Here is a 139,821-nt window from a genome sequence, read left to right as displayed (position 1 = left end):
TAGGAGAGAAGAGTTCTGGAGTTGGTTGGTTGGAAAATTCTGGTTGGTCCAGTAAGCTCAGCTCTGATGAAGTAATGGGGTACGTGATGAGAAATGAAGTGTCTAAACATCAAGATAGTAATCTTGGGCAAAAGCAGCTTGAGGGTATTTATAAAGAATACATGCCACCAGGCATAACTGTGGGGTTTTTGTTAGGGATTTAATATAGTAAGAATTCAGCAAAGCTTATCAAATTGGTAATCTCTATGTCTCATAACACTGGATTTGTAAAAGTCAATTTATTTAGGAACAGAGTAGCCAAAAAAACATTAAGAGTCTTCAATATTCTGAAAAAGATAATCACCAACCCACATTCATGAAAAAGCAGAGGAGGAAAGATCATCAACGTTAATGACTATAAAATGGGGGGAAAAAAACGAAAGGGGGCCAGATTATTTGCAATAAAGAAGCAAGCTTATCTTTATGGAAATGTGATCCTGAACATAGATTTTAAATGTTAGGAGCGGGAAAGCGTGATTGTGTCAGTATATGCTCCCCCTACGTACCCATCCAAACTTTTAAGGGGTAGAACAACTGCAAAGATGTTTTGAACAACTAACTGTACAGGAGTTAATCATGAAAATATTCAAGCCAAACAGCCTGTTCAGTGGACATTGATACAGCCCCCCAAAACAGTTGTTAAAGATGGCAAGTTGAATAATTTTAGAAACACTGCATTAGTTACTAAGCTTGTAGCTAAGAGGGTGTCAGAGTACAATGTATCAGCCTATAAAAGACAAGCCTTTAGTAACCAACCAGTGAATAACGGTAGTAGTTACGTTATGTGCCAAGCAGACACGTCAACATAGGATTGTTACAAAGAGTAAATGAGGGAATGCATACCGACTTTCTAGCACACGGCTTTTCTAGCTGGATTTCCTTTCCCTCTCAGAAAACATTGACATCTCCGTGTAAAGCTGTTTTATGTTGTCACCACAGGTGTTTGTGCATTTTACTGTATGGTTATAATAAAAAGAAAATTCAGACTATGTCTTCTATCCATAATGTCACACTTCAGTGCCGTTCTTAAGCTAAGAATTCTTTTTCCACTGTAAAGCAGTGCAAATTCCTGATTTTGCTAACAGTTCAGGACTGCAAAGGAATAATATAGCTAACATCATACTGTGCACTAGGAATGAGCTGAGACTTTCACATGTATTATTTTACCTAAACCTTTTAACAGCACTGTGAGGTAGGTTCTATTTTATTATCTCTGTTTTACAGATGGGAAAGCTGAGGCCCAGAGAGTAACTTGCAGAGATCCATAGCTGGTAGGTGCTGGAGCCTGGTTTCATCATGAGCCTGGGCTCATGCACTTAACCTCAGTACTCTTCTTAAGACAGGTATTGGTGGAGAGGAAAGTGCAGGGGTAGGGGAAGAGGGGGAGGCGGCAGATCGGATCCCTGTGGATAAGGTGGGGAAAAGGTTAGGGTAGAGACAGCATTCTTGCCCAAAACTAAATTCCCAGGCCAGAAGTGGTTATCAAGGAATAAGGAGTCTGAGCCACAGAAATCAGTAAATGGAGGGTGGGGGGGGTTCAAAGGGAAGACTAGGACCTGATGTGCATTTGAGGGGCGAGTGGAGAATTTTGGAAGTAGAAAACAAGTCTGTGAGCATGAAGGGGTGAGATTGTGAGAAACCAAACAACCCGCAAGACTCTTGGTGAAGGAGGGGGCAGATTTCTCAGAGAGCGGGCCGATGTGTGAACTGCTAAAGCTTGGGGTAAATGGTACTCTTACTGTTTTCATTGTGTCTACCTGCCCTCAGCGGTTCCTCAGATAGTCCCTTCTTCTGGAGGCTAACATCTGGGGTTTGGGGGTTGTGTGTGTGTGTGTGTGTGTGTGTGTGTGTTTATATGACTGAGCATTCAGCTCCGGTATACTTAGATTTGTATAGTCTGAAAGAGTTTCTTCTTGGTTGATAGGACTTGTGTGCCCCTGAAAAATACTTCTCATGAATTATCTTTTTCCACAGGCAAACAGTTAATACATATTTTTTAAATTGTAAGTACTATGATCTACCTCAGAGATACAGCATATATTCTTAATACTCTGAAATAGGTAATCGGAGCTCCTTCTTTACAGTGTGTGTTATATATACTTAAATCTGGCCAAGAATATTTTTATACTTTCATAAGAAGTATTATATTTGCTCTATTTTCACAAGCTTATGTTCTCCCCCAAAGCATCAGGCCCAGAAGCAATTGTTAAGAATTGTAGAGCACTCCTCAAATGTAAATGTGCATAATTTAATCATCAGCCTGCTAGAGCTGTAACTTATTTTAGCCAACCTGTTCTTTATCTCTGTCCTACCCATCACTCGTTCATTATTGTTTTTTATTTTCTCACTCCTGAGAAAATGATCTTGCGTTATGTGATGTCTATGCAAATGCCTAATAGAGTTTGTATAAAAAACACCAAAGGGTTTTTTAAATTTCTGTTTTGTTTTGAATGCATGTATCATGAAATTTTTGATCTACTTTACAGAGCAGAGTCAAAACTATAAAGAAAAGAGCTAGAATTAAAGATTATGAAAATCTAGAATATATAGGACTTCATCCCGGAAACTCGTTACCATAATTTTAGCTAATTTTATAAGGATTTTTTAAAAATATTTTCTAAAGGTAAATGTAAAGTTATGCTCTAGAAGTCTTGTTTTAAATTATCTTTTCTGATGATTCTGTATTTTGTTACTAAAAACAAAGGCAAGGTTTTTTTTAGAGTGGACCCGCGGACCTCCATAAAGCGGTGGGGCTCAGGTGCAGAACCTTATTAAAGAGGGCTTTGTGCCCTCTGCCCTTTATGCTTTGCCCTTCCTTGGCTGGAAAGGAAACAGTTCAGGCGCCATCCATATGCCCAGGAGGTGCCTTTGTCTTCCTCACTGTGCAAATCTGGTTTGGAGCTGTGTATACTATATGAAGCCGGGTTTGAAATAGGGTTCCTAGTGAACCTTTTCCTGCATGCAAAGCCAACTAACTACCTGCTTTTAGTCAGTAATTGGGCATTAACTCCCTAGTAGTGCCATCGTCATAAACCACAGTCCAGGTCCTACTGTCTCCCATTGAAGGATTAGACAATTATGCAGTGTTTGACCAGACTTCGAAAATGTCTCATTTGGTAGAGAATAGTGCCTACATATACCTTAATGGAGAGAATGGCCAGATCTTTGGCAATGTTATGACAGCTAAAGGAACTTAATAACCAGCTCAGAATGTGTTTCCAACAGAGAAAGAGATATATAAAAATATAAAAAATTAGAATTTTTCTGATGGCAGAGCATGTGTATTTATGCATTCTTCCGTGTTTAAGTCAGTGGTTAGAGAACACTTCCTGGAAGGACTGCAGTACACAAATGTTTTCAATTTGAGCTTGTACATTTCATCTAATTGGTCCCTGGGACAAGGTTCACTGCCCTGGAGGTGGCTCCGCTTAAGCTTTCAAACACACGCTAATGAATTTCAGGTTTGGGACAGAAAATGGCTGTTCCACATCAGACAATCATATGATCTTGGAATTGTTTCCCATGAATATCTTCAAGAGCTACGTAATACCGCTCTGGGTAGTGAGTTCTTCTGCCGTCTCCAACCATAGATAACTGCCCTCGCTCAGGATACTCAGTGCTCACCTATTTTAAAACTTACATTTGAAGATTGCTTCATTTTTGAAGGGAACATTGTGGGAGAAAATATGACAAAAATTGTCTGAGTGCAACTGGATATATCGAAGGACATTTACAAATAACCTTAAAGCAACCTGAAAAGATTGGTTTGGGCTGAATCCATCTGTTTTGGTTTTCCTCTCAGCTGTTTGAAGTGAGAGGAAATTCAAAAGAAAGTCATTTTTCATATCTTTTTATATGGATACATCTAGCAATAGTTTAGGGATTTTATCTCCTCTGATCCAGCCCACCCAGAAAGTCAAGGAAGTGAGGGTAGTTGAATATAAAAACTTGTTTTACGTAGATGGGGAAAAAGTAAGCTGCTTTTTTTTTCTTTAATAAAGATTTTACCTATTTATTTGACAGAGCACAAGCAGGCAGAGCAGTAGGCAGAGGGAGAGGGAGAAGCAGGCTCCCTGCTCAGCAGGGAGCTCGATGCGGGACTCAATCCCAGGACCCTGGGCTCATGACCTGAGCCAGAGGCAGACGCCTAACGACAGAGCCACCCAGGCACTCCAGCTTCTTACTTCTTAAGTCACAGACATCCCTTAATCAGAATGACAGGCCCTGAGCTCTGTGTGACCCACCCCCACCCCCACCCCAGCCTGCACACCTTTGCAGTGCTTACAAGACTTGGCCCTGACTGGCGTAGAAGACAGATGCGGTTACTCAGCTTTGCACAGGTCTTGCCTATATGCTCAGAGTAAGTCACAGTTTGTGTTGGGCCAGTAGGGAAAACAAAAAAAGGTTGATTTCATGAATTCCTTAATCTAAAAGATTGACCATGGCCTGTGATGTCCTTATGGAGTGGGAGTTTCTGTTACTGTGTGTGATGCCTTCCACCCAGTTACGTCATTTATTGTCTGGAGGCTCTGCACGGGCTGTGCAAGTGTCCTGTCTGGACCTCAGTTCCCTTCTTCCTAACTTAAACAGGGTGGGCCAGATGATCTCCTAAGGCCCCTTCCAGCTTTCAAGTCTGAAGTTCAGTTTCTTCTGCACGTAAAAGGTTGGGGCATCAGTTGCATTGGTCTTCTAGAGCCTAGTCGGGTTGTCCCGCTGATAACCTTCCAGCAGATGAATGAATGAACAGCAACACTCAAGTCCAGCAGAAAGCTTGCTTTGGGCGTGCTGGCATGATCAGCAGAAATCCTGGGTGATGAAGCATTCTTGAGTGCTAGGCAGAGGGGGTCAGATGGCAGTGCCCCATCAGTGCTGGATGCTTCCTGGGGACGGTGGCCTCTTTGAGATCACGAAAGGCAGCACAAGGTGCTCCCGCATATCGTCTGGCATCAGAAGGCCTTGGGTTCCTCCATACTCCTGACCATCCCCGCTGACCCAAATGCCCTAGCCTTATGCTTTGGCAAGTTACCTCGTAGTTCTCAAACTTGGGTTTGGTTGTTTTTCAAATGAAGATAGTATCTACTTTTCAGAGTGAAAAGCCTAAAGATAATGTATTTGAAAGTGTCTAGCAGGGGCGCCTGGGTGGCACAGCGGTTAAGCGTCTGCCTCCGGCTCAGGGCGTTATGGGATCGAGCCCCACATCAGGCTCCTCCACTATGAGCCTGCTTCTTCCTCTCCCACTCCCCCTGCTGTGTTCCCTCTCTCGCTGGCTGTCTCTATCTCTGTTAAATAAATAAATAAAATCTTTAAAAAAAAAAAAAAAAGAAAGTGTCTAGCAAATAGGTGGAGCTCAATAAATAGGTAATGAAAACCAGCGATTTGTAAAAACAAAACAAAAACACACACACACAAAAGGTAACTTTATCTGAAAGCCCAGGGGGGAGAAAACTAACATTTGTGTAGTAAGTAACATTTCACAGTGTACTTTAGGACAGAATATCTTTTATCCTCACAACCTGGCTTTACAAATGCAGAGATGCTGGCAAATTCCCAGGGTCACAACCCCGGGAAACAGGGGAGTGGAGATTTAAGTTCTGATTCCAAACTGTGATGTCCCTTTTACAATATGCTGCCAACACACCATTACGTTTGGTTGATGTATTTTATAGTTAGGATTAAGACTCTGACGATTCTGAAAAAGGAAATAAATGATCCGAAATGGTAATAGGACCTATGTGGGGGGTTTCTCCTTATGCCCTTTTCATTTGACTACAGCTATACTGACTGCCATTTAAGACAAACCTAGGAAACCCTGGCCAGTTGCTCCTCAGTTGGTGGGATCTTAATTCCGAAACAGCTCCTGGGGATAGCTGGAAGATTTGAATATCTCTGGGATATCACTGTCTAGTTTCGAAATAATTTTATAAATGGGTTTCTTCCAGGAAGGATCTGAGTCTTTCCCCGCGGAGACAGCCCTGAAGAACTCCTGTAACGTCAAGCTGGCAACTTCCAAGAAGCAGTCTGGGACCTGCATTCCCAAAGAGACGCACAAGAAAGAAAAGACATGAGGCCGAGGAGCGCTGGTGCTGTGCAGACCTCAGTGCTGCCTGTTCTGGGGTAGTGGGCTGATAAGAGCATCTCTACTCCTGGCTCTCAGTTTCTACAGCCCTAAGAATCCCCTGCTCTCTCATCAAATACAAACCTTAAAATGATGGTACCCGTGAGACAGCCCTGGCAAAAAGCATATTAGGGACACTCCCTTTGTAGGAGAAGTGGATTCCACTAACTGTGATGCTTTTAGTAAGTGGGAAACTCTGACTCCGATTGAAATTAAATCTGTGGTTCAAAGGAGGTTTTTAGTATTCTCTTCCTTAGTGCCTAATGTGGAAAGTCATGCCCCCAAGTTCACAACTGTTGTACCTCATCCCACCATGTTTTGGGGTTGGATCCAAAAGACTTGGAATCATTCCTGCTTCCAAAGCCAAGCACGAGGTGGAGGGGAACTCAAGCATATGTTGCAGGACCTCACACAGACGGGCACCATAAATGATGGGGAGTCCCACAGGTCCTCCAAATCCAGCCTGGCTTGCCTCCTCTCATGCCAGATGACCACCCCACGTGGAAAGATATGGCAGCCCTGCCCCATCCACATGCCCTGATGCCACAAGCCTCAGAAAGAAGGCTTAGGTTTCCAGACATATTCTGACAAAACATCTGATAGACGCCAACAGTTCTTCCCTCTCTTGGGTACACCCGAGTCAAGTGAGAAAGGCAAGGAGAGGGAAGTGTAGTCAGTGGCCTGCAGAAGGGGACGCCAGCCCAGCAGAGCTGTCGGCCACACACAAGGAAATGCGTGTCTGGATTAGGAGTGCTCACCCATGACATCTAGGCCACTTGCTCACCCTTTCCTGATGCTGTACGTAAGGTGCCAACAGTGTGCCTTCATAGAGATCCCCAAAGGACCGAGAAGCTTGAGTGGTATGTATTCAGTATTTCCAGAAAGAAAGGCTCTGAGGTGACTTGCCATGAAAGGCCCACAAATAGAACTGTTCAAGTGAGAATAAAGAACCAAATGATGAACAGAAATCCTAAAGAAAACGGGGCCAAGTCTAGGTGCTGCCACAGCCCAGCATTGAGTTGTGTGCCTCCTGGCGCTAAGGCGAAAAGGTCAAGTTATGGAATTTTTCATTGCAGAGTATTCGATCTAAAATGGCACAACATCTGGTCAACTTCTGTTTTAGTTTCAGAATGAAGACTGGGTTTATATTCATCTCGTGATATCCACCTGTTGCCTCAGAGAAGATGTTGAGTCTCCTTTTTGTGGGTGATACAGATATTGGCCCCAGGCTGCCCTGGTTCTCAGTGACTTAAGGACAGACACAGAAGGGGATCTTTTCTAAAACTCAATCGCAAAGGGAAGGCACTCATCAGACCTCATGGGACCCAAGTACATGGTCTTACCTCAAAATCATTTCCCTTGTTATAGTGCATATTGAGAGCTCGAAAAAGTTCCGAGTCGCGGAGTACCACCAGCATTTTGGGATTTGTGACACCATCTGAAATCGCTTGCCGGGCAAATTTCTCCATTTGGATGTAATAAAACTCACGAAAGTTGCTGAACCACTTGATCATCTGGGAGGTTATGCAGCGGTTGAACTGTACAAACAACAGGGTCCATCAGGTCAGACATTTGCCATGAGGTGCTCAGAGTCCCAACTGTCAGCTTCCAATTCAACATAGGGCTCGATAAGGATGGCTTCAACCACCATTAAAAAGGGCTTTCTTTTTTTAAGGGGGGGTGGGGCAGAGGGAGAGAGAGACTTAAGCAAGCTCCACGCCCAGCGTGGACCTGATCCAGGGCTCAGTCTCACAACCCTGAGATCATGACCTGAGCTGAAATAAAGAGTCGGATGCTTAACTGACTGAGCCACCCAGGCACCCCAAAAAGGGCATTCTTTAAAAAGAAGCCACACCTGTTTTCCTAGCCTATTCACTTTTACACAGGAAAATCTCAATTAGCTATAATGGCTATTAGAAAATATTGTTTTTGATATACTGAATTTACGACTTCTTTTTTTTTTTTTACCCATGAAAAGCTTTCCATGGTGTCTCGTGTGACTTTGGAGAGTCTGGGGTCAAGGCCAGATGCTTCTGCTGCACCTGGGCAGATTACATGGCAGTCCCAGAGCCTTCTGCAGGGTCAAGGGCAAAAGGAAGGGATAAGGGTGTAGAGCAGAGAGCAGGTCATGGCCACCCTGGAGTTACAGAATGAATTGAAATCAGAGTGTGGTGCAGGGGTCAACTGAGCAACTGAATATGAGGGAAAGATCTGGAAAACACAAAGGATGTAGTTACAAAGTATTAGCCGCTCTATCCCAACATCCAGGGTAGAGGAGGCCCTCAGACCGTTTACGGGAACAGGCAAGCTCCGGTTCCAACAATCAGAGCTCGATCTCCCTTATTGTCATGCTTGATCTCTATACACCTTCAGTTAGTTTTGAAATACAGCACTTTGAATATAAACATGACAGTGTCCGGCTCTTTATATAGTCTTTCTTTATCGTGCTCTCCCCCAGAAGAGACAAAACACTAGGCCAAAGATGCTGTTTACTAATGTTTCCCTCTCCCAGCCACCATCCCTCCCCATGTGTTTCTGGGTGTATCTACAGCTCAAAATCTTAAAATTCAGATACCCAACCTTTGTGGCCCAAAGCTATTCATGAAAAGTCTCAGCCCAGAACTGGAAATTGTATATTTCCATCAGCAACATGAAGGGGACGTGACGTGCACATGTGACCTGGGACTTGCCTCCCACTGGCCAAAACCCACTGCCTCTTGGGAGTTTTGCAGAGGCTTTCAGAGGTGAAGAATGACTTTACCTGGACATCAGGGAAGTAAGCCTTCAGGAGGTTGGAGCTGGGATAACGTGTGAAGAAAAACATCAGTTTGGCCTTCTTCAAGTGACCAGGATTTAGGCCCTCCTGGATTTATCTCAGCGTCAAGGAAAATTAACACCAGTTAATCAATTTTATTAATTTACCCAAATAATGAATTGTCCTGTTCCTTATGGTTTCTATTTTACTTTTTTTCTATTTGAATGGTGGATTAGTTCCATTTTTCTGTCTCTAGCAAGTCTGATCAGATAAGCTTTTTCTTAAGGTGCCTGGCTGTCTCAGTCGGTAGAAATGTGACTCTTGATCTTGGAAGACCCACGTTGGGCTTAGAGCTTACTGAAAAAACAAAACAAAACAAAAAAAGCTTTTTCCAGACGCTGAATACCATCCATATATGTACAGTAAATTTTCAGAATTTAAAAAACACTTGATGTACAAAAGTTCTATGGCTTCTATGACATCAAATACAGTTTGTCGTACTTTGTGCTTGTGCACTGTCAGAATAGAATGGGAAGAGATGGCAGGTCTGTCCCAGATTTCAAAACCCCGTGTAGAGATTTCCTTCCCCTTCCTTGCCTCAGTTTCCCCATCTGTAAAATGAGATGAGCCGACTTGATGGTCCCCATTCTACTCTCATAGCTCCCTTGGCAGTTTCTAAGCCAGCAAGCACCTAACCAGCCTGAGGAGCAGATCACAGTTTGCTCCCGCTCAGGAAGCTCGAACTTCTCGGCTGTTGTGCCTGCTCCCCGAGTGCCTGGCAGAGCTCTCCTTCACCCCTCCCAGCTCAGCTCGGACACCCCTCCTCTGTGAAATATTTCCTTGCTGAATTAGGCCTTCCTTCCCCTGGGGTATCAAGGCTCTTTGTACAAACCTCTGTTGTAGCAGTGACCTTACTGGAAATTTTACTGCATGTTTGTCTCCCCATTTAGACTGTGAGCTCCTTGAGGGCAAGGACCTTATCTTCTTGTTTTTGTATTCCACATGCCTAGCCCGGTGCTAGGAACATAACAGGTGCTCAATAAATGATTGTTGGCTGAAAGAATGAATGAGTGATTAGATGATCAACCTGAATCCATTATATTCTAACCCATCCCTCACTCTGAGAGTAGACTGCCTCTCCTCTAACAAGAGCAGGGAGCTGTGGTGTGAGTGCCCAGCACCAGCATGGGAGGGAAATAAAGATTCTTACAGAAGAACACATAGCATTCCCAGGGACCGTCCTGGGGCTGGGTGGGAAGCGTTACACAGAGTAACCTCGGAGTTCAGGTCAGAGAGCTGTACCTTTTGGACAATTAGGATGTCTTAGTAGGACGCATCAGTTTACCCAAAGGAGACCAAACCAACTAATCACGGTTACAGATGGCCTGGGCACCCAGGCTGCTGCCCAGAGGACCCCTGCCCTTGCCTCGTTGGACCTACTTCTTATTCTTCTTAAAGGTTCACAAATGCTGTGGAAAGAAGGCTGGATTTAGTAGCCCAAAGACCCAGTTTCGGACACTGATTTTGCCACCTCATTAGGGGCAAGCCTCTGGGCCTCATTTCTAAAATGTAAGTGCAGTAGTTAAAGCTTGTGCTTGTCTCCGACCCTGGGTTTGAATCCTGGCTCCACGTGTGTTTGTCTTGTGACTTTAGGCAAATTAGTTTGCTCCTCTGTCCCTGCCTCGGATACCTGATCTAGAGTGGAGCCTGGAAGATGGTGAGCTCACACAGGCCCACAACCCCTTCTCCGAAACGCTGCGCCAAATGGGCTTCGGATTTCAGAATTTATTATTTTATAATGGCCACACGGTGCATATGCCATATGCTCGTTACGGGCCAGAGCAGGGGCTGTGGCAGCAGTCCGTCATCCGATACATTCATATTTCCACAGCAAAGTGGATGGTTATTTACAGTAAGTGGGATAGTCAATAAATGGCCTCCAATCAGTGCAGGTCAGGTTTTGCCCCCAAAAATGTTTCCATCAGCCTTAGGGGGAAGAAATCACAGGGACTTCCAGAGCTCCTGAGTCTCAGAACTGTGGCTAAGGGGTGGTGGACAGATCATGTGAACTGCGGCTTCCCTGCCCGCCGCAGGGAAGGGGCGCGGCGCAGCAGGTGCTGCCCCCTACTGTCTGGTCACCGCGCCTGCTCGGCCTGTTGCGCCGGATGTCCTACGGCTGTGAACTTTCTTCAGCGCTTCAAAGTAGCTTGCTCTTAGCGGCTTTCGTGGCCCACAGGAACACATCTCTAATTCTGGAGTGAAGGCAACAGGAATGAGGGACCAGCTGGGGAACCAGGATGCCGCCTGGGGGCCCCAAATCATTCCGTGCAGCCGGACCTCCCAAAGCTGTCTGAGTCCAGTCCTCATTTTACGGAGCGGGACTAGGCACACAGTAGGTGCCCGAGAAATATCAGCACGCCCCTGCCAGGGGAAGTATAGCAAAGAACCTTTAGGGACTGAGTCCCTTAGGTTCTTCCCCCATTGCCCGACTTTAACCAGTGGCTTCTTACCAAAGGCCCAGAAATAACCTAGCCTTTGTCTCACGGGGCGATTTCCTGTCGATCTGTCTCTGCACCTCCAAGATTTCCTACTGCCTGAGAGGCAGTAGTGGCCCGGGAGCGTTCTTGGAGTTGCCTGCCTGCCCGGACAGCACAGCGGTGCCCAAGCTTTAGGCGCGCCTCCAACACCTGTGACCAGAAGAGGGCGCTCGTGGCCTTTAGAACACAAGAGCCCATCGCGGTGTGGCAGTGAGCGGGTCCCACCCCGTCCTGCCGCCCTTCATACAGCTTCCCAGGCAGAGGACACGACTGTTCACACCTGGATATGCAGCTCCACAGACGCACTGACCTCTGGAAGACTCAATTATAGGCTGCCCATGAGAAGGAGCAGTGTGAGCTCAGCTCGCTATAAAAGCAACATCCAAACTAACGTCGGGAATTTTAGTTCTACAAGGATGCTTGTTGGAAGAGGATCTTCGGTCATGTGAGTTTGAGGCTGCAGACCTTCTCCTCCTAGAGCTTCCCGTGGACATCAGCATGTTAAAGGCTCTGAGAAGTCCCACAAACTACCCAGTAGTAGAAATAGCCAGTATTTAATAACCAGTAAAAATAATCTAGTATTTACCCAAGCTGCTTTTTTCCTAATTTAATAACCATTAATATCCTGAGGGAGGGTTACTCTGGGCAACACTATTTGAGAGAGTGGGGTCTGCCTAAGGATTGCAGTAAGATCCAGATCCCCTCAGACCTGCCCAGCCCCTCAGCCCCTCAGCCTTCCGCATAGGAAAGCCATCCCCATTGCCTCTAGACGCCCAGCCCCCAAGCTCTAGTCCTCTCAGCTGCAGCTTAGAAGCTGTTCCTCAAACTAAAGCCTTCTTACCCCTCCAGCTGCCTCTTGGGTCTAACCCCTCAAGAAAGCGTCCCCTTTTCCATCTGCCTCAGAAGTTTCTGGTCCCTCATCGCTTCCCTGTGAACTACCTGGACAATGTAGGCTTTTTTGCCTGCGGAGTCAAGAGATTGGGAGAGCCATGCTTCAGATGAGGTCATTCCTTCGACCCTCTCTGCCTAGGTGTACAGGCCTCGGACAACCACATTATGGGGTTTTCCTTCCATCAGGTATTTATCATATTTTGGAAGCCCCTTGAGTTTACAAACAAAACTCTTTCAGACCCAAAGGAAAGAGTCAGTAGTGGTAGAATCCCCCGTGTCACAGAAGAAGGTTAGTGAAGCTTCTCGGCATCCTTAAATCCCAGAATGTGGCACCACCCTGTCAAGACCTAACAACTACGAGCCTCAGGGAAGGAGAGCCTGGAAGGAACATTAAGGCCATCGGGAAAGCAAAGCTATTGAATACTATGGAGTTATTTGTCCCTGCCTCCCCTCACCTTCCAGACTGCCCGTTTCTCTGGGCCGTGGCGGTGAGAAGTTCAGTTACCAGTAAAGGATATGTGGACGGAAGGAAAAGGCAGCGCGTCGGGGGCGGCCTGCTGACCGCCCGGTTCCATCTTCACCGAGGGGAGAAGGGGCAGCCTCTCCAAACGGGGGGAAGTGAAGGGCAAGGCGTACTGCTGCTGGCTCAGAACCGAAGGTCGCAGCTTGACCGCTCCCCACGGTCGCAGGGCCGGCTCTGAGGAGGGGTGGCTTTGGGAAGATGAGTCGTGGGAAAGACTGCTGCTCCAGTGACCACTGGGTCCGTGACCCAGTAGCTGGCCAAGGATCTGATTTCCCTGGATGTGGGAAGGCGCCGTCAAAGGGCAGTTTGCTGGAGGACCCTGATAGGATCTGGGGATCATCCTCAGAGAGACAGGGTATCGAGGAGGATCCAGAGACTTGGCCAGTGATAGGTTTCGCAATGGGACCCCAGTCTGTGGCTGGGCCCTCCTGGGCAAGGTGGCCAAAGGAAACAGATCTTTACAGGCTCCTCTCTCAGGAGGTGAGGGCTCACTTCTCCCCTCTGGCACAAGCCCCTGGAAGCTTCTGCCCAGCTGAGTCAGGTGGCCTGGTGGATCCGTTAGTACCTTCTGTAATACTGAGTCCACAGCTTGGGCCACAGCCCCCGTCAGTTCTTTCCTCAGAATCTCCAGCAAAGCCCGTGCTCCACAGGGAAGGAATCTGGGCTCGTCAGACTGGCATTCCACCTCAGATGCCCTGTGTTCTTCCTCCCAGGAGAGGTCCGCACGGGAACCCTGGTAGTGGTCACTGTCCATAGCCCAGGGCCTAGATCCACAGCCCTTCCTCTGCTTTACCCTCAGAGGGCCCTGGTCTGTCTCGGAGCCTCCTGGGTCCTGGGCTGCGTCCCTGGGCTCAGCAGCCTGCAGGATGTGCTTTTGTAAATGTCTTAGCTGTTGCTTCAGCTGATGGAGCTGTTCTCTTACCCGAGGGCCCCCTTTCCTGCTGCCGTGGTCCCCGACAGGGCCTGGCTTCAGAGGGCCCTGCTGCATGGGAAGGCTCTGCTTCCTCTTCCGCTCCCGGGCCTTCTCTGCACAATACGCGCCGTCCCTGGCTCCGGCATTGCCTGGCCCCAGAGCCAGAGCGTGAGGAGAGAGGCACATGCCTTGGACGATGGTCTCCACCCTGGCCCGCTTTGCTTGGATGTTCTCATCCCAAAACCAGTCAGGGTCGGCAAAGGTGGAGCTGGGGCCTGGGCTCCAGGCAAAGGGGGAGTCTCTGCCCTTCTCTCGGGGGGCTGGGCTTCTCTCACCTTCCATACAGGGTTCTGCCAGGTGGGAGCAAGCCCGGGACAGAGGAGGAAGCAAGCCAGAGTTTGGGTCCATCTCCTACTTGCTCAGAGGGTTAGCTGCAGCTCCGTGAAGGAATCCCTTCTCCAAACGTCCTCAGCTGGAGGGGTACCCAGAGTGAGCTGGGGGCTCCCTCTTTGCACTCAGAAGGATGAGAAGCAGCTGTCAAGGATTCAAACTCTGTGATGCTAGGGCTTAGAAACCTGAGCCGACTCTGGAGTTAGAGACAGGAAGAAAACAATGGCATATGTGATTTTGAGCAGTGTTTTTCAAACCCGAATGTGCAAACGAATAACCTAGAGCTCTTCTTAACAGTGCAAGGTCACGTTCAGCAGGTCTCGGGTGGGTCAGACTTTCTGTACCTCTAACCAGCTCCCAGGTGATGCCGTGCTGCTGGTGGGGATCCTACTTTAAGAGATTCCTAAGCGTGATCCTTCAGGGAGAAATTCTCTTGCTAGGGCATAACAATAGAATAATAATAATAATAAATATAACAGCAGCCAACTGCACAACTGGCCTCATGCCAAGAACTTCACATCCATGACCTAATTTAATTCTCGTAACAGCTCCCTGAGAATGTTGTCATTCTCACTGAAGAGATAAGGAAAGGGGCTCCTAGAAGTCAAGTTACCTCCCTAAGGTCATACACAACCAGTTAAGTGGCAGGCTGGAGTCAAAACAAGGTTTCTCTGATTCAGAGTAACCTTCTTAGTGTCTACCGCCACAAACCCCCGGGCGCCCAGGCACCTGTTAAAAATAGCAAATCCAGGAGCCCCCACCAGTCGCACACAATCAGAATCCCTTCGTACTGGGCCACAGAGCCTGCATTTAAGAGTTTGAGAACCAGCTGTGTGATGGCTCCCCCGTCCGGCTCCTGGAAGAATCAGATGGTACGCTCATTGCTCACGTTTAACAACTATTCATTACGCGCCTCCTAGGCCTCGGGCCTTGGTCTGAGCCCTTGGAGAGACAGTGCTGAACCAGAGCGGCAGAACCCTGCTCTCGTGGAGCTGACTGGCTCCCAGGAGAAGAGGGAATGAACACGTCTATTTTTGGGTCGTGATCCCTGCTATGAAGGAAAAGTGCGATAAGGGGTTGGAAGCTGGGATGAGGGTGTGGGAAGAAACGGGGAGCTATTTTAGGAAAGCCTGCCTAAAGCTATTTTTCCCCCCACAAAGTATCAAAATGCACTTGATACAGGAGGCTTCAGATAGCAAGTTTAAGGCACTGGCAGTTTACAAACGTTTGTACATGCCACCTCATTGCACTGGTGCCAATCCTGAGAATCAGTTAATTCTCCCATTTTACAGACGAAGAAACTGAGGCTCAGTGAGGCTGAGAGTGGCTCGCAGTTGCTAAGATTCCAAATCCTTTGACACAACCACACTTTAGCTGCCTCCCCGGAGATGGAAAGACCTGTGTAAGAGACTGAGTTCGGGGTGCCTGGGTGGTACAGTTGGTTAACTGTCTGACTCTCAGTTTTGGCTCAAGTCCTGGTCTCAGGGTTGTGAGATCGAGCCCCGCGTTGGGCTCCACACTCAGTGTGGAGTCTGCTTAAGACTTTCTCTCCCTTTCCCTCTGCCCCCACTCCGTACTCTCTCTCTCACACACATCAATAAACCTTTAAAAAAAGAAAAAGAGGCCGACTTCTCTGTCAAGTGGATGCCTCCTTTCCTACAAGAGGTAAATGAATTTTTTTCCTCTAGAAATTTCCACTCTCCTTTGCTTCGCTTACACAAATGCTGGCAGGAGAGAGTCTGCTTGTTTTCTTCCCACTCTCCGTCTGAAGCTTATTTGGAGTTCTCTACCTCGGGCAAACCTTGGCTTTTCAGGAGCCTCTGAGTTCTTGTGTAGACATGGCCCAGCGTCCACCTAATGCTGCCGGGCAACCAGCAGAGACACCCGACAAGCTTCCCATGACCAACGCTGCTCCCAGTGCCAGGGCGGAGGGTGGGAGGTGGTGGCAGCTGCCTGGCCATCACGAGGAAAATGTCACTGAAAGCGAGGTTCGCGGGTCGGAATAACTAGAAGGTGTTTTGCTTTGAGTAAGACATTCGTAAACGACTAAAATGAAATAGATGATTTGCCAAATTAATGTACATTTAAAAGCGTATTGCTACATTCATCCCAACGGTTTGGGTGGTTTAACACCTCTTGAGGAGAGACATGTTTCTTAACTTCCTGTGATCATTTGACAATGAATATATATTATTTGTATAATATGGAAAAGTGACTTTTCCATCAACTCCTACCATCTGCTAGGCATATCTGGGTCATTCATTAAGCACACATTGGCTGCTTTCGAACTAATAATGACCACTGAACTGGCAGAATTGATATTTTAATCACAAGAGACTCACGGGCGTATAAACTATATATATTTGCAGTTAAGTACCTTCCAAAAAGAAGAGGGGATTGGTTTTAGTTATTCTAACTGCTGAGTGAACATCTCCTGCTTACATTCAACATGTTCAAGCCCAAACTCTAGAACTGCCCCTCTGCCTCACCTCTCATACTACCGATCTTGTTTAAGCTGGAAGCGGGGGGCCTTGGACTCCTCCCCAGGTCCTCGTCCTCAACAGTGATGTGGTTACCATGCCCGGTCATTTATGGCAAAAAATTGCTCCGGACTGCATTCCACTGTGCCTTTCCCATTACAGTTTCTTGATTCAGGGTCTCAACTTTTTACCTAGACAATTCCAGTACCTGGACCAGTACTGGTCCCCCACCCTCTAGCCTCTCCTCACTCTGGTCCTTCTACATTCATTCATTCATTCAACAAATGTGGATCGAGTGCTGACAACAGACAAAGTCCTCTGCCCAAGTGGAGCCAACATTCATGCAAAAGGAGCCAGATGACATAACACACTAAGTAAGTATGGAAGGTCATTGTAATAGGGCCGTGCTGGCCACTGTGAAGACGTCGGCCTTTACTCTGACGTAAATGAGGACCCGCTGCCAGTTTATAAGTAATATGACCTGACTCAGTTCTGAAAGGACCATTCTTTACTGGATGGAGAATAGACTGGGGGACAGTCTAGGACACTCGAGGCCTCTAGGCATCTGGGCAGTGACCTAGAGGGTAATAATGGAGGTGAGGTGTCTCAGACCAGGACGGCAGCAATGCAAGTGGGAAGTTACATCAGATCCTGGATATACGTTGAATGTGGAGCCCACAGAATTTGCTAACAGACTGGATGTGGAGCACAAAGGGAAATAAAGTATGACCGATGATGACGCCAAAGCATTTGGCCTCAGCGACTCAAAGGACAAAATTCCACGAGCTGAGTCAGAGAGACTCCAGAGGAGTGGGTTTGGGGAGGAATATCAGGAGCTCCATTTTGCACATGTTGAATTTGAAATAGTCATGAGACCTCCAAATGAAGATGTTGAGAAAGCAGTTGGATAAATAAGCCTGGGACTCAGTGAAGAGATCTGGGCTAAAAATATAAAGTCGATGGTTGTCAATATGCAGATGGGTGAGATCACCAAGGAATGAATGTATACGGAGAGGAAGAGGGCGCCAAGGTCCGAGTCCTGGGACAGAGCAACATGAAGAGGCTGGGGTCAGAGGGGTATCAGTCGAGGGTGAGAAGGAGCGCTCAGTGAGGTAGGAAGAAATCTAGGGGTGTGGGAGTGCCTGAGAGCCCAGTGAAGAAGGTGTTTCTAGGAGCAGGGAGAGGTCAAGTCACATAAGGATTGTTAGTAACATAGAGGTGTTCAAGATCTTGATTCGAGAAGTTTTGGTGGGGTATAGGGAGAAAAAGCCTGTTGGGAGTGGATTTAAGGCAAAGGACAAGAGGAGGAATTGGTGACATTAACTACGACAACTCTTTCCAGGAGTTTTGCAAAGAGGAGAGAAATGGGACAGCGGCTGGAAGGAGAAATGGGGTCAAGATAGAAGAAATAACGGCATATTTGTAGGCTCATGGTGATGCCGTAGAAAGGTAGTTTGTTAATGTAGGCCAGAGGGGGAGAATTTCTGGAGCCCATCCTTGGGTAGGAAGGTGGGGGCGAGAAGTCATGCATGGGGAGAGATCGACTTTAGAGAGGAGAACCCTTGATTCCTCCATGGCAGTGGGGGAAGGCAGCGTACGTGGACAGGAGCTGCCAGGCGGATAGCTGAGGTGATGGCAGCCGGTGGAACTTCCCTTTAGATTGTCTCCGTTTTGTCAGTGACATTGGCATCAGCATTAATTTTCTAAAACATGGGCCTGCTTATGCCCCTGCATGGAATCAGTCTTTGCTAGCTGCCTGTTGAATATAAGGTACGGATGTCTCAGCTCCTCTGGAGCCATTGTCCTCAAAACTTGCCTCATTGGGAGCATTGCCACTGAGCTGTCCTGGGCTCCGTGTTCCCGGACCGTGCCAAACTCCTTCACGACTCCAGGTCTTGGCACTTTACTATTCCATCTGCCTGGAAGGCCCTGCTCTCACTTGTCTACCTGACAAACCCCTACTCCCTCTCCAAAATCCAACTGAAATGTCACCTCCTCTCTGAAGTAATCAATGTCTCTTCTTTCTTTTTTTTCTTTTTTTTCTTTTTTTTTTAGAGATTTTATTTATTTGAGAACGAGAGAGCACAGAGGGAGAGTGGGAGGGAGAAGCAGACTCCCTGCTGATGCGATGCGGGGCTCAATCCCAGGACCCCGAGATCACGACCCGAGCCGAAGGCAGACAGCCAACCAACTAAGCCACCCAGGCGCCCTGTCTCTTCTCCTTTAGGCTGTGAGATCCCTCTTTGTGTCCCCAAGTAGTGCCTGACTTCCAATGGTCACCAAACAGGTGTTTGCTGCCTCTGCTGCGTAAATTGTTCCATGCGCACTTTATGTAGCCTGATTCTCACCTCTTCATTACAGGTACGCTATTTCAGATCTTTCTAGCGTCTACAGGGAACCAAACCAATACAGAGACAGATAGGGCATAGAACCACCGACTTTGCCAAATCTCCCTTGTGGGTTATCTAAGGTTTTGTTTTTTGAGGTTCCCTGTAGTCTGCGTGCTCCAGAAGGCAGATCCACTGGGGTCAGAGACGAGCTCAGTGCGCTTAACGAAGCAACCATCCGTGAGAATGTCTGAGGGCCAGAAACTAGAAATCCAGCCAGACTCTGCTGTGGTTGGATGCTCAGGGATGGTGGGACAGTCATGGAAACTCTGCATCCAGGCAGCTGAGACACAGGAAGCCTGTGCGCTGGGCCAGCGTGCCCCCCAGAGCCCTTTACCTGGGTGTGGCACGAAGCCGCACTGCTTTCTCTTTAAAAATTAACCAGCAGCGCACTCACGGTTACTGATGGAATAGCAGTCGCCACAACCCTTTAAAAATAGCTTTACTGCGTTTCTTAGATGATGAAAGCAATTAAGAGTCATTCAACTCCCCAAATATAGAGATGTACTGAGAGGAAAAGAAAGACACCTAGAATGCTGCCTCCTAGAAAAAAAAAATCACAGTTAACATTTTGGTGTTTGTCATTTTTTTTCTATGCTTTTTTCTCTGTTTACAGATAAACTTACATGATTTCTCCGAATTATACAAAGTTTTAAAAATGGAATCATAAGCCATGGAACTATGCCTTCCCTTTTTTTTTTTTTTTTGTTTTTTTATGTCAATGAATATCTATCTACAACATTGTGAAAGCTGGTGATATTCCATTGTGTGTCTATATCATAATTTATTTAATAAATTTCCTTTTGATCAGTCAGATTTTTTTCTTATGTTGTCACTAGTAGAGCAATACAGACAACAGAGTATGGACGGCAGAGTCAGACGGCTTCGATTCAAATCCCTGAGCCGCTTACTAGCTGTGACCTCTCTGTACCTCAGCTTTCTCATTAGTAACATGGAAATAACCGTAACACCTATGCGACAATAGCGTTTTTGTCAGGATCCAGTTTTTAGACCAGTTCCTGGCACATAGTAAGTTACTGGTAAGTTTTAGCTATTGTTCTTATGAATAATTTTGGGATGAACAGTCTTGTCTATATCTCTGGGAACTTACACTGTTTTTTGCTTAGAATATGTGGAAGAGTTTGTAGAACATTATTTTATAATAAGTAGGGAGAGAGAAAATCACTTATTAAAAATACAAAGGAGAAGAGATGAGAAAGAAATGCATTAAAATGTTGTCAATGTTGTTTACAGGTGATGGAACCATGGATAGTTCTTTTTATCTATTTCTTCTTTTTACTTTTCTGTATTTTCCATATTTTCAATGGGCACATTTTCACATTGTAATTTTTAAAAATCAACCTTTGCCCTTGATATTAAAAAACTTGCATTTATGGGGAAGGTTATGCATGTGTGGGGACAGAGGATGTACGGAAGATCTCTGTACCTTCTGCTGAGTTTGGCTGTGAGCCTAACACTGCTCTAAAAATTAAAATCTACAAAAAAACCCAAACAAACAAAGCTTGGATTTTCTCATTGACTCTTTCCTGGATATACATTCCTGGGCACCAGACGTAAAAAGCTCCACTAGGGAAGCAAATTTAGCTACAAACATGAGCACAGAACACAGGGCTCATGAGATAAGTGCAAAGTTACGTAGGATTTTACAGCTAGAAAGTGTAAAATGAGAGTAAGGTGGAATTTCAAGTAAATAATAGACCTAAGAAAGAAGCCGTGTGCCTGACATGTTAGAGGCCATGGGCACTGGCTGAAAAGACAGCCAGGGTCCGTGGAATTTTCAACTGCACAGATCACCTCCTAGCAGGGGAGCCCTTCTCCCTGTGAGTCTACGCCCTTCCAAGAAATCCTCCTTGATATCTGCCCAAGGGGGCAAAGGGAAAAGGGTAGCTCACAGGGCCGGTTGTAGTGAGACCAGCAGCTCACAGGCTGTGTCTCCCCTTCTGTGCTGTGCCCACATTTAGGAACAGCAAACACCTCTGATACACTCCAGCAGGACCACCAGAGAACCAACCAGTGAAGCAAGGTGGGCTATGGGGCATCACACAAAGCCCATGAGTTACAATTCATTCTCATCGCTGCCATCGATGCTCGATCCAGATTGATGCAAGACGGTTGGATTCCTATGGGACCAGTCTCGTGCCTACCCAATAACCACCCACAATACAGCTGGAGAAATATGGAGGAAAATGCCTTCGCCTGAAACAGCCTTTCCCATGCAGATGTCACAGTATCTAAGGGTCCGCCACAGGCCGTTCATGTTAGTGATCACACGTCGTGCAGGAATACAGTGTTCCTGTGGAGCCTCTCATCCAGGTACTCACCAGGCTTAACAGACCCTAGCTGCCAATGTGAACTCGTTCGGGTGGCACATCTCAAGGTCATACAGCATGTTTAGACTTTTCTAAGGTGTTTTCAGATATAACCTCATCTGTGTTTCATTCTCTGGAGACCCCTGCATCATCCCCACATGGCTATGGGCTGGGGTCATCCCGAGCCCTCTCTGGTCCAGCCCTGGGCAGCTCTCCCTGCATTGGCTGATGGTGGAAATGGGTAGAGGAGGTCAGTTAGACAGCTTAGCCCAAACAGCCCTGTCCATAGACAGACACAAATACAAGTTAGAAGCCCTGCTGGTCTGGGTCGTGAGTGTCTGTGAACGTGATCCACTAGGTGCTGGACCTGGGTCAGACTCACTACTAACTCCTGTGTGATCTTACATAGGTTAACTTTGCCTCTCTCCCGTCTCAGTTTCTTCATCTGTGAAAGGGGATTGGATGGATAACAGTGCTGTTTCCTAGAGTTCTGGGGGCTGCTCTCTCTAGCACAACCATAGGCACTCCTTAATTTGCAATTTCCTTTTCCTCTAGGGTGGGCCTGGGAGGCCCCACAGCCCTGGAACTTTACGTAGCCCTGGAGGGGACTTGGGGATCATCTGGTACATTGCCTGGTTTCCAGACTTTTAGATGTCAACCATTAATGAAATGAAAACCAACAAAAAATTGGACCAGCCTGAGAGGTCTTGACATTTTATTTGCAGGTAAGAGCCCCCCCCCCAATAGGTATGCAAAAGACTACAATCCACTATCATTTTTATTTCATAAAAGAATCTTCACTACCCTGGTTTTGAAAAGAGAAGAGAAGAGAAGAGAAGAGAAGAGAAGAGAAGAGAAGGGCATAACGTCCAAATTAAATGAGATTCGTAAAAACCTCTACATTGTCTTTTCTGAAAACCAGTGAAAACATCACAGACCTGTGTTAGGGAACCTCAGATCTTCATGCACTGCTCTTGCTTTATGGATGAGGCAACCAAAGCCTGGTGAAGCGACATGCCCAAGGTCACAAAGTGGCTGCGATATCTCATCACTATCTAGCAAAACACTTGTGGATGTGAGATCCTTTCCTGTGGCAGAGACGGGTGCCCTGGGCCAGGCGTTAGGAGGTCTGGGCTCTGCTACAGCCATTTACCCTGAAGCCACACCTTCTGCTTTTTCTGCTTTTCTAAAATGGGAATGAAATCGTCCCCTCACTCAAGACTGGTGTGAGAACCTTATGAAAGAAGAGTTTAAAAAGTGCTCTGGAGACACGTATCAGGGTATTACAGAGTGAGGCATTTGGAGCAAAAAGTGCTGCTGTCTGTGATTTGCTCGAAAATATTTCCACCAACAAACACAGATGAAGCAAATATGGTACCATATGAACCTGATTACATCTAGGTGCTGGGTCTTGCAATGCTAGCCTCTCCACTTCTCTGATTCTTGAAAATTTTTATACTAAACAGTCCATCATTAAAAAAAAAAAAAGTGCGCTGGCAAGGTCAATGGAAGGGATGGAGTTACTCACAGAGAAGATGCCCTCGGGGAGATCCAAGTCCTGGGCTCTGCAGCCAGGTGGGGTGTGGCACCCCAGAAGATGGAGCAGCCCACTCTTCACCAGCCTTGGGCACAAAGAACCATGGTCGGGAAGTGATTTTGGCTTCCTCCCCAGGCAGGCCTGGTGCCTGTGGCTGAGTGAGGGAAGGCTTGGCCCGCCCCTTCTCAGTGCAAGGCACCGTCTGACAGACCCAGCCCTGCCCAGCAGTGGGGACAGTGGGGGCTGCCCAGCACAGCCAACCGGTGTGGGGGGCTTATGAATATGCAGATAGAGGCCAGAGCTGGTTGGCTGCCACCCCCCACCATCTCCCACCCCCCCCACCCCCGCCCCAACTCAGATGCCTAGAAAAGCCAGCTGAGAGAAGACCTTCCTGATATGCCAGCTCTTCTTGTCTAAGGACCCATGGAGTCCCTTAAAAATATGGGGACTGAATTACCGGGCTCCTCCCATTGTACTGGCCTCCGGGGGAGCTCCTGACCTCTGCTTCCAAATTCCCCAGCAAGGCTGCTCCAAAGTGATCATCTTTCTCCTTGTGCCTCAAGCATTCTGAGGATACGAAAACCAATTCAGCACCAAAATATGGCATCTCGGCTGTGCACAAAGGAGTGGCTGCGTGGGTTTTCCTTCGAGTAGAGGTTTAAATACCAGAGGGGAGGCTGTTTGCTGGGCCCAGAGCCCTCACGCCTGGCAGAGCTGGGGAGAACTCACTGGCCAAATCCACCGGGACCCCCAAACATCACGTGAATTTTGCCATTTTCTCCTCCTTCAGTTTGGGAAGGGGGGTGTATGTCGTGATACACATCAATGAAAATCAATGAACCACAGCTCAGCTCGACGCGGGTAAATCCTCAAAACATAATGCTGAGTGAAAGAAGTTAAATCACAGAATGATACAGGCACTGTGATCCCATTTATATTACATTTAAAAATGGACCCAGCAACGTCTAGGTTGTCACTGAGTATATTCATCCATCCATTATCTTTAATTATGGCACAGATGGACAGATAGATGGAATCCAGGCATACACGAGTGATACAAACTGAATATAGGATATAGTCTCTATTTTAAGGAGTCCAGAGTTGGAAGCATAGGCTATTGCCCAGCTATCCACCATCGGGTCAATAATATTCAAAAATATATAAACAAGTATATGAGCGTATAGTTCAGATCGCACATATGAATACTGGGGGACTTCAGGTAAAAGAATGCTGTGTGTACTATCTAAGGTGAGCTGCCCACTCTGTTGTGTTTTTCATTAACTGAGCCATTTATCCTTTCTAGAAACAAATTTTTTCTTACATAATTTGAACGTAAATGCATCTTTTCCTCAACTTAAAAAATAGGTAAAACAGGGGTGCCTGGGTGGCTCAGTCATTAAACGTCTGCCTTCGGCTCAGGGCATGATCCCAGAGTCCTGGGATCAAGCCCCACACCGGGCTCCCTGCTCCGCTGGGAGCCTGCTTCTTCCTCTCCCACTCCCCCTGCTTGTGTTCCCTCTCTCGCTGGCTGTCTCTCTATGTCAAATAAATTAATAAAAAATCTTTAAAAACTTTTTTTAAAAATAGGTAAAACAAGTCTGTCATTTAGGACGCACGTATATAGAAGCTATACTGAAAGGGAGGGAATGGTTAGCATATAGTTGAGTCCAGCAGTGCTTAAGTCTAGGAGGACCAGCAAGGAGGACCACATAGGGCTTTTCCATTTTAAGTTGGATGGTGAGTGTGAGTGTTCCTTTTGCTATTTTTCTTTAAATCATACACATATATTTATATACCCTTTTGTGTATATATATATATGTATATATATATACCATTTTGTGTGTGTGTATATATATATATATATATATATATAAGATTTTATTTATTTACTTGAGAGAGAGCAAGAGAGAGAGAGAGCACAGAGAGAGAGGAGGAAGCAGACTCCCTGCTAAGCAGGGATCCCAACATCAGCTGTATCCCAGGGATCTCAGGGTCCCTGAGCCGAAGGCAGACACTCAACAAACTGAGCCACCCAGGCACCCATGAATATGTATTTTATAAAATGTTTTTTAAAAATTCCCTTTTGATGCGGAGCCTGGATGGCTCAGTTGGTTAAGAGTCTGCCTTGAGCTGGGGTCATGGTCCTCCGGGGAGCCCCATGTCCGGCTCCCTGCTCAGCGGGGAGTCTGCGTCTCCCTCTGCCCCTCCCCCCCGCTGCTGTGCACATGCACTCACTCACTCTCAAATAAATAAAACCTTTTAAAAAATAAAATAAAATTCCCTTTTGAAATTAAAAATAAAACATATGATCCAGTAATCACACTACTGGGTATTTACCCAAAGAATGCCAAAACACAAATTCAAAAGGATACATGCACCCCTATGTTTATTGCAGCCTTATTTACAATAGCCAAATAATGGGAGCAGCCTGAGTGTCAATGGTAGATGAATGGATAAAGAAGACGTGGTATAGACAGAGAGATATAGGTATAGACATACATATACACTGGAATATTACTCAGCCATAAAAAAGAATGAAATCTTGCCATTGGCAACAACTTGGGTGGAGCTAGAGAGTATAATGCTAAGTAAAATAAGCCAGCCAGAGAAAGATAAATACTATATTATTTCACTCATATACGGAATTGAAGAAACAAAACAAAACAAAGGAAGGGAAAGCGACAAATCAAAAAACAGACTCAGCTGTAGAGAGCACAGGGGTGGTTACCCGAGGGGACGTGGGAAGATGGGTGAAGTAGGTGAAGGGGATTAAGGAGTGCATTTACCCTGATGAGCGCTGAGTAATATGTGGAATTGCTGAGTCACTATATTTTACCTGAAACTAATATGACACTGTATGTTCACTATATAGGAATTAAAATATTTTTAAAATGTGAAATAAATTTCCTTTTGAGCCATAAACACAAGTTTATGAATTTATATACATAATTCCTGTTGCAATAGCTGATGCTGTGTCCTAGGACACTTTAAATACAGAAGAGGGTGAGAGCTCATTGGGTTGCACCTTGGACTCCACAGAAGCTCATATATGAGTCTCATATATGAGATCAGTTTCAACCTTTATCCTCTGAAAGAGACTTCCCATGCTACTGTGCAAGTGTGTGTATGTCTAAAATCGTAACATCTGAGATGAACTTGGGTGATCACTGAAATTCCAGGAGAAATGCTTTGCCACATCATCCAGGCCTGAGCTTCTAAACTGTAGACAAGAATCTCTAAAATTGGGGCACCTGGGTGGCACAGCGGTTAAGCGTCTGCCTTCGGCTCAGGGCGTGATCCCGGCGTTATGGGATCGAGCCCCACATCAGGCTCCTCCGCTATGAGCCTGCTTCTTCCTCTCCCACTCCCCCTGCTTGTGTTCCCTCTCTCGCTGGCTGTCTCTATCTCTGTCAAATAAATAAATAAAATCTTAAAAAAAAAAAGAATCTCTAAAATTACTTACTTAAAGCAGAGAAAATTAAGTAGCTGTCTAAGAAATATTAACAGCAAACCCTGTTTAGGGATTCCTGTTCTGGGGTCTCTTCAGCTGCCTCTAGCAGTCTTGTAAGCACGAAGTCTTCAGTCATTCCCCTTGTATTTCTTGAGTACCTATGGAGTACTGGGCACTGTGTTCTGCGCAAGGAATTCAGGAAAATGGGGACATCATCTCTTTCCTCCTTCTGCTCTGCCCAGGAGAAAAGACAGACAGGCAAAAAGCACATTATAGTGCAAAGAAGGGATGCATGCATAATGCTTTGGAAGCACAGAGAAGGGACTGTGACAGAGGGCATTAGGAAGGGATTCAAGAGACTTAGAGGATGATTAGGAGTCCCTAGGCAAATAGGAGGTGGGATGGGCCCACACAAACATGGGCAGGAGTGAAATAGCACGTGGGGGCGATTGCCGGGAGTGTGGTAGGACTAAAAATCAGCAGCTGTGAAAATCCGGGGTCGATCACAACACAGCCGAAGGCTGGGTCAGACTGAGGAGTTTGGACTTCGTCCTACTGATACGGAGAAGCAATTGAAAGACTTCAAGCATGAGAGTGACTGGATTAGATTTGTGTTTCAAAGGATCTTTGACACGGATATGGAGGATGGGTTAGAGAAAGTGATTATGGAGGCCCAGGTCCCTTTAGGAAGCTTTAAAAATAGTCCAGGTGAAGGATGCTAAGGATGTGATCAGGGGCAGCAGCTGGGCAAGAAGGTATTCTCTGCTTCTAGTTAGGGCTTCTGCCCATCCCTGCAGAATTCCAGTGGAAGTATTTCCAGAATTTGGATGAGCGAAGGCACCATAAAGGTGCCTGAGGACGAGGTAAGATGACTCAGCTTAAGAAACCAACATGAGCAGGCAGCAGTGGCCCTTTCATTCACTCTTTTATTTTTATTTTTTTTTAGATTTTATTTATTCATTTGAGAGAGAGAGAGAGAGCACAATCAGGAGAGGCAGAGAGGGAGAAGCAGACTCCCCGGTGAGCTGGGAGCCCACCGTGGGGCTCAATCCTAGGACCCCGAGATCATGACCCGAGCGGAAAGCAGATGCTTAACCATCTGAGCCACCCAGGCACCCTCATTCATTCATTCATTCATTCATTATCATTCTTAATTCTACCAAAGCTTATAGAAAACCTTTTTTATTAGGAGGATGAGCTTTAGGGCTACCTGGCAGGCTCAGTTGGTAGAGCATGTAACTCTTCATTTTGGGGTCGTAAATTCCAGCCCCACCTTGGGCATGGAGATCACTTAAAAATAAAATCTTAAAAAAAAAAAAAAGGAAGGTGAGCTATAAAGGTGAATGTTGAGGGGCGTGGGCATTCAAGAGGAGGGAAAACTAAAAGGGGGGAGGGGAACCTTTGTGCTTTCACTTTGAAGGTATCAGGTGGAATGGTTATTACACACTTACCTACCTATGCCAATCACTGTTCTAAGTGCTGTGAACAAGACAGACAAGGTCCCTAATTTAGTCGTTTATATTCTAGGGATAGACTAATAAACCACCTCCAAAATACACAGGAGGTATGGGGAACAATTAGTTTGGCTGTAGAGAGTGTGAGTAGGACTAGGGGAGATCAGGAGGTGTCCTTTCAAAAGTAAGGCTACTTGGTGATCTTCGTCTGGTAAAAGGGCAATGGGAACCCTTCAGAGGTTCCTCTGGGCTGTTTCTTTGTTCTGGAGTTAGAGAGGCAGGGAACTGACTCTTGCTTTTTTTTATGTATTTGAGTAACTGCTGGCTCAGGGAAGCAACGTCACCTGCCCGAGGCCACCCACGTGTAAGATCAGGCAGGCACGTCTGCCAAGGTCCGAGTTCAAAGCCCGTGCCAGCCTCCCGCTCTTTTCCGGTAGTGCGGAGGTGGGAAGGCGCGGTGTCTCGGGGTCCCAGAAAGAGACCGGCGCCAATCTCAGGGCCAGCTCTGCGGAAAGGTGCAGGGGTGAGACCCCAAGGGCGGCCTGGTCTCTGGACGGTCGTAGGCACCCCCGGGAGCCCCCGCCCAGGCCGGCAGGCAGCGCAGCGGGCTCCGAGAGCGCCCCCACCGCCGTGGGCACCACGGCGCAGATCGCTGTGCTGAGGCGGTACCGGTTCGCGCCGCCTGTCGGTTCTCTCCCCCCCCCCCCCGCCAGTGGTTCGCTCCGAACACCCCTCCCCGCGCGGCGGGTGCCGCGGCCCGCCCCGCTTCCGGTTGTTGCCGGGCCCTATATCCGGTGTCCGCCCGCCCTCGGCTCCGCCACTGCCGCGATGCTGTCCCGGTCCCGCTGCGTGTCTCGGGCGTTCAGCCGCTCGCTCTCTGCCTTCCAGAAGGTACGGTCCGGCCGGGCCGGGCCCGGCGGATGAGAAACCCGCCGGCGGGCAGAGGGGCAGCCTGGGGAGCTGGGGCGCGGCGCTCCGGTCAAGCCGGGCACCAAGGGCACCGGGACGCGGAGGCCGCGGGCTGGGCGGTCCGGGGCCGCCGTGGCTCTCGGGGTCGTCTTGCAGAGCCCAGCAGCTCCCCGCCTCCCCGAGGTAGCCGGCGCCCCGTCCCCTGCTGGGCCCCACCCTCCGCGCCTGGGCGGAGGAGCCGCCCAGAGCCGCGCCCGTCCGGACACGAGACTCCGAGTTGGGGAGGAGGCGCCGTGGAGTCCCCCGACGGGATCGGGGCCCGCCCCCACTCTCCCGTTACTGGGTGTCAGCCCCAATGGGAAGTTGAGGTAGTTTGGCAGGCCCAGGGTGCCGACCGGGACTGAGAGCCCTGGCTGTTGCATTTGCCTTTCGGGGTCACGAGATTCACCTGTCACTAGCACCTGGACAGCTTTGCGTGTGTACTTAAAAAGCTGTTTCTTCCCTCCTTTCATCATGGGTGACGTCGATAATGTCTTCTTTCTCAACAGGGGAACTGCCCGCTAGGGAGACGTTCCCTGCCTGGTAAGTTGTGCCCTTGCCGTCACCTAACATGCTCTCCTGGGCAGAGAGCAGTATGTGAGGAAACCGGGGTGCCTGTGTTTCTCCACATGTTGTGGAGCGAAACAAAGTGCTATTTAATAACAACTGTCGTTTATTCACTTGCACATAGTTACCGAGTTTCTGCTGTCTGTCGGGCACAGTCCTAGGCGCTCACTAGGAATGCAGCCGTTAATAGTTCTTACCCTCCTGGAGCTTACGGTCTAGCGGGAAGGACAAAGTGTAAATTGCTAAGCAAATGAGGCATCGTGAATTTTGGTTAAGTGTTGAGAAGGAGACAAATGAAGGTGGACAGAAGGGCTCTTTTTAGTAGGGGACATCATAAAGCTGCAACCCAGAGGATGTGACAGAGGCGAGTTCAGTGAAGAGCAGGAAAAGGAAAGAGAATAGCCATGTACAGAGTCCCTGAGGAAGGGAAGAGCTTGACAGTGGTTTGAAACTAGAAAAAAAGGTGATTTAGCCAGAGAATTTTGGTTGAAGGAAGGAATGACATGAGATAGAAGATGGTGTAGAGACTATTGGAAGGAATTTAGGTTTTATCCCAATTTTTTCTATGCCTGGCGTAAGTATTTGTTGAATGAGGGATCCTGCTGTGAGCTTTCTGTGGGCCAAGCATGGTTTGGAGTGCTTTCTCATGCATTTTGCAGTTAATCATCAAGAAACAATGAGAGGTATTCTCTCTTTTACAAATGCATGACCCAAAGGCAAGAAAGGCCTTGACCAAGGTCACACAAGTCACCTCTTAGTCAAGTCAGGTCTCCCAGACTTCTCAACCTAAGCTCTTAACCCACCATGTTGTCGTTTACTCATGTCCTCAACAGATCGTTTAAGTTATTCCTGCGTTCCTGGCACTGTGCTAGGTGACCGGGATACAGATGGTCGCTACCCTCCAGCATCTTATGGGCTAGCTGGAGAGACAGCAGATACACATTTATGCACACGTAAGGCCACAGTCACATTGTGATGACTGAGCGAGAAGTGCAGGGTATAATAAAACGGTGGGATGTAGCCCATCTTGGGAGGGTGGAGAGAGTGGTGAGAACGTCAGTAAAGGCTTCCCTGAAAAAGTGACATTAAGCCAAGTCTTTAAGAATACATAGCAGTTGGCCAAGAGAACAATATTCCAGGCGAAGGGAATTGCTTGTGCAAAGGTTGTCAGTCAGGAAGGGACTTGACCGGTCATAGAAATAGAAAGGAAGCCTGTCTGGCTGGAAATACAGGGAGGGCTGGACAGTACAAGACTGTGTAAAGTTTTTGGACTTTATTCTAAGAGTCATGAGATCATAGGCACCTCGTAGAGTGTACGCTCGTAGTGGACTCTCAATAACAAACATTCTTTTAAACCAGGAATCCTAAATGTAAACATTTTTCCCACTTAGAGATCAGCAGGACAATGGAAAGAACCTTGTACTTGGGGTTTGCATTGTGGCTCAGGGCTTCACCTTGGGCTAGTCCCCTGAACCTCCAGAAGCCCTACTTATGTAAAAAGTGGGAATAATAGCAGATGGTCGTTCTACTTTAGGGAGTTGTGAGACGTGAAAATCAAAATGAGGTCATTATGTGAAAGCTTTTTATAAACGCTAAAGCACTGTACAAATGAGAATTGCTGTAGGATGAACTCCCAATTGGACTCGGTTCGAAAACCAGTGTGGGCTGCTGGCTGTTGTAGCTCAAACGTACGCTGTACTTGGGATTTGTACTGCAGAGGCTTTGACTGCTGGACATCGAAGGGATTTACTTGACTCTGAATCCTGGAGACTTTTGGGAGGAGGAGGCACAAGCTGTTTCTCCTCTGGTGTTTCCTGAGCCCATGGTTTATTTAGAAAGAGCTGCTAATAGATCTGAAAAAAAGACCCCTGAAAGAATATGTCCAGGTGAGGCGGCAGCTGTTGTTAGTTGTAATTAGTTGTCAGTTGGGGGAAATGCAGTTATCTGTGATAAGGACATTTGGTGGGGCAGAAAGGTGCTCCCACCTTGCTGAGTTTGACCAGAGGGGAAGACCTCAGAGAGCTTATGGGAGGGCAGTAAACTGAGAGGAGGGACAATGGTTTGCTCAGTACCGGGGCAAACTGGAGACCCTGAGCTTAAAGTGGCCCAGTCTTTGCTACTAGGGTTTATTCAGTAAGACTTCCAGTTCAGTGCATTTTTAAGTAACCAGGGAAACAGAAACCCAGACCAAACATGCCCACTGCTTCTCAGATTAGGCTATGTGTGGTCACAGGATAAGCCATGGTGGGTCTTTCTCAAGCTTCAGTTACATTTGAACACTTGGGGGAGTAGGGAGGTTTTATTATGAAAACATAGAGATAATGACAGTTTACGAATTTTAAGGTAAATAAGGTGATAAAACTACTTCAGGCTTTGCCCTTAGAATTCTCCCCTTTTTTCAAACACCTACCCATTCTCAACCCAACATACCTGTTCTCTGCCATTGAGAAGCAGGACTCGGTAATAAGGATTGTATTGTTGCCTACATTTGATCTTGCTCTATGTCAGAGTTAGTCTTTGCCGTTCCCAGCAGGTATCCTGTATAAGAGTTGTTGGTTAAGAGTTGTTTTGTTTCTTGCAGGGGTCTCCTTATGTCAGGGACCAGGTTACCCTGACAGCGGGAAGATTGTGTAAGTATCACTGGGGAGCACAGATGTGTGGCCATGGGGTATTTAAGACACCAGTTCTAAATTTGACCACCTGCTTTCTTCACTGGCTTCCAGGCCTAGATAATCAAGGTGCTTATGTTGAGTCTCTAGACCTAACCTTGATGTTGATTTATGACATGTGATGTACCTGGAGCTTCAGCCCCATGTCAGGTGCTGGCCCTGGAGTGTGCTTGTCCTCAGGTGTTTAGATTGTAATGAAAGTGACGTTGGAACCCTCTCTTTACGGGAATAGATCGAGAAGGTTACTCACGAGTATTCTGGTTGGATCCAAGTGCAGCCGAAGGGCTGGAGGTTACCTTTGTGGAGGTTTAGAGCATCCTCTTGGTAGCATAGTCAGTCATTTTGGAAACAGTAAAAGCAAAAGATGAGTCAGTTGAGTCCTGGGACTTTGACTACTTCAGAGGGAATGTTATTGCGTAATAGAGTTTGGAGAAAGGCCACCCATGTGTGTTTCAGATTAACTTCTGCTCATGAGTGTTGCTTCATGCTACTTTGCATTCCAAGTATTTTCAGGGTGGTGGTGAGAGGGTGCTCTCTAGTTATCTGTTCAACAGCTGTCAAGCTGTGTTCTGCAAAGGGAGAATCTTCAAAATGAAGGGTCACCAGAGTAGTTCCTTCACTGTGCGTCACAATGGGATTGTCTTTTCAACTGAGAAAATGATGCACTTCGTACTAGAAGTATGAATTTGAGTTAGTTTTTGGAGGGCAGTTAGCATTCATGAATCTTGAACTATGTGTATTTTTTGATCTAGCAATTCCATTGCTAAGAATCTATACGGAGCAACTCGTGGTATGCCCAGATTTCTCTCAAAATGGCCAAACAACAGGGGATTGATTAAGCTATGTCGTGTTAACATGTTCACACTATGATAAGTGGGGAAACAGGTTATAAAATGATTGTTTTTTACTGTACAGTATAATCATGTTTTTTTGCTGTTTCCAAATATCCCACAAGTTACTTTTGTAACTTAATTACTTAGAGCGATTCAGAATGTGCTGCTCATCTGCAGCTTAAATGAAAACTGGAACAACCGCAAATTTTGATGCAATAAATACAACAAATAAGTATTTAAAAGTAGATTATTTTTTTAAGGATTTTTATCAGAGCGAGAGCTCGAGCATGAATGGGAGGGAGGGGCAGAAGGAGAGGGAGAGGGACAAGCAGACTCCCCACTGATCCCAGGACCCTGAGATCAAGACCGGAGTCAAAGTCAGACCCTTAACTTACTGAGCCACCCAGGTACCCCAGTAAATTATTTGTTTTAAAAAAAATACCCTAAACCGTGGGGTGAGATCACCCTAATCTAATAAAGTACCCACTTTATTTTAAAAAACCTTTTATTATAGGGGCTCCTGGGTAGCGCAGTCATTAAGCGTCTGCCTTCGGCTCAGGGCGTGATCCCGGCATTCTGGGATCGAGTCCCACATCGGGCTCCTCCGCTGGGAGCCTGCTGCTTCCTCTCCCACTCCCCTGCTGTGTTCCCTCTCTCGCTGGCTGTATCTCTGTCGCATAAATAAATAAAAAAATCTTAAAAAAAAAAAAAAAAACCAACCTTTTATTATAAAACATTTTGGTTTTTCATGATTCAAAAGTAAAAAGAGACTTTACACTTGTCCTGCAGTGACCCCAGGTTCCTCTTCCTAGGGACAGCCAGTGCCCCAGGTTCCTGAGTGTCCTCACAGAGTGGTCTCTGCAATTGCAAATTACCCACAGCTTCTTGTCCAGGAACGCTTAACACATGGTTATAAACTTGATACAGATCACTTTATATTTTGTGCTTTAAAAAAAAAATACATTTTTCCCCTTGATTTTTAAATAGATCTTATAGTCACTTTGACATTACAAAAGTAAAAATATCAAATGGCAACTTAAATCTGTTTTACTTCTGTATTATAAAGGTGCTTGTACAATATTCAGAATCCTGAAGTGTAGAAAGTGAAAGTCCCCATTGGTCCAGATCACTCTCCCAAAATGTGTATGTATATAACAGATAACCGTAGATACTGTATATCTCTACGTCTCCCACTCTCCAGAGTTAACCACTGTTAATGGATTTGAGCATACAAAGTGGTATCATTCTCTAGTTTACATTATTTGAAATTAGTGTCCTATCAGAAAATACCTTGGTCTTTTGAAGTTCCTCTTGAATGAGTCCAGAATGGACCAATGTGCTGCTTCCTAGCAAGAGAACCAGCTAGGAGATACGGGAGGGTTTTTTTGATGGTTCTGCCCCCTCTCTACCCCCTAGCCCATAACATCTTGTTTTAATTCCAAGTTAACTGTCTCCTCTTGCTGCCTTCTCTGATCTCCGTCTGTAATCTGCAGACAGAAACTTCATTGTTTGTGGCACAATGGCAGGTACTGCGGGGGTACCCAGTTTATTGTCCTTGGATTTTGTCTAGAAAAAACCTAATCGGGAAGCTAATTCCTTTTGGTGGGTGTGCAAAGGACCGAGATGCTTATCTTTTTCTTCACTGAACCAAATGAAAGTCTCTGTTTTGTGGGAGCTGGCATTTCACTGAGCACAGGGTTCTGGACTCACCCAAGGAGTTTACTGCTTAGGGTACCCGTGTGGCAGGCTTTGCTGCAGACCTGCTGAGTCGAAATCTCTGGGGATGGGGCCTGCATATGGATGCTCTGAAAAAGTTCCCCCAGGTGACACTCATGGGCACCCCTGGCTGAGAATCACTGATTTAAAGGGAGAGTGGTCCATGGTCCCTTGTCTAGACTGCAATGCGAGTGGTTCACCTGCTGAAGGAGTTTACTTTTTTTATGTTTTTTTCTGTAGTATTAACAACAGTAGTGTCTTCAATGTTCGCTTCTTCAGAACTACAGCTGTATGCAGTAAGTACCTGCCTTCAGTTCCCTGCCTTCTTGGGAATGGCGTTTTAATGGGAAGAGCAGCAGCTGACAGTTTAATTAAAAAGGAAAAATACAGACTACATGTGATTTTCTTTTTTGTTTTTTTTCCTAGAGGATGATGTGATTACAGTCAAAACCCCAGCATTCGCAGAATCTGTCACAGAGGGAGATGTCAGGTGGGAGAAAGGTAAGATTTCAGGCCCTGCTTCTTAAGTTTAAATACTTCATAAAGTTGTCATCACCGACCCCCTCTCCCTGCCCCAATAATCAGGTTCCTCCCTTCTCTTTACACACAATGTAATTTTTCCTGGCCCTGTAGGAAAGGGGTCTTGTAACATACCTGTCAAAAGGGATCTTGTGGCTACTGGGGTCCTCCCCCTCCTTAACAGGTAGACTTTGTCTTTTCAGCTGTTGGAGACACCGTTGCAGAAGATGAAGTGGTTTGCGAGATTGAAACTGACAAGGTAGGCTTGTCCTATATTAGTGTAATTTTTCATGGTCTCCCCTTGGTTATTTTTAACCTAATTCAAAAAAACAGGGACTTAACTGTTTAAAGATAATTTTTAACTTGCTCTAACCTCAGTTGTAAAAGTGTTGGGATAGCTCATTAAAAAGAAAAAGCTTTAAAATTTTAATTTTGGATTGTTCTCAGTGTATGTGTTAGGTACTTTAGTAGCATTGGTCTCGTAGCCTGTGCCTGCGTGCGTGCGTGCCTGCGTGCGTGTATGTGTGCGTGTGCATGAACTGTTTCAGTTTGTTTTTTGTGTATCACTTGGAAACACATTAACTGAACATCACTTTAATGTTTCTGAGAAAGGACAAAGGGTGAATCTTCACAATAGCATTGACTCTTCATTACTCTGAGAGTGTGGCCTTGGTGTTTCTATAAGCAGAGTCTAGTATATCTGTGTTGTGACTGTTGTGACTCATATTTGAGATTCTAGACAATTCTCTAAAGCCGAGTAAAAATTTGGACTCTTTCTCCCTCTGCCCTTGTTTTCCAGACATCTGTACAGGTTCCATCACCAGCAAATGGCGTGATTGAAGCTCTTTTGGTACCTGATGGGGGAAAAGTAGAAGGAGGCACTCCTCTTTTCACACTCAGGAAAACTGGCGGTAAAGAAGTTCTCCTGGTTGTCAAGGTCTCCAGTGTTCCCCCTTGGAATTGGGATGAGCATAATGTACTAATTCCTTGATACCTGAAAGAATGTTTAGTGTTCCAGCTGCTGTTAGTTGAGGGACTAAGACAGTTGATATTTATGTAGTGGGTACTTTAAATGCCAAGTTCTAAAAGAAAATGGTATTTAAAACAGAAAACCTCATAATAGCTCTATTCTTTCCACATATATTTCTTATGTTGGACCTTTTCTTAATGATAGAATGAAGAAGATTTTAAAGATAGTGTTTGTTTTGTTTTGTTTTCTTCCCCTCCTCAGCCCTGGCATCAGAATCTGATGGGGGCCTTAAAAATAACATGTGGGGAACCTGGATGTCTCTGATGGTTACTAGACCAACTCTTTGATTTCTGCTCAGGTCATGATTCCAGGGTCCTGAGATCGGGCCCTGCCTTGGGCATGGAGACTGCTTAAGATTCTCTCTCTCCCCATCCCCTCCCCCCCGCCCCGGCCCTTGCACATATCTCTCTCAATAAAAAAATTTAAAAAAATAAAAAAAAAAATCACAAATGCCTAGACCCCATGGCCCAGGGATTCTGATACATTAAGTCTGGGGTTATCAGATCCTGGTTATCATAGTCTGGTTTTTTGTTTGTTTGTTTGTTTGTTTTTAATGCTCTCCAAGTGATTCTGATAGACAACCAGGGCTGAGAGCCATTATTCTTTTTTTTCTTTTGTTTTTGTTTTTTTTTTTTTTTAAAGATTTTATTTATTCATTTGAGAGCGATTACAAGCTGGGGGAGGGGGAGGGGCAGAGAGAAAGGCTGAAGCAGACTCCCCACTGAGCAGGGAGCCCAACATGGGGCTTGATCCCAAGACCTGGAGATCATGACCTGAGTTGAAGGCAGATGCTCAACTGACTGAGCCACTCAGGCTCCCTGAGAGCCACTGTTCTAAAGTGAGAAGAAGCAATATTTCATGGTGTGTCTCTTCTGGAGAATTCAGTGTGTTGTTCCCCCCCCCCCCCCACATCTATTCTCCTAACATTTCTAAAGAAGGTTGCACTTTCTCTTGGGAAGAAGTGAGAAATAAGGAAATGAATTTGTAGGGCACCTTACGGTCAGTATGAGAGATTAGAAAAGAAAAGAACTTTTTCTGATTCTTAGTTAAATGCTGTAACAGTCTGTTTGTTTCTCCTTATCAAAATAGTTAAGGAGAGAGCGAGTAGATTGCATCCTTGAGATTGAGCAGGGTAAGACCAGAGCCCAGAATGGAAATAGTGTGCGGCAGTAGAAGGCTAGAGAACATCCGTTCTTTCATCTTCTGATCATTCCTTAAAAAGAATGTTCTTCTAGTTTAAATATGAAACCAGGTATGTACAGGTAGATAAAATAAACATCTAATTTAAAGTTGTGGTTTATGAGCATTATGCTAGATGAAATGCTTGGAACTCTTTAAGTCTGAGCCTTTGATTAAACTTTTATTTTTTACTAAAGAGTATTCTTCCGCACTTGATGTTAAAATAGAAGACAAGACTGCCCATGCTCGCATCACTAGAAGTGTGTTACGTTCGTGTGTGTGTGTCAACATCTTCAATTGCCTGGGTTTCTTTTGCTTGGAAGTTTACATTGCCATGGGCTTAGTAGGTGCTTTGAAAGTACTTGCTAAATTTGGTCATCAGTCGGTATTTGTGAAATCAGGAACGCAGCTGAATGAAGTCACGTAATGGAGGACATCTAGGAGCCCCAGGGATGGAAGGATAGCGCCTTCTGTCATTGTGTGCATTTCCTAGTGCCTTGTATGTAGCCAGTTAGCATTTGTCTGGTCATTGGAGGTAGAGCTTTTGCTGGTAAGTCTTGCTTAGTATCTGTAATTTGGTTGTTTTTCATTCCAGACAGTGCCAATGGCCTCTGTTTTTCTTGTTTTCCAGCTGCTCCTGTGAAGGCCAAGCCAGCCGAAGCTCCTGCTGCAGCCCCGAAAGCAGAGCCTCCAGTATCAGCAGTTCCTCCTCCCCCTGCAGCATCCATACCCACTCAGATGCCACCAATGCCCTCGCCCTCCCAGCCTCTTGCTAGCAAACCGGGTACGCCTCCACCCCCCCGCGTGTCTCTGTGTAGGAGAAGAACATCTCCAATGCCATGTTCCCTCACAGGGCAGAATCTGAGACTCATCGTGGCTCTGAACGGGCTCCACTGGCTGCTTTTTAGAAGGAACTCTAGACGTTGGAGCAGAAGGCTTGGGTTTGGAGCCCAGCTTTCTGTTTACAGCTCTGTGACTTCAGTTACTTAACTTCTCTGAGCAGATCGTTCATTTGTGAACTGGGAATGGTACTAGTACACCTCAGAATGTCGTAAGAATTAAGCAACAGTACAGTATGAAAGCGGTGGCACTTAGCAGATGTTTCTCTGGTTTTCTTTTTCTTTTTTTTTTTTTCTTTTTTTTTTGGTGCGAAAAGGTGGTTTTATGAGAGCACGGGGACGGGACCCATGGGCCGGAAGAGCTGCTGTGTCTCTGATTTTCTGATGCAGCTGTACTTTCTCCTCATTTGCAGTGTCTGCAGTGAAACCCGCTGCTGCCCCTCCAGTAGCCGAGCCAGGAGCTGGCAAGGGTCTGCGCTCAGAACATCGGGTAAGCCTCTGGAGACCGCTTCCAGGAAGAGACCGAGGAGGCAGTGTTGAGATTAGTGGAGTGTGGGCATTGTGGTGCCTACCTTTGAATTGCTGGCAGTTCATGGAAACCGAGTTTAGGAAGTGGCTTGTTGATAGTCACATACTTGTCGTGTGAGGAGACTAGAACCCGAAGTCCACTGTGTTCAGTGGCTTTTCCCACTGTGCCGTGCTACCACTGGCCTGCCCTGGCTGAGTGAGATGGGCGAGGGGTGGGAGCTTAATAACGTACCCCTCCCTCCCACGGTAAATCACTGCAGAGAAGTGGTTTTACTGAGCCCCGCTCCTGGCCTTCCGGGACACTTCGCTGGGGGCTACGTAGTCGCAGTAGCTGGCAGGGGCTGGGGTAGAACCTCAAGGAAGCGCGTGGTCAGGAGCGTGGGCTCCTCTGCCTGAGAAGACCTCCTAAAGGTACCGTAGCCTCAAAAGTTGGTTGTGGTGAGTTTCCATTCCACAAGTAGCTGTTCTCGTGCAAGTCTGTATCCCCAGAAATCTGTAGTGCTTCTTGGCCCGACTAGCTCTACGCCACACTCTTCCTTCATAAATTGATTCTGATTTTTAAATCAAACCATTTCCTGAACTTCCATCCTTGGTCAAACTCAGGCACATCCGAGTGAATAGTTTTTGTCTGGCTCTCCTTGTTCTCGCCCAGGGGAGCAAGGCCACCACGGGAAAGAGAGCCTGGAGCTCTTGTTGGACTTAGCTATCCTAGTGCTTGACACATGGGTCCTTGCAAGCTGAGTGCCCCCTGGGCTGAGTGGGGAGGGCTTGATCCGGAGAGCCCGGGCTCTCACCGCTTGTCCTCCTTCCAGGAGAAGATGAACAGGATGCGGCAGCGCATCGCCCAGCGTCTGAAGGAGGCCCAGAACACGTGTGCGATGCTCACGACCTTCAACGAGATCGACATGAGGTGAGAGCTCCGGGCCTCTTACTCCCCGCGCCCTTTTTCTTGGAGAACACCTGAACTTGCCCCAGCCCCTTCCTAGTGCTGATTCCGAAACTAACAACAAGAGGAGCTACTTCTTTGCACTGCTTGTTGACTGAAACGAGTGACCGTGGGATTCATTCTCTAATTGCTGCCTCTGTAACTTAAAAAACTTAGCCTTGTACCTGAATCTTGTGATGTCTCATACATGAGGCCGGTAATGATGTTAAACTCTGATGAGTCGTGTCGAGTCGCCAAGTAGAGACAGGGCAGCCGGGCCTACCCTTGGAATGGAGAACCACTCGACCGCACAGAGCCCAGTACCCTGCTGCTTTCTCACAGCGACTGCTCCTGAGTTGTGTTCCTAAGCAGATTTGGGTGGTGGAAAAGCACTGGCTTGTCCTAGCTTTCACCTTTTCCAGCTGTGATAATGAAATGGAAAGCAAGTTGTTTTTCAGTAAAAACCTCAGGATGTATAACCAAAGGGGCAAATTGAGTACATGCATTTCTAGGGTGAGCTGGCTGTTGACTCACCCATTTTCTTTAGGGTTTGACGTGTACAAGTGTCAGCACCGTGGGGGAGAGAATGTAGTTCAGTTCTGCAGTGTTTGAGCGCTTACTGTGTACAGGATGCTGTACTCTATTTGAGGGGCATACAGAGAGAAGTGAAAAGAGCACCACCTTTCTAGAGCTCCCCCTCTGATGGGATAAACACAAAGGAAGGGGCATTTGGGTGGCTCGGTTGAGTGACTCTTGATTTCGGCTCAGGACCTCAGGGATCTGCCTGTGTCGGGCTCAGCAGGGAGTCAGCTTGGGATTCTTTCTCTCCCACACTGCCTCCCACCCACCCCCCATGCACACTCTCTTTCTCTCTAAAATAAATCTTTTAAAAAAACACACAAAGTAAAATCTAGAAAAAGAAGTATCAGAAGGGTACAAAATATAAAGTGGAGAGAATGATCTTTTTTTTTTTTTTTTTTTTTTGAGACAACAGAGGTGGGGAGGGCAAGGTCCTGCAGTGTTTCCTGGAGGAAAGAGATTTTTTAATAGGCCTTAAGATCGACTAGCATTTTGACAGGTAGCATTGTGGGGAATTGGCATTCCAGACGATGTAAATAACCTGGAGCTGACACAGACTGGAAAGTACAGGACACATCTGAGAACTATCTGCTGTGGGGAATATGTGGGAAAGAACGGGAAGAAAGTTGGATCCATCCTGCAGAATGTTTTGAATGCCAGGGATAAGAGTTTAGATCTAGGGGCGCCTGGGTGGCTCAGTCGTTAAGCGTCTGCCTTCGGCTCGGCGTGATTCTGGCATTCTGGGATTGAGCCCCACATCAGGCTCCTCCACTGGGAGCCTGCTTCTTCCTCTCCCACTCCCCCTGCTTGTGTTCCCTCTCTCGCTGGCTGTCTATCTTTGTCAAATAAATAAATAAATAAAATCTTTAAAAAAAAAAAAGTTTAGATCTAATTCGGGAGGTAAACCATGAAGTCTTCAGGTCATCCCTTTGCTTCTTTTTCTTAGTGTTTAGTCTGCTAACCTACTTCATTAGGGAAGTTTGTTTTCTTTTGGAAGGGACCTGAGAAGCGTAGAGAAGGGAGTGGTTTCTGGACCATGCGCTGTGGCATTGCTCCCAGAGTAGGGCTCTGGCCTGTTCACTAGATGTCATCCATGCTGTTGTGAAGCTTCCTAAAAAGACTGGATGTCATTCAAGCCGAAGATTTCTCTCCTTCCCATCTGTAGGACATAGGGAAGGACCTTGACTAATGAATCACAAAGCTGCAGCTTAGGTTTCAGTGCATTAGGGCCAAATTGTACACAAATTGAATTGGACTTTGAAATTCTACCTAATTCCTTAAGACAAAACATGTAAATATTTGTGGCCTTGGAAGATGCAGTTGGCCCAACAGCTTTGATTGGAAGGTGAGTGCAGTAGCTGAGTCTCCTTTCAGCAGCTAATCGAGGTGTCACTTAACGATGGCCTGGGGTCTCACTGTAGTCGCTAATGCGGTTTGGATCGAGTGCCCCTGGGTCTTGTGGTGATCAGCTACCCATAAGGGGCCTTCCTGAGACCTTCTCCTCTGCCCTGTTGTCCCAGGCCCTGCCTCCAAGGGCAGAGCTCTGAAATAGAAACTACTTAATGACCAGACAATAGCATTTGGGCAGGTTTGAGAGCAGAGATGTTTATCACATCTCTTTCCCTCTTCGGCGGCTCTTGTGTCTTGGGAACCAGTAATGTCTTTAGGGTGGTAATCCTAGCACTAAATAAGGTTAGACTCAGGAAAACAAACATTTAAACCTCATCAGTGCCCCCCCCCCCCCCGGAAAACTTCCTTTTTCAAAGACAAACGGTCTGAAGGGGGAGTTAAACTTATACCATCTTCTCTTTCATGTTAATGTCAGATTAGGCCATTATGGGGAGAAAGGGAAAACTGAGCATTTGGGTCTGAGATAAAGTTAAATTCAATTTCCATCACAGAACTGTATTCCGATAAATACTGAGGTTTCTGCAGCAAAATGATGGGAAAGCCATTTCCCGCTCACTGCAGCGTGTGGCATCTCTGGAAAACCAGTCCTAAATGAACAAAGGCTGTTCATGTCGCAGACTTCCCAGAAGGCCCAGCTGCTTGTACTTCAAAAACTTAGGTCCACACATGTCCATCTTTCTAAATACCCAAGGAAACCACATCCAGTAAGCTGATATTAAGGGCAAGGACTGTGTCTTTATTATATTGATGCCCAGCCTTGGCCCTTACGTGTGGTGGGTGTTAGCACCTGTTTGAAGGAGCAAGTATCTGGAATTGCTACCCCTGCGGAGATGGGGAGTCTGTTGACTTTCCTATGAGCCTAAAAGAAAGCTGATCTATACCTGACCATATATTGTCATGGATGTTTTTGCTCACATGGAGCCCAAACACTCAAGTTTTTGTTTTCACTAATTAGAAGATAGGAATAATGTCACAAGGAAGTCCTAATGAACTTTGGTGGGTTTTTTGGACATAATTCTAACAAAAAATATAAAGAATGTTGTTATCTTGTAGACTTTGTTATGCTTAAAATAATTTTTCTTCAGAGTAGAAAGCTCATGATTTTAGGGTAGCTAGAAATCACTTTTTCCTCCAGGCAAGGATGTTAGTATGCTGTGTGATCTCTTGCTCATAATATCTGTCACTGAATTCTGTGATTTCTAAACTAGAGCCCCCTGTAAGGGGCTCAGCCTACCCGAAAGACTGATTGGACCCAATTCCTTTGATTCCAGGTTTTGTAAAGAAACGAGGTTATTGTATTGACCTCTGCTGGACTATTTCAAAACGTGGACTTCCGGTCGATGGTCCAGAGTAAGGGAAAAGTGCTTACCCAGTTGTGGACGTGGAGTTAGAAACTGGAGTGAAAGGTAGATTAAAGGCTTTGTGGTCACTTTGTTCCGTAATGTGTTTCTACAGTAACATCCAGGAGATGAGGGCTCGGCACAAAGATGCTTTTCTGAAGAAACATAACCTCAAACTAGGCTTCATGTCGGCATTCGTGAAGGCCTCAGCCTTCGCCTTGCAGGAGCAGCCTGTGGTCAATGCAGGTGAGTTTGCGGTGGCCGGACTCGAAGAGGTCCTGGGAGGCGTGTGCAGGAACGCAGACCACCTACACATAGACCAAGGCGTTATTTCATACCTGTGAGGACACGAGTGTCTTCGTCCACGTGTTTGTTGATCCGCCTTCCTGAGATGCTGTCGTGATTATTTTCTCCCCACTAGCTGGACAGAGTGGTTTCTCTTCCCAGTTCGTAGTGTGGCAGCTGCTGTGCCAGCACGCGCTTCAAGCCAGCCCAGCTCCCAGGACTTCTCGTGTTGCGGGGAAGCTCATGTTCTGTCTAGCACCTGCCTTCCCGTGGGCCCCGGGATCTTGGGGCCTGACTTCCCCACTTGGCATAGGCTCCAGGGTGACCTTTGATTTCTGGTCAGTGGACCTCAGCGGGAGGCCTTGGGCTTGGCCCCTCTTTCATGGACTTGGTGCTCGCTTTCCTTACTTTTTGCTCTCCTGCGTCATTGAAATGTTGACCTAACAAGCAGTCTCTTTCCTATTGAGACACTTCTCTGTTCCCTGGAAGGTTGGAGAGGGGACAGTGACACTTTTGCAATCCTCAGCAGTGCCAGGGTCCCTAAAGATCTGGAAATCCTTTTCACTGAGTAGTGTGCTCTAGGGAGGTGCGCGGCCGCCTTTGCTTTGCCCAAGTGTGCACCTCTTTGTTCCTTCCGTTCTTGTCATGCTGCCCGATAGACTCTCCATCCCTTTCTTCTGCCTCCTGTACATACAGGCATTTCTCAGAGCTGTTTTGGCCTCTTTCTCACTTCACATGCTTTCCCTTGGTGGCGTCTAACAACACAAGATAGACTTTCTGTGGAAAAGAGTGCCGAGCCTGTATTTTCTCATGAGCACCAGACCCGGACTTCCAGCGGCGGGTTTGCCAGCTAACCAGCACCCTGCTTCCTCCGGAGTCTCTGAGAGTGAGGCTTCCCTCACTGCTGGTGGAGAGTAGGCAGCGGAATGGGCGGCACTACCACCCCTCCCTTTGCTAATCTCCCTTTTTGGGAGCACTTTTTAAACCTAGCCATTCTCTGTTAAGGTTAAAGAGAACTTTGTGCATACCTGTCCCGTGTGAGCCAGTGTACTGAGCCTTCTGTAGAAAACGGGTGCGTCGAGTCACTTGGGCGACATCACGATTTGGTCGGCATGGGAGTAAGGGCTCCGCCACGTGCGGTGCGGGGTTTCCATGCTCACTGGTCAGCCCACGCCGTAGCAGGCGGTGTGGATTTCCGCTCTGCTGACGCAAGTATTTCCGCACTAGCCTAGGCTTGAGGAGTTGTGCGTAATACGTGTTTTCTCTCACAGTGATTGACGACGCAACCAAAGAGGTGGTGTACAGGGATTATATTGACATCAGTGTTGCGGTGGCCACCCCACGGGTATGTTGGGGAAGGAGGTGGGGAGCTCTGGTCTTAGCCTCTCACTTTGTATGACAAAGCAGACCCCTGGGGAGAGCATTTCTGTAGTCCTGTCTTTTCAGAAGGGAGTTAGTAAAAGAGTAACTTGCTTTTGTCAAGCCTCAATATTTTAGACTCTGTTAATCACATTGAGTCCCTAAGATACTCAGTGGGGCGGGAAGACCATCCACTTGAATCAGGGAGTATAATTATAAAGGGTACTGTTAACCTGTTACTGAAAACAGCTTTTCACTCTCATCAGGGTCTGGTGGTTCCTGTCATCAGGAACGTCGAAGCTATGAATTATGCAGATATCGAGCGAACCATCAGTGAACTGGGAGAGAAGGTAAAGTGGAAAGTAGCATGTGTGTCAGCTGCCGGGCAGGTCAGAGAGGAGGGGCTGGGGAAGGCCGGGCTCACCAGTGGGCAGTGCTTGGGGAACTGGAGCCTCGCTGTGCTGGGTGAGGGGTGCAGAGCCCGAGGCTGGCAGTCACCCCCAGGAGCCAAAGTCTAGCTATCTGGCAGCGCTCAGCGTGCTCGTCACGGAAGACCTCGTCACAGGAGGCCGGCCGGGGAAAGCAAAGGTCCTCAAGGCATCGTGCCTGTCCTCTGGCAGTGGACAGTAGCTCGAAGTTGGACTGTTGATCTCAGACAGGAGCCTTCTGGGCTCCCTGTAAGTGAAGAAAGCTGGGTTGTACTTGTATTTCAGTGATTTAAATCTTTATTCTTAGGCCCGAAAGAATGAACTTGCCATTGAAGATATGGACGGTGGTACTTTCACCATTAGCAACGGAGGTGTTTTCGGCTCTCTCTTTGGAACACCCATCATCAACCCCCCTCAGTCGGCCATCCTGGGCATGCACGCCATCTTTGATAGGCCAGTGGCTGTGGGAGGCAAGGTAGGAACCATCACTGCTAATGTCCTAGCAGCTAGAAGATGAGGAGAGGGAAAGCTAACTGTTAATTATGACAGATTCACTGTAATTGCAGTCATAAGTTCCATCTCCTAGTTTCTAATTAACAGCTAAGGCACTGATCCTCAAATTGTGGTGTGTGGTTCGGCATCGTTTGGGAACTTCTTAGAAATGCAAATTCTTGGCCCCTTCCCAGACCTGATGAAGAAGCTGCAGGTGATTCTGATACAAACTAAAGTGTGAGGACCATGGAGTTGAGGTGCTTCCTCCTTCAGGAGGGGTCATCAAGCTCCATTCTCTAGGTGCTGTCGGGAGTGGGGACACAGTTGGAAACATGGTCCTTGCCCCTGGGAAATAGGACAGCAATGAGGATCTATGAGCTCCCGGGTCGTATGAAGGTTTAGCAGTTCCCTGGGAGTTCAGGGAACGAAGTTAAAGGGTCTTGAGCTGGCCCTAGAAGATATGTTGGTAGGAAAATATTTTCTGGGACTCCTGTATTTAGAACCTTTTTGGGTCACTAGGTCTTGTGAATCCAAAAACCCTGGGTCTTCTCACTTGAAAATGCTCACACACCTAGCTTTGCATACAATTTCAGAGAATTTGAGGATCTCTGGTTACCTTTTAAAATTCTAACCCTGAAGATGAAGCTTCAGGCTGCCAGAATTGAAGGGAAAACTTTTCCTTTAGACAACAGATGAATGAAAGGGCGGAGAGTGTTTTTCTTGCTCTTTCTAAAGATTTATTTGAGAGCACATGTACGTGAGCGTGTGTCAAAGCGGCGGGGTTGGGAGGGGGCGGGGGGGAAGGGGTCCACTGAGTGGGGAGCCTGATGCTGTGGAGAGTTGGATCTTAGGACCCTGAGGTCAGGACATGAGCCGAAATCAAGAGTTGAACACTTAACCGACTGAGCACCCAGGCGCCCAAGAATGTTTTCAAAAGGCACTTGTGAAGAGACTTATTTTCTTGGTTAAGCTTTCTTGAGTGGGAGAGCTTTGCACTAAGGGTAAGCCTGGGTCTAAGTCTTCAGAACCAACATCAATAGGAAAAGCTTTGGAACCGAAAACTTTTCTGTGGGCTCTGCTTTCTCATCTCCCCACCTCCAGTGGGCCTTCCTCTGCTGCCGACAGACCTGTCACCCACTCTTCTCTGCAGGTGGAGGTGCGGCCCATGATGTATGTGGCACTGACCTACGATCACCGGCTGATCGATGGCAGAGAGGCGGTCACTTTCCTCCGCAAGATCAAGGCAGCGGTAGAGGATCCCAGAGTCCTCCTCCTGGACCTTTAGGAGGAAGCCACATACCCTTCACACCGACCATGCAGGAACTGACCACCAGTCTTCTCCCTGTCCCCTCCTGGGTCCCAGGCTAGCCTGGTGCCAGGCACATGTTGTTGGCCTCCAGCAAGGAAACCAGGGCACTACGTAACCAGCAGCCACAGGTCTTTTCTCGGTATTCTGCCAGGCTCTCCCCTCTCTGCACCCTTCTCTTAACACTCGAATACCTTCTTGAGGCTTGAGGGAGAGCGAGCCTTAGTGGATGCTCGTTAATATTCCTGCCTTTCTCCCATTCGTCTTTTGCAGAGATGACTTTGCTTCTCCCCTGGGCCAGTATTCTATAGGGAAACCACTGGGGACCATGTGATCAAGTTTGTATTTTTGAAAGCCTATGCTCCAGAGCCGCCTAGGAGGGTGTGGTGTCTTCCGGGCTCCCAGCAGCCTCTGGTCTGGCTTGCGCATTCTCACTTGATTCCACCTGCGTGGAGGTGTTGACCACAGGCCAAGAGGTGCTGCGTGCTGCTTAGATGACACGTTCGTGCTCCGCTGCCATGGACTTCAGGACGCCTCTTCTACCTCGTCCAGGAAGCACAGGCCAGGGGATATGGGGAGGAGGGGGTAGGCATTGTTGGGGGGGGGTCAGAGTGCCCCCCCCCCAAGGTATGTTGTAGACAAGACAGGAGCAGAGCCCACTCTGTCACAGCTCCACTTTGGCACAGTAACACACAGCCGTGGTTGTGCCGACCTTTCTGGGCTGCTTGGAGCCATTCTAGCACATGGCTGTCGTTGGGAGCAGATTCTAGCACATCCTGGCAGTGGGACAGGGCATGGTCACAAGGGGTGGAGCCTGGTGAGATGGGGGAGGGGGCTTCCTGTGGACTGGCTCAGATTGACTTGAGCTTTCACATGCCATTGGTGTAAGCACTCAGACCGAACGGGCAGCTCTGTTTCTCTGTGCATCATGGCCTTTGGGGGAGCAGGGTCTTGGGGAGGATGGACTGTGGTGGAAACCAGCCCCAAGCTGCTACTCCACTGCGGGGAGAATGGGCCGTGTCACCTGAGGTGGTGTTGCCCGTTGGGTCTGGGCACAATCATTGAAATTGCTTGGAGCGAGTTTAAATACACACATCTTGTCATGAAAGCTGCTGGGCTTCATCGCTTTGTATCCAGCTGCATCCAGGCCTGAGGCTGCTGACCCTTGACACCAGGAGCCACCGATGTAGTGCGTGTGCCCAGTTGGATCTCGAGCAGAGAAGCAAGGCCTGGAGGGTGGGGTGGGGGGAAGGGTCGGGGGCCGATACTGAGTGCCTGCAGCGTCTGCTCTGTCTTCACTATTCAGAACTTGTACCTAAAATATTTAAAGAAACTGATTTTAAATGCAAATTAAAGGGCAAATGTTCTCAAAAGGTTCCTGCTTCTATGTTCCTTTTAGTTCCCACGGTGCACGGCCCCAGCACTGTGACCGTCCCGAGCCTTGGAAGCCACAGCGTGTCCCGGGGGTTAGCCTGTGAGATGCCAGACTTCTGAACTTACCACTGTGCTAATTTGACAGCAGGTGGAACCCTAGCCGTCCACGTGCCGGGAGCGCGCCTGGCTTCCTTCCAGTGAGCCCCTCCAGCCCGACAGGTCATGCTCTTGAAGAGACTTCGCAGTGGCTTCGTAAAGGTGGGAACCAAACGCTAACAGATGTGAGCGTTTTTGTGGGGGCTTGCAGCATTTCCGGGATGGGTTGAGGAGGTGGGCGCAACTTAGACAATGCCGCATTTTGGCCTTGACTGCCACGTGTATACAGGGTGCTTGAGGTCAGAGCACAGAGGAGGGTAGGTAGCCTCTGGGAGCAGTGGTCCGGGAGGGCAAGCAGATAGGGCTGGGAGCTAACCTAGGTTGACTGCGGGTGACAGGCATATGGCATCTGAACTTAAACACCGTCCCCACCTGCTGGGCCTGCAGTGATGTCATGTCTAGGTGAAGGTCTGTCACGGGAACGAAGTGGCTCCAGAGGCAGAACTAGAGTTAATAGGTGGGGGAAAATAGGGGTTCAACAAAAGGCAGAACTTAAGAATTAATCTGTCCTGGGCTCGGTGCTAGAAGCTTTCTAGTAAACCCACAAAGGAGGTGGTATTAGCCCCATTTTGTCAAAACAAGGTAGACTATAAGCCCTATAAGGGCTGGGACACCAGTGTTCAGAACTCAGGGCCCAGCCAAGTATCAGGTGTGCAAGTGTTTGTTGCACAAATGAGGCCCAGAAGTTCCAGAAGCAGCTCACACTTCCCGTGGCAGTGGTTGGAAGCAGTCCAGCCTGACTTAGCGTAGCCGCAGAACAGACTTGTGGACAGGCTCCACCAGGCCTTAGCATAATTGTGTTTAATGGGAGCCACCATCCATGTCCGGGGTCACTGGGTCCTGCCCCCCCCTTCCCATGGATTCCAGGGCTCCCTACCTGCCATCCCTTCCTCTCCGCTTAAAGCTGCTCTGCGGGCACAGGTTGGCATGCCCTTCACCACCAGCCCTGCTTCCTACCTTCTAGTGGACTCCAAGCTCACTCTTGACGATCATGGAGCATATCCGGGGGAGCCTTCCAATCTCTCCCTTCTGGCAGAGCTGCTCTGGTTACATTCAGGAGGCAAGGACACCATAGGCAATGGCAGGCTTTATTGGGGGGCATGGGATGGGGGGTATGGGGAAGCCCCAGGGAAAGCACACATAGGCTGTGTTTCCCCCTGTGTGCCCTCTGCAGGAGTGGTCCCTAGCGTCGGCCCTTCACAGCCAGACTGGAGAGGTGTCAGAGGCACCCCCTGGTGGTGTTGGAGATACACTGGAAGGAAGGTGTTGGGGGCAGAGGTCTGGTGGAAATTTCCTTCTTAGGCACCACACCCAAGACAGGGTGAGCCCTGAGGGGAATCAGAGGGCCCCCAAACCTGGGGAGGGGGTTTTTCTTTGGGGTAACTACTTACCCCAGCTCTTGAGGGACCAGAAACATTTTGCTTCCGGCTAAAAGCTTAGGTAATCATTCCATGTGTTTTGTGAAGTCACAGTGGGTGGTGAATTGAATGGACCCTCAAGAGAAAAATGTAAAATGGTAAATAGGACAAATGCCTGAGAAGGGAATCCTAATGGGTACAAAGTGGGATAGTGGCTCCAGCCTCGAGGCCCAGGGGGTAGGCTCCCCTTTCCATACTAGTGGGAGGGGGGAGGGAGCTCTTTATTCTATTTTCAAAATGACTCTGAGTGGCAGACTGCATTCCTCTCTCTCCCCTTTTCTTATCCTTATTTCCCTCTTGTGCCTGCCTTTTGTTCTCCAATCTGAAATCACAAGATAGGGGGCATGGTCAGGGTGGGGAGTGGGTCATCCCGTCCCTCCCCTTGCCTCCTGCCCACTACAGACTTCTCCCTGCGGCCCCAGCCTCCCACCCTGTGCAGGAACAGCTTGGGAGGGAAGAGGCCCACTAGTTGCTCGGCTTAGATGAGCAGGCAGGGCAGCCCTGGTTTGGGTCCGCTGAGCCAATGGACCCGTATCCTGAGAGGAGTCTCCGGAGGTGTCCCAAGTGGAGCACGTGGCACCAGTGAGTCACGAAACCTTGCCTTCCGCTCTGCAGGCGGTCAGCAGCTGAGAGCTGGTGCCCTGGAAGGCACCCGGTAGTGCGGTCCGTACACGGATCTCCTGATGGATGGCTGGAGGGTGGATGGGTGGAGGGGTCCGAGCTGCCCGGCTGGGTGAGATCTCCCTGTACCTCCCCCTCAGCAGTGACCAGAAAGGGGGGACGCCCAGGCCCTTCGGGGCAGTGGCGATGGTTACGATGGTGCCCGGAGTGGCACAGGGCAGGAACAGAGCAGGAAGGCCGGCTGCCTTCGCCCGAGCTCACTGCTTAGACGGGCAGGCAGAGGGGAGAGAAGATCCAGACTAGTCCAGCCGCTTCCATGTCCCAGTCTGCCCCCTCTTACCCCACGAGTTTGCTCCACTGGGTGGTACTGAAAAAGGGGTGGGCCTTGAGCTTGCTGACGCCACCTCCGCCAGCACCCAAGCGCCGGGCGGGATCGAACTGCAGCAGCTGTGGGGAAAAAAGCCCAGTGGGCTTGGCAAGCCTTCCCAGACCCTTCGCCGAGGCCTGGGCTGACCTGGGGGCCGGGGTCCCACGGAACCCCCAGTGGTACCTGGGGTACATGTGTTTGGCCCCCAGCGTCTACAGATTTGTTGTCCTCCTGACCCTCCTGCACCCTCCTCAGACGTCCAGCCTCTGGGGCTGTCGTTCTCGCTGGGGCTGTGCCCTCAGCACCCACCCTGGGGCCCAGCAGCTGCCGCCTCTAGGCCAGTCATACTCACCTCGGTTAGCAGGGAGGCCGCTGGGCGACTGAGCCACTCGGGCAGCTGGAGCTGGGTGTGGGGCTGGATTCCTGAGGGGTGGCTCTGCGACAGTGCCTGGGAAGACAGGGATGGGGGCAACCCCAGCGATGTCTGCACGCTCTCATGGAAGCCAGGATTTACTTCCCCGTGTCATGTCCGGGGGAATGACGACGGTTGTCGTTTGCTTTGGAGCTACTAAACGCCAGATGGTGGAAGATGCCTCACCTCCCTTATCCATAATTTCCACAACAACCCTCAAACTAAGTTCTAGTATCTTCATTTTAAAAAGCAGGCTCAGGGCGTAAAGGGACGTAGGCTGAGTTCAGGGTTTGAACCCAGGTCCCTCTGGCTCCAAGCCTGCCAGAAGCATCGATCTTGGGTTGCATTCAGGGCAGGCACTCGGTCAGGAACGGCAGTGGAACTTGTCTCCTTACAGAAAGCAAATCTCCACAGCAGGCCGTGGTCGGCCACTGGCAGGGCCAAGGCCAAGTGCACTCTGCGCTCCAGAACCCTGCGGCACTGGAGCAGGGAGAGGACTTCCGGGGACCAGGCAGGGCTGCAACGTGCAACCAGGAGCAAGGCCAGGAGCCCTGGGCTGGAGAAGCGGGGGGAGGCTAACAGGAGAGAACCCCACTCTTGGGGCTGTCAGAGGCTGTCTAGCAAGAGGGCGCCAGGACAGATGTCAGAAGACGCTTCATCCGCTCCTGTCCTTTCCCGCTCAACCGTAGTCCGGGATTTCCCTTGCTGCCTGGCCTCACCAGCTCGTGTGACGCTGAGCTCGTGGAGGAGCCCAGAGGGCAGAGGCTGCTGTCCTTCAGCCAAAATCTGGAGCTTACAGCCCAGACGGGCGTGGGTAGGGGGAATAAGCAGTGGGGAGAAGCTGGGGGGATGATTCAGTGGCCTTCCAGGGAGAAGGGTTGTGTCAAATTCCACCCTCCCTCCAGACCACCCAGGTATTCTCCTCTGGAAACCTTAACTAGCCCAGCTCGACTCTCATTTACCGAAGTTGACGACAGTCTCACTAGTGATAGCCGCTTGTGGGGCGGGGTGCTCAGTGTGTCCGTGACCTGGGTAGGGGCAGCCGCGGGGGAGGGAACAACCCAGTCTTGGAGAGCGAGGTAGCCTCAGCCCCGACCCTGGCTGGTTGGACCACGCCGAGCCCATCCTGCGCTCCCCACCAGGGCTCCATGCCCTGCACAGCTACTCACCGTTCCAGTCAGCAATTCATACAGCAGCGACCCAAAGCTCCACCAGTCACAGGCTTCCGTCAGCTCAGAAATGCCCCCCACCTCTGTAGGAATAAGAACATACATGTCCCAGCCTCACCCAAGAGGGCTGGTCTCCACTCTGCCCCTCCTACCCGGACACGGCCCCCTCCCTCTGTCATCCACAGCCCCACGGCTCAACCCACAGAGGCACCCAAGATCTCGGGCCCCCCGGCCCCTCCTCCCTTCTTGCCTGGGGCACTGTAGAGATTGTCCAAGGCCTCCCTGCAGTAGTGGGGCTCCACCTCAGACCACTGGCCAAAATACGTGAGCCGGATGTGACCTTCTCAGCCAGTGTGTGTAGGGAGGAAAAAGGGTGGACAAAAATTGTGGTTAGTGGTCATAGAGCAGGTGGCTCGGCAGGGGGGATTCCGGGGCGTCCCCCAGCAGGCACGAAGCAGGAGCCAGTGGCCACACTGGGCAGAGCCTCCCTGGGGCCTGGTCCCCGAAGGCCCAGAGACAACCAGGCATTCTAGGAGCTGCCGCCCTGGACTCAGGCTCAACTTCAGCCAACCAGACTCGGCAGAGCCCCTTGTGAAGAGGCCAGGGGGAGGCAGGGGAAGCAGATGACCTCAGAGGGCCCCTGGACGTTGGGGACCTCTCCTCTGTCTGGAGGTTTTGGGGGCCCCATGTGAGAGGTGAGGTGGGGTGAGGGCAGCCTAATCCCCTCCCCACCCCGGGCCCAGGCGCCTACCTGCCTGGTCCAAGAGCAGGTTCCGGGGGTTGAGGTCTCGGCACAGCACCCCCTGCTGGTGCAGCGCCTCCAGGGCCAGCAGGGTCTCGGCCGCCCACTGCTTCACCTGCTCTTCCTCCACCCTCCAGGCGCCGTGGCCAGAGCTCGGGCACGCCCTCTCGGCTAAGGGGCGGCTGGGACTCTTGCCTCGGCCACAGGCCCCCAACACCCGGACCGCCCCCTGATGAACCCAGGGGAGCCCCCAAGACGGCCTCCCATCTGAGCTCTGGCCAGGCCGCCGCTTGGCTTGGAGGTACAAGCGGCCACCCGGGGCCTTTGGTAGGTCCGAGGGGCGGGAAGTATGGGTCCTGGCAGAGGGGTCACCTTCAGCCTCTCTCTGGGAAGTGATGGGTGGGGCCTCCCTGGCTGGGGGAAGGCCCCGGGAAGTCCGTGGAGGCTCCTGAAGGATTCTGTCCCGCAGGCGGGTGGGTCCCATAGAGAGCAGTGCTGGGGTCTGGAGGCCGAGGGGTGAGTTGAGCGGAGCCTTCATCCTCTCTGGGCTGGAGCCGGACTTGACCCCAGACTGTTGGGGCTGCTCCTGGGAGAGCAGGTGGGACCAGAGCGTGCCTCCTGGGCCGTGCAGAGGGGCAGGGGAGGAGAAGAGCGTGGACACCAGGTCCCCTACTCCTGCCTCCCCTCCGCACAGCATGGCCCCTCTGTCTTCCACATGTTCCCTGTGCCCCTCCCTCCTCAGCCCGGAATGCCCTCTGGGCGGTAGGTTCTCCCCTGCTCAATATATTGTAATTTTTTACTCTTTAGGGAGAACAGTATTATGAAATTTAAGCAAGTAAAATAAAAGGCGGCCGGACCTGGACCTGCAGTGACTCAATGTCATTACCCAAGGATGCGTCCCTCATTTAAAAAAAAAATCACTAGGGTGATCGATAAATATCTGCTCCACGGCCCCACTGCTGTCCTCACAGCCTCAGGTGCCACCATCCCATGTGGCCACAGACTAGAAAAATGAAAAGAGCCCAAGCTGGAGGAAATGGCGAGAAAGGGGACATGTGCCTCAATGCCCTCTCACGGTCCGAGACGCGAACCTTCTTCTCAAGACGTCCCCTGCCTCCCCCCCCCCACCCCGCCCCGAGCACCACCCAGAGGCCCGGCCCCAGCCCGATCCTGCCATCCTCCCCCCCAGAAAACCTGGGTCCCCCACTCAGTGCTGCACGTCTAATGCAAGTTACCCCCTCCTCGTGCTTGGCATAAGAGGACATGCCAAGGACCTGAGGAGCTGACGGGGTCCCCGAGGTCCCCACCTTGCACGTGCTCCAGCTGCAGGAAGATGGAGTCCTCGCTCACAAAGTAGCGAAGCAGCTTGGTCATGTAGGGGACGCCACGCGGGATGATGGTCAGCCGCTCCTGGTTCGCTGTATGACACCTGGACAGGCTCTGGGGAGAGGGCAGGCAGGTCAGCGGGGCTCAGAGCAGACGGTGCCCTGCGGGGGGACGGCCTAGCCTGGCGTTAGGGGAAACAGATGCTAGGGGACAGAAGCCACCCCGAGGAACAACTGCCTCCCCCCAGTTCCTGACCTGACCCTCACCCCTACTCCCACCATGGAACCCAGGCCCTCCACCCTGCAAACAAGGATGAGGCAGTATGTGTGTCTGGGAGGCGGGGGACGTACTCGGGGACAGAACAAGCAGCTTTTGGATTTGGAGGGAGCCTGGTCCTCAGATATGGGCTCTGGGTGGGAGGGTCCCCAGAGGGCAGGGGTTTCCAAGAGCGGTGAGAAAGGCCCAGGGGGAATGCCGAATAGCGGGGAACTAAGTGGCACCTGCCTTTACCACGAAGGTCCTTCCAGTCGCCGGGTCCTGGACCAGCTGCACCTGCCAAGGACCAAGAGGCACCAGTCAAGGCACAGGCTAGTTTCTGGGGCTCCACGGCCCAAGCCCCAGCCCCCAGTTCCCTCACTCCAGGGCAAGGAGGAGGGCAGGCTGGAGCGGTGCAGAGTGTGTCGCTGGGCCCCCACCGAGTTGACATCAGTCCTGTCCTGCTCACCCACTTCCGTGTGACCTGAAGGATTAGCTCTGGTGCCAGCCCTCAGGTCAGCTGCTCTGTCTCCTGTGCTCTCTGGGCTCACCCTGAGGGGGCCCTATCACAGCGTCTAGTTTCCTGTCTCCCCACCGGGCTGTGAGCAATGGGAGGGAGTGACCACCCTGCCAGCTCCGTAATCCCAGAGTCCCGCACAGAGCAGGGATGGCGGAGTCCCTTCATACATGTGTGGTCCGGCCACAGGGTTTGAGGGCGTCATGGCTGGGCGGGACCTCAGAGCCAGTCACCTCTCTGATCTCTTATTTTACAGGTGAAGTGGCTGAGGCTCTGAGAGTGTGGCCCAAGCTCAGCCATGGGCCGACCGTGCCCAGGAACACAGGATTGGCATGCTCCTTTGGGTCCCTTCCCCTGCCTGCCCCTCCCCCCTTTTAAATAGTCTTTCTTTCTGGAGGCGTCTGTGGAGAGCAGCCCCCTTCTCCGTTGCTTTTGGTTCAAGACAGCAACATGCCAATCGCTGGGTCTGGGCCTTGTTTGGAGTTGGGCCCTTGACTCATCTCTGTGGCGGGCAGGGGTGGACCCCAGCCACAGGAGAGAGCAGAGCGTGTTGGGGCGGGAAGGCAGAAGATTTGGCCAAGTGAGGGGCCTATGCGGGCAAGACCAGCACCCTGAGGTGACTCGGCTGTCTGCCCACCCTGCAGACACTCCCCTTGGTGGCAGGTGGGCACCTCCCGCTGAGGCCAGGCCACTGGGCAGTCACAAAGGCCGCATCCCAAGATTGGGGTGAGAAAGGGGCACTGGGTTTAAATCTTGGGCAAGTGAACGGATTTTCTCATCTACCAAACAGGAATTACAAATGCCCACCTTCCCTCATCACTGGTTTGTTGACGCCATAAATAGGCCCTTTGTGGGCACCTCGGTGGCTCAGGTTGTGATCTCAGGGTCCTGGGATCGAGCCCCACATCGGGCTCCTGGCTCAGCAGGGAGCCTGCTTCTCCCTCTCCCTCTGCCTGCCGCTCCCCCCGTTTGTGCTCTCTCTGTGTCAAAGAAATAAGTAAAATCTTTAAAAAAAAAAAAAAAAGGCCCTTTATTTCTATAAAGGCCAGGAGAACGCCAGTTACCCTTTTGCCACATCGCACTGCCTCTCTGAACCTTGCTCAGCTGCAAAATGGGGTCGCAGCAGTACCTCCCTTAGGTCAGCAGGACTCTCTTCCAGCAGACAAGTCTAACGGCGGCCTGCACCTGCCACGTCACATGCCCTCCCTCAATAATCTGTAGTGACTGTTCCTAACATTGTTGTAGGGAAGCCCCATGCTGGCTACAGAGCACTTACTCTGCGCTACATGCTTTATGTAGATTATTTAATTTTAGCCCCAGAGCCCTACCAGGTGAGTATGATTAGTGACCCATTTTATTGATGAAGAAGTTGAGGTTCAGAGAGGTAGGTTACCTATAGTCACTGCTAAAAAGCAGTAGAGGCAGGATTTGAATCCAGGCAGGGCTGATCCCAGAGTCCTGGAGACCTGCAAGGAGGGCACAGCCAGGTGACCATGGCACCTGCCCTCCCCTCTGAGCCTCAGCTCCCCCGTCAGTGCCCTTCCCGAGGCAGCAGTGACGCATGCCTTCTGACCGCCAGAGGTCTCTCCTCCGAAAGCCAGAGACAGAACCCAGTCCGGTCCCAGCAACTTGACCAAATTTGTGCAATGCTTGAAAAAGCAAGAAAGAAAACTCTGGGGTCATTTAGGAGAATCGAGTTTCCCACAAATACTGACACCCTGGATAATTCCCCACTGTCCCTTGCCAAGTGGAATTCCCTACCACCTTGTCCTGGCTAAGGTCCTCTCAGAGACAGTCCAAAAAACCAGCAGGGAAGGCTGGGGAAGCCAGATACAAAACCTGATCAGTACGCTGGAACAAGTGTGTTTAAGTATATACACACACACACATATGACATACACATATTTAATGCACGCACACGCGTGCACACACCCCATCTATCGAGAAAGAATGAGACCAAAACATTAATAGCAATTATCTTGGAGCTAGTAGGATGGTGGGGAATGTATATATAGTTTCAAATTCCTTTCTCTTTTATATCTCAAGCGCAGAGGGGGTATTTTCCCCTTAAAGCAAGCAAGCAAAACAATCCCCTTCCTCTTTTGCTCAGTGCTATGGGGGACAGAGCACTAGTCATTTGACCTTAGGAACCTCCGTTTCATTTTCTGTAAGACCATTATTAAAATGCAGCACCGTCCAGGGCGCCAGGGTGGGTCAGTCGCTTGACCGTCCGACTCTTGATTTCAGCTCAGGTCATGAGCTCAGGGTCGGGAGATGGAGTCCTGCATCAGGCTCTGTGCTCAGCTTGGAGTCTGCTTGGGTCCCTCGCCCCACCCCTGCGCGCACGCTTGCTCTCTCTCAAATAAATAAATACCTTAAAATAATAAAATGCAGCACTGTCCAATAGAACATGAAAGAAATATATGTCTGCACTGTCCAATACAGAAGCCATTAACCATATGAAAGGCTATCAAGCCCTTGAAACGTGGTTGGTGTGAATGAGAAGCAGAATATTTAACTAATTGTAACTCCAGTAGTCTTAGGTGGCTAATGACAGGGGATGGGCTGCCCAGTCTAGTGCTTTTTTTCCCCAGGGCAACTGAGAGGGTTTAATGCAACAGTTTTGCAAATGAGAATGTGCCTTACGTCAGGTGACTGTTGCCATTTGGAAGGTGGGAGGCGTTCTGGGTGCCCCCTTTTTTGCCTTTTTATAAAGGGATTTTTTTTTTTTTTAAAGATACCCCCTGAGATCCTGGGACATGCAACAATGAAAGCTTCAGTGAAACACATTAACCCTTTCTTTAAAAATGCCCGAAGTATCAAAATCCCAGGAGGACTCTCTCATGGCGCAAGCAAGTCCAAAAGTTCCAAACAGATTCTCCAACTCCAAGGCCCACAGGGGCCTGGGATGGGAACCAAAGGGGCAGGGCAGGGACAAGAGCAAACCAGAGGACTGGTGTCCCATTAAAACCGGCACCCCCCCACCCCCGACTCCTTGCTGCCACGCGAGAATGGGAGCCAGCATTCCCAGATCTTCCAATTTTGCAGAAGCAGGAAATCTGGACTTCTGTATCAAACCTGCCAATTTTCAAATGTTGGTAAGTAACGATAATTTTAAAAAACACCCCTGTGTCTGGGCCAAAAAAACAAGAAGTGACTTGGATGGCTTTCTTTTTCTTCCCCATCCCTGGCTCCTACATGACGCTCAGCAAACATGTGGTGATAGCTCTCAGGCCCCCCATGCTCCCTGAGAACAAACCCCTGGGTATTCTAGCCAGAGACCCATCTAGTCCCTGAGCCCCCTACCTCACAGCTCCCGGCAACCCCCTCCCCCTGCCAGCACCTCCTTAGCCCCTAGGCATCCCTCTCCCAGCCCAGTTCACCTCCCAGCTGGGCATCTCCCGGGGCACTCCAGGCTTCCAGAGCAGGCCCTTGGCCCTGGCCCGGCCCTGAGGGCTGCTGGCCCGAGCTGCCCTTCCCTTCCGCCAGGATCTGCCTGGGCAGGGCTGTGGAATGGGGCTCCTGGATAGCATATTCAGGCCTGGCTGCAGGGACCTGGGCCCAGGGGCCCTAACATCTCTCCTAATTTGGGGAAGATGGTGTTCCCGACTTGGAAATGACACAGGAAAGGGAAGCAGGATCTCCGAAGGGAGTGGAGTAGGTAAGCTGGGTGCCCAAGAAAGGGTAAAAAAGGAAAGAGAGACAATCTCAAAACAGAAGGGTTGGGCTTGGCCTTAATTTGTGCTTTCCACACGCACAGGCCTTAGAATACTGGATGTGGAAAATGCTTTGCATACGCGTGTCCTGGGGTCAAACAAATTCGGGAAATTCTATCACAGACCTCGTTCTCGGAAATTCATGGTATACATTTGCATCCCCAAAGCTCTGCAAATGCCTATAATCAAAAAAACAAAGTCGTATCACTTTAACTCCCTGTAACCCACACTGCTGGACCTGGAACCCCTCTCTCCACACCACCTATCCTTCAGCGGGATCCCACTCGAGGGAAAGGTGGTGGCAGTCACCGCCCGGCCGGTCTGTGGGAGCCGCTGTGCTTGGCTGGGGCCACACAGACGAGCGCAGTTGGAGGGAAGGCAGATGGAAGCTGGCCTGGCCTTGGCTGACAGACTGGGGCCTGTTCCAGGGACCTGGGGAAGCAGCTGGAGCACGGCTGGGGGACGGGAAGCCTGCACGCCTCCCGCCCGCCCTTGTCACTAGCATTCAGAGCCATCAAACACGTATCAAATGTTTCAGCGTGTGCCAGGCCTTTCCCAAAAATTGTTTCATTTTAGTTTCCACATGCCCCCTTGCGGGGGAGGATTCTTACCCCGCTTACAGATGAAGAAACCGACGGGGAGGTGAAGGGGTTTGCCGTGGCCGCACGGTGCCTGCAGCAGGCGTCCTCTGCGGGCTCCCAGGCCCGGCAAAATCCCCCCAGGAGTGTTTAAATTACAGATGCCTCGGCTCAACCCTGGAAACTCTGACTCAACAGGCCTGGGGTGGGGCCCAGGCCTCTCTTTTTAGGAAGCTCCCCAGGTGATTCCGATGAACAGCCAGTTTGAGAAAGAACCGCACTGGGAACTACTCAGGTGCGGCCTGGGTTGGGGCAGAGGGCAGCCGAATGCTGGCCCAGATCTCATTTGACCCAACTGTCTGTCCTTCCGTCTCCCCCACTCTGATGAGCGTCCCACGTGCAGGTCGCCATGGCCGCTCCTAGCTCCCTGCCTGCCCCACATGAAGGGAAAGGGGCTCAGACGGGGTCAGGATGAGGGTGGGGGTGCCAAGGCCCCCTCTGGGGGCTGGGACCCTCTGCAGGACAGGCTTCTGGAGAGCAGTGCACATTCCCACCACAGGGACTCCTCAGCGATACTTGGTGGGGAGACTCTGGCCGCAGCCCTGGGGCGCATAGGGAGTGTGGGTGGGGGCCTGTGGGAAGCGGAAGGGGGAGAGAGCAGGGCAGTGTGTGCTGGCCGGGCGCCCTGGGCACTGCTTCTCCGGCTTCTGTCTTGAATCTCGGAGGGAGGGGCTGTCTGCCTGAGCTGCGGGAAAGGGACTATTTGCCTCTTCTGTTCCCTTCTTCCTCTCCAGGAGCTGACTGATATGTGCTGGGGTGAGAGAAGGGTGGGGAGCCACCGGACACAGCTGCTCTCCTCCCCTGGGACCCGCTGACCCCTTTCCAGCCCCTTCTCCCCACCCACCACCCCCATCTGCCTGCACCATCTCCTTTGGCAGGAAAACCATGGCCGTCAGCTCACTCACCTTCTCGATGACCCCAACCACCCTGCAGCCCCTCAGCTGCTCCAGGGCAGAGCTCAGCGCGCGGATGGGCCGGAGCCTCAGGCTGCTGAAACCCTGCAGAGGTGGGAGACAGACCCCACAGACTCAGGGCCCAGCCGTCCTCCAGCTGCCAAGACAGCAGGGGGCACCAGGGGCAGAACTGGGGTCCACGGAGCCCGCACCTCACAGGGAGCAGAGAAGCTGGCCCTGACTGGCACCCTGACTGCCCTCTACACTCCGCCCCCCGCCCGCCCTCCTCCCAGGCGCAGGGAATCAGACCCCCCCCAGTCTTGAAAGCCCCACCCATACGAGGCAGGTGCTCCCAGAGGTGGGGAGCGAACCCGGGCACATGGGGGTCTCAGGGAACATGCGCGGAAGACCCAGGCACGTGGCCCAGGCCCCTGCTTCGGGGAGAAGCAGCCTCACAAGATGCGGGAGAGAAAATACATTCCCAACACTGTGGCGTATTTATCGAAAAACTCCGACTAGACGTGGACCCACGCGGTTCAAACCCATCTCGTCCAAGGGTCAGCTGTGCTCGCTGAGACCCAGTCAACCTCCCACAGATGTGGGAAACTTCGAGCGTGTGCACGTGAAGCTTGTGCAGGAGCCGTGCGTGAGTCCAGAGGTGCGTGCGTTTACCCTTGGCGGGGGTGAGACTGGCCTGGAGATGATTCACTCAGTGTGTGAAGACAAGGCACTAGCTGGGTGTGGGAGACGTTGGGAGCCAGCAGAACCGTGGGGGGACAGCCCTGTCCCTGGCACACTCCCCCACCTGCCCTGCCCCGCAGCCCAGGACAGGAGGTGACAGCCCTCCGACCCGTGGGGTGGGGGCCTCAGTTCTCTCCCCCCAGAGCCCTCAGGCCTCTGGGGCGCGGTCTCCTCACCGTGCCGGGGCTCGTGCCACCGCCCAGGGTCCTCTGCAGGTGACATGTGAAGATCTCCTCGGCCCGCCGCAGGTACTTGGTAATCTTCAGCTTCACAGCCTCGCATCGCTCCTTGTTGGGGTCAACTGTGGGGTAAGGCGGTTACCAGGACCCAGCCTGGCCCTGGAGGGCTGGGGTTCCAGCTCCCCACCCTCTGCCCTCCACAGGAGAGAGAGCCTACTTCTGAGGCTGGTCTGCAGACGGGGCCCCCACACCGGTTCCCCAGCCCTCCTCTGGGGGGAAACCAGCAGGTGGGGACGAAGAAGAAGATGGAGGGACAGGCTGGGAACCGCCGTCGCCCCCGGTCTCCTGCACTTCACAGCTGCACCCACTGGCCGCAGGCTGCCTCGCACCCCGGGAAGGAACAGAGTGGGGACTTCCCGGTCCGTTTTTGGAGGAGGAGACAGAAGCTCCCAGAGAATGCCTCTGTGCCCTCTCGGATGCCCAGCGTGAAAAGGCCGGAGAGGGGACTGGGATGGGAAGAGGAACGAATTCACTGGGCAGTTGGAAGCCCCGGCCTTGGGGGGCTCTTTGGCAGCGGGGTAAGAAGCAGGAAGCAGGGCCCGACTCCTATCCCCCACCGCCTCAGGGATCTCCACCTGGCCTCAGGGCCGGCCTCTCCCCTGGAGAGGCAATGCCCCACTCTGCCCTGAATGGGATGCTCTCTCTCTCCGGAGCACCACCTGGCCCTTCGGCTGGACAACACACTGTCCTTCAGCGCTCAGATTAAACTTCTGACTTCTAGAAAACACCCTACGCCAGCCCAGCCTGGCTTCCCTTTCTCTCTTCTCTCCCCTCATGTCCTCCTCATTGCTCTTCCCACCTGAGAGGTAATTATCCACCATTAATCTCTTTAGTCTCCCCCCTTGTAACGCAAGCCCCCAGTGGGCAGGAGCCCCGCTCCGCTCCACGGACAGACAAGTGTACGGGGGTCAGTGCCCAGCCTGTCGAGCCCCAACTGTTCAAACCTCTCAGCTCTGTCGCTGAGAGCTACGGAAACTTAAGCAAGTAATTTAACTGCCTGGCACCTCAGTTTCGTATCTGGAAAATGGGCATAAAAATGGTTCCTACATACGACATCAACAACGCACATGGTCATCTCCATTACTGTGAGGTAGACCCTGAGACCAGTGTCTGGCATACAGGAACCGCTCACACAGGCCCCCTGTTATGACTGTCCGTCGCAGAGGCCCTGCGGGGCCAGCCTGGAGCCCTGCTCACCCGGCGCAGACGGACAGAGGACAGGGCGAGCCCCAAGCTGGCCCTTCCCCAGCGGCTCCCGCCCCCAGCCGGCCGGGTGCTCACCGTGCACGCCGCGCAGCAGCACGTCCACGCCGTTCTGGTAGTGGTTGAAGGCTGCCTCGTAGTCCTCACTGACATCGCGCTCCAGGGCCAGCCGGATCTGCGTGGCTGCATCCACCAGGTAGTCACGCTTGGTCATGTCGGGGGCCCCGGGGGCCACCAGGTTACGAATCTGCTCCAGGTACACACGGGCCTGGGACCGTGCTCGGGAACAAGGCTCAGGCTCCAGGCCGGGGCCCGGAGGGCACTCGCAGGCCACCAGGCTCATGGCTGCTGCCCTGTGGAGGTGACCTGAAATAAAGAGACGCCCTAGGGAGGCCCCAGCTGGGAACAACACCCCATCCGTACCCTGGTTTCCTCAGCTGAAAACTGGGAGACTAATACCTCCAACGGCTGGAGGGATCAGAGCTAGTGTGGGTAACATCTCTCTACAGGGCCAGACCTTTTCTAAATGGTGATAACAGAATAATAACATGCTCGGGGCTCTTCCTTTCAGTCCAAATTCAGATCAACAGGTATGTCTTGAGCACTGGAGAGAGCTGGGGATATCTGTGATCCAGAACTGCCTTCCTGAGGTCTCACAGACAAACGGGTATCTAGCACATAGTAAACATGTTGGCCACAAGCCAAGGCTGTTCCTCACACTGTTCCCTCCATCCTGCCTGTTCTCCTGGTCCTACTCCTCCTACAGGAATTTCATTTATCCTTCAGGGTTCAGCTCGATGGCACCTCCCTGAACGGGAGATTGCCCCTGCTTTATTTCATTTCCTTTGGAGCTCGAGGTCAGCACGTGAGGACCGCCTGGAGAGCCTGGCAGAGAGTTAGGCACAAGGCCTGGCCTTAAACCTGTGGGCAAATGAGATGCCCGAGTGACGGATTCTAGGTGGAGGTAAAGGAAGGAGGGCCTCCCGGCCCCAGGGAGGCAGCAGCACTACCCTGGCTCTGAGTAGGCCAGGAGGCCACATGGCCTCCAGGAACCTGATAGCAGCTGCTCCCTGAGCAGTGTGTGACACAAGTGGCCAAGGGGATAAGAGCAGTGGCTTCAGGAAAGGAAAGGGCTCTGAGGGAGGCCAGCAGAGCTGCCTCCGCCCCGGCTCAGGGGCACCTGTGTTCTCTCAGGCCCCATTGAAAAGGGCAGGGCCTGAACTCCCAAGACTAGGCCACCTCTGCCTCTGTGGAGAGAGGGAATAGACAGAACAGGATGGGGAGTGGGGCGGGAAGGGAAACCCACGTCCCCAAGCCAGCCGGGAGCTGAACCCCGGCCAGCAAGCGGCCAGGGGGTGGAGGGAAGCGGGGAGGCAAGCCGCACCCTCCTCGCTCCGCCCAGCCACCCGGGACCCGCAGCTCTGAGGCCTGTGTTGGGGGCGGGAGGTGGGGGTGCCAAGGCCGAGGGGCTGGGCTGCTCGAGTCAGGCCCCGGGCCACCCCGCGAGTCCCGGCACGCAAGGTGGGCCACCCCGCGCGGCGGGACCGAGGGCAGCGTGCTGGGGGTGAGAGGAGGGGACGCCCTCGCCCGGAGGACCGGGGCCCGGAGAGGAGCCGGGCAAACCCCGTACCTGCCCGAGCCGGGAGCTCGGTCCGCGCGGCCGGACCTACCCCGGCCGCCACCGCCCCTTCACTCGTGCGGGAGACCGTGCACCGCAGGTGCCGCCTTGCGTCCTCCAGCCAGGTGCGGGGTACGGCCGGCTGCCGCCTGGTCATTGGCTGCGGATGAGCTCATCCTCCGGCGTTAGAATAAACCGCCAATCAGCACCCGGCTCCGTTTCTGCCGGCTCTTAAAGCCCCAGCACCCGCAAAGCGATGCCCTGGGAGAGGCAGTGAAGGGCGGGGGGGTGTCCATAATCACCCCGGGACGCCGGACAGCCGGCTTCAGAAATCTAAGCCAACTAGGGGCGCAGGGATGGCTCAGTCAGTTGAGCTGGGACTCTTGGTTTCAGCTCCAGTCATGCTCTCAGGGTTCTATTGAGCTCTGGGAAGGCTCCAGGCTCAGCAAGGAGTCGGCTTGAGATTCTCTCTCTTCCTCTCCCTCTCCCTCTGCCCCTCTCTCTGCTCGCATTGGGGCACTCTCTCTAAAAATAAATAAATTAAAAAAAAATCTAGGCCGACTAGAAAACATGCATGTCACTTCTGGGACTTTTCTCATTCATTATTTCTTAGTTCATTCAACTATTTAATACTTTTGTACTGAGACACTACCATGCAGGAGGAACGAGATGCTGAGACACAGCGCTGGAGCAGACAGCCTCCGCTCACGTCTTCAGGGGGGTTACAGTCTAGGGAGGGAGCCTGGGGTTAAAGAACTAAAGAATACAGCTGGTATTTCATTCCAGTTGTCATCAGGGCTGTATCAGAGAAGCACCACAGGGCCTATGAGACTTATAACAAGGGAATGACCTGGTCTGGCAGTCAGAAGGCTTTCTGAAGAAAGTGATATCTGAACTGGGCATACAGACCTCACCCGCAGCCCAATGCTGCATTCATACTGTCCTTAGTGCACTGTCTCTCCCCTAGATACCTCATCACACAGGTCCCCTTTCCTGAATCCCAACGCCTCCTCCTCTATCCTCACTCCCGGCCAGAGACATGCTTCCTCCTTCTCTCTCTTTTTTTTTTTTTTAAGATTTTATTTATTTGACAGAGATAGACAGCCAGTGAGAGAGGGAACACAAGCAGGGGGAGTGGGAGAGGAAGAAGCAGGCTCATAGCGGAGGAGCCTGATGTGGGGCTCAATCCCATAACGCCGGGATCACACCCTGAGCCGAAGGCAGACACCCAACGACTGCGCCACCCAGGCGCCCCCCTCCTTCTCTTGAAAACACAGGAGCTCTCTTCTGTTTGCCATCTGCCCACCAGCCAGCTCTGCACCCACATACTGCCTCCCCACCTCTTCCCACAGATGACCTGTCTGTGCCCCTCAAAGGTCAGCCTTGCACTTGGGATCAGCCCCATCCCATCACCTATTCTTCCCTCTCTGTCCTGCATCATTAATTTTTGGCTCCCACTGGACCATTCTCATCTGATACAAGCATAATGCTGATTCTCCCATTTTTAAAGCAAAACAAGAAAACAAAGCAAAACCACTCTTCGCCTCACTTCCCCCTCTACCACCCTCGGTTTGTAGCAAAGTTCCTTGAGAGGTCTATGCTCAGTCTCCAGTTTCTCTTCTCCTACTCTTTCTTGAACCTGTCCTGATGGGGCTTTCTTCTTCAACATTCCTCTGAAATTGCTCTTGGTCAGGGCACTGGGGTGGCTCAGTTGGTTAAGTGGCTGACTCTTGATTTGGGCTCAGGCCATGATCTCAGGGTCATGAGATTGAGCTCTGTGTGGCCCCAAGTGGGGCTCCATGCTGGGCATGGAGTCTGCTTAAGATTCTTTCCCCTCTGCCCCTCCTCCCACCGCTCACTCACTCTCTCTCTCAAAAAAAAAAGGGGGGGGGGGTCATCTGGGTGGCTCATAGGTTGAGCATCAGACTTGGTTTCAGATCAGGTCATGATCTCATGGGTTGTGGGATCAAGCCCCACATCAGGCTCCACACTCAGCGGGGAGTTGACTCGAGATTCTCTCCCTCTCCCTCTGCCCCTCCCGCTGCTAATAAATAAAATCTTTACAAAAATGAAATTGCTCTTGGTCAAGTTACCAGTGATTCTCTGGTTGCTAAACCCAATGGTCATTTCTTGGTCCTCACTTTCCTTGACCTCTCAGAAGCATCCAGCCTAGGTGATCATGCCTTTCTCTCTAGGCTTCTGGAACCACGCCCTCCTGGTTGCCTCCTGACTCACTGGCAGCCCCTTCTCAGTCTCCTTTGATGGCTCTTCTCCTCCTCTTCATCTTCTGAGTGTTACAGTGGCCCGGGGTTCAGTCCTTGATGTTTTCCTTTCTCTCCATCCTTACATTTTTTTTTTTTCAGATTTTATTTGACAGAACAAGAAAGCACGAGCAGGGAGAGGGGCAGAGGAAGAGGGAGAAGCAGGCTCCCCACTAAGCAGGGAGCCCAACACAGGGGCTCGATTCCAGGACCCTGGGATCATGACCTGAGCCAAAGGCAGACGCTCAACCGACTGAGCCACCCAGGCGCCCCCCTCCTTACTGTCTCGATGAGGATTGCACCTAGTCTTATAATTTTAAACAGCATTCTTCTATATGCTGTTGGTTCTGTATATCTATTTATCTATTTACAGATATCTTCTATCTTCTGTATGTCTTAGCCTTCGCCTCTCTACCAGACTTAAGTATTTAATAGTCTAATAAAACATCTCAAATTCAACAAGTCCAGAAGTAAGGTCTTAAAACACAGCCTACAGAATTGGAGAAAACATCTGTAAATCATTAATCTGATAAGGGCCTAGCATCCAGAATATAACAAGAACTCTTACTATTCAACAATAAAATGACAATCCAATTGAAAATAGGCAAAGGATTTGAGTAAACAGTTCTTCAGAGAAGATAGACAAATGGCCATGAAGCACTTAGTCATTAGTGGAATACAAATTAAAATCACAGTGAGATGCCACTTCCCATCCACTAAGAGGCTATGATAAAAAGAAAGACAATAGCAAGTGTTGACAAGGATCTGGGGAGGTTGGAACTATGACACATCGCTGGTCAGGGGGTAAAATGGTGCGGCTGCTTTGGAAAGCAATTTGAACGTTCTTCAGAAAGAGTTACCATATGGCTGAGCAATCCACTCATGGGTCTCTCTATACTCAAGAAAACTAAACACATATGCTCACATGAAAACTTACACATGAATGTTTAGAGTGGCATCATTCTTAATCGTCAAAAAGTGGAAATAATCCAAACATCCATCAACCAATGACTAGATAAATAAAATATGTCATATCCATGTAACGGAGTATTATCTGGCCATAAAAATAATTAAGTACGATGGGTGGGGAAACCTTAAAAACATATGCTGAGTAAAAGAAAGCAGACACAAAAGACCCCATATTGTATGAGTCCATTTATATAAAATTTCTAGAACAGGCAAGTCCATAGGGACAGAAAATAGATTTCGGGAGAGGGGAATGGGGGAGTGGCTAAGGAATATGGATTCCTTTTCTGGTTCAACAAATGTTCTGGAAATAGTGAGATGGTTGTAACATTTGTAAGTATACTAAGAACCACCAAATTCAAATTTTTAAAAAAATTTTATTTATTTGTCAGAGAGAGACAGAACACAAGTGCTCAAGCAGGGGGAACAGAGGCAGAGGGAGAAGCAGGTTCCCTGCTGAGCAAGGAGCCCCCTGTGGGGCTTGATCCCAGGACCCTAGGATCAGGACTCAAGCCAAAGGCAGACACTTAACCAACTGAGCCACACAGGAGTCCCCCAAATTCACATTTTAAAGAAGTGAATGGTATCTGAATTATATCTCAATTTAAAAATTATCATAACGAAAAAGAAAAACACTAAATTCTTGATCTTCCCTGACCTGAAACCCCCATCTAAAGCCTCTTCCGACTCCATCCTTCCAGTGGCTCAGGCCAAAAACTTTGGAGCCATCCTGGCTTCTCCTATTTTCTCACACTCTTTATCCAATCCATTAGAATGGTATGTTTCCCACAAAATATATCCAGACTCTGAGCGCTGCTCACTACCGCCACTTCTCACCTCCACCTCCGCTGGATGACTTTAGTAGGGGCGTCTCCACCACATCCCTGATTTGCTGTCGGAGAGTCCTCCTGGCTTCCTGCTGATCCTTCCAACGCACGAGTCAGGTCCTGTCCCTCTTCTGCTCCAAAGTCTGCAAGGGCTCCCATCCTTCCACTGAGAAAAACTCAGAGGCTCTACTATGACCTCCAAGGCTCTCATGGTCACCCTTCTCCATTATTTCTGCAGCTTCATCTCCTTCCAACCTCATTCACTCAACACCAAGCACTCGAGCTTTCTCGCTACTTCTAGAACAAATCTTGCAGCTCCCACCCGCAGAGGCTTTGCCTTGCAGCTACCCTCTGCCTGGAATAGTCTGCCTTTGGCCCTCTGCCTGGTAAACCGCAGCCTTGCTTCAAGTCATTGCCCTGCTGTCACTTTCTTGAGACACCCACTCTGACTACACCCTCCCAACACCCCATCTCCCTTACCCTGCCCTGCTTCTGCCGTCGTACGCAACCCCAGTGGCATGCAATATCACTTACTTACTTACTTCTCTATGTTTATTTTCTTTCCTTGCCGCCAGGGAAGAACCACAGGGGCAAGAACATTTATCTGCTGTGCTCACTGACCGACTCCAAGCTCGACCTGCATCTGGTACGTAATATTGCTCCATAAACATTTGCGGAATGAATGAATGAGCTCCAAGGGATGAGAAAAAATTAATCAGGAAAAGTGCAGGAGAATGTTCTGGGTGGAGAAATGGTGTGCACAAGTGCCTCAACAAATTAAGGGAGAAAAACGGCATTCGCACATCGAACAAATGGCATAAAACCATTTCATAAAATGTAATTCGCACTCATGATAAGAACAAACTCTTTGCTTAACAACTCTAAACAAACTTACGAACCTACTTCTTCACTTGAGAAAGGGTTATCTGCCAGAAACGTAGGGCAAGCAGCATATGTAATGGCAGCTCCGTAGAAGGTTTCCCGCAGTCCAGATGTCCTTCTGGCACCTGGTAGGATCACCTTCTCTGCCCCTTTGGAAGGGGTTTGGCCGGGGGACTTGCTCTGAAAGGCTAATGGACAGAACAAGAGTGACTGTCAGGATGGAAGCTTCAAAAGCCAGGGCTTAATTCACGCTGGCCCTTCCCTCCTACCACAGCGATCATGACAGCAGTGCCCACGGAGGCACAAGGCCTCCATCAGCCTGAGTCTCTGAGAAACAACAAGGAACTCCTCCCTGCCCCGTGACTTGTGTTGGACGAGAGGTGTAAATGAGAATTTGAACGAGAAACAAAATTATTGCGTAAAGCCAAAGATTTGGAATTTTTTGTTATTATTGCAGCCTACCCTGACCCATCTGGAATGATACACCCCGTGCAGTCAGAAGTGAACCAGTGCCTCTGCTTTTCCAAAATACACTGGACGTTACAACTGATGCAACTAAAACAAGAGGTTTAAAGATGGGGAAAGAAGAGGCCAAGTTGCCATTACTTGTGATAATGTGACTATCTACCTGGAAAACCCAGAGCAACAATTGAGGGGTTCAGCACAGTGGCTGGTTATAAATCAGGAGCTTTCCCGTAGATCAGCAAGAACAATTTGAAAATGTAACAATAATGTTTAAATCCCATTCACCATAGTAACAAAAACTACAAAATACTTATGAATAAACTAATCAGAAATCTATAAGACTTTCATGGAGAAAACAATAAAATTATGTTGAAAGACACAAAAAAGACCAAATAAACGGAGAGATGTGTTGTGTTTTGTAATAGAATGGGTACCATTGTAAAGATGCCGATTCTCCCCCCCCCACGATTAATTTAAAATTCCAATGTCATCCCGGTCAAAATCCCAAAAGATCTCTTCATAGAGCTTGAGAGGATGCTTCTAAAATTTCTATGTTTATTCATTCACTTCACAAAAACTTATGGAGGGTTAGACTCTATTCTAGGTACTGAGGATACAGTGGTGAACAAAACAAAACAAAACACCCCTCCTTGGGGGCGCCTGGGTGGCACAGCGGTTAAGCGCCTGTCTTCGGCTCAGGGCGTGATCCTGGCATTCTGGGATGGAGCCCCACATCAGGCTCCTCCGCTATGAGCCTGCTTCTTCCTCTCCCATACCCCTGCTTGTGTTCCCTCTCTCGCTGGCTGTCTCTCTCTGTCAAATAAATAAATAAAATCTTAAAAAAAAAAAAAAACCCTCCTTGAAGCTCTCATTCCTAAGGGAGAAAACCAATAATAAAACGTAGATGTGCAGCTGCATAAGGTCTCATGGTGATTATACACAGTGTTTATAAGTGTGCAACAGTAGCTGCTCGAGAAAGAGCAAATGGTGAGGGTTAGGAGCTCGCCTTACCAGACCAAAAGATACACATAAAGCTGCAATTTTAAAAACAGGTGAAGGGTACATTCAATAGATGATAAGAATAGAATAGAGCCCAAAACCAAACGCATGCACCTAGAGGGATTTGGCTTAGGATAAAGAAGCCATTTCAAATCAGTGGGAGAGGATGGATTCTTCATGAAAGTTATTGACACAATTAAATTAACCTGTGGGAAAAATTAATTCTTACGCGAATAAAAAATAAATCCCAGCTTAAAATTCTAGATGAAAAAGAACCAGAACAACCTCAAGTTTTTAGAAGAAAGCATCAAAGAATGTCAGCGATCTTTGGGTAGAAAGTGCCTTTTAAATATTCCTGGTGGGGAGGAATATGTAATTATACATTTTGGAGTTTGGTTTTGACCATTTGAAGTAGAAATACACATAATCTATGACCTATCAAGTTCTACTTCTAGATACTTTTTTTTAAATTTTTATTTATTTATTTGACAGAGAGAGAGACAGCGAGAGGGGGAACACAAGCAGGGGGAGTGGGAGAGGGAGAAGCAGGCTTCCTGCTGAGCAGGGAGCCCCATGTGGGGCTCGCAATCCCAGGACCCTGGGATCATGACCTGAGCCAAAGGCAGACACTCAGCTTAATGGCTGAGACACCCAGGCGCCCCTATTTATTCATTTTAGAGAGAGAGCGAGCATGCATGAGTTGGGGGAGGAGCAGAGGGGGGAGAACAGAATCTCACACAGACACCCGGCTGAGCGTGGAACCCGACACAGGGCTCGATCTCAAAACCCTGAAACCATGACCTGAGCTGAAATCGAGAGCTGGATGCTTAACTGACTGAGCCACCCAACGTGTCCCTATTATTCAGCATTTTAGAAGAATGAACCAGAATTAAGTCTATGTGTATGAACATGCAAGATCTCAAAACATATTGTTGAGTAAAAACAGTTCCTAAATGCTACCTACAATGTGATGTCTTTTATATTTATATTTGTTAAATACACACACAATACCATGCATCATCACTATATTATAGTGTATTAGAATTCTCCAGAGAAACAAAACCAATAGGATAGATAGGTAGATAGGTAGGCAGACAGATTTCTTATTATAAGAAATTGATTCATGCAATTATGGAAGCTGAGAAGACCCACGAGCTGCCATCTGCAAGCTAGAGACCTAGAAAAGTCTGGGGCATAGTTCTAGTCTGAATCTAAAGGCCTGAGAACGAGGGAATCTGATAGGATAAGTTCCAGTCCAAGTCCAAACCTTGAGAACCAGGAACACCAACGGTTTAAGTCCCAGGCCAAGGGCAGAAGATCGGTGTCCCAGCTCAATCAGGCAGGGAGCGAATTCTCCCTTCCTCCACCCATTTGTTCTATTCAGGCGTCCGGTGGATTGGATGCCGCCCACTAACACTGGGGAAGGCCATCTGCTTACTCAGTCCGCCAGTTCAAGTGCTAATCTCATCAGGAAAGACTTTCTTCCTTTCTTTCTTTCTCTCTTTCCTTTTTTAAGATTTATCTATTTATGTATTTCGGATCAAGAGCGGAGAGAGGAGGGACAGAGGGAGAAAGAGCCTCAAGCAGACTCTGTGCTGAGGGCAGAGCCCGATGCGGGGCTCCATCCCACGACCCTGAGATCATGACCCGAGCTGAAACCAAGAGTCGGATGCCCAACCAATTGCACCACCCAAGTGCCCCGACATGATTTCTCCAGAAATAATGTTTAACCAAACATCTGGGCACCCCATGACCCAGTGAAGCTGACACATAAAATTAACGATTACACATATTAATAGCTAACATCTATTCGGCATTTACCATGAGCCTGGCACTCATCCTAATCACCTAACATAGAACGCCTTACATGAATGTTAAAACAACACTACTAAAAAAAAATTATTAGTGACTGTTATTAATGCTTACTTTACAGATGATAAGACTGAGGCCGTTTTAGTTAAGTAATTCAATAGTTCGATAAGCAGTTAAGTACTTTGCTGAAGCTTACACAGGCAGGAAGTAGGAGCCCTAGGAAGCAAACCTTGGCAGCTTGGCTCCCCTTGGCGCCGTCATCAGGGAGTGGAGGCAAGGCACAGACTGGGCGAGGGAGCAGGTGGGCGTTACAATACCTTTAATGTTCTGTTTTTAAGGAACAAAGGTAATTGGTGTATTATTTGTGACATTAAGATTTAAAAAATTATATATTAAATATATAACATGAAATTATAGAATTATTTTTCAGAATATGGTGATCAGTGCCACATGGAAGTAGACCGTGTCCATAACCTCTCATGGTGGAGTAGGACCCGGTTTGATGGGCCGGTGTGTTTGGGAGACTTTCCTGAGGAAGTGCCTTTGAGCTGAGCTGTGGCTGACATGTTTATTAGTCAGCACCGTTGGGTGTGGGAGGGGGGCAGGGATTTCCTGGCAGAGGAAATAGCATGAGCAAAGGCCCTGAGGGGCACCACAGATTCCAGGAACTAGTAAAAGGCAAGAAAGTTGCACCTTAGAGGCCGGGCTAACATGGGATGAAGCTAGAGGTGGGCAGAGCTCAGATCTCACGGAGGCTTCCAGGCTGAGGGAGAGGACTGGGAGCTTAATTCTAAGAACAGCGTATGCTGTTGAGTAAAATACAAACCGGAAACGCTGATGGACACCGTGGAAATCCCTGGAGTCCCTTTCTCGGCGCTGAGCTGTGGCAGTGAGTGGAAATGCCAAGACAGAAACCGAAAGTGTAGACCACTATCGAAGCACGTGGCTCTGAAGCATAAGACGGGCGTAGGGAGGCACCTGCCAGGAGAATGTGGGTTTGATTTTTGCTGTTTTTATTTTTATGATGAGAACGACTTCTACACACAAAGACAAACCCACAAGGATGTTCACCGTAGCCCTGTTTCTTATGACAACAACAATAAAGAGAACCTAAATATCCAGTAATAGATCTATTAATCAAATTGTGAGATTTCCAAATGATGCAGTACAATTCAGCCCCTAAAAAATCTAATCGTTGAAGAGCATCTAACGTCATGGGGAATGTCTATACTATATTAAGTTTAAAAAGCAAGTTATAAAATAATGAGTATATTACAATCTCATTTATTTATTTGAGAGAGAGAGAGAAGGAACAGAGGGAGGGCAAAGGGAGAGGGAGAAACAGATTCCCCGTTGAGCATGGAGCCTGACTTGGGGCTGGATCCTGGGACTCCAGGATCATGACCTGAGCTGAAGGCAGGCGCTTAACCGACTGAGCCACCCAGGTGTCCCACAATCTCATTTTGATATCAAAAATTAAGTATATGTAGCAAGGTGATTCCTTTATCACTTCCTTTCTCCCTGCCTTCATGTCTGATGGTAGAAAAAGGGGTCTCGGGGCGCCTGGGTGGCTCAGTTAAGCCGCTGCCTTCGGCTCAGGTCATGATCCCAGGGTATTGGGATCGAGCCCCGCATTGGGCTCCTTGCTCAGCGGGGAGTCTGTTTTTCCCTCTCCCTCTGCCTGCTGTTCCCCTGCTTGTGCTCCCTCTCTATGTGTCAAATAAATAAATAAAATCTTTAAAAAAAAGAAAGAAAGAAAGAAAGAAAGGGGGTCTTTCAGCTTCATGTAGCATAATACAAATTGTGCCAAAGGAAGTGATCCCCTTTGTCAAAAGAGAGGTTTATTTGTCTTGTGGGTGCTCCGCGTGGGCCCAGGATGGAGCTGGGATGTTGGAGGAGGGCAGAGGGATAAGAAGGAAGGGGCTTCTGGCCCCAGGTTAGACCAACTTTCTATCAAAGTTGGAAAAAAAAATGTATTGCTCATTCTCTGGATTTTGGAAGAACTTCATGTCATTGACATTCTTCATTATGAAATTCTTCATTTCAATCTGTGCTAGGTCAGAAGAAAGGCTTTGGCCGGGGTGAGTGTGGAAGGAAGATGTAACCACTCAGGGGCTGACACGAGAGGCTGAGTTTACGGCTTGCTGCAGCCAGGGAGAGCCGTACTCGGAGCGCACGGTGTCTGAGCAAGGCAGAGGGCTAGCCTCAGACAGGCTTCGGGCAGCACGGGGTTCAGGGGTGGGTCAGCTTTCAGAGTGGTCAGGAATTGGTTGACCTTCGGCCCCAAAGCGCGGTGCACGGGACGCGGCTGTTGCTGACTGGTTATTTTCACGGTGTGCTGTTACTGGTTAAGCACGCGGGTTTAGGAACATGGTTCCTGGAACAAGGGGTCGAATAACCCAGGTTTATCACTGGTTCTAAGAGTTGCTAGTTATAGCCGCAGAACAATTAGTCTTTTCCCAAGATGATAGGAACATTTTATCCTCGGGGGAAGGGGGCGGGGGTGGCAGGGAAGTCCACACGTACACGAAGATGCAGGGTCTCAGTGAAACAGCCCACGTGGAGCCTTTGTTGCTGGAACTACACTGATTGGCTCGGACTGGTTTCTAAAGGGTCCCAAAGGCACCCGGAGTCTCCCGGATTTGGGCTTGGAACTTGGCTGCGGGAGAACAGTCCCCGGCCCCGCAGCCTCCCCACGCCTGGTGAGCAGTTGTCTCTCCAGTGGATCTGGGGACAGCTCCAGAATGCACCCCCAGGTTCTGACTGGACCCTCCCTCTGGGCGAGGGCCTCCATGACCCCACACGGCTGGCCCTGGGTCCGCCCCCTGGGTCCACAGGCGAATCAGCCTGCAAGGCCTCAGCTTCTGCCTTTCCGGCCTGGCCGCGAGGCAGCCGTGGCCGGCTGTCAGCTCCCCTGACCTTCCAGAGACGCCGGGGCTGAAATTCTTGGGGCAGATTTCTCACCCTCTCAGTACTTCCTTCCAGCTTGTCTGGCAAGTGAGAAGACTTTACAGGCTTCAGAAGAGGACTGTGGCGGGGACTGCTTTGAAAGGGATAAAGAGCTCAACGAGGGGAGGGTATCACCATTGCAGTCGAAACCTCAGACCCCAGCTGGGCGGCCGGCGGCCACATGTCTGTAAACAGCCAGCGCTGTGTGAGCACAGAGGCTCCCGTTACCGTGTTGCCCGCATGGGTGGCCCGGCTGACGGTGGGGCGGGGGGCCGTACAGGAGACAGGAGAGGGGACAGACTTGCAGCATGGGGTCGGGGAGTCCGGCGAGACCAGGGCTGATTCTCCAGAGTGCCTCCGAGAGAGGTCAGTAGGGTGGCAGGACCCCGTCTCCATCACCCAGGTAACCCCGTCAGTGGGAGAAACAGAGAAACAGCCCAATGCTGTGGGGAAGCCCTCAACCTCCTCCCTGCCCTGGCCTTCCTGCCTGGTGGTCTCCGTGGTAACGAAGTGACCTCAGGGACTTGAAACACACCATCTTTTTGGCCTGGAGCCCCATGGCCTCTGAGGTGGGGCCCACAGACGGCTAGCGGGGGCCAGGCCTTCATCTGCCTTAGTCACAGCCAATGTCAGGGGGAGGGGGAGCGCTCCAGGCTTCCCTCAGGAAAGGGAAGGGTCGGCCTTCTCTGGGAAAACAGCTGCTGGGCTCTGGTGCTGACAGGCAGCCATCTTTCCCCACCAAGGCTCTGTCCTGTCACTGCCCTGTCTGGAGCCTTGATTTCCCTCCAGAGTTTGTGGAGGGGCCTCTTCTGTCGACCCACCCGACCCACCTCACAGATGTCTGGCCCGCTTCTCAGGCTTGGAGTAGACACAGTTCTCCTCCCCTTTTCCTCTCCTTCATCTCACTCCCTGATAAATGTTTGAATTCCGGCTCACTTAACTTTCAGGGCTTTGGACAAGCCTGGGCCTCAGTTTCTTCATGTGCAAAAAGAGGGGGTGGAAATAGATTATTTGTAAATTTTCTTTCAGCCTTGAATTCCAAAATTGTGTCACTCTCCTGCTTAAAAAATCTCAGTGCTTCCCAATGCCTAGCAAAACTGTAATTCCCTAGGATAGCATCCGAGGCCCGGGCCACCGTCTGGCCTTATCCATCACTCTTCGGTTTCACGTACCTTAAACATCAGCCAAACCGCACCACTCAAAAATCCCAAAGCACGGTGGGTTCTCCACCTCTGGGTTCTTTGTTAACACTTCGCCTCCCAGTAGACGCCTTGCCCGGTCATCTCCCCACACTCAGTCAGCCTTTCCTCAAGTCACAGCTCGAGCGCCACGGGCTTTGCAAAGCTGGCCCTGGTTTTTCCCGCGTACCAATCATCCCTGATATCTCAGCTTTCTTCAGTAGCACTTCACCTGTGTTTGCTTAAACTACGTGGCCGTCTTTCCTTCTATGAAAATCACCTGCACATATCTGATTCCTTTGACCAACTTTTTAAGATCAGAAACAAGGTCTTACCTCTCTCTGCGTAACCCTAGTGAATCCGGTATTGCACAGGGCTCGGTCTCTGCCTGGTGTCTTTCTGAGTGAGCGTCTCTCAAAGAACGTTAGGGTCTTCACCATGAGGAACATTCCCGAAAACCCTTCCTTCACTTCCCAAGTGACCTGAAGCCATCAATCAAAACCCTAAGCTTTTTCTCTAGATCTAGCCCTGAGATCTTTTATTTCCCTTCTCCAGCTTCCCTTAGTTCTCTTAGTTCTTAGGTAGATCAGCTTAGGCTCTCCAGCTAAGACCTCTCTCCTTCTCCTCCTTCGGTCTCGCAGAATGGGATTTTCTTTGTTAAGTGGGAAACGGGTTAGACTTTCACGTGGTAAATAGTTCGCCCCTCACACGTGTATCTACTACAACGTGCCTGCTCCTGGGAGCCTCAGAGAATGCTCATGAGTGAGGGGCTGATCAGGAAAACCAGCTCACATGCAGAATGAAGACCAGATGCTACTTCTCTGCTTCCCAGGACCTCCTAGACCAAGCCACTGTCATCGGCTGCCTAGATTTCCTACAGTCTTCAAAGTGGTTATTGTGCCTCTAGCCTGGTGTCCCTAGAATCGCTAGATCTTTCAAAAATGTACCTAATATCACTTCACTCCCCAGCTCACAACCCTCCAATGGTTTCCCTCTACATTATAACTGAATTCCAGCTCCTCACCCAGTCTTGGAAAGCCCTGCCCTTGTCCCCTGCCTTGCCCTCTTTACGGCTCCCTTCTGCTCTTTCACACAGGGTCAGGAAGGAGTGACTGGGGGAAAGGACTATTTAGCTGTGGCCATGGCTTCTCTGGCTGTGATGGGCATCTGGAGGCCAACTTTCTTGTGGGGCACATCGCCGGGCACCCCACAGCACTGTTCCCTGACGTGCTCCCCTTCCAGCTCTGTATCTGACAGCCCCCACTCAGCAATTGCCCCAACCCTCCACCCACAGCCCACAGCCTCCTCACCTGCGGGTTTTCTTCTCCGAAGGATGGAGGGCAGCCTAGGGCCGTTTGCCTTCCACCCTGTCCCCCCGACCCATGGGAAACCCCTGCTGGCTGCCCCTGTCTCTGTCCCATCGTGCTTCAGTTCTCCACTCCCCCCGGCCGCTCTCCAGCTAGCACATGGGCTAACCACCTGCACAGTGAATCCAGGCCCAGGGAGAGGAGGGGAGGGGGCCAGCAACCCAGGTCTCCGCTGACCTCGCCTCCCCACTCCCCGTCCCTAGCCTCTGCTTATGAAGACGGGGAAGGAGGTGCTGGGTGGCGTCTGGAGCTGGCAAACACCAGCCATCTCATGATAAGTCCTGTTAAGCAGATGTGTCCAGCCCCAAATTATTTCCCTCTGTTTTAGAGTGTGAGACACTCAAGACCCTTTTCCTCAGCCCTGAGTCCAGTCATCCATCTGAGGAACAGAAAAGCCACCCAATATCCGGTAACACATGGCCACGGTCTGTCTCTCGACTCCAATCTCAGACCCGTGCGAGCAAGGACTCCCCGCTGAGTCCTAGGTGCCGGGACGGTGTCCGGGTACACAGCCAGCGCTCCACGAACATATCGTGAGCAAATGAAGAGCGCCCTCTGAGACCGAAAGGGCACCCAGTATGGTCAGATGGACCAGTGGGTTCCCTTCCTGCTCCTTCCTGCCGGGAGCCTCCCAGCCACTGATGCGGATTTTCCCTTCTGGCCTCCGGGAGCTTCTCTGGTCTCTGCTCCACTCTCTACAGGGTCGTTGGCCTGGGAGGGGAGGCTGACCTCCAAGTGGGCAACCCTGTGAGGCTGAGGCCCTTGAACAAGCTATACGGGCTGGGCTGGGGTCCCCGGAGCTGAACCAGAGGCCTGACCAAGGGGGAGGGGCACTCTTCTCAGCTTTCAGTCTGTCAAAGGCAGTGGCTCAGGATGGCAGCTGCCCAGCGGGAGAGAAGGGCATGTCTCCTGCACAGCATGTCCCCCGAGGCTGGCCCACACCTCCTGTGTGACCATGCCAGAAGCACATTCTGACCAAAGCATCCTCCACGAGGGCCCAGGCCTCAGTGAAGACACTGCCAAGGGCAGCTGCCTCAGCAGTGCTGCTCCACCCTACCCCACCCCACCCTACCCTACCCCACCCCACCCCACCGCACCCGACCAAAGCTCTGGCTTCCCTCCAGAGCCCGAGGCCAGCCCCTACCCTCCTGGTCCCTGTGGGTTTGTCCTGAGCAGCCTCGGATGACAGAAATGGGGACCCCCTCCCCCCCGCAACACATACAACATGCACGCCTGGCAGGTCACAGGCAGGTGGGAACCTGACAGTATGTGGTTTGGACTGAAAAAAGAAAAAAAGAGAACTTTTTCTCATTCCATGCCACGGTGTTCAGGAGGAAAGCAGAGGAAGATGGGAGGTAAACAGAAGAAACCAGGCATCTGCAGACCCCTGTGCTCAGCAGCACGAGCGGGTGGGAGTGTTGCAGCTGGGGCATCTCCTCCGAGGGAGGGCCGGGAGAAGCCTGGGAGCCCCCTTCACTCAGGGGCCAGGGGGCCAGGCCATGGAGTGGAGTGGGGGGCGGGGCTTGGGGGAAGGGAAGAGGCGTGTGCTCTTGAATTTGAGCCTGTTCAGGGGTGGCTGGGGCCAGGGGCCCCCACTTTGAGGCCAAGATTACATCTTGGGAACCCCTCAGGATGGGAGGAGTAGACCCCAGGCTTTTGCCTGAAGCGGCAGGGAAGGTACCACAAGGTGCTGTGGGGGTGGCCCTGAGCACCTGGGCCCTTCTTCTGTCCCGCTTCCTTTTTCTGCGGCTGTGGGCCGCCTCTCCGCAGACACACTCCCGAAAAGCTGTTTCCAGACTAGGATACTTTATTCAAGAGAATCTGGCTTGGCAGTCAGACAGCCACTCAGGGGCTGCTGGCTCCACGTCCAGCCTGGGGCCCCCTCCTTTCCTGTGTCCCTGAGAGGGGCAGGGGGTGATGTCTTGACCATAAAGAACAATGTCCCAGCACAAGCAGTGACAAGATGTGAGGAGGGACCTAGGGGACAAGCCGTGGCAGAGGCCCCCCCAGGCTACCCCCGGCCTCCACAACTGAGCTGTCGGGTCTGCAGGGTGCCGAGCGGCTGCCAGGCGGACAAACGGACAAAGCAGCAGCAGGACTGGTCCATCTGCTGCCTGCCTTCCCGCGCAGCCTGGGCCAGGGCGCCACAGCAGGCGCCTCTACCCCTACGTCCCCAGGCCAGGGTCGCTTGTCCACGTGGAGCCCCAGGCCTGGGCCCAGGCGGCCGTCCCGCTCTTTCCCACTCCAGGGGAGCCCGCTGGGGCCTGGCTGTCCCTCACGAAGCCACAGGTCTTGCTTCTTCTCCAGCCGAAGCACACGCGGGTCTGGGGCTGCCTTCTTTCTCTCACGTTCTGTTTAAGGCACTGAATTCCTGAGGGTCCTGTCCCTCCCTGCCCCTCATCTTGGAGGGAGCAAGTCATTCAGCAGGGATACAATTGGCTAATAAATAGAGGGCAGGTGTCAGCAGGGAGGTAACTGAGTGTGGCCGTAATAAATACAGGAGCCGGGGGTGAGGCGTCTCTCCTCTGAGGGGCCGGTTACCTCCGGGGAACGGTATGGCCGCACCTGCCAGAGACCAAACACAGAAAGGGGGTATCAGCACCCTGTGAAGATGGGGGTCCCTCCTATGGGAGGGGAGGCAAACCTGGAGGGAAAGCTTGGACAGGGAGCACAGGGAGATTGCAGCATTCCTGCTTACACCAAGGCCAAGAAGCTAGAAGTTACCCTTCACCAAGCCCTTACCCCGGTGCCCAGCCCTGTGCTAAGCACATTTTCATTGCTCTTTAACAACTTCTTATGAGAAAGTCCCTGTTATCACCTCCCTTTCTAAGACAAAACAAAACAAAAAAAACCCTAAAACCGACTTAAGGCTCAGAGAGGTTAAGAAACTTGTCCGAGGTCACACAGCTAGTCAGTGACAGAGCCAACTTTAAACCCAGTCTGGCTCCACGCAATAATGTCTCTGGTTAGTCTAGGACAGCAGTCTCCTAAAGGGGGGTATAAGCAACCCAAATGCAGATGGAGATTGTCCGAAGGGCCTGTGAGTACTGATGTTGTTCAGAGAGCGGGTCTTCAGCCTGCACAGAATCCCCTGCCTGAAGACCGTCTGCGTGAGAGTGCCTGAGGTCTGCTTCCCCACCACCCCACCCACAACTGCCCTGCTCCTCCTGGGAAGGAAAGAAGCATCTTGCCCCTTCCTAAACTGGGTCAGTGCTTTGCCCCAGGGTAAAAGTACTGGGGTGGGGACAGTCAACTAAAGGACAATGAAAGGACAACTTGAGATACTGAGGTGTTAGGACAGGAGATAAGGCCCACAGGCTTTTGCAAGTCAAGTGGCTTCCAAGTCTTCCGCTTTCAACAAAACTGAAGAAGAATTTAACCAAATTGTCAGCTAATATGTCAAGAGAAGCGATTTTTGTTAGCAGATCACCTTGAGGCTTTTGGCAAATAACTTGGAAGGAGTTCAAATGACTGTGTGACATCTAGTCCCATTTATTTATTTATGTGAGCATGATTTCTCAACCTTTCCATCTATTAAAAAATGAGAATGGAATTAATGCTGAATCCTGTCTCAGTCTGGCAAGAGGTAACATTCATTAATGGATTCATTAACTAATTAAAAAGAGGTAGCCACCCCATCTCGCTGAGATGCACTCCCGGTGAGACTGATTAGAGTTTCATGTTTCGCGTGTATTAAGATACGATGTATTTGTGCTGTTTCGATGGATCGGCACTACTAAAATCACCGCGATGATTTATTCCAGGGGAGAACTGAACTTAGAGTTTTCTGTTCACAGGAAAATGAAAATCATTCAAATGTATATATACCATGGTCAGGGCAGATAAATACGACAAGGTGACACGTCAGGGACTTCTGAACATTAAAACATATTAAGTTAGGCTACTCTGGGAGAAGTGGAAGGGAAACACAAGGTCAAGGGGGAAAGAAGCAATGTAAACACGCGACAACTGAAGCAGAGTGTTCACATTTCTTTTTTAAAGTGAAAGACGGTGGGGCGCCTGGGTGGCTCAGGCTGGGGGAGCCCCGCAATGACCACACTGCCAGCTTCTCCTTCCAGTCCGTGCCTGGGCCCAAGAGAGAAATGAGGGCCACACACATTCAGGGAACCAACATCCCCAGAATCCCTGTCTTCATGGAATGGGGTGCAAGTCTCCATTTGTGGAGGGGAGGGCTCATGGGGTAGGACATGGGTCCGCTCCAGTCACGTGGTATGAAATGATTTCCGGGGTCTGGCACTGGGAAGAGGCAGGCTCTAAAGGAGAACCACCGTGTGACTGAATTTCTGTGCCTGTTACTATTTACTCTCACAGATGTGGGTTTTCCCCTTCTGGAATCCTCTCCCAGCCACACGCAGGCCTGGGCTCCAGCCTGGGCCTCCAGGTGTGAAGCCAAGATGGGCAGGGAACATTGAGAGGGAAAGAGGAAGCTAGTGGACCCCCAAGGTCCCCTGCATGGGTGGGAAGCAGAGGGGTGGCAAAAATAGGGGCCTGGGAGCCAATGGGCGGGGGAGGGGGTGTTTGCCCCTTCCTGGGGGCACTAGGACGTAGCCCTGGGTACGTCTGTAGCTGTCGGACTTTTCATCACTAGAATGTAAGCACTGTAAGAGCAAGTATGGTGTTGGTTTGTTCACTGAGGTGCCTGGCACACAGTAAGTGCTTCATAGATGTCTGTAGAATGACTGAGTGCTCCCCTCCTTCTACACATAGAGAGAAATAAGGCTCAGAGAGGTGACTTGACTTGCTCAGGGCCATGAAAAGACTCGAGGCTAAGCCTGATCAAGAACCAGGGTCCCCTGATGCTTCCTGGGCCCTAGATTCTCTGAGAGGTCCTTGCTCCCTGTTCTGCCCCAAGACTGCCCTGGGCCTTGCTTTTCCCCTTCCCGACCACTGATCCCTGTGGCAGGGCTGGGGCTCCCCTCTAGCCCGGCCTCCTTGCCATCCCTGGTCCCCGCCTCCGCACACTCACAGGTGGCAGTCTGTGGGTCTCTGCTTCTCTCTCTTCCTCTTCCCCCTGCCCTTGGGTCTCCTCCTGCAATAAGCCAAAAGCGTCAAGACAAAGTGGCTGGGGGGGCCCCCATGCTAGGACAGGGGCTGGCAGGCCCAAGAATAGCCCGGAGCCCCAGCCAGGCCACTTACCTTTCTGGCTTCATCTTCTCCCACAGAGGCCTGGGAAAACAGAGAGACCAGGGGAGAGTCAGGAAACCAGTAAGTAGGGCTCCCTGCCACCCCGACATCTCTCAGACCTCCAGAGCCTGGGTCCTGCAGTTCGTGCTGGCACCACTAGGGGGCAGGATGGAGCCGGCGAGGGAGGGATGGCCAGAGGCTTCTGGGCTTCAGCTTCCCCTCTAGGCTCTTGTGACCCCACCAAGAGAGATAGGAATCTCCTCTTGGGGCCCCTTTCCACCCCCTTCTGCGCTCCTCAGCCTCCTGGCATCAAGTGTGTGGACTTCTGAGTTTGTTCTCTGCTGACTTTCTCCGTTCACTTCCTTCCCTTGCACCTGACCTTCCTCCCAGAGTGCATTGTGGGAGATTCTGCAAGGACAGGGAATAAGGCGCAAGGCCCTGGAGGGTGGTTGCCACCAGCTGAGGCTCTGCCTGTCAGGGCACAACTGCCACCGCCACCCTGGGGATGTATGCCACTGCAGGGGGTGGAATGAAGGGAGGTGAGCGCCAGCTCCATAGTCACCAGGCAAGTCCTGGCTCAGCCTGCGGGGCTGTGGCTGGTGGCCCAGAAGTGAGAAGAAAGGTGTCCCTGTTGCCCAGCCCATTGGAAGGGGACAGGACCTCAGTCTCCCCTGGGAACAGGGATGGGGACGTGGGCAGTGTGGTAACAGTCCGCTCTGGCGCCAGGGAATGCTGCCCTAGGCCGGCTATCTCCCCCGGGAGCCAGCACCGGGCACTGCCCGGGCCGGTACGGGCCTCTTGGACTGCCCGGTCATGTCTCTGCCATCTTGGACCCTTCAAAGACACTCTTGCAGCCTCAGTCTCCCCAGTCTGCCTGCCCCAAAAGAGTGGCTGCGAAGGCAAAGGCGACATAGACGATGAAAGGTCACCGAGCGGCACTGTGCCCGGAGGGCTCGCGACTGAGCCATTGTCACATGGCTAAGCCCTGGCCAGGACGGAAGGGAGGAAACGGATTGAAGCAGGGCCTCCGGCAGAGGGACGGTGAAGAGGGCCTAGAGCCTGGGCTCAGGTCCAAAAGGGGTGGCCAGAGCCCTGGACAGTAGGCCGGGCAAGCCCAGGGCAGTGCTGGGGCTCCGAAAGAATGCGGTTATGGCCAGGAGACGCAGCACGAGAAAGGGCAGGCGCGGGCGTTAGATAAGGTGGGGCTCACTCGCTCGCTGTGGCCAACAATTAACTGTTCCAAGCCTCAGTTTCCTCATCTGTAAAATGAGGACGACAATAGTACCTACTACCTCCTAGGGTTGTTATGAGAGGAGGGACCTTGTCTGTCTTGCTCACTACTGCATCCCGAGCACCTAGGACAGTGCCTGGCATACAGCAGGCGGTCAGTAGGTGTTTGTTGAATAACTGAAAAAACATTGAAGGGCCTAGTGCAGGCTAGGCACAGAAGAGGTGCACACGATAAATGGCAGTCACCCCCCGGTCTTCTGGTCCCAGGACCTCTAGTCCGGTGTCTCTATCCATGGCTCGGGGCACCCGGAGAGTACCAGGGTCCAGCCCATCTCTCTCCTCCCTGAGCCTGATTAAAGTGCCAGACCTGCTGCTGCTGGTCACGAATGTTCAGGGTGCCTTGGGCAAAGGCGGCAAGACTGGTGCTGGGCAGAGTCTCTACCAGGTAGAGGCATGACTTTAAAGAAAGCCCACTGGCTCCTTCTTTCTGCCGCTTTTCTCCCGCCAAGCTCATCCCTCTCTGTGCCCCTCAGTCCAGTGTCCCTTTCCCCGGGGGCACCAGCCGGGCCCGGAATGAAGTCCAGGCTGGCAATGTCTTCGGCCCACACTCCTCTTCCAGAGCTGTGGCAGCTCCCCCCATCCTAGGGAGAGGGACAGCGTGCCCTCCACCCCTGCACAGCTAGGAAGGGCCCAGGCTTCCTCTACCCCTACGGCTTCTCGAGCAGCTGTGCTCCAGCTGATGGGACCCCTTCCCCAGGCCAACCTGGCCGATGTGGGGGATACACGGCAGCTGCCACTGGTCCCTGACTTCCTTGGTCTCCCTCAGCCAGGAAGGAAGTGCAGGAGGGCTGGGCAGCCACTTGGCTGAGGTGGCCAAGTACAAAGGGCCTGTCCCTGCCGCTCCCTGAGGACCTACCTGCACTCGCAACGGATGTGCTGAGAGAATGTCAGCTCCACGTAGGAGGGCCGGTCCTGGGAGCGGATCTTCAGGAGCTTCAGGGAGAGAAGGGTTTGATGCCTGGGTTGGGGGATGGCCGTGGGTTTCCAATATTCTCTCCACCCTCTCCTCGCGAGGAGGGCCAGACTCCTTGTTTCCCACCAGCCTTTGGATGACGTACTCTCATTGTGCTCTGAGTGGGGGCCAAACAGCCCTCGCGCCTGTGCGTGGGTCTGAGGGAGGCCCCTGCCCCTCCTCACCCAGAGCCACCAGCATAGCACCAGCGCAGGAAGCGGGCCCTGCTCTGGAGTCAGGGAGACCTGTGTGCGACCTCGGCTCTTCCACCTGCTGAGCAAGCGAGAGAGCAGCTCTGAACGGCGAGTTCTTCCTCTGTGCACAGGCCACGTGCCTTGAGGGACTGAATGTTGAGGTAACAGAAGTCACACTTATGAGGCGCCTTGCACAGGGCTTGGCCTCACGAGCAAGTGCTCGATAAACCAGTGTGTGTGTGTGTGTGTGTGTGTGTGTGCATGTGCGTGAGCGCAAAGCTCAGGGTGCCAAATGCCCCCAGCGTGCACGGGGACTTCCTGAATCTGAACAGACTTCTTTTCCAAGCTCAGCCAGATATCCCTGGGTCCTGGGGTAGGACCCAGCGAGAGCCCAAGAAAGCTGGTAACGGAGGAAGCGAGTGGGCTCCAAGCTGGCACGGGGGCCCGTGAAGGGGGATCACCGCACCGCTGGGGCGGAGAGAGCTCAGGCCTGGGCGACCGTTGCAGGCCCCGTGGCCGCGGCCTGCTCCCCTTCCCCCCCCCCCGCCCCAGCCTGCTCACCTTCCCCCCGGGCGCCTACCTGCATGGTGACGTTGGCGGTCTCCACCGGCACACAGTGCAGGTTCTCGTCGCCGCAGCAGCCCGTGCAGCGCAGCAGGGAGACGCACGACGGGCTGAACATGTGCTGCACCTCGCTGGGGTACTCCGCCACGATGTCCACCAGCCTCTCCAGGGCCCGGCAGTAGCTGCGGCCCCACACTTCCTGGAAGGGCACCACTGCGGGGAGGCGCACATGGCCGGGTCAGGCCGGGAGGCGCCTGCTCCTCCAAGCCCCAGTCCCCGCTCCCCAGGCCCTGCAGGGCCTTCCAGGTTCAGCCCACGCTCCCTACTCCAGGAAGCCCCGAGCCTCCTGTGCTCTGAACTCCTGACACGAGGCCTCTGGGGTGACTGCTGGACCTGGCCGCAGCTCATCTGCAGCCAGAAATCCCAGTGCGGCGGAGTTTCTCTGCTCTGTTCTCAGCGCAGGCACCCACATCGGCTTGGGTGCCCTTGGAGTTTGGAGGAGCGTGTCTTGGCAGCTCCTCAGGCCCTCTGGGTCTTTCTCAGGCCTGATCGAGTGCTTTCTCGATGGTGGGGAATTTGCAGAAAGCAGTCAGTTCTGCATGACTGGCTTGTAGAGTCCCACAGGGAGGGTTAGCCTTCCCCCCTAGTCCTTATTTTCTGCCCCGCTCTGACCCAGCTCCTCTACCTGGCAGCCAAGGCCACAGACAGCAATGTGCCCCGAACCCACTCTCCGTAGCCATCAGACATGCCCTCACACCACATCCAGCTGCATCACTGTAACTCCCACCTTTGGGACATGCTCCGTGTCCCCTTCCCGTTTCTAACCAAATAAAGCCCACCACCCCACCTCCTCTCTGAAGCCTTCTCCAACTTCTCCAGCCTGAACAGGTGTTTCTCCTTGGAGCAGAATTTGGCCCCTAGGGTTTTGCCTTGTCTGGGCCACCAGTAGAGCTTATCTCCTTTACCACCAAGTCGAGGCTCCATGAGGACAGGAGCCCAAGCACCTGGGAAACACAGGCTAAGTAATTACTGATTGGTTAGACGATAGTTCACTAAGAATTATCAGGGACATCTCTGACCTCTTCTAGGTCCTGGTGTGGTCATGACCAGGATCTGGTGTGGGTTGATGTGGAATCTCTCAAAAGATGTTCCTTCAGGGGAAGGCCTGGGGCCTGGTCCCAAACAGAGGCTCATAAGAAGTGAGTAGCTAGAGCTAGGAGACCTGGCTTCTAGTCCTGGCCCTATCTGGGCCGTGTGACCTTGGGGAGGTCACTTAACCTTTCTGGGTATATCAGTTTCCTCAGCCAGGAGAAAAAAAAAAGGTTGGGACTAGATGGTTGCTAAGGTCCCTCTTGGCTCTGACAGAAGGTCTGGGATTCTGTGCGTGCAACCCAGCCCAGCCTTGAGACCGTGGGCAGAGAGACCTCTCCCACTCTGGGTCATCCTGCCCTATACCTGACGGCTGTCCTCAGCTGATGGGGGAGGATAGGGCAGCTGGATCACCTGGCCCTAGAGCCGTGGGCTCTTCCGACAGCCCCTCACTTCTTCCCATGGCCTTTCTAGGAGGCAGAAGGGGCCGAAGTCCACTCCACTGAGCCTGCAAGGCCTAGTCTCAGGGTAATCTCCAAGGAAAAATAAACTTCAGCCCTAGCAGAGGTCCTCTGGAAAGGGCTGCGAGCGGATGGAAAATACCCAAGAGGCAGTGTGTCCCCGTGGAGCTGAGCAAGGCAGCCACAGAGGCAATAAACCATGCTTATCTGGGTGTCTGCTGCTCTATTCCACCCTGTCTGCTTAGGGGGCACTAGGGGCTGGGCCTGGGGATAGGCGGGAGACCAGATGCCTCCCCTGATCCCACCTCCCCAGGCCACGGGGATACTTTCCCTGGACCCAAGTGGGAAACAAGCCTGTCTCCCCGTAAGCAGCCACAGCGCCTTGGGGAAGCGGACCTGGGCGGTACAAGGCCAGAGGAGCACCTCCGTATTGTAACCCCACGAGCGTGTGTTTAGTCTGAAATCCACGAGCACTGCGTAACTCTGAGTGGTTCATCTCTGCCATAGACGACATACATAACAGCAGAGGAACGGCCTGCTGCCAAAGCGCCATAGAAAGCTCAGGCTTCTGCTCTGGGATCAGCCGTGGGGGGCGGGGGGACAGCAGCAGAAAAGGGGCACCTCAACCCCTCCCACTCTCACACAGACCCCCACCCAGCTGGGTCGCAGGGCCACGGCGAGGTTAAGCAGAGCTGCCTGGGTTTGGCGGCTGAAGGGATCTCCTTTCCTTGCCCCACACCCCGCCACGCTCCAGGGCCCTGAAATCTGCCACTTTCTGAGCCACATGGCCTGACCGTGTGGGGAGGAGGAGGGGGAGAGGGCTAAGAAGAAGGCGGGCTGGCCCGGTTTACCTGGCAGCCACCAGGAAAGAGGGCAATTCAGCCCTGGAGGCCACTGTCTAGGCGTGTGGGAGAAAGAGAGGGGGCTGTGTGAGGGGCTGGAGCGTGGGGACTGCTCCCAGATCGGGGCTGAGCCCCTCAGCAGAGACCCCTGCTCAGCTGCTCCCGAGAGCACTTCCACTGGCCCCGGACCTGCCCCAGAGGAGGGTGGGGGTAAAAGGAACCGGAGGCCATGGCTCCATCAGGCACGTGGCCAGGGCTGGGCAGTCCCATGGGGCTGCTGCTGGGGCTTCAAATGGGCTCTCAGCAATCTCTTGCCAGTTCCAGGGGCAAGCCTCCCATCTTGCTCCAGCTGCCGACCACCAAGGACAGAGGAGCCCCAGGAAGGGAAGTGTTTCATCCTGAGAGCAAAACTCCTAGGGACGGGCCACAGAGCTGGGCAGAGCCACTGGCCACTAGCCTGGCTTCGGCAGGTGTCCCTTCCACGGCCCTGGCAGGGCACACATCCAGCTTGCCGAAAGGGACATCCTGCTCATGCCTGCTCAGTCCTGAGCCACGGGAAGGTCTGGTGCTATGCAGAATGACTTTGCCACACATACTGAGGCGCATCTGAGGCTTTAGGGGACCCCAGGGGCCTTTCTGAGCCTCAGGTTCTCCTTCTATAAAATGTGGAGAATACGAATGCCTTCCCAGTTCATAGCCCGTGGTCAGCACAGAATTACAGTAAATGCCCAATACTAGCACCATGAATAGTAATAGTAAAAATCAATGTCCGTGGCTGCAAAGTGCAGAGCATGCTGTCTCTTGTCTGGTGTTAGCAAGAGGGGATGGTATTTTCAGATTGTAGTGGCTGGGGTCCAAAACTCATGGTACTTCCCCTGGCCACAATACAGCTCCCTGACTGCCTGGGATGACAGGTGAGCTGTCCTAATGAACTGACATGTCTAAGCCTTCTCACCCCTGTCTCTGGGAGATATAAACGCCTGTGTCTCCTCCACGGAGTCAGAGAAGCCCACAATCTTAGAAAAAGAACCTTGAATAGCATGTAATCTAATGTTCCCATTTTACAGATGAGGAAACGGAGGCTCAGACTTTTTTGGTAACTGTTGTCTGAAATACACTAAAAGCATCAAAGAGACCACGGGGTGGAGATGGCTGATGGGCCCCTCCCCAAATCCCAACAGCATAGTATTGTGCCAGTCCCAGAGGGCATGGCAGGGAGAGGGGGAGGGAGTCAGTAAAGTTAAGGGCTGTTACCTCCCCCACCTTCTCAGTGCCCGAGGGGCCTGGGACTCAGTGCCCAAGGGGCCCAGAAGCATAGCCAGGCCCAGGAGAGGCTGGCCACCAGGTGGTCAGGGCAGCAGAGGGAGGGTGTTCCCGGCTTTCAGAGGCTATCACAAGTGTGCGTGTGCACGCCCCTACACGCTCCCTCTCCCATGGCACGATAGGAAGCCTCAGTAGCGGTGTGTGGCTTCACTGCACGTCCCAGAGAGGGAGGGAGGGAGGAGCGAGGCAGGGGGCCTGGCATGGGACTCCTGCCTTCTGCACGTATGTCTCTTTGGCAACCGACACACCCTTTGAAGATTCCCTCTTGATGCAACCCAGGGTGGGGATTGGAGGGGCCTGGGAGGGCAAGACTCATGTTCTGTCTGTTTGTAATCAATGGAAAGGCCTGGTCAGATCCCCGCAACTCCACCAGGGCTGGGCTTCTGGGAAGGTCCCCTCGCCCCTCCCTAATCCTCTTGACTGCTTGCCCACTGCAACCAGCTCCCGGACCCCTAGTGCGGCCCCTGGCTCTCACTGCCTGCACTGCCCTCCGAGACCCCATCTGCCTCCTTACATCATATTGGGAAGGGGCTCTGAGCCAACTGGACGAACGCTGGGTATACTGGCCCCAGCCTCACTGTGTGCTGGGTGACCCTGGCCCAGGAATACACCTCACTAGGCCTCTAGCTGCTAATAGAAGGATTTCTCAGGTCCTGCCAACTTTGTCAGCCAGGATGTCAGCCAGCTTGCTGACTCTCCTGAACTTCCTATCAGCCTGTGCCCATCCTCGATGCCAATCCCTTCTTATCCTCTGCAGAGGACAGGGAGGAGCGGGTTTGGTAAGCATGTGCACCCCAGCCCAGCGCGCTTACCTTCCATCTCCGATGAGCCATTCCCAGCAGACAAGGCCGACTGCTGCGGACAGAAAGGGGCAGTGATGAGGGGGTCCACCTCGGGCCTCTGCACTCTGTGGCCAGCTTGGCAAGAGCGTAGAGGCCCCTCCGAGCTCCTTGTCACCCGCTGCACACACTCTGCCCTGTCTCAGAGCTGCCTCTTCCCGAGTGCAACTAAAACCTCACTAGACCCTTGATGGATCCCACCCCTCTCTCTGGCCTCAGTTTCCTCATTTGGAAAGGGCGGGAGGCTAGAGGATTTGGGAGACCCTTTGCCTTCCTCATCTCAAAGATCTTGCAATCCTTAGGGGTCTCCCTTCTCCCCAGCCCCAGGCCGGCCCTGCTGGGCCCTGTGCAACATGCCTTGGCTGGGCGCCAGAGCCCGGGGGAGGTGATCAGCTGGTGGGAGCTGAGGGGCTGGAGTGGGTGGCGCCATGAGCTGGTGCTGCCGGTAAGGTTACACCTCTGGCCAGCCCCGCAGCGGACACGTAGTGACAGGTAGTGGGGCTCTTCCATCCCACAGGGCTGCCCAGCCCACCCGCTCCTCGGTTGGAGCTGGAGACTCCGGGGGCAGCAGGACAGTGCAGTGGGAAGGGATCTCATTGGCTTTGTCAGGATTTCACTGCCCAAGCTGGCTCCCAGCCAGACTCACCCGGCTCCTGGGAAAAGGGCCCTGCTCACTTCCCCAGGCCCTGCATGCAGGAACTCCCGACTGCCCACCCGGGAAAGAGGGCATAGCAGGACCTCTTGTCTCACCCCCAGCCCACCCAGGAGCCCTGGGATCACCCAGAGCCCCAGTGGGGGCAGGGCCCAGCCTCCCCACCAATGGCCTCTTCAGCTGGCTTCCCCTCCACCAGGCCAGGTCAGAGGTCCTGGGGGCGCCTGCCTGGTCATGGGGCCTCGACCCTGACCACAAGGCCAGGGACCCGCCTGGGATTAGTGGAGAGATGCTTTTAGCAAAGCCACCAGGGCTCCAGAGGCCAGACAGGAAACCTCCCTCCCTTCCCTGTGGCTTCCCTGCCCCCGCCAAGACAGACCCCGGAGCTTGAGTCTGGGACAGCCCCGCCTGAGGTCTCCTCCCAGAAGACGTGGTCCAGGCTGGCTCCTGGGAAGTGTGTGGACATCCGTGGAGGTGCCGCTCCCCTGAGTGGGTCTATGATTTCAGAATCCCTGCCTCGAGTGCTGGGGGCTGGGAAGATTAGGGGGGCCAGCCTGGGGTTGGGATAGGTCTTACCTGGGGGGGCACAGCGGGCAGTGCCAGCCCAGCCAGGAGCTGCAGGAAGCAAGTGAACAGCCTCATGGCAGGCATCTTCTCAGACGTCCCAAGCCAGGAGGTTCCAAGGGAAAACCACCATGCTCGGCCCCCTGGGGGAGCCCCTGGCACAGGAGGAGAGGACCTCACTGCTGCCCCGAGGTCCCCGCAGGTGGCCCGAGCATCCTCTGGAAGCCCCAGGAGCCTGGACGCCGCAGGTAGGGCTGGGGCCGGGGCACCTGATGCGGAGCGCCCGGCGGTGCGGGGCGCTGTGGGGCAGGCCTGTCCCCGGGGAGGGCCCGTCGGGCGCCCAGGGCGACCCCAGGGCCTCTCTTGGTTGGCCAGTGGAGACGCAGCCTCCTCTTCAGACTGCAGCTCCCTTCTGGGACCGCAGCCTGTTGGCGACTGGGTTTCAAGGGCCGTGAGTGGGGCGGGGCTGCAGGCCCGCCCCGCCCACCGTCGACGAGGCCTGGGGAGCGGCCGAGCGCCTCGCGGGGCTGGGGTGGCTGCGGCGGCGGCGGCAGCGCGGACCCGAGAGCGCCCGGCCCGCCGCGCACGGAAGGGACGCCCCCCGCCCCCTTCGGCCCCGCCGCGGCAGCTCCCGCCCCGCCGCCGCCGCCGCCCAGCGCGCCGTTGCCCCCGGGGCCGCTCGGAGCCTGGTGCCCCGCGGGGCGCCCGGGATCTAGGCGGCACCCGGTGCCGACCCGCAGAGGGGCGGGCGCCTGCGCTCCCGCTCCTCTAGGCCGGCGTGGGTGCGGGCAGCCAGGTGGTGGAGCCCAGTGTTTGGCACACGGCTCCTGACTTTAGCAGCCCCTGCAGAAACTGCAGCTCCAGATCCGTAGGAGGACAGCAGTGTGGTCTGGCCCTTTACGATGCCACCTATGCCATCCCCACAATCCTCAGGGGTGAAAGGATTATTAAGCCCGTTTGATAGATGAAGAAACCGAGGTTCCCAGAGTGCCCCTGCCTGTATATGTTGTACATACATATGCACTCTTGAAAAGTGTGTGCGTGTGTGTCTGTGTGTTTTTGAGGAACTGACGAGACAACACACAAGCGTGGGACTCCAGAGCTGCCTCTCCACCCCAGGCACTATTAAGCACTCAGACAGCAGAGCACCCAGCTGTGGGCACCTGGCTGAGGGTCCAGCACTATTTCCTCCTGTGGAAAGCAGTTTTCTCAGGCTGCCACATGTGGTTTGGAGAGTAGCCTAGTGCAGCATTTCCTCCCTGTCCCAGGAGAGGGAGGAAATACTCTTAAGTCAGCAGGGGTCTGCCTCAGGGGGTCTGTGTGTGTGTGCGTGTGTGCATGTGTATGGGCATTCGTGTGTGACTGTGGAGGTCCACGTGTGCCATGAGTCTATGTGGTCTGAGTGTCTGTCTGCATGTGTCTGCTGCATGTTGAAGCTTGGCTTGTGTGTGGGTCTGGCCTCTCAGTATCTCTGTAGGCTTGTGTGATTATGTGTGCGTATATTTCCGCTGTGTCGCTAGGCATGTTTGCAAGTGTGTCTGAATGTGCGTTTGAGTGGGATTGTGAATTTGTATGCCTGCCTGTGTCTTTGTGTGGGTGAATATCTGGACTGGCTTCCGTGTAAGACTGTGCACCTCGGGGCATTTGTGTGTGCCCTCCCACAGTCCTGGAGCATTCGTCACCCCGACTGCCCTCCATGCACAGCCCCCTGGCTACAAGAACCTGGCTGGAGTCACGGATCGGCCTGGGCCTGGGGCCGGTGGGCACTGTGGGAGAGGGGGAGGCCTGGGAGGCAGCCCCTACCGCTCACATTCCAGCCAGGAGTAGAGAGGCCAGGGCAGCCCCAGATCTCACCCCAGTGACCTCTGTGTCCATTGCCTGCCTGCCCACCCACGCGGGCCTGCCAGAGATGCTGCCTCCCTGCCTGGCCAAGCCTGGAGGTCCGAGAGCCAGGGGCCGGTCATCGGCCAGCTAAGCGGGGGCTGCAAAGAACCTTCCGACGAGCTCTAACATGCTAGGGCTCGTGGAACAGACAGACTCCTTCCTGGGCCCAGGGTCATGGTGGAGGGTTGTCTGGGCATTGCTGTGTATGTGTATGGGGGCGAGCAGATGTGTGTTTGTACATATCTGGATCACGTATGTTTGCCCAACACATCTGTGTATGCGTAGTACATGTGTTTACGTGTGTCTTTATTTTGGATTTGGATTTGTGTATGTGGGCACAGGTGTGTGTTGTTCATGAGTACGTGTATTTAAATATCTGTATTGTATCTGCTTGTCCAGACCTGAAGGTTTGGAGCACTTGTGCACTGGGCACGTTTGCTTGTGATTGTGTATGCAGAGGCGTGCATATATGGTTTACGTGCGTGTGTTTGTATTCATTCGTTCTTTCATTTGACACAAACTGCTTCAGCCCTACTGTGCTTGAGGCACTGCCACGGGGGGGGGCCTGGACATGGGGTGCAGAGGGTCCCTCAGTTTCCCCTCGTGGGGGGCTGGTATAGACAGCTGAGGTGTCTCCCCTCTTTCTGCACTCTTGAGCGAGCTCAATACCCGGACGATGTCTGTGGTTCCCACAACTGGGCCTGTTCTCTCACTAACCCGGGGACCATACGCTTCTAAACCTGGCTTCTTGGGTCATGAGATGAATTAGCTGGGGTAGGCTGGGGGCCGAAACCAGTGAGACCCGCCATTTCCATGGGTTAGATAGAAGCCTACTTTTGCTCACATCCAGTCCAGGGAAGGTGTGCTGGTGGCTCTGTTCTCCTGAGCTGCGACCCCAATCCTTACCCTCCATATAACCCAAAGGAACTTCCTCTACTTCTCAGAGCCCCCACTTCCTCCATCCAAAGTGGGAATAATAACACTCCTCTCCCTGATAGCCGGACTTCTGATTCAACTTTTGATTCTTACTAGAGGTTCAAAAACTTTGCTCCAGTTACAGAGCAGGGTCCTTGCCATCGTGGACATGAGACAGATAGAAAATACAGAATTTTATGCTTCTGCTAATTGCAAGGAGCAAAACGATGGAGGGGTTTGCGTGTGCACACACCCTCCTCCCCCTTCCATGCCCCCGTATTCTCACCATCACCCTCCAGGCGATCAGGCCCCAGCTGTCATCAAGGCCTTCTGAGTAGATCCACTAGCAGAGTCAACGCTCGAAACTCCACCTTGAACCGTTTATCTTCACGATCTTTTGTTGGTGTTGCAAGGAGAGAAATGACATTTAGTGAGCACTTATGGGCCAAGCACTGTGCCTGGCGCTTGAGTCACTTCAATTGGCTGAATTCCACCACAACCCTGGGAGGTAGTTTTAGTTATTCTCATTTTGAAGATAGGAAGATGGAGGTGCAGGGAGTTTAAGTAATTTGCCCATAGTCATTTAACTATTAAGGAAGCGACGAGATGAGGGTCAACCCAGGTCTTTCTCCAAGCTCTTTCCAGTGAGCATAAGCTCACTCTGCCAACCAGACTGCAAATACCTTGAAGGTAGGGTCCATGTCCTGAACCTTTTCTGAGTCTTCCCCTTGCTGGAGCAGAGTGGGTGCTTGACAGACTCTGAAAGGTTGATGTGTGAGAGGGAGAAGCCCTCATCCCAGGCCTGGAGCTGACCCTGTCACAGGGGGTCGGGCAAATATAGGTAAACAGAAGGGTCTAGGCCATGGAAACACTCTTTGGGCCATGACAATAGTCACCCCGAGCAGCTGTGGGGTCTAGTCCTGCATGCCAAGATGCCAGGCCAGCCCCTTCCTCCCGAGGCTGCCCCAAAACACCCAGCTTCCCACACCTTGCATTAGTCATGGTTTTAGCCTGAAACACCTGCCTCAACCCATCCCAATTTCTTGCCTTTCAGCTTCCTGACTCATTTTTCCATTTTGGCCTAGCCTCTTCATTGTCTTGACCCTCTGAACTGTTTCCCAACTGTGACCTTTTCCTACTCCCTTGATGACAATTCAGCATCTGCCTCTGGAGCAGTGTCTCAGGTGGCCCTGGGTGAGCACACTCCCTCTCACCGTCCCTGAGCCCCAGACCTGGGTATGGCCAGAGGTGGGTGAGAAGTAGAGTATCCAAGGACTAGAGTCTCTCCTTTCCTGGCTGGCAGGGACAGCAGCAGTGGGCAGCTGGGGCCGAGGGCCTTTCTGCTTTATAGGCTGGGTGAGCTGTAGCTGCCAGCTAGCCAAGGTCACCGGCAAGAAGCTGCTTGGTTGGCCTTCTCTGCCTTCTCCTCCTCCCCCCAGGGAGGGCCCACCCCAGCCTTAACACCGAGCCCCTTTCCTTCTCTCCATGCACTTCTTCCAGGCAGGCTGCGATGGCCTTGCTGGCCACCGCCACTAGGTGAGACGCCCCTCATCCAGGGTTCCCCAGCACCTTGAATTGCTTCTCCATCATAGCACCTGGCTGTCAGTCTCATCACTGCCCAGCTACTAATCTGTCTTCCCTTAGACTGTAGGTCTGAGAAGGCAGACACGTGTTCACCATTGGATTGCCAGCACCTTGTCCAGTGTCTGGCACACAGTAAGGGCTTAATGTTTGTTGAGTTGGATCAATCCTCCAAGCACTCTCTCCTCTCCCCACAGGGAAAATGCCCCAAGTCTGCCCATTTCTTACCCAATTGTCCTTCAGTCTTCAGAGGTAGCCCTCCTAGACCCCATGCTCAAGACAACTTGGGTGGGCCTCTCTGGTAGGGGTAAGTGTGGGAGGACAACCTCCCATTACTATGTAATCACACCCTGGGTTGGTCACCACAGCCCCGCCAGCTCCCAGGGGACAAGGTTCATGCTTCTGGCCAGAGACCAGAACCCAGTGGGGGGGCCTGAGGTGGGGTCAGGTTGGAAAGGAGACAAAAGTAGAGCCCACGGGTGACCAAGTGGTTCCCAGGGGCGGGAAACAAGATGGCACCCGCCACGAGGGCTGCGAACAAGGGAAGCCAGGCAAGGTGCCCGCCGCCTTGTCCCAGGCCTTTGGGGCGACGCGTTGTCACCAAAGGATCGGAAACCTGTACTTTGGGAACTTGGCAGCCGGGGCTGGGTTTTTCGTGTTTTCTGTAATTATTTCCCTTTTGTTCTCCCTTAGTATTTAGTAAAGCCCTTTGTGAAAATGCCAGCTGGTCTCAGCTGTGCTAAGAGGATGACAAAGGGGTCCTCTGTGCGTGCTTGGCCCTCCACTTTAATGGAGGAACCTCACTTAGTGGTGACAGCAGAGTCAAGGACCACCAAGGGCAAAGGGAGGCTCTGGGGCCACAGCCAGCACCTCGTGTTCAGCAGCCTGTCTGACGCTGAGCCTCATTCCCGGTCCCAGACTGGGCTTTATTGGAACCAGAGGGTCTGAGGGCTGGCCAGCCACGGCTGCTGTGAGGGAGGGCATCTGTTCAGATCCTGGTGGTGTCCAAAGCTCTCCAGAAATCTGGAGGCCAGGCACCTGCTGTGCTCCAGCTACCCAACGGGGGGGGGGGGGGAGTCCCTCCCCAGCTGGGGCCACTTGGCGAGCTGATGTCGAGGAATCAGGCTCTCGAGCGGGTGCCAGAGCTGCCTCCCTTGCCTGCCCTCCCAGCTCAGGAGCCTTGCTAAGCCTTGGTCCCCTGCCTGCACACTGCCCACCGGGATGGACGCTTGGCTGGTCCCTTCCCAACTGCGGGGACGCCTCCACATCCTTATCTCCCGTGACTTATGCCCTGCTTCTCCTCCTGCCCCTCCTCTTTTCCCCATTGCGTCTCTCAGCTGCCCTGGCGAGAGGGGCCTGGGAGACCTTCCTCCTCGGGAACAATCGCCCCTTTCTCTCTGTTGTGTAAGTGATACACGAGGAGAGGAAGCTATTTGTAACTAATCGGCTGTGATGTGGAACGGAGCTCAGGGAGCCGACAGCTCGGGGCTGTCCCGCCTCTGCGACAGCTGGGTGGTTGGGGACGGCAGGTCACCCTTCTCCTCCCCCACCCCGCCGGGAGGCCTGAGGGATGACGGTGAGTGGGAACACCGCCTGCGCAACAGGCCCTGCGTGTGACACACTGAGGCCATGGAATCTCGCAACCACCTTTGAGGGAAGTGTTGTTTTTCCCACGTTTCAGATGAGGAAGCACAGGCTCGGAGAGGTGAATTCCCTCAGCAAGCGAGCAGCAGGAGGGAGAGGGACCAGCCAAGGCCGTACAAGGAGACAGTGTTGCGCAGGGGTGAAGTCTGCTTCTTACCAGCTACGTGACCTTAGGCAAGTCTTTTCAGCTTTCCAACCCCAACTCAGAGGCTGATTGTGTGGTTTAAATGAGAAAGTGGAAGTCGGTCATGTAGCACAGTGCCCGGTATGCGCTTAGTGACTGCAGCTACTATGCTCATTTCCTGCAGAAAGGGGAAAGAGATGGGCCAGATTGCAAGCAGATTGCAAGCAGATTGCAAGCAGATCTCACCAGGATCGCCATGGATAGCAGGAAAGACATCCCGGAGGAGGCAAGGCTTCTAGATTATTCTTCTGCCCTCCAAGGGGTGGAACTAACCTCAGGGATCTCCTTCTCCACAGAGTGGGAATCCAGGGAGAGGGTGGGAGAGGAGGGCCTCTACAACCATGGGACTCCTTCTCTGTGTCCCTCATATAAGGAGACAGAGATGCTCCTCGTTCATAGATAATCACAGATAATTATGAATTCTCATCTGAAAAAACAGAATCAAGGTGCAAAGCGCTCTGGGAGCATAAAGAGTGGGGAACATGATGCCAGCATGTATGGATGGGGGGGGGGAGAACCAAAATAAATATTGGATCTCCCTGGCCTGGGAATCCTGGTCATCCTTTTCCCCAGGAAAGGCACTCAGCCCAGAAACTGGAAGATTCTGTGAAAGGGGAAGGGAGACGGGCCCTAGAAACAGGGCCTGGGGCTTGTTGGGGAAGAAGGTCTTCATGCCCCAGCCATGTCTTCAAGGTGGCAATGTGACAAAAATCTTCTGCAGGGACTCCCCCAAAGGGAAGAAAACAACAAAAACATAACACCTGCTTTCTAGGTAGTCACTGAAGGATTTCTCTGAGCACTGGTGGGGAGGTCGAGGAAGATAGCAACCAGAAGACCTGTCCCCACCCCTCAACCTCACGACACTGTGTCCAGAGACTGCACAGTTTAGGGAGGCAGCCAGTGGCTCATCATCCCAGAACTGGCAGAGGGGCAAAGGGCGTGGAGTCTTTGCTTGGTGCTCACCCCAATGCAGAGAAACCCAGGGGGTGGAGAGGGGGCTTCTGTTTCTGTCAGGAATGATGCTGTCTCTGTTGTGGGTCGAAAGGCCAGGGCAGACAGTACAGACTAAACATCTCATAATTGGAACAGCGTGGATGTGGGTGAGGATCCCTATGAGGGCTTATATCTGTTCCATTTTAATGGCATCTCTGGGAGTGTTAGCCACTGGTCAAGTTGTCATTCTATCTCTGTACTTCAGAGGGAGGGGGGCCGGCCGGTGAATCAGCAGGACTCAAGCTAATGATGGTGGAGGGGCTGCATCTTCTGTGGGTTCTTTGTGGACTCAGCCCTAGTCAGTGTCAGCCCCTGGGCTCAGTGCTGGGGACACCAAGATGGTGGCCTTTTGAGGAGCACCTGGTCCAGCAGGAAAGGCTTAATGTTGTCTTAATACCAAATCTGTGCAAACAAAACCCTACAAGTCTTCTGCCACAGACTTATGGTCACAGGCAAGTGAGCAGCTCTAAATCTCAGATGGCCTTTCCTCTCGAGGACTTTCAGGCATGTGAAAGAGAATGTTCTGGAGAATTCCCAGGTCTACAGAGGGGCAAGAAAGGCTTTGCATAGAGAAGTTAATGCTTATGCCGTGTCTTACAGGATGAATGGAAGTTTATCAGGAATCAAAGGGCCAAAGGATCATTGCAGTCAAGGGGAGTAGCTTGGTGAAGTATGGATTACTTGAGGGACATCAAGGAATCTGGTGGGGCTCGACTGTGTGCAGGAAGGGGAGGGACTGTGTCTGGAGCTGAGCAAGATGTGGAAGGGAAGGCTGAGGTCAGATTGTGAAGCGCTTTGAAGGCAGTGTTGAGAGTTCATAGTTTATTCCAAGGGCTCCAGGGAGCCACTGCAAGTTCTTGAGCAGGAAAGAGAAATGGCCAGATGTGTATTTTGTAGAAGAAACTCAGGGCAGGTGGAGGGTTCAGCCTGGAGGCAAGAAGACCAGATCTGTCATTATCACAGAACGGAGAGTGGCCTGAATCAGGCAGTGGCTGTGGGAGGCAATGCCCCAGATAGAAGTTCATTTTCCAGCCTTCTTTAGGGCTGGCTATGGCCTGATGAATAAGTTCTGGCCAAGTTTTGCCCCTAGGGGCTTCTTAGGGCACTGGGGATAAATGGAAGCGTTGGGTTTGACCTCTGGAAAGTCTTTTTAAAGAGAGATTTCTACCTGCCAAGTTTTTGCCTGGAACTCAAATATGATGGTAGGAGCTTGTGCAGTCATCTTGGAAGATGAGTTGGAAGGACACTGGATCCCTAGAAATGTTCAGGGTCACCATACAAGCCCTGGCTTGCTTATATTCAGAATGATTTTACATGAAAGGTAAATAAACTTCTCTATCACTCAAGTCACAGTTATTTCAGAGTTTTCTGTTAATATATGTGCTGTTCCCATTTTGCCTTATAAAGGTGAAAAAATGAGTTCCACAGTCCTACATGGGTTTTACAGAAAAAAGTCTGCATTCTTCCATGGCTTATCGAGGGGAATGAATCCTATCACTGCTTCCTGGGGAGAATCGGGGCTGTCCCATTCCCCCACAGTTCAAAGCAGGAACGGGGAGGCCACTGTTAAGGATACAGATGTTGTGGCCCAGCTGAGCTGGTCCTGCCTCCGCAGCCACATCCCTCCCTTCCCAGCGCTCATCTTCCCCCAGAGAGCACAGGAAGGAAACTGTGTTGGGGGCAAGGGGTGCAGAGGGGAGCCAGATTAGTTCCTCTTATGGTTGGATTCCCAGGGGTGGAGGAGACAGAATGTCTAGCAGAGTCTTCAGCAGACAGACAGTGGACCTCCGGCTGGCCCTCCAGGCCCCAGGCTCTTCTCTGAGTCAAAGAACACTTGGCTGCTTCTCCTAAGATCCTCCTCTGCCTCCAGCTCCCCTCATCTTGGAGAAGAACGGGGACCTTGAGTCTATAGCCCTGGAGGCCCTACGGGGCAGCACTGGCTCCTGCCTTGGGTAAAATGGAAGGAGTGGGAGCAGGGGGGAAGTTGGGCTGCAAGGGACCTCTGCAGCTGCACTCTCCGACTTTCCAGCTCTAGCTTTAGGTCAGGAAAGCTCTGGGGAGTTGATTTCTCCCCAAGTACTAATCAAATGCTCCAGATGACCTCAAATACCTTGAATCACTTCCCTCTCTTTCTGCCAGGAACCTGCGGGAGTTCCCGGGAACCCACACTTACTGAGCACTTACTATGTGGCAGGTCTCACGTGCACAAGTCTGACCTCATCCCATCCTCCCAGCAGCCCTGGGAGCTGGCATCGGCCCCATTTTAGCGGATGAGAATGATAAGCCACAAACAGATTAAGTAACTTGTGTCAGGTCACCCAGCCATGAGTGGCTGAGCTGGACCGTGAACACCAGTCACGTGACTCCAAAGACCAGCTTTCTGTGCTGGACGTTGCTGGAGAGTCCGGGCGGCTGGCGGGGGGTGGGGTGGGGAGGGGGGGCTGCTTCTGCCTGAAGTCACAACCTGGAAACTGCCTTGGTTGTCCCAAACCTAGATCAAAGGAGCGGCACTGTCGTGGGCATCCGGATCTTCCCAGCTCTCCTGCATCCCACCCCATCTCACCACCTGCTCTTTTCTTCTTGCCGTGTCTTCTTCACTCGGGTTTTCAGTGACACTGGATTTGTAATTTGACCAATATTAATAATCCTCTATAGAGATCTGATGATTCCAAACCCCTTATATATACTTAGTGTGCTGAAAACACCCCTGTGAGGCAGTCCAGTGAGGAGATGGAAGTGAGTTGTCTGCGGACACACAGCTGGCGAGGGACCTGGACCAAACTCAGTTTCCCAGCCCTGACCTCTCACCTCAGCCCCTTCAGCACTTTTTGAATGACACCTACATTGTCCCAGGCCTTATGCTGGGTACAGGGGCCTAAGACCCACTCTTGGCCACTGAGACACTCAAAACCAGCAGTACTAGGAAGAAAAGCTAAGGCATCACCCCTAAGACCCAGAGCTGATGTAAGTAGCAGTGGGGGAGGGGGGGAGTCCGAAGAAGAGTCCATCAGAGGGACCACTCCCCACCTCTATCCAGGAACCACAAATTTCTATAACATTATGCCACATCCATGACACTTGCCGTATCCAAATGTCACCAACACTAGTATTTATTTAGTTGTGTATATGGATTCATTTTAACTTTAAGAAAACTAGTTCTAAAGGAAACTTCATACCACTTCCTTAGAAAGGTAACTGTAAAAATCAACTAAATTTTAGGTGGATGTTGCTGGTGAAGACTTTGAGCCTGAGGCCTGCTCTCTTTTTGTTAAAAGGAAACACAGCAAGTGTTTATGAGGTATTAGAGACACACTGGCCCCTAACTGGGGCTTTCTTCTAGACTCATTAGAAGGATGGAAAGAAGATTGGAAGGGGGACAAATTTCAGTGCTATTAAAGACTAGCCAAAATCATCCCAAACATGCCCCAAACCATCTCATATGTCCATACGTTAAGAACCAGTGGTATAGGAAAACAAACATTCTAGTGCCCGTGGTCAGGGCCGGTCTGATGTCTGCAGAGTGCACCTCACAGGGCAATATGGAAGGGTCATGTCATCTTCTCACAAAAAGAACAAAAGGATAGCTGGGCTTCTCAGCTTAGGTATATCTTACAACTTGCAAAAAGAATTTTTTTTTTTTTTAAGTATTTGAAGCTCACAGACTTGGGAGGCCCATAAGACCCCCCACCCCCCATAACTTTCCTCTCTATTGTGGCTGAGAAAGCTCCGGTAGAGGTCACTGGGCCTACCAAAGGTCATCCAGCAGGTGACTCCACAAAATACTGAGCAAATCCTTAATGGTCCTCTCTAGAGCACCCCCATCCTAAAGCAGGTGAATGCAGCATCCACTTTGTGCAGAAAACCTGTTCCCCACTGAAGAAAACCCTGGCCCTTGGACGTTGGTCCTGGCAGAAGAGCTTCTGCAGGGGCGCCTGAGTGGCGCAGTCGTTAAGCGTTTGCCTTCGGCTCAGGGCATGATCCCGGCGTTCTGGGATCGAGCCCCACATCAGGATCCTCCGCTGGGAGCCTGCTTCTTCCTCTCCCACTCCCCCTGCCTGTGTTCCCTCTCTCGCTGGTTGTCTCTGCCAAATAAATAAATAAAATCTTAAAAAAAAAAAAAAAGAAGAAGAGCTTCTGCAGGAGCCATCTTGGTATTCTGATTGCAACCCTTGAAACAGGGTGCACCTTCCCTTAGGGGTGTCTCTCTTCCTGACTCCCACTGCTCCCACCCTGTCGGGTCCAGTGGGTACTCAGACAAAGGAAGGACAAAGGGGATAAACACACGCAGGGAATAGGAATGGGTCACTGTGAGAGCCTGAGATGTCTGTGTCCCAGAGTCAAAGTCCTGGTGGCTTCGGTTCCCAGCCTGCACCTGCCTCCACATGGATGGCTCATCTGCCAGCCCACCACCTGGGGTACCCCTAATTTTATCCCCTCTTCATGGTCCAGGTCCAAAGAACCCCACTCCCAGGCTGCCTGGCCAGGCCTTTCCAGTTCAGGGCTGGTTCTTGCACCAAGGGACACAGTCTTCATAATCTCAGCGATGCTTCCCCTTCCAGTGAGACCCACCTCTCATATTTGGGGTGTGACCTAGCAGTATATACACACTTTGTTTTAATTAAACAATATAAATCCATTGTAGAAAATATGAATTAGCAGCATAAAGAATAAAATAAAAATCACCCAATCTCATCAGCCAGTGAAAACCCCTATTAATATTTTGCTGTGTATCCTTTTAAGCTTTTTCTATGCACACATATCTTTTTTTTCTTATAAAAATGGCATCTTGTTGTTTTATAGCATGCCCTTCTCCATTTTTATATTTTGGTAATATCAGTAGTGAAAATTCTACAGGACCAGCAACACTGGCATTGCCTGGGAGCTTGCTAGAAATGCAGGATTTTAGGTCTGATATTAGACCTGTTAAATCAAAAACTTCATTTTAACAAGACACCCAGGTAATGAGTGCTAGTTGGTGACTTTTTTTTTAAAGATTTATTTATTTTAGAGAGAGAGAGAACACGTTGAGTGGGGGGAGGGGCAGAGGGAGAGAGAGAATCTCAAGCAGACACACTGCTGAGTGTGAAGCCCCATGCACAGCAGGATCCCAAAACCCTGAGCCAAACCGAGAGTCGGCCACTTAACCAACTGAGCCACCCACGTGCCCCGGTGTCATTTTAATGATCATACTCCCAAGGGATACTTGCAACTATGTGGCTAAATTTTTCTTTTCAAATCTATCACTGGGCATTTAGGTTATAGCTCTGTTATTAACATTATATTAACAATATATTAACATTATAATAAGCATCTTTATACCTATTTGTTGCTCATGTCCTTTAAATTCCTAGGAGTAGAATTTCTGGGTCAAGGACTTTTGATGATTATCGTCAAGTTCCAGCTTACACTCCACCCTGCAATGTCCAAGAGCGGTGAGATCCCTACACCCTGGCAACACGGATATTACCATCCTTTGAAATCTTTGCCATCAGTTCTGTGAAAGTAGCATTTCACGGTTGACTCTGGATAGGTTTCCCTGTTACTAGGCTGTCAAGTTGAACATTTTTCCATATGAGCATTGGCCATCTGTACTTCTGCTGGCTGTGTGTCTGCTGGGCTGAGAAAGCTCAGGGAGAGGTCACAGGGCTCTACACAAGGTCATCCAGCACTGAGACAGGGAGAGATGTTGCCACTGAGGACTGCAGAGAGGGTGGCCTGAGCCCCATCCTGGTGTAGAGCCCTGCACAGAGGAGACACAACATGCTGTTGCCTGCCTGAGAATACGGTCAGTTTGGGCCCAATTCAGACCCAGCCTGGCTCTCTTGTGGGCCCCAGCTTCGTGTTGCATCCAGACCCCAGAGCAAGTGCCAGCCAAGTCCCCGCCTCCTGGCCTGGTGAGGCCTGGGTGCTGGCTGCCACCCAGGATGGTGGAGTCAGTTTCCAGCCGGGCACTCCGTGGTTCCCCAGGCAGGCTGGCCGGCCAGATGTGCTGGAGAGAGCCGGTGGTGAGGACAATTCAGGGAAGTGACCCTGCCCGGGAGCAGAGCTCCTGCCCCAGCAGGCATTGTGAGCCGCCCACTGGCTACGGCTGCTAAAGCTGCTGACGGTGGCTGCAGGAAGCCGAGCTTACTCAGCCCCGGCTGCAGGGCTGCACGTGGCTGTGTTTGCTACCTCCCTCCACCCAGCCTTCCTCCCAGGCATAGCCTGCCTCGCCAGCAGCTGGGGGAAGCAGTGCGTGGGGAGGAAACAGGCAGGACCACCCCCCACATCCCCTGCAAGGCTGCACCTGTGCTCCCCTGGCCCTGCCACCTGCTGCCTGGCTGGGCATGGGGCCTGCCCGGGAGCCTCGGCAGCAGAGCGAGGCGTGGGGCTGGGACCCGGGGTGGGTCCTGGCCTGGGGCAGGCCAGGAGTGGGACCCTGAGCTGACATCTACTGAATGCACCACACACTCCCCACCGACACTGGGGTGTATGAACTATTATCTTCCTCTGACAGAAAAGGAAATCAAAGCTCAGAAAATAAGAGTCATAATAGCCTAACCTAGCGTTTGCTTACTACGTGCCAGGAGATGTGTCGCACACGTTGCCGATGTTTTAACTTATTGATGTCTCACAAGAATAGTGGGTATAACAATAGGCCCATTTGCCCTGCTGAGATCCAAACTCAGAGAGGTGAAGGCACCTGCTCTAGATGACACAGCTTGTAAGAGGCAGACCTACATGTCTGACTGCAGAATCACACCCTTAACCCTCCCCCCCACACAGCTGACAACCAGTCCCCACAGGAGCGCCCAAGCTATTCCTCATGTGGCACTGCTCAGAGGGGTCCCCCGCCCCTAGGCCTCTGTCTCACCATCCCCTTCTGTGTCTCCATCCCCCCGCCCCTGCCTTGTCCCAGGTGTCCTTGGAGACAGGCTCTCGGATGCTGTGTCCTCTGGCTGTCTCTATCCTGCCCTGACTCTGGGTTTCTCTGGCTCTTCTCTCTGGTCGGCAAAGGGGACAAAGAGGGAATTCGCATGGAATGTGGCAAACAAATTGTGGCACCCAGTTGCCATGGGCAGCAGAAGAGTGTCTCCCGGCTGGGAGATGAATGGGTAGAGAATAAAGCAGAGGGGAAGGGAGAGAGGAGCCAGTTCAGGGACTGGAGGACAGTGGAGCTGGTAACTCCAGGATGAGGGGGTGAACTGGGGAGAGGGCAGCAGCCCTGGGCCCCCATGAGCCTTTTGCCTCTGGCAGTGGTGGCAGCAGCCCCAGGCCTCACTGAGGGCTGCTGTTGCTGTTGCAAGCTTTGGGCTGCCAAGGATGGGAGGGCAGGAAGAAGAAGGGAGTTGTTCTCAGAGTTAGGGTCTCTTCGTAAGCCTGTTGACAAGCTTTCAAGTCTGCAAGATGGGATTCTGGGTTCTTAACAGATTCACTTCTATCCTGAGTGGGGCTCAAAGCCAGGCCTCTGGGCCTTTGGCAATCAGGGTGGAATCCAACCACCAGCTGTCATGGTAACCTATATCTCTAGAACTGCACAGAAAGGCCTAGAGTCTGCAGTCCAGGGCACCAGAGGCTCATTAATACGTGGCAATGGGCAAGGCCGTGGGTGTGCCAGGGGGACCCCTATAGGGTTGGGCCCAGAAAGGGGTCTGACTCTGGCCCAGCCGCTTCCTTCTCGTCCTGGCCTCTTCCCGTCAGTGTCTCCAGGGTCTGGCCTAACTAAGTTGGGCTTCAGCCAAGCTGGCTGGCCTCCAGGTGGATTTGGGACAGACAGCTGGGATGTGGTGTTTCCCGCTCTGAAGAGACAGAGGCTGGAGATGGGGCCATGGTGGGGCTGGAGTCTGGAGTGCTGGGCCCCTCAGCGACGGATCTCAGCAGGATGGTGGGGTCATGGGTGGGTGGAGGCTGGATGGACTGTCCTTAGTGAGGTTTCCCAGCACAGGGGTATGTCAAAGGATTAGGACCAGGTGGTCCCCATACCTCCACCCCTTCTTTATCTGGGTGCCTCTGGGACCTGAGCGGGTCCCTCTGGACGGCCAGCCAGCTGGCTCTGAAACTCCCTTCTCTGTCCTCACCCCACGGCTCTCACTTTTTCAGAATAGTTTCCCGCCTCCCTGGGGTCGGGTCAGCCTGCCCCAGGGTAACATCTGACACTGTTCACTTGCCTCTTTTTGAACATCCTGGTAGACCTGGTCACAGCTGCCTGCACTCCTGATTCTGGTGTAGATGCTGTGTTCAGCTCCTCAAGACGACCTCTGTTTGGGTCTACAGGGCACATGTGAATAATAACATAGTCCTTCCCCCAGCCCCTAGCTGCCAGGTTCAGCTTTGGTCCTTTTTTCTGTCCTTCCTTGTCTAGACAATTACTGTCCATCCTTTGAGGTCCATGTCGGACGGGAAGCTCGTGCTCCTCCCCGTCTGTTCAGGCAGAATCACTCATTTCCTGCTCTGGGCTTCATTAGCACGGAGCGCTGAGTGAATGAAGCTTCCCAAAGAGAAGAAAAGCTTCTGGTCTTGACAGTCTCCTGCTCAAACACTTTCCATGGCTCCCCACTGTGAAAAAGCCTTTTGCCCTTTTGGGCTTAATCAATCCCCTAGCCTGTGCCAGAGAACCCTCCACTCCAGTCAAGTGGTCCCTTAGCCTTCCTCAAACTTGGTCTGAACCTTCCCCTCTCAACTCCCCTGCTCAGGCCATCCCCTCTCCTACAACACGCACCATCACACTCCCCTACTGAAAGCCTACCTACTCTTGCATTTTGAGGCCTTGGGAGGTTGGTGGCTCTTGGAAGGGTATAAGAAAAACTGCCCTCGGGGGCCCAAGGTTCTTCTTCCACCCTCTCCCTGATCTCTAGAGCCAATGGCTTTTGATCAACCTGCATCATGTATTCCATAATTTGAACCAAGCTGCAGCTGACCACCTCCCATTAATGTCCCGTGTAAGTGCAAATGAGTGTGTGTGAATGAACACACATATGTTCATGGGAAGATATGAGCAAGCAGGCACACAGGGTGTGTTCGGAAATGTGTGGAAATGAATGTGCCTCTCTCCATGAGCGACAGCAGGTGTGTCATGCCTTCGTGAACATGGGTGTGCACGTGGAAACCTACATGGGTGCTTGTGTATGCTGAAGGTGTGTGCTTGCACATGCAAACAAATCCGTATGTGCACGTTGGTGTATGTGGCCTGCTACACCTTCTTCTGCCCAGCCCAGGGTCCCGGGGAAGGCCAAGGCCACTCAGTCTGCCTTCCGCAAACCTCCCAACCTCCTGGGGCATGAGGAGGGGCTGTACATTGCATCCTAACTTTTGACAGAGATCAATGCAGAATTCCTGTGAGGCTGCCGGGCTGTGGTGATGAGCAGCTGTGAGTGTCAGGGATCTGGCCTGGTGGGGACCTGGCCCCTGGCCTCCAGCCCTCAGTATCCCTTGTCCCCCACTGAGCTAGTAACCAAGACTAGGAGGGCTCAGGAGGGGTCCAGCAAGACATAACTGGCTAAGCCTGTGAGGAACTGCCTATGCTGGGCCACGGCAGAGGATGCCAGGTCTCTGGTCCTCCTTCCTATGGGGACTGAACTTCAGGGGAAAAAAAAAAAAAGCACCCAGTTAATGCTGAGAGAGAGTCCATGATTATGTGAACTCATTTTAGATGGAACAAGGATATACGGTTTAAAGGGCAGCAAGGAAGCTTAGGCTAGACCTAAGGAAGGAGTGTCCTTCATTGACAAAGGCCACAAAATCTATGCCTTCAAAGACAGGGGACTGGCCTGGGTAACCTTTAGAAGTGCCCCCTCCCACTACTGGCTCTGTCCTCTGCAGCTCTGAAGGGGCCCAGAGGGGCGTCTGGGGAGAGAACTAGTCAGACGCACTTCCGTGCACTGCTCCCAAGATCTTTCCCTCCTCCGGAACCTTCTTATCCCTCATTTCCTGCTTCTCTCCTCTCACCTCCAAGTGGCTGCCCCAGCCTTGGCCCCAAAGTGGCTTCCTCACTCCCTCCCTGCTGCTCCAGAATTCTCCCAGCAGACCCAACGCTGGGGTGGGGGCAGGGAGACAGCAGGCCTAGTGGGCAAGATCCCTCACCTGGGTGGTCCTCAGGGAAATAAGGCCAACTGGATGGGAGAGTGCACCCTGGTGTGGGGTCAGAGGAGACTTTGGTGCTGGAAGTCCCCCTTCCTGAGGGGCTTTGGGTTCCCCACCTTGCCTTTCCTGGTGGCTTCCTCTGGCTCGCCAGGGAGTGATCATGGGAGAGGACATTCAGAGGTGCTTGGGGAGGATGGGGAGGGAGGGTGAATGCCCCCACACACCCTGGGCTCCCCTCCTCCTCCTCCTTCTGCAGCTCCTATGCCTTCCCTGGGAGGTCTGACCCAGGCGAGCCCAGGGATGAAGGGAGGAGGTCATTAATCACCGTTATTTATTATTTCTTATGTAACCGGTGTTATGAAACATGGGACCTTGTACCAGGCACAACCGGGAATATGTGAAAGATGGCCCCTACTAGTAAGAGCTTCCTGTGGGATGACCAGGTAGGCTCAGGAACCACAGGGCTACCTGCAGACCAGTCTGGAAGGAGGGGTATAGGCTGAACCGGGCTTTGGCTGGAGGTAAGTCAGCCCTGCTGTGCTGCCCTGGTATCTCAGGGAGCCCAAAAGTAGGAAGGGAGCTGAGTTTGGGGCCCCCTGAACCACAACAGGCCTAGATCAGCTCTGGCTCCAGGGTGGCCTGGGTCACAGCTGGAGTTGTCAACATATTGACCCAGGAGGAGATAACATCCAAAGGGCTTGCAGTCCCAGTCAGACAAGGAGGGGAATGTCGCCGGAAAAGATCCCTGGCCCCTAGAGGGATCAAACTAAATGGGGCTTTAATAGGTCTCTTCCAGCTCAGATTTCATGGGTAATTGGAAGCAGGTCCTGAGCTGGGCAGAGTAGGCTGGCTCTAGTGGCCTGCGGGGCTGGGGACTGAGGAGAGGCAAGCGGATGCTGCCTCCATGCCACTCCACACATCCCACTGTGGCCTCACTGGGGCTTCTGGATTCCCTTTACACTGCTTTGGAAGTGCTGCTCTTTTAACTCCTTCAGGGTAAGAAAATGGATAAGCGGAGAGGGAGAACCTGAGTCCCAGCTCAGAGAAAAGAGAAGCGTGTCCTAAGCTAGGTAAGTACTAGGTAAGTACTAGGCCTTCCTTCGTTCGTTCATTCATTCATTCATTCATTCATCCACTCCACAAAACTACATTAACATTTAAAACTGGCAACGACCCTTTAAGATATAGCCCTTACATTTTTTTCTTAATTGCAAAAGAGGCACACATTTGCCAAAATAAGATTCAAGTGGTATCAAGGGATATTAAGTAAAAGTGAAAATCCTCCGCCCCTACACAACTACTTGGTCCTTCCCTCACTACTCCCAGACTCCAGGAGCACCTTCTGTCTACAGTTTACTGGATCTCCTTCCAGACCATCTTCAGTGCATTCTGGACTATATCCTGCCGTTTTGATTTAACAACGTGTCATTAATATCCTTCCAAGGCCGTAAGTAGAGCGTGGATATTCCTCACTCCCATTTTAAAGATGAGGAAAAGTGAGGTTCAGAAAGGTTTAGTGGCGGTCCCAGACTGCACAGCCTGGCCTTGTCCTCACTCTGCCAGACCTCCCAGCCTCTTCTCTGCAGAGGTAGGAAATGACAGAGGAGAGAGCTGGAAGCCCCTGGAGGGGGGCTGGGATGGGAGAAGGGACTGCAAGTGAGAAGGAAGCAGTGCGCTAGGAGTGGGGGCTGGGTCTGCTTGGATGAAGTGGCACCCCTCCTCCAGTGTCACACAGGATCCCACAGTGTCCTCTGTGGCTCTAGGGCCCTAGAGGCCTGGGCTGGGCAGGGCCGGTTAGCTGTAGTGGAGGGGTTTTCAAACCAAACCTATCAAGAGGGAAGGAAGGACTGAATTTCCGCCCCTAATGTACCGCGGATACATGTATTCCTCCCCTGGCCTCAAGGGGCATTTCCTGCCTAACACCGTTGGTGGGTGCAGGCCATTGCCCGCGCTGCTAATGCCGACTAGGTGGGCCTGTTCTCCCACCAGGACTACCATCCTATATTCCCCTGTGGCCACCAGCCACCTGGCCTCCAGCATGCCCACCAGTGAGGGGAGAGAGGCACCCCTTACCCCAGCCCTGACCCTGAGTAGCTAGGACCATCCCCTACTCACAGAGGGCTTAGGGCACCCCCTCGGAAGGTGACTGAGGGGACAGGCAGGTGGGAGGCCAGCCCAGCCTGTCCCTCAGCCTGAAATATAAACAAGATCAGCTCTGAAAAGGTCATGACCCAGAAAGCCTCCCCATCAGACCCCTAGCTTTCCTCCTTCCTGCCTGGGACCTCCAAAGGAGGAAACCCGGGAAGCTGAGAGAAGATGGGCAAGGAAGAAAACATCCAGTGTTCCTTCTGGGCAGACACAGGTACTCACATCCAGGCACACGCACGGACGCTCATGTGCGTGTGCACACACTCATGCCGGAAGCGGGAACTTGGCCAAAATGTGGCATAGCTGTCCATCAGAGGTGGCTTAAGGGATGCTGCCCTTAGAGGCAGGGGAACGGACCAGATGGCCTTGGGAGAGCTCTCCATTCCCAAGACTGTCTGGAAAGATGTTCCCACAAGGACCACCCAGACCTTGGAGGGGATCACAGAGATTCTCTCACAAGGCAGTCAGGCCAATTGGGGAAAACGGATCTACTTGCTGACCCACTCATGTTGCCAGTATCCTTGGCAAACCCACTCTATGCCAGGCCCCAGCTGAGCCTGGGAGAACAGACGGCACCTGCAAGCCTCCACAGGGCAAATGGGAAAAAGGGTCCCTAACTGGCAAGACAGGAGCCCATCCCTTCATACAGGGGTGGCTGATCAGTCACTAAGGGGCTGCAGACTGGTTCTGAGCGGAGCTCAGGTGGCACCCAGAATGAAGACCCTCTGCCCCCACCCTAGCTAGTGCCCTGCTGGAAAGGAGTCCCCCGGAAGGCTGAAGTCTCCTCTCTGCCCACCACCCACGCCACCCCCACAGTTCTGGCCCTGGCCAGCCACAAAAAGGAAATCATTAAGGAGGAGTGTCAATTCACCAACTAATTGGATCAGCGCGAGCGGCTGCAGCACACGCTGTTCCATCCCCGGCTCCTCCACCGCCCCGTGGCCCGCCCGGCTGACCGACCGACCCCGCCCGACCCCACCCGCCTGCGAGGCCCGTTCACAGCGGCCTAATCACCCCTGGTGGCCGGCGGCGGCAGCGGTGTTAACAACTGTCTGCCCACCAGGCTCCTTCCTGGGGCTTGGCGGAGGGGCTGACCCCTTGCAGCTCTCCTCTCGGAGGAGCGTGAGCGGGAAACTGGATCCCAGCAACAACCCGGTGGCCGCCGTCCAGGGTAACGCCTGGCTCCTCGCGCTGCCTGCTGGCCTCCTGAGTGTTTGCCCGGCTCCTCCAGACGCGCGGCCGCCGAGGGCCTGCAAGGACGGCCCGGGGACTGAGCATCCCCTGAGCACGGAGGCCACTGTTCCCTCCCTACCGCCAGTGCTGCCCACGGGCCGAGCTGGGGAGGCGGTGCTCTTTGCCAGCCAGAGCAAATTAGGTGCCCGGACGCTGAGGTCTGCTTGGCATTTCCTGTGTTGGCTTTGGCCGATGAGGCCAGGCCAGTGGGCCGCCCTCTTGACCCCAGCCCAGTCCAACAGGCACGTCCCAGACTCTGCAGCCCACAGACTTCTGTTCTGTGCCCCACAGGGAATCCTGTTCCGGAAAAAAAGATCACCCCTCCCGGCCTGGGTTCCCACTGAGCTGACTTCCCTTGCCTTGTAGGGTGCTCTGACACCAGAGGCCTGGCCAGCCCCCAACCTGGCTCATCTCAATGTGTGTTCCTCCAGCTTGGGCATGGAGCCCACAGAATTTGTAGATCTCTGAGCCTCCCAGTACTTCCTGGATGTGGTGAGGGCGCTCTGCAGGCAGGCCCCCAAGGCTGAGGTTCCACAGGGGGCTCTGGTCTCCCCTGATCTCCTCTTCCCATCTGTCTGTGGAAAAATTTCCCCAGCCCAAGGCCTGTCCTTTGCCCGGACCCCAGGGAGCCTTGAGCAAGAAGGTTGCTCTGGGGGCGCCTGGGTGGCACAGTCATTAAGCGTCTGCCTTTGGCTCAGGGCGTGATCCCAGCGTTCTGGGATGGAGCCCCACATCAGGCTTCTCCGCTAGGAGCCTGCTTCTTCCTCTCCCACTCCCCCTGTTTGTGTTCCCTCTCTCACTGGCTATCTCTGTCAAATAAATAAATAAAATCTTTAAAAAAAAAAAAAAAAAAGAAGATTGCTCTGGACATCGGCACCCTGGTTCCAGCTTGGGAACCCACGGGAGCTCCCATCCTCAACCCCGGAAGCGTGGGCTTCACCTGCAGGATCAGCATTGCTGGCTCCTGTTCCTCAGTCCATGTTTTCTTTGGCTTGGATCTCTGGGACACCAGATTGTCCAAAACAAGACGACTTCGTGATACTTATTTTCCCAAAGAGCAGAGTCTGTAACACAATCAGGCTCTTTGTGTGTTGTGCAGTCCCCAGCCACCCCCTCCCCGGTTGCCCCCATCCCTACCCCAGCCAGGTCCCCTTGGGGCATGAAGCATTCCTCATTCCCAGTGGCCAGGGGTCTCTGGCCTAGGATTTGGCAAGGCCCAGCAGAGCCAAACCCCACCCCATAGACCATCCATCACTGATCTACAGCTCTTTCCTCTCTCCTCCCCACCCTTGGGGTGCCAGCATAGTCCCTATGAGGAGAAGCAGGAAATCAAATAGCCTAGACTTAGAGATGCCTGAGTACAAATCCCAGCTCGACTACACACAGCTGTGTGCCTTGAACAAGGTACCAAACGGCTGTGGAACACAGCTGCCTTGTCAGTAAAATGGTGACAACAGAGGAACCAATAGCACAGGGTTTGTGAGAGGAACCTAGCCTTACTAGAACCTTACTAGAGCCTTTGGGCCTATCCGATAGTGAGCCCTCCATAAATGGCTACCATTTAGATAGCTATCTATCTGCACGGGGTTGGCTGAGCAGTCACTAGAGTCTGCAGAGTTGTCCTAGGCCAAGCCTAAGCCACACCTAGGACAGAGACTCTGCAGCCCTAGCCTACTAGGTGCTTCTTTGCTCCCAGGCGGGTTCTGCACTGCCATCTCCCTGAGGAGGCTAGAGGCCCAACATGGCTCCCTTCTGGGCCACTCTGCTCCATGGCCATCAAGAACTTGCCACCTCAACTGGACAGGCCAACCTGCCAGGGCAGAGCAGCCTCAGAAGGCATCTGAAGATGGCTGGGTACCTTGCAGCCCTGTTTGTAGAGGGCTTCACCTTTCCCCAGGAAAAGAGAAGGCAGAGCACAGCCATCTGGCTCCTCAGTGCCAGGTGCATGAGTGCTCAGAAATTTGCCAAATGTGTGGTGAAGGAAGGAGAAGGCTCTGGATTTCCTGCATTGTTTGTGGAAAGAGCAATAGGCATAATTCCCCTGGCAAGTTTGGGGTGACAGTTATCAAGAAGACTGAGGAGTGTTTATTACCTTGATGGGCAATTCCACTCTGGTATTCTCCCTTGGGAACCAATCTGAAATGCCAGAAGGCAGACAGGGCTGCAAGGAGGGCCCATAAAAATGTCTGCAGAGATGTTCTCCTCGGTTTTGTTTATAAGAACAAACAAACAAATAATAAAACAAACAAAGAAGATACTTCAGTAGCCAATGGCAGAGACTGCTTAAGTCTATTAGGGATATCTGTGCACATAAGGAATTAAAGAGTAAGCACTAAAGATTAGGTTTAGGGAAAATTTTTAATGACATAGCAACATTTGAGTAAAAAAAATCAGGATATCTAACTGCTGACAAAGTGTAATCTTAATTATGTGAAAAAATGTTACGAGTACATAAACAAAATGTGATAGATATGTGTGTGTGTGTGTGTGTGTGTGTGTGTGTGTGTGTGTGTATATATCGGCATATTAGTCTGCCTTAAAAAGAAATGAATTCTGATTCTGACACATGCTACAACGCGGACGAATTCTGAAGACATTATGCTAAGTGAAATATAACAGACAGAAAAATACAAAGGTTGTATGGTTCCACTTACCTGAGGTACCTAGAAAAGAGTCAAAGTCACAGAGACAAGAGGTAGAAGGGTGCTTGCCAGACAGCGCCTGGGGAGAATGGACAGTTATTTTTTAATGGGCACAAAGTTTCAGTTTGGGAAGATAAAAAGTTATGGAGATGGTGATGGTTGTACAAGAAAGTGAATGTACTTAGTGCCACTGAGCTGTACACTTAAAAATGATTAACATGGTAAATTTTATGTTATGTACATTTTATCACAATAAAAAAAGAGGTCACAGGGAAATACATCAAATGTTCTTCATGGGTATATTTGAGTGAAGGGATTATGCAGGACCTTTATTCTTTTTAGTTTCCAACATGTGCCCCTAGTAAATGACATATTTTGTTTTGTTTGTTGTTTGTTTTAAGGAAGCTTGCTCAGCATCTCCCAGATGTGTGGGGGTGGGGTGGGGGAGAGGTTCAGTCCAGCTGCAGCTGGAAATGAGGGGAGAAGCACAGCCTGCTGGGCAGGGCTGGCTCAGAAAGGCTTGGGGTCCCCCCAAGTTGTTGTTCCCCTCCTGGCTGGCCTCTCTCTCTGCCTTCCCCCCACGCTCCAGCCGTGCCTAGGGGCCTCTCTGCAGGCACAGCAGTCACTAGCCTGAAGGGGCTGTCTGGGCCGTCCCTGCTCTAGTGGGAATGTGGGCTCGGGGCTTTCTCAGACGGTCAGTACCCATGCCGCCTTCCCGCTGCCGCTCCGCCCCAGCCCAGCTGCAAAAACAACAGCCCATACCCCAAGCCCTGTTATTGCAGCCTACAGTGGAGCCTCAGCGTGCAGCGGAAGGAGTGGGGATGGGGCCTGCCAGCCCTAAACAGACCTAGGGGCAGGGGTACTCTCAGGAGGTTGGAAGGTCCCCTCCTGCTCCCTGGGGAAACCTGGTTCCCAGGTGTGTGGGGAAGGGGCTTGGAGAGGCCTGGGGACTGGGGGACTGACAGCCAATTCTGACAGTGGCCTCCCTGGCTCCCTGGAGACTGCAGGGTGGGGGGAGGTATAGGGGAGGAAGTCAAGCCACTTGGGAACCCGCTGAACCAAGCTGAGCCAAGCCGTGGGCAGGAGGCGGCACCACCGTGGCTCCCAGGCAGGCCAGGGCCAAGGCTTTCCCACGGGGTGCAACTGGCCACTGGGCTCTACGGAGTCATCCACCCCAGGCTAAGGCCTGTAAACCCTGGGAGTTTTCCATGCAGTCTTCCCTTCAGGCCATAGGGGCTGGCAGGCAGATCCAGAACCCAGCAGGGCTCTTCCCTCTCCAGCCCCCAGCACCTGCAGGTGTGTGCTGGGCATCCTGGCAAGGCTGGGGTACACCTCTCAGAGGCCTGCTACTCAGCTTTCTCAGGACCGACTCCAATCTCATCCACCGGCTCCTCACTCATGTGACAGAGTAGGGACACAGAGCTTATTTCCCTAAGAACCCAGAGGCCTCAGGGACTATTGGAAACCTGGCCCCTGTTTGACCCCTAAAGGGCACTCCTGCCATTCTAACAGGAAGGGTGTGGATGGTGTGGCATTAGGAGGCACAGGGAGGTCTCTGGAGACAGACAAACCTGGGCTAGAACCTAGGCTCTGCTCTACTAGCAGTATGACTGGGAATGTCTGTAACCCCTCCAAGCCTTGGCTTCCTCCACTGTAGAATCCTGGAAGATTTAGATGTAGTATATATAGTCTCTGGCACACGTGAATGCTTAATAAGGGGAAGACACTGTAATTCTTAATACACAAGCCCCAAGAAATGAAATTAGCTGAGATTGGAAAGCACTTTCTGATCTCAATGGTCAACTAAGTTCTTCCGACCCATGGCATTCTGCACAATGTAGACAGCACACTTGAGAAGTCCCCCACCTTTTCTTTTTCCACTCCAGTTAGGAACTAGTTAATCAGACTACCCTCTGAAGCTAGACAATGACTGTGTGTTTTTAAAGATGTTGTGGGCCACAGACATCAAACCAGGGATAGAAACTATTTCAGGGAAGGAGGGGAGCCAGACGGAAGAGGGTCAGCCTCTGGCAGCTACCAGCAGCCTCTGTCTGCAGGTTAATCACTGAGTGTCACGATGTACCAAGGGTGACAGGAAGCTACTCGGATGGAGAGCCCAGGCTTCTTGGCTGGGACGTAGCCTCACTCAAGGTCTGTTGCTGTTCTAAAATGATCTCAGGTAGTTGCAATAACTCATTCATTCTTGAAAGAGGGGAGCTCTAGAAATAAAAGCTGGTGTTTCGGGTCTTTAAAATACAACCAGACCGACAGACAAATCAAAACCACAATGAGGTATCACCTCACGCCAATCAGAATGGCTAAAATGAACAACTCAGGAAACAAGAGAGGTTGGCGAGGATGCAGAGAAAGGGGAACCCTCTTACACTGCTGGTGGGAATGCCAACTTCCCAAACTGGAGCAGCCACTCTGGAAAACAGTATGGAGGTTCCTCAAAAAGCTAAAAATAGAATGACTCTATGACCCAGCAATTGCACTACCAGGTATTTATCCAAAAGATATAAAAATGCTTATTCGAAAGGGCACCTGCATCCCAAAGTTCATAGCAGCAGTGTCCACAATAGCCAAACCATGGAAAGAGCCCAGATGTCCATCGACACATGAATGGATAAAGAAGATGTGGTGTATGTATACAATGGAATATTACTCAGCCATCAAAAAGAATGAAATCTTGCCATTTGCAACAACATGGATGGAACTAGGGGGTATTATGCTAAGTGAAATAAGTCAGTCAAAGAAAGACAAATACAATATGATTTCACTCTTATGTGGAATTTAAGAAACAAAATAGAGACACATAGGGGAAGGAAAGGAAAAATAAAATAAGATGAAAACAGAGAGGGAAGCAAACCATAAGAGACTCTTAACTCTAGGAAACAAACTAAGGGTTGCTGGAGGGGAGATGAGTGAAGGGATGGGGTAACTGGATGACAGGCATTAAGGAGGGCACTTGATGTAATGAGCACTGAGTGTTATATGCAACTGATGAATCACTAAATTCTACCCCTGAAACTAATAATATACTATATGTTAACTAAATTGAATTTAAATTTAAAAAATTTTTTTTCTAAAAATATAATCAGACCTTTATTAAGTACATTACAATCACCTTTTATGGAGATTTTTCAAAAATTCTCCAGATTAGGTAATGGGTACCCAGACCCACTACTTTAAAGATCAGAAGTAGTAGGGACACCTGGGTGGCTTAGTTGGTTAAGCGTCTGCCTTCAGCTCAGATCATGATCCCAGAGTTCTGGGATGGAGCCTTACATCGGGGGGGAGCCTGCTTTCTCCCTCTGCCTGCCATTCCTCCTACTTGTACTCTCTCTCTTTCTGACAAACAAATAAATAAAATCTTTTAAAAAATCAGGATCAGTAGTAGTGCAATGTCTCTAAATCTCCGAGGTCACTACCATTTATCAAATGTCACTATCACTTCCACTGACAGACAAGATCACCCAGCTTGGGAGGGGCAGACCTATGATCTGAAATGAGATTCATCTGTCTTCCAAACCCAAAATTTAAACACTATAACATAGCATGAGAGGACAACTGGCTAGTGGGCCTTAGTCTCCACATTTTTCTTTTTTCAGAATAACAGACTATTTTTTTGTCTACCTATGTACTTGGTACTACTCTCACTTATGATGACCTATCAATTGTGGTATAACTGATCTCTTGATCAGAACCAGCTCACTGCTTAGTGCTCTTTAGAGACTGAAAGAGATAAACTAAAAGGCAAAATCCTCTAAGTTAAAATGATGATGCTGTTTTATTATGAGTTTCCCCTAGTACAGGGGCTCTTTTCCAATATACAATATGGTGCTTGGTATGAAAAGACGCTCAACGAATATTTGTTATATACCGTATACATTGATCTATGAAGACCAACTGTTAATAGGCAGTCCTAATAACAATAGGGTGGGATTTTTTTTTTTCTAATCACATGCCCTGGTACCATTACCTGTGTTTGTCATTAGAATTTCCCTCCAAATTCCTAGCAACTGACTAGGTCAAGTGGCAGGGAATCTCAAGAACAGAGCCAGATGTCACTAAAATATAAATCTACATTTAGACCAAGATCAGCTTCTAGTCTAGCAGAATCAATCAAATAATGGCTGAGAAGAGGGTTGGGATCCCTGGAGCACAAAAGAGAAGCTTAGTGAAGCCTCTAGCAACTCAAAAAGTTAAGCTGAAGGGAGATTTGTTGAGAAGTCCAAGGATGGCTCTACCTTCAAGCCTGGCTAGTTCTACAAAGCAACATCAGTTCATTTCAAGTCATCAGCTCATTTGCCCTTTCTCTCTCACTCCAGGACTTGCCTCTGTTCACTTCTACTTCTTCTGGAGCGGTTGCCTGACTTTTTCCTACAGATAAGCTTCCTGCACGAAACAGGAAAGCTAGCCACCAAGAGTCCCAAGCCAACCTCCTTATAGCAGATGATCTAAAGGCAAGAAACCTGCTTTCTTCTGGGGTCTGTATAGCAAATCACAGGGAAGGACTGATGACTATACAGTGTGGAATTGGGGTCACTGCCCAGACCTGGGTGGTGTGCCATCCCTGTGGCTTGGAGGCCCTGAGATTGATAGTTCCACCTGAATGACACGAGGAGGGACAATTCCCAGAGGAAAGGGGGTGCAGGGCAGACAAAAACAACAGGTGTCCGTGACAATAGCACTTGTTCTCAGGTTGCATAGAGACATGACTTATCCACCAAAACAATTAGAGAAGGATAAAAACAGTAGTGCATTCACATGCCGCAGTGTTGAGTCAAAGCCTTTCAGGAAAAGGAAGTGATCTGATGGCATAAAGGAGATTCTTTGGAACAGAAGGAGAAAGACGCAAACATTTTGGTCAGCCTCCCTCCTCACAGTTGAGAATTATCATCATAATCACCCTACCTCCAAATTAAGTTCAGAAACTGTGATCTGATAACTTTGCAGGCAATTAGCCAGAATGTCTGAAATCGGGACACTGGGAAAATCTGGAAGATCTGGTCAACATAATCATATTCCTGGTTGAGAGAATGGGCCTGACGGAAGAATTTATTTTTCTTACAAATAACTTTTTTCTGATTATAAATGGGATGTGTTTATTGTTGAAATTTTGGGAAATACAGAACACAAATGAACATAAATATCACTCTTGTATTTGGTAGGACTGGGTGTGACTGCAGATGATGGAAACCTCAAGGTAACAGTGGCTCAAATAAGACTGGTTTATTTTGCTTGCAGCTAAATGAAGTTGAAAAGTCCAGGCTGATATGATAGTTTTGCTCCACAGAGGCCATAGGGTGCCCAGGGTCCTTCTAGCTCACTACTCTGCCATCCCTGCAGTGTGGCCTGAATTTTCATCATCCAGGCTGGCAGAGCAGAAAGGCAGCCAGAAAGAGAAAGGGATAAAGAAGCCAGAGGACACACGCCAGTTATCTTCCAGGGAAGTTTCTCAGAAGCGGCAACACAACACTTCCACACTATCCCAATAGTAAGAACATAGTCATGGGGCCACACCTACCTGCTGGGGAGACTAAGAAATGTAGTCTTTATTTTGGATGCCTATTAGCCAAGCCAAAACTCTATTACTATAGAAGAATGGCTTATGAGGCAATTAGGGGTCTCTGATAAACCTGTAATCATACTATCCAGAGAGAGCCACTGTTAACATCTTGGTATGTCATTTACATACACAGGTATCCACACACACCCATATATATATATATATATATACATACACACATATATGATGTGTATATGTGTGTATATACATACACACACACACACACACACATATATATATATAGGTGTGGGTGTGTATATGTGTAAATATATATTTATATATAATATATATGAATAATGTATAATTATTTTTAAGTGAAATTGAGATCGTACCAAATACACTATTTTTGCATCTTGCTTTCTTGGAAAATTGCACTTTAAACAGTCTCTCTCTCTTTTTTTTAAAGATTTTATTTATTTGACAAAGAGAGACAAAGCAAGAGAGGGAACATAAGCAGAGAGAGAGGGAGAAGCAGGCTTCCCGCTGAGCAGGGAGCCTGACGCAGGACTCGATCCCAAGACCCTGGGATCATGACCTGAGCTGAAGGCAGACGTTTAATGACTGAGCCACCCAGGTGCCCCTAAACAGTCTCTTTTGTTATCTATTTTAGCACTAAGACATTTAACAATTAGAGTAATGTAATGTAATCCATTATCATTTTCTTTTAAAGATTTTATTTTTAAGCAATCTCTACACCCAACATAGGGCTCAAACTCAAAACCCCGAGATGATGAGTCGCACGCTCCACCAACCGAGCCAGCCAGGCGTCCCTATAATTTTCTTTTAAATAGATGCTTTTATTTTATAAATCCTGGTTTATGAAGTTTTTGTTTAACTATTTATTTCAAAATAATTATAGATTCACGGGAGGTTGAAAGGAATGTACACCAAAGTCCCGTGCGCCCTTTCCCCACCTCCTCTAATAGTAACAACTTATACAACTGTGGTACTATGTCAAAACCAAAATATTGACATCAATATAATTCATAGTTTTAGATTTCACCAGTTACACATGCACTCGTGTGTGTAGCTCTATGACATTTTATTATGTGTAGCCTTGCATACCCACCCCCACAACATCCAGAGACTCAACTGCACTATCCTTTGTGTCACTCCTTCGTAGCTACACCCGTCTCATGCTCCCCACCCATCCCTAACCCCTGGCAATTACTAATTCATTCTTTATCTCTCTCTATATGTTACTCCATGAATGATACATACATGGCATTATGTGAAAATACATGTTGGAGATCGGCTTGTCTCATTCAGCGTAAGTTCCTTGAGGTTCATTTAAGTTGTTGTAGATATCAACAGTTTGTTCCTTTTTATTGCTGAGCCATATCCCATGCTATGGATGTGCCACAGTTTGTTAAACATCTACCAACTGAAGGATATTTGGAAAGTTTCCAGTTTCTGGCTATTATGAATAAAGCCGCTATGTACATTCATGCTGTTTGGACACAAGCGCTCATTTCTCTGGGATGAATGACCAGGAGTGCAACTGCTGGATTGTATTATAAATCCATTTTCAGTTTTGAAAGGATTGCCAAACTATTTTCCAGAGTGACTGCAAGCAACCTACTTTTTAAACTTAACAATATGTTGTCAACAATTTTTATCATTATTTCCTATGTCATTAAATATTCTTCTAAAACGTGGATGGTGGTACACAATTTCCAAACCAATTTCCTAATTTTGAATACACAGGAATACTTCTGATTTTTATGTTATAAATAATAAAGTGAAAAATGTGATTATGGATAAATCTTTGTACCTATTTCTGATTATTTCCTTAGGATAAATTTCTAGACTTAGACAAACTGGTTTAAAGAGTATGAATGAACATTTTAAAGTCTTTCGCTGCATTTTTTTTAAACTGTCCTACTGAAAGGTGTTTCAATTTAAAATCCCACAGCTATATATGAGAATTGGGCAAAGTTTCTAAAACTACTAATATCGCAACACAAATTGCAAATGATTGTATCTTTAATATATAAATAGACCTTACAGATCAACCAGAAGAAGATGAAATACCCAATATCAAGATGCTTTGGGCTGCAAGTGACAGAAAACTCAAAATTCAAAATTTTATCAATAGAGAAATCTATCACTTTATATATTAAGAAGTCTAAGTAGGGCAACTTCTGCATTTATTGATTTCACACAATTTTTATAAAAGGCACCACAGTACACAGACTAACAGAGCAGGCACTGAAGCTACACTGCAAGATTAACATCTCAACTCTTCCACTTACTGGGTGTGTATCATTAAGCAAATTACTTATCCTATTTATGCCTCAGGTTCCTATTTTGAAAACGGTTATATTAGTAGTATCTATTTCATAGGACTGCTGTAAGAATGAAAAGAGTTTATATAAGTAAAATACCCATTAAGTGTTGATATCATCAAGAGTCTAGATTCTATTTTTCTGTTCTGCCATCCTTGGCATGTTAACTTTATCCTCAATCTTGAGACCTCATGGTCACAAGATAGCTGCAGTAATTCTAGGCATCATGTCTCAGACAATCAGAGATAGAAGAGACAAAGTAGTATTCTCTGTTACTTAAGAACAAAGAAACTTTTCCAAACAGATCTCCCTCACATCCTGCTGGCTAGAAAATAGGTTACCCAACACCAACCTGTTAAAAAAATTTTTTTAAGGAGAAAGGAATTGCCATGATTGGCTTAGACCCATCAGGATTTACCCATAAGCTAAAACCACTTTCCCTGTGGGTAGAAACCAAACAAAATCAGTTCTTTTAGCAGGCAAGAAGAAAGCAATGGATATCGGGTAGGCAACCAGAATGTCTGTCATGTATCATATTAGAAAAAATGGGCAAACCATGTGAACCAGCAATTCATAAGAGAAGAAATGCAAAGGCAAATAAACATGAAAAAAATGTTCGCCTTGATTAATAAGCAAAGAAATGCAAACTAAAAGGAATTTTTGTATTTTCCCTATCAATTTGGCAATGATGAAAAAGAATGATAATCATTTACAACAGCAATAAATATACAGGGTGCCTAGGAATAAATCTTACACAAGACATGCAAGACCTATATGGAGAAAATTATAAAATTTTACCAAACAACCTTAAAGAAGACCTAAATAAGTGGAGAGATATATACCATGTCCATGGATAGGAAGACTCAGTATCCTAAAGATGTCAATTCTCCTTAAATTAATTTAGAGATTTAAAGTAATTCTAAAGTAATTCCAAGCAAAATCTTTAGGGTTTTTTTTTTTTTGAGGAAAAGACAAATTATTTCTAAAATATATATGAAAGAGCAAAGGCCCAAAACTAGTTAAGACCCTCTTTAAGAAAAAAATATGGCAAGGAAGTTTTTACCAGATAGCAAGACTTTTTATAAAATAAGACAACAGTAAAACAGATAATGTGATACTGGGTAAGGGATAGGCAAATTTAACAATGGAACAAAATAGTCCCCAAACAGACTCACACATTATAGACACTTGACATATTACAGTGGTAGCATTAAAAATCAATGGAGGGTACCTGGGTGGCTCAGTCAGTTAAATGCCTGCTTCAGCTCAGGTCATGATCCCAGGGTCCTGGGATCAAATCCCATATCAGGCTCCCTGCTCAGCAGGGAGTCTGCTCCTTCCTCTCCCTCTACCCCTCCCCCAGCTCTCTCGTTCACTCTCTCTCTCAAATAAATAAAATCTTAAAAAAAAAGAAAAAAGAAAATCAATGGAAAAAGAACGGAAAAAGAAAAGAAAATCGGATTCCCACCTTTCACCCTACACAGAAAGTAACTCAAAATTACTTGTAAATTTAAGTTTTTTAATTATTTAGAAGAAAAAGATAAGAGATTATCTTTAAGCCTTTATATCAGAGAAGGATCTTTTAAACAAAACATGAAAAGCATTAATTATACAAGACAAGGTTGAGATGTCAAAGATGTCAAAGACATCTCAAAGTGAGTAAAACAACAAGCCTCAAACTGAGAGAAGATATTTATAGAACAAATAACTGAAATAGATTAGTGTTCAGAATATATAAGGAATTCCTACACGTCTATTTTAAAAAGGATTTTTAAGAAAGTAGGCAAGACACAACACAGGTATTTCACAAACGAGGAAAAAAAAACACATGGCCAATAAACATACAAAAAAATTAACAGCCTCATTAGTAATCAGGAAAACAAATTAAGATCATAATGATACATCCTTTTATATCTATCTGATTTCCCCCAAATAAAATAACTGATAATACCAAGTGTTGGTAATGAGGTACATCAGTTGGAACTCTATGTCCTACTGGAGTGAGCATTAATTAATTTAACCACTTTGGAAGACAAGCACTATTTGTAACGCTGAATATTCGTATAGACTATGCCCTAGTTATTCTACTTAGGTATGCCAAAATATACATAAGAATATTTATAGTTTAGGGGCGCCTGGGTGGCAGAGCGGTTAAGCGTCTGCCTTCGGCTCAGGGCGTGATCCTGGTGTTATGGGATCGAGCCCCACATCAGGCTCCTCCGCTATGAGCCTGCTTCTTCCTCTCCCACTCCCCCTGCTTGTGTTCCCTCTCTCGTTGGCTGTCTCTATCTCTGTGGAATAAAAAAATATATATATATTAAAAAAAAAAGAATGTTTATAGTTTATATTCTCCCACCCCCCAGAAAGAATGGAAACAACCCAAATATCTGTTGAAGGAAAATGAATACATAAACTGTGGTAGGGTCACATGATGGAATATTATGCAGCAGTGCTAATGAGAGAACCACAGATACATGTAACAACATGGATGAATTTTATGAATGTCATATCAAGTGAAAAAAGCAAGTTGTAGAAAATTACATTATAATGCCATTTGTAAAAAAAACCCCTCAAAACCAGTTTGAACTAAACAATATGTTGTTTAGGGATTATAAATATATAATACTTTTTTTTAATAAAACAAAGCAAAATCAATCAAAATTCAGTGGTTATCCTTGGGTATTCGAGAAGAAAAGGAAATGGGGTAGACAAACACACACGTCAATGAGATGGTTTTGGAAGTATTTCAGGGTTGTGTTTTTTTTTTTTTTTATAGCACATATTTTTAAAAATTGTGGTAAAATACACAAAACATAAAATTTACCATTTTAACCCTTGTGTGCAGTTCAGTGGCATTAATGTACGTCTACCACCCACCATCCATCTCTAGAACTCTTTTTATTTTGTGAAACCAAAATTCTGTACCCATTAAATAACTTATGCCTCCCTCCAGTCCCTGAAAACCACCATTCTACTTTCTATGTCTATGTATTTAAGAATCTTGGTTTTTAAGTTGAGAGATGGGTTCATGTATGTTCATTTTGTTGTCATGTTTCATAACTTGCACATAAATACTATATAAACACATAACATGTATTCTTTTGTATGCATAAAACAGTACATACCTTATTTTGTAATGGCTTGATGCCTGGAAAAATAAAGAACAATATCCAAAATTGGCCAGAACATGGTAAGTGTTAGCAGGCATGTAAATTGGTACAATTTTTAGGACAACGTAAACTTAACACAAATAAAATTGACAAATATATCATAGCTTTTGGGAGGTATGGTGTTTTCAATTTTGGTTTCCAATTATTCATTACTAGTATATAGAAATATGATTGATTTGTGTATGTTGACCTTGTATCCTTGTTATGTTCACTTATTAGTTCTAGGAGGCTTTTCCTCATTTTTGTCAATTCTTCAGATTTTCTGTATGGACAATGTCTTCTGTGAATAGGGAGTTTTCTCTCTTCCTAGTCTGTATGTTTTTAAAGTTTCCTTTTCTTATCTTACTGCATTGGCTAGGACTTTGAGTATAATGTTAAATAGGACTGGTGAGAGTGGACATCCTTGTCTTGTTCCTGATCTTAGAAAGAAGGCAGTCTTTCACCATAAAGTATTATGTAACTACATGCTCTTGTAGATGCTCTTTAAGTTAAAAAAGCTCCCTTCTATTCCTAGTTCTCTGAGAGGTTTTTTTTTTTTTTTTAATTCAATGGCTGTTGAATTTTGTCAAATGCTTCTTGCATCAATTGATATGATCATGTGGTTTCACTTTTTATATTGTTAATATGGCTTGTTAAATTGATTAATTTTCTAATATTAAAAGAGCTTTGCATTCTGGGTTTGAATTCTATTTGGTAATGGTGTCTTAATCTTTTTTATATATTGCTGGATTTGATTTGCTAATTTGTTAGATTTTGCATCTGTGTTTGTGAGGGATACTGATCTGCAGTTTTTTCTTGTACTAGCTTTGTCTGATTTTGGTATTGATGTATCTTTTTGGAGGGCAATTTGTCAATTGTAACAAATGGCTTAAAAATGTGTGTGTCCAAAGATATTAAGAACTTAAAGAAATGGGATTCTCGTTAGAAACAGACTTTGGATTCAGACAGACGGAGATTTAAATACGCATGCATCCCCTTACCAACTGCTTAAATTTTGTGGCTGTTTTCTAACCTGTAAAATGAGGGTAAGAGGACGTACCTCACAAATTGCAATAGGTGAAATAATTCACACACAGTGCTCAACACCTAGTGAACTTTAAGTAAATAGTAGCTCTTGGTATCATGTTATGCTTCCCAGCCTCTGTAGTCTGTCCAAATGGAAGGACATATCTTTGCTTCCATGTAAACTCTCCCTTTGAATCACCTTACTGGGGAGTATTCGGTCTCCTCATCCCTGATTCCTGTCTTAGGTGTGAGAGGCGTTAGGAATGCAAAGGCAAAAATGGTACGGTCCTCGCCCTCAGGGACCTGAATCTATTAGAAACACACAGGTGCAAACGAACCAGTTCCACGCAGTGTAAGAGCATTATAATGGCGCGTCTGCACAAGGTGCAGGGGGTCCTGGACCCGCACTCTGAGCGTCTCTGCCAGGAGAGCGGGTGTTCACTCGGGGACCAAGACCAGGGAGGCAATTTGCGCAGCGCAGCCTCGGGTCTTGGGGGGGTAGGTGGGCGCTGAGACTGGCTGTTTCCATAGCAACGAGACTAGCCACCCTTACTGGGCCTCACAGCTCACCTCTGTTCAGCGTCTGAAGAGCCACGAAAGCCCACTTCCGGTCCTCCCGCCTCCGAGACTCGCGGTCGCTGTGGGGTAACTCAGTAACTCGGGCTCCTAGCCTCTGATTGGTTCAGGCAGATGGAGGAGGCGGGATGTAGCACCGAGGGGCGTGGCCTGCGGACCCTCAAACTGGAGTTTTCCTCGCGGAGCGGAAGCCGGCTTCACCCGCCCCGGAAGTGCAAGGACCGAGGTCGTACAGGTGTGGACTCCGCCGGCGAGGCGCCTGTTTTCGAGATGCCGGGAGCCGCGGCTAAGGGTTCGGAGTTGTACGAGAGCATCGAGAGTTTCGTGGAGGCCCTGAAGCGAGACGGCGGGCGGCGCAGCTCTGAGGACATGGCTCGGGAGACCTTGGGGCTGCTGCGCCGGATCATCACGGACCACCACTGGATCAACGCAGGTAAGGCAGGTCTAGTTCTGTCGCGTCCCTCACCGCTATCCGACCCCGGTCCTCAGGTGGAGAGTCGCCCAGGCCTCATCGCGCTCGTGCCCTCTCTCTCTCCCTCGGACTGCAGGGGAGCTGATGAAACTGATCCGCCGAGAGGGCCAGAGGATGACGGCTGCGCAACCCTCAGAGACCACGGTGGGCAACATGGTGCGGAGAGTGCTCAGAATCATCCGGGAGGAGTATGGCAGGTCAGGATGTGAGCCTTTTTGCGCAAGCCCCTCTCCCTGCTTGGAGCCTTTAGAAGAGCCGAGCAGCTCCTGTTACTGAAATGCCTACACCTCCGCCCACCGCCGTTTGGGTCTTGTTGCCTCCCTAGACTCCACGGACGCAGTGATGAGAGCGATCAGCAGGAGTCCTTGCACAAACTCTTGACTTCAGAAGGCCTGAGCGAGGATTTCACCTCCCCTTATGCCCAGCTCCAGTCCAACATCATTGAGGCAATTAATGAGCTGCTTGTGGAACTGGGTAAGAGTCCTGATCCCCGATGGACAGGATAGGTTACAGGCAGATGAGGGAAGAGACGACCCTGGAGGTTGTTCATCAGCAAAGATAGGAGATAATCGGTCTTGTGGTTCTCCGAGCTTTGTCCTCCATCCTGATTGAGAGAAAGGGTTGGAACAGGTGGCAGGACTAAGCGAGCCCTCTCTACCTTTCCTTACAGACCAGCCCTTTATAGATTGCAGGTCCATTGCTGCAGAGACTGTTAGGATAGAGCTTTATTTTCATTTTAAAGATGAACTCCCTAAAACCATGGATGATCAACTCTTCTTCCCTAAATTTCCTCTTGAATTTTTATACACACAGATGTAACACCTCCATTCCCCTTGTCTTTGTGACCCAGGAGACCTGCATGTATGCATTACAATCAGAGTTCCCCAAGGGAGGAAGAAGCTGGGTCTGTGTGTTTGGAGCTGCTGCTTCCAAATTCCTCCCCTGTTTTTCTTCTGTGGCCTCCTTTTCAGGTGGGGGTGTTGCGGCCACCTTTTAGAGGAGTTCTTTTAGGGGGAAACTCTACCCCACTCTCAGCACTTTACAGTTTCTCAGATTGGACCATTTTTTGCCTGAATTCATTGTCTTCAAAATGAATTATAAGGAGCTAGTGTCATGGGGGCAGGGTTGGGGGGTAAGTGGATGAGTAGGGGTTCTGCTAGGAAAGAAGGTAGGCTGAGAACTTGGGAACTAGAAGATCCAGAGGAGCAGGGCTTTTAAGAAAAGGTGAACTTCACATTAAGTCCCTTCACCCTGTGTTACAAGTTCTGCTAGGTGGGCCGTCTGTGTGAAGGGCACCTGTCTCTTTCCACGTTCTATCATGATTGTCTTGTGTTGTGGCATGGCAGTTTCACATTTCCCTTGCCAAACTGACTGTTCTTGCAGAAGGGACTACAGAGAACATTGCGGCCCAGGCTCTGGAGCACATCCACTCCAATGAGGTCATCATGACCATTGGCTTCTCCCGAACGGTAGAGGCCTTCCTCAAAGAGGCTGCCCGAAAGAGGAAATTCCATGTCATTGTGGCAGAGTGTGCTCCTTTCTGTCAGGTAGGGAAACTGCTGGAGCTGCCAAGAAAAATGAAAAATGAGGAGGGAATAAAGAAGTGATAGATGGGCTCCATGCCAACTTTGAATTGATAAGACATTGAGAAGACAAAGTAAAACATGAAGGGAATTTTCAAATTGTTCATCCTGTCAACATTCTTAAACATTGGTTTAGGAAAATTAGGAGAAACGCTGGGTCCAAGAAAAGAAATATATTGGTTCTTTTAGGGATCAAAATAGGGTAAAGTACCTTGGGGATGACTGATTCTTGGTCTGACCTCACTCAGTCCCTACATAAATAATAGGTCTCTAGAAAGGAACTATGTAAGGATGCAGGAGGTCATAAAATAATGAGCCAGGAGCTGTCCTGTCAGTGCTCCCTAATTACACAAGCAGGCAGTATTTCCAGTTTTGTGGCTGTTCTAGTGCTCCTATGGAAAATTCAATATTTATTGGCTTCTCCTGGGCTTCTCTGAAGCATACCAGAGAATACCCACCATGAGTAGAAAAAGGAATTACCTGTTGGCAGTTGCGTGTTTGCTGTGCCCAGTATCACAGAATTCTCCAGATCCAGTTCCATTGGAGATTCTTTCCACTCTCTCCCACCATCTCTCCTGACGTCAGGCCTTTCTCTCCTATTGCAGGGTCATGAAATGGCAGTCAATTTGGCCAAAGCAGGTATTGAGACAACTGTCATGACTGATGCTGCCATTTTTGCTGTTATGTCAAGAGTCAATAAGGTGGGTGTATTTGGAGTTATATTGAATTCATGAAGATTATACTTCTAAAATACTGATTTTTTTTTTTCTCTCTCCTATAATATCCATGAGAAGAGAAGAAAGCTTCTAGCGCTTTTGAAAGTACATACTTGGGCGTTTTTAATATATTAACTGAATTTCTTTTCCCTTTATCTGTATCATTGTTCCTCCCTTAGTGTAGCTTCTTTTTTTGTTTTTGTTTTAAAGATTTCTTTTTTAATTTTTTTTTAAAGATTTATTTATTTATTTATTTATTTATTTATTTATTTATTTGACAGAGATAGAGACAGCCAGCGAGAGAGGGAACACAAGCACGGGGAGTGGGAGAGGAAGAAGCAGGCTCATAGCAGAGGAGCCTGATGTGGGGCTCGATCCCATAACGCCGGGTTCATGCCCTGAGCCGAAGGCAGATGCTTAAACTCTGTGCCACCCAGGCGCCCCTAAAGATTTTATTTTTTTAAGCAATCTCTACACCCAGCATGGGTCTCGGACTCACAACCCTGAGATCAAGAGTTGCATGCTTCTGACTGAGCCGCCAAGTGCCCCTGAGTAGCTTCTTTTTGGTGAAAGCATTGACGAGAATGAAATAGGGCTAAGCTAAGTGCGGCAGCTACTAGGGATTGGGTAGAGGGTCCTTGCCTTCTGCTCAGAGAGCCTGACAGCGGTGGATGGCGAATTGAAAGGCTCTTAGCTTCCCAGGAGGTGTGACATATAGATTCCAGAAAAGACAGGGCTAAGAGCAGGAGATAGTGCAGCTTTCTGTCACGTACAATATTCATTCTCTCTTTGGGAAGCCACTCTTGACCTAGAACTCGTGGTCCTTACTGTAGAAACCCTTTTCCTTTACTAGGAAAGGACCCTCACGATGTCGAAACTGAGGCCTGAGCATTTAGCGTGTTGTGCCCAATGGCCCATTTAAGCCTCTATCCCTAGGATGACTCACATTTTGCTTCCTGTTCCGAAGGTGATCATTGGCACAAAGACTATCCTGGCCAATGGTGCCCTGAGAGCTGTGACAGGAACGCACACTCTAGCACTGGCAGCAAAACACCATTCCACCCCGCTCATCGTTTGTGCTCCCATGTTCAAGCTTTCCCCACAGGTATGTCTGTCTGTCTGTGGCCAGACAGAGAGAAGGAAGCCAAAGTGTAGGCTTGGACTCTGGGCCTTCAACCTACTCACTCTGGGGCTTCTCTTTATGTGTGTTTGCTAAATGAATTAGACTCTATAGAGGCTGGAAAAAGCCACAGAAGTCTTGAACCAGGAAAAAAAAAATTGATAGTTATAACTTGTCAGCTTTGCGAAATGGAAATTGTAAGGTCAGGATAGTACATAGTTGGGGAAGGCCCTTTGTTGACCATTCATGGCCCATCACACTGATCATTTCTGAAAATGCCAAACAAGTTGAAACTTGGAACACGAATTGGTTTTACTTGTCATCGTTGGAGGGACTGTCTTCTGTAGCCTGAATACAAGCAGTATTACAAAGTGAAGAGCCATTTCATTAGCGAGAGAGGCTGTTTGCTTTGAAATACCAACCTATTTGCAGGTCTTTTTAAAATTGAGGTGAAATTCACATAACATAGAATTAACCATTTTTAAATGTACAGTTCGGGGGCATTCACTACATTCACAGCATTGTGCAACTACCACTCTCCCCAGAAAAACACCCTGTACCCATTACGTAATCACTCCCTATTGCCCCCTCCGCCCACCTCCCAGCAGTCACTAATCTTCTGTCTCTGTGGCTTTGCCTGTTTGGGGTATTTCATATAAAAGAAATCATACGATACGTGCCTTTTGTTTCAGCTTCTTTAACTTAACATGATGGTTTCAAGGTTTCTCGCTGTAGCACAGCACTTGGTTTCTGTGGCTGAATAATACTCTGTTGCAGGGACCTTACACAATCTATCCATTCACCTGTTGGTGGGCAGTTGGGCTGTTCAGCCTTTGGGCTTTTGTGAATATGCTGCTGTAAGCATTGGTGTACAAGTTTCTGTGTGGACATACTTTTTTATTTCCCTGGGTGTATACTTAAAAGTGTAATTTGCTGGGTCTCTGTCGCTCCTTTTTTTTTTTTTCTTGTCTAGTTCCCCAATGAAGAAGATTCATTTCACAAGTTTGTGGCTCCTGAAGAAGTCCTGCCTTTCACAGAAGGTACAGAAGGGTGTATGTGTGCGTGTGCTGCAAGTGCACGTGTATGTGTTTTCGTCTTTTTGCTTTTGTTTTGGTAGTCAGTGGGGATTGAATACTGCCAGGTTGTGCTTTTTATCATAATTCTCATGGAGACTTCTCTTTAGCATCTGAAGAGTGTGTGGGGACCTCATCTAGTCCATGTTCATTTTGTTCTGAGACTAATATATTTGATTGAGTATTGGGGCCGTGCTGGGTTGGATCGTCCAGCGGGGATGGGGTTTGGCTTTGCACATTGCTTGACACATGCGCAGCAACCCACTGGGAAATGTACTCATTCCCCTTTGCTCTAGAGAGTCATTTTGGTGACATGGCTGCCAAAGGAAGCATGCTCTAAAATGTTCCTACTATAAACTTGCCTGTCACCTGGATACCTTCGTGCGTTGGGGTCCTTTTCTCTGACTTCTGAAGGCAGTGAGCCTGCCACCTTGTCAACGTAAGATGGCCTTAAATGCCCTCTGGGAGCAAAGCACCATACTTGGGGTGCTAATTCTTCTTAGAAGTTGAATAACTTCATCCATTTATTCACACATTCATTTTTTTTCAAGGATTATTTGTATCTTTTGAGTACCCACTATGTATCCAGCACTGTCCCAGGTACTAAGGATGTCACAGTGAACAGCACAGATAGGCCCTGCTCCCACAGAGCTTACGTTCTGTTGCAGCAGACAGACAAGAATATGTCAGGTCATGGGATGTCGGGGGAAGAAAACAAATAAGGATGATGTGATGGAAAGTGGGAGACTACATTAGTGGGGGAAGGGTCTAAATGAGAGGACATTTCAGCTGAGTCCAGAATGAATAGAGCCCACCGTGTAAAGATCAAGGAGAATCTCCCAGGTGTCGGTGCAAAAGGCCTGAGTTAGGTCCGTGCTGAGCCAGTTGGAACAAGATGGCCATATGACTGGAGAGTAATGAGCACAAGGGAGAGTGGGATGAATTATAATTAGTGTAGTGCAGTGGGGAGGGGCCGGATCTTGAGGGCTACTGTCCCAAGATGGAGTTTTATTCTGAGGGCCATAGAAAGGCATTGGAGAGTTTGAAGCAGGAGTGTCACAATGGAAGTCTTCTCTTCTGGTTTGTACTTCACTGCAGCTTCCCTTTCTTGGGGTAGCGAGCACGCCTGCACGACTGAGCCTAGAATCTCTGTGCTTGGTTATTAGAGCAGGATTCTCTGTTTTATCTTTAGCTCATGTGATTGCCTTTCAGGGGACGTTCTGGAGAAGGTCAGCGTTCACTGCCCTGTGTTTGACTACGTGCCCCCAGAGCTCATTACACTGTTTATCTCCAACATTGGTGGGAACGCACCTTCCTACATCTACCGCCTGATGAGTGAGCTCTACCATCCTGACGATCATGTCCTATGACCACCACCCGTCCTAAGCAGAAGCTGCTTAGCCAAATACAGAATGGAGAGGGACTTCAGTGTGACTGCTGAAAACATCGTCCTTGTAATGGGGAGTGACCTGGAGTCAATCTGAAAAAACTTAATACTGTTTCCTGCCCTTTTAGTCATCCCATAACAAGGGTGCACATCCAGGACGGTCTCTCGCCTTTCTGATCTTAACAGGAGCAGCGGGGCTTGACCTATAAATTTTGGAGTCTCTTGGGGCGCCTGGCTGGCTCAGTTGGTAGAGCACATGACTCTTGATCTTGGGATCATGAGTTTGAGTCCCACGTTGGGCATAGAGTTTATTTAAAACTTTTTTTTGGCGGGGGAACCTCTTAACCTCTTAGTGACCTGGGGAGTCTGGAACTTAAGTTTCAGAAACTTAAACTTTCTGGTTCAGTGGGGTGTTAAACTTAACACTGAACACCTTGTTGGGATACAGGTTTTAGCTCAGAAATGGCCACCACACCTTTTCCTGGGCTGTGCCAATAAAAGCTTCTTGAAGATTCCTGAGTTGGTTTATTTATTGTTCCGCTCTGATTGCACTGCCTGAAACAGCAGCGGCAGAGCCCATTTTGTGCTTTCGTAGAGGGCTGTAATTAGAGGGAACCGGCTAAAACAGAAATGCAAATGAAAGTATTTACAGTTTCCTTCCTAATTCACTGGCAGTGGTCCCAAACAACTTGTTAGTAATCTAAGACAGTGGTTCCAAAACCTCTCTGATCAGCAGAATCATCTGGGAGCTTAAAAAAATGGACCATCTTGGGTTCTATCCCAGACCTACTTCATCTGAGCTTTAGGATGGCACCTGGGGATCCGCTTAAAGCACGTAAGACGTCCTGTGGAACATTCTGTATACACTGCAGTAGAGGTTTCAAAAGGGTGGCTTAGGTGCAGTGTTTGGATTAAAGACGTTTTGGCTGGTTCGCTCAGTATTTAATTTGAATTAGTTGCCAATATTTAAAAATAAAAGAAAAATGTGGAGATTGCACATTAAACAAATTCAGATTTCTTGCTTCTCTTGAAAACAGAAGCTTTGGCGATTCTGGGCCCAGTTTCCCAAATGGCAGCAGCTGGCTGTAGCTGGGCGGCTTCTAACTCCATTAAATGGAAAAATCTTTTCTGCAGTCCCTCCCATTTAATTCATTAAGGTTACCCGCCTAACCCCTATAGGGGTTTGCTTTGTGAGCCTTGTGTTAAAAAGAATGGGACAGATTTGTAAGGAAGTCCATTTAATACTGTTAATGAAAAACAAGCTAGGAAAAAGTCAAGCTGCAGAGCAGTATGCATAATATGACCTTTATTCATTAAAACAAAACAGTATGTACATGCAATAGGATAAAAGTTTGGAAGAAGGGGCACCTGGGTGGCTCGGTCGGTTGAGCGTCCAACTCTTGGTTTAGGCTCAGGTCGTGATCTCCAGGTCCTGGGATCCAGCCCAGGGTGAGCCCAGCAGTGGGCGTCCTGCTCAGCAGGGAGTCTGCTGCTCTCTGTCTCCCTCTGTCCCTTCCCATCGCTCTTCTCCCTCTCTCTCAAGTAAAAAAATAAAATCTTAAAAAAAAAAAAAAGTCTTCCCAGGTAATCCAGATGATTTGCCACGTTTGGGAACCACCGGCCCAGAGCAGAGGCCCAAGGCAGACTTGAGTGTGCTGGGGAACCCCTGGGATGCTGGTCACAGGCCAGCTTCCTGTCTCCTGTGGCATTGTCTGTGGGGTGGAGGGAGGGGGCACCATGAGTCTGCATGGTTAACAAGCACCCCAAGGGATTTAACAGGTGATCTGATACCTACACTTTGATAAACAATGGCCAGAGGTAGGCTATGAGGGAAATGCCTCTACTCGTCGACATTAACCTGAGGTATATCTTTGCCTTAGGGCCCCGGTCTTCCCTGAAAGAGGGTAAAAACAAGATTGAAGAGGGTTAGTCTGAAAGACGGACCTAAAAGCTCTATGACTCAGAAGAGCCTGACTCACTCAGGCCTCAGTCTGTCAATTATTTCTTAAAGCATCTAAGACCCCGCGCTTTCTCAGTGAAGTGGCTTAGAGCTACCAATTATGAGCAGTTGTCTCCTCTGAAGGCACCAATTCTGACAGCAATTCACTTCGGTACAGCCGTGTGGTCTGGAGTAAAAGCAGCAGTGAGTCAAGGAACTTAAATCTGTTTCTGGCTCCAAAAATGCTTTATGATACTCGTCCTTTGTGCATCTTAGTCTCTGGGTCTAAAATTAGCACCCACATTCTTCCCAGGCGTGAGACAGATGAAGGTTACAAGGGTAGAGGCTCTGTTGTAGTCAACTCTTAAAGTTCCTGGGACAGAACTGCACCAATGCGTACTCTGTAGGCTCTTTAGGACCTCAATTAAACAAATCCCACAAAGCTATTTATAGGCCTCATTTTTCTATTTCCCTCTCTCCCTTTTCCTGTTTGAGGAAGAGTAAATATTGGAACCAGAGAGCCTGATCTGAATAGGGAAAGACAGGGGTTCCGTGTTAACTTCTTACCTGTTGGCCTTTGTGCCTGCCTCCCGCCCTTGCTTTCGCAGGCAGAACCTGGAAACTAAGGACAGAAACTTGTAGCTTTAACTTGAAGAGGATTAATAGAAAGAGGATTCCACGGACGTGAAAGGCCTCCTGAATATGCTAAATAAACCAAGTTAGAGAATTACTCAATAGTTTGTAAAGACACTTTTCCCACGGTTTATATCTTCCAATTTGGGCGGAGGGCAGGAAAGGCACAATTCTTGGAACTCAAATAAGGAACAGAAATTCCTAATTTAGCCTCAGAAGAGAAGGCTCTGAAAAATACTCCACCAAGGAAAACTTCAGTGTAAAGTGATACCTCAAAGAAATACATGCCGGTACCCGTAGGATCATACGTTTCACAGATGTGCTTCGAAACTCGTTTCTCAAAGCAATCCGTTGTATCAGTCTTTGGGGTAATGAAGGCTGCCGGTCCTGCGGTTCCATCATCGAGCTACGTGACTCTGTAACACCACATACGTAGAACTCGGTACATGAGAACTCTTTCACCATAAAGATAGTACCAGATGGTGATGTAATTATTGTAAAGGCCCCCTACTATCCACCTGTCCTCGCAAAACTCTTTCCGCAGACATGCACCTCGTTGACACAAAGGAGCTATTCTGAAATGTGGTTTGGAAGTGTTTTATATCTGGCCTACTTTGCTTCGAATTATTCTTTCATTCACTAAACAGCTGTTCCAGGTTATTGTGCAATGGCTAAGCAATTATTATTAATAAAGAGCTTATAGTCTAAGCTTTCAGTCTTCTGCACGACACTCACACAATGGAGGGCTGCCTTTGAGTCTAACCACACTTACAACTGTGATTGCCTGATGTTTATATTAAATACTGAGCTGAAGAGAAGCAGCTTTTCAGGAGTGTTTTTTTAGGCATGTTAGATTTACAATTAAGACCTGCCTTGAGAAGAAGGAAGCTACTTGAAAACTTGACAAGATTCCTAAAATTCGTAATTTATATGTAAAATTCTGCAGATTACTATAAAAGAGGCATGACAGAGTACCTTGAGTAAATGATACACTAACAGCAGTAGTGAACTCCGACTCCAAACCACCTCTTTTTTTTTTTTTCTTTTGCGGGGGTGGGTAGGCGACCACCACTGCATACTCCTTGCTTTTGCAGTAAATAAGATTAAGTTGTTTAGTCGGGCAAGTTGTAAGGGTAAAGTCAGCCAAATCTAGCTTCTTCACACTGCTGCTGGGGTCACGCTAGCTTTCGGGCTCCACAGACACTCAGATCCCCCAGACCGGGATCAGGTTGCCTGCACTTTATCAGATGTTTCTGAGCACAGAATGCTCTATGACAAACGGAGATGGGGTGAAAACGATCCAGAGGTCTGAAAAATCCTAAGCCAGGGGAGAACCTCTTTTTTTCTTTACATCCCCACAAATTCAGATACATTCAGAAGGGACTCCTACATTTAGTTACTGAATGATGAATAAGTGGAGAAGAGAAGGTACAGACGATCTAGATTTTCGGTTTCCCAGACTTGCTTCTTCTCTTCTGAGTCCACCTCGTTGCTACCTTCCTGTTGATAAGCAGCTTCGGCTGAGAAAGGCTGGAAGAAGGGCATGATAGATAATGGCAAACGTAGCGGTCACTTCGCTAGCCTGCTTGTGTAAAGGTTTTCCTGGAACAGGGTGGCACTTCAGGTAGAAAAAAAGGAAGAGTCTGGCTCTTTGTGCCAGAAACTGCTCTTTCCGCTTCGTTCGGATACGCCGACGGATACGCTGCTGCGGGCTCCTGCTTGAGGCTTCAGCGGAGCACAGTTGTCGGTGCTCTCTAGGAACTGGTGGGCTGGGCTGCATCTGTTCTTCTCACTGGGCATGGCTTCCTCGGCCCCCTACACATCTCTAGAACTTGGTCTTGGACCCCTCCTGCTCAGCCCGTTTTGGCTGCCTTGTTTTTTTCCACTGTTAGGTTCAGATCCCACCTGTTGTCATTTGTGTCTGACCTTTTCTTTGCCTGGCTCTGATGTGTGATTGCTAGAACCTCTCCATTCTCAACTGCTCATGGAGTTCCAGATCCCCAGCTAGGTTCTGGATCTTTCCCTAGCCCTGTCCCCAGTCTCTCCCCTCCCTTCTAGCCTACACTCTAAGCTTTGCCTTAAGCTTTTCTGATACTAGCTCCTACTACCATCTATAGCCTTAATTTCTGACCGAAAAGTTATCTCCTTTTATCCCAGTAAAAGCAACACAGCTGGGACTCAGTGACCCCTAAACCCAGAGGAAGTTACCTCATTCGATCATCAGTTTCCTTGTCCTCTCCCTGACTAAAGTTAAGCCTCTTGGAGGCATGCACCCTTATTGCTCAATGAAATTGTGATGAATGTTCCCAAAAAAGGAACCCTGGAGGGTGGCTTCATTGCACATCGCATCTGTCAAGTTTTACTCTGAAGTTAATGAAGTCTCCACCAGCCAGACTCTAATAAAGTTGAACTAAGTTGACAAACTGGTAAGTCCCTCACAAATTAGAAATATATGGGCAGCATGGGTTAACAATGGAAGAAGTGTGCCATGAAGCCACACCGACTGGGGTCTGAATTCTGACTCTCTTAACAAAAGGGGAAAATTTTCTTCTCTGAGGCTCAGCAGTCTCACTGTAAAAGAGACACTAGCTTGCTAAAAGAATTGTCCTAAGGACTAGAAATAATGTACACAAAGCACTGGGTATATAGTAGGCCTTAATAAATGGTAACATTTATTCTTGCTATTGAAGCCAGAAAAGTTGTTTACCATTCTCGGCTTTACCACTTAGTACCTGTGTGATCTTAGACAAATCACTTAATGTATTTAAGCCTTCGCAAAATGGGGAGCATAACACCATCTTATCTTACAGGTTGATAAGAAATTGAAATAACATACGCAAAAATTATTTTATAAACCTTAAAGCACCATAAAGGTGTTAATGATTTCTATCATGTGTTAGAAAATTAAATATATCTTGCTCTATAGCAGGTAAGTTAAAAACAAAACAGAATAAAACAAAATCCTAATAGGCAACAAAAGTAATGTTATATATTTTTGGCTAATAGGTTGGTTTTATGCTGATGTATGCAACTGAGTTTATAAATTATTAAAATAGGATAATTATCTCTTCCATTACTTGAGTCAGGCTAGCCAGGAAGACTGGTTACATAATTTATGCAGAACTTTTTCTAATCCTCTGCTATTCTAAAAAAAAAACCATGGTGCTTTGGGATTATAGCAAAACGTTTTGAAACTGCATCCCATCATCCTAATATAAGAGGTA

The 139,821-nt window shown here is 50.1% G+C and overlaps 5 protein-coding genes across 12 annotated transcripts; 2 read left to right on the top strand and 3 right to left on the bottom strand.

Moving 5' to 3' along the window:
* Positions 1-5,796: 5,796 nt before the first annotated feature.
* On the bottom strand, positions 5,797-14,181 carry PROX2 (prospero homeobox 2). The gene is made up of 5 exons (XM_026519499.3): positions 12,862-14,181; positions 11,727-11,738; positions 8,916-9,017; positions 7,498-7,692; positions 5,797-6,064 (listed from the first exon to the last, which is right to left on the bottom strand). Exons 1-5 carry the CDS (start codon positions 14,179-14,181, stop codon positions 5,879-5,881), a joined length of 1,815 nt encoding a protein of 604 aa, XP_026375284.1. The 3' UTR covers positions 5,797-5,878.
* A 14,051-nt stretch (positions 14,182-28,232) lies between these two features.
* DLST (dihydrolipoamide S-succinyltransferase) lies at positions 28,233-48,127 on the top strand. The gene is made up of 15 exons (XM_026519496.4): positions 28,233-28,693; positions 29,260-29,293; positions 31,899-31,947; positions 34,776-34,831; positions 34,962-35,036; positions 35,258-35,313; positions 35,854-35,965; positions 37,895-38,047; positions 38,516-38,592; positions 39,443-39,540; positions 43,000-43,130; positions 44,441-44,514; positions 44,795-44,878; positions 45,264-45,431; positions 46,599-48,127. Exons 1-15 carry the CDS (start codon positions 28,631-28,633, stop codon positions 46,731-46,733), a joined length of 1,365 nt encoding a protein of 454 aa, XP_026375281.2. The 5' UTR covers positions 28,233-28,630; the 3' UTR covers positions 46,734-48,127.
* RPS6KL1 (ribosomal protein S6 kinase like 1) lies at positions 47,353-64,351 on the bottom strand. Its single transcript, XM_057318474.1, has 11 exons — positions 64,172-64,351; positions 62,620-62,907; positions 61,276-61,400; positions 60,371-60,463; positions 54,844-54,891; positions 54,321-54,453; positions 53,023-53,631; positions 52,522-52,611; positions 52,272-52,354; positions 51,043-51,138; positions 47,353-50,770 (listed from the first exon to the last, which is right to left on the bottom strand). Exons 1-11 carry the CDS (start codon positions 64,314-64,316, stop codon positions 50,660-50,662), a joined length of 1,821 nt encoding a protein of 606 aa, XP_057174457.1. The 5' UTR covers positions 64,317-64,351; the 3' UTR covers positions 47,353-50,659.
* A 15,303-nt stretch (positions 64,352-79,654) lies between these two features.
* On the bottom strand, positions 79,655-127,766 carry PGF (placental growth factor). 7 transcript variants are annotated; one of them, XM_048220045.2, is made up of 11 exons: positions 127,669-127,765; positions 126,049-126,071; positions 115,076-115,142; positions 94,866-94,973; positions 91,793-91,831; positions 90,538-90,580; positions 86,027-86,223; positions 85,157-85,233; positions 83,023-83,052; positions 82,853-82,915; positions 79,655-80,430 (listed from the first exon to the last, which is right to left on the bottom strand). In XM_048220045.2, the coding sequence occupies exons 4-11, from the start codon at positions 94,866-94,868 to the stop codon at positions 80,403-80,405; spliced, it is 480 nt and encodes a 159-aa protein (XP_048076002.1). In that variant the 5' UTR covers positions 94,869-94,973; positions 115,076-115,142; positions 126,049-126,071; positions 127,669-127,765; the 3' UTR covers positions 79,655-80,402. The 7 variants fall into 7 exon arrangements, with proteins under 7 accessions (XP_048076002.1, XP_057174620.1, XP_048076004.1 ...); XM_057318637.1 differs by having other exon boundaries at positions 90,538-90,577; positions 127,669-127,743; XM_048220047.2 differs by lacking the exon at positions 82,853-82,915 and having other exon boundaries at positions 127,669-127,766.
* Positions 127,767-127,840: 74 nt separating this feature from the next.
* Positions 127,841-134,537, top strand: EIF2B2 (eukaryotic translation initiation factor 2B subunit beta). 2 transcript variants are annotated; one of them, XM_026519490.4, is made up of 8 exons: positions 127,841-128,107; positions 128,223-128,343; positions 128,472-128,620; positions 129,530-129,693; positions 130,335-130,430; positions 131,413-131,550; positions 132,539-132,605; positions 133,851-134,537. In XM_026519490.4, the coding sequence occupies exons 1-8, from the start codon at positions 127,945-127,947 to the stop codon at positions 134,006-134,008; spliced, it is 1,056 nt and encodes a 351-aa protein (XP_026375275.1). In that variant the 5' UTR covers positions 127,841-127,944; the 3' UTR covers positions 134,009-134,537. The 2 variants fall into 2 exon arrangements, with proteins under 2 accessions (XP_026375275.1, XP_044247277.1); XM_044391342.3 differs by lacking the exon at positions 131,413-131,550 and having other exon boundaries at positions 127,855-128,107.
* Positions 134,538-139,821: the final 5,284 nt, after the last annotated feature.

This window comes from Ursus arctos, unplaced genomic scaffold (genome assembly GCF_023065955.2).
Source record: "Ursus arctos isolate Adak ecotype North America unplaced genomic scaffold, UrsArc2.0 scaffold_25, whole genome shotgun sequence".
Taxonomy (NCBI): Eukaryota; Metazoa; Chordata; class Mammalia; order Carnivora; family Ursidae; genus Ursus; species Ursus arctos.
Note: the sequence above shows the minus strand (reverse complement) of the source record. Positions and strands in the feature narration are given on the sequence as shown.

Coding starts and splice junctions, on each gene's coding strand:
- PROX2 (XM_026519499.3), bottom strand. CDS start 14,181: ATGGACCCAAACTCTGGCTTGCTTCCTCCTCTGTCCCGGGCTTGCTCC. Junction 7,693..8,915: donor CTTACTTCCCTGATGTCCAG/GTAAAGTCATTC, acceptor TTGTTTGTACAG/TTCAACCGCTGCATAACCTC. Junction 6,065..7,497: donor ACAAGGGAAATGATTTTGAG/GTAAGACCATGT, acceptor TTGGGAATGCAG/GTCCCAGACTGCTTCTTGGA.
- DLST (XM_026519496.4), top strand. CDS start 28,631: ATGCTGTCCCGGTCCCGCTGCGTGTCTCGGGCGTTCAGCCGCTCGCTC. Junction 31,948..34,775: donor CCTGACAGCGGGAAGATTGT/GTAAGTATCACT, acceptor TTTTTTCTGTAG/TATTAACAACAGTAGTGTCT. Junction 43,131..44,440: donor GCAGCCTGTGGTCAATGCAG/GTGAGTTTGCGG, acceptor TTTCTCTCACAG/TGATTGACGACGCAACCAAA.
- RPS6KL1 (XM_057318474.1), bottom strand. CDS start 64,316: ATGACCAGGCGGCAGCCGGCCGTACCCCGCACCTGGCTGGAGGACGCA. Junction 54,892..60,370: donor TGGTTGGGGTCATCGAGAAG/GTGAGTGAGCTG, acceptor GGTCCTTGGCAG/GTGCAGCTGGTCCAGGACCC. Junction 52,355..52,521: donor CAATCTCTACAGTGCCCCAG/GCAAGAAGGGAG, acceptor TTATTCCTACAG/AGGTGGGGGGCATTTCTGAG.
- PGF (XM_026519491.4), bottom strand. CDS start 91,867: ATGCCTGCCATGAGGCTGTTCACTTGCTTCCTGCAGCTCCTGGCTGGG. Junction 85,234..86,026: donor CCGCCAACGTCACCATGCAG/GTAGGCGCCCGG, acceptor CTCTCCCTGAAG/CTCCTGAAGATCCGCTCCCA. Junction 82,916..83,022: donor GAGAAGATGAAGCCAGAAAG/GTAAGTGGCCTG, acceptor GGCTTATTGCAG/GAGGAGACCCAAGGGCAGGG.
- EIF2B2 (XM_026519490.4), top strand. CDS start 127,945: ATGCCGGGAGCCGCGGCTAAGGGTTCGGAGTTGTACGAGAGCATCGAG. Junction 128,621..129,529: donor TGAGCTGCTTGTGGAACTGG/GTAAGAGTCCTG, acceptor CTGTTCTTGCAG/AAGGGACTACAGAGAACATT. Junction 131,551..132,538: donor TGTTCAAGCTTTCCCCACAG/GTATGTCTGTCT, acceptor TTTCTTGTCTAG/TTCCCCAATGAAGAAGATTC.